We start from the raw sequence: 124,971 nt of genomic DNA, 5'->3' as shown, positions 1-124,971 counted from the left end.
TGATGCTCTGCACAGGAGGCTGTTCTGGGGGGGTTATGCTCTGCGCAGGAGGCTGTTATGGGGGGATGATGCTCTGCATAGGAGGCTGTTCTGGGGGGATGATGCTCTGCGCAGGAGGCTGTTATGGGGGGGTTATGCTCTGCGCAGGAGGCTGTTATGGGGGGATGATGCTCTGCACAGGAGGCTGTTCTGGGGGGATTATGCTCTGCGCAGGAGGCTGTTATGGGGGGATGATGCTCTGCACAGGAGGCTGCTCTGGGGCGTGTGATGCTCTGCACAGGAGGCTGTTCTGGGGCGTGTGATGCTCTGCACAGGAGGCTGTTCTGGGGCGTGTGATGCTCTGCACAGGAGGCTGTTCTGGGGCGTGTGATGCTCTACACAGGAGGCTGCTCTGGGGCGTGTGATGCTCTGCACAGGAGGCTGCTCTGGGGCGTGTGATGCTCTGCACAGGAGGCTGCTCTGGGGCGTGTGATGCTCTGCACAGGAGGCTGTTCTGGGGCGTGTGATGCTCTGCACAGGAGGCTGTTCTGGGGCGTGTGATGCTCTACACAGGAGGCTGCTCTGGGGCGTGTGATGCTCTGCACAGGAGGCTGTTCTGGGGCGTGTGATGCTCTGCACAGGAGGCTGCTCTGGGGCGTGTGATGCTCTGCACAGGAGGCTGCTCTGGGGCGTGTGATGCTCTGCACAGGAGGCTGTTCTGGGGCGTATGATGCTCTGCACAGGAGGCTGCTCTGGGGCGTGTGATGCTCTGCACAGGAGGCTGCTCTGGGGCGTGTGATGCTCTGCACAGGAGGCTGCTCTGGGGCGTGTGATGCTCTGCACAGGAGGCTGTTCTGGGGTGGATGATGCTCTGCATTTTCGGGTTATTTCTGGCTGTGGGTGATTGGATCTGACAGTAAAGTTCCGTCTTCTTTCTGTTTTCTCCGCAGGTTCCTGTAGATATTTCAGATTTCTTCCTCTTTTGCCCCCCCCCCCCCCGCCCCCTCCAGGGTGTCTTCCCTGCGGTCCGTCTCTCGCTCTGATGTTGGGTGCAGATACCTGACCAACTTTATAGACCCTAATTTCCCCATGTTACAGGTGTCTGACACAAGTCTCTGTTCGGATGTGGCAGTTTTTCAGGCTGGACGGTAAATCTGCAGCGCGGTGGTGTACGGTGCAATACGGCCAAACTCTAACTATCTTCACTTCTGCAGATTGTGCACTGCGCAGCGCCTGTACGTGTCCGATATACAACCGAAAACTTCATTTTGATATAAGAGCAAAAATGTCAGAATGTTTTCCAAAGGTCTCATTCACACAACTGTATTTTCGGTCCAAATGCATTAAGTAAAAAAAAAAACGGATCACTGCAGACCAATGTCATCTAATGGGGCAGTGCTGATGAATGATTTTTTTTTTCCTGCACCAAATCTATCAATTGACAGCTCTAAGCACACACCGGCACTGACAGCCAGCTGTGTGACTGAAAGCCAGGGACTCCCGAGGGCCACGTGTCCCAGCACCTTCCTAACACTATGAACCTGCATATTATTAATGTATCTGATTTGCCTTTGTTTTATGCAGATCTGCAGCATTTTTGCACCTATTAGGTAAGGCTGGTTTCACATCAGTGTTTTTCTGGCCGGCAAAAAAAACGCATGTTAGCGGATCCTGTTGAATTTGACTGTCTCTCTCTCTCTTTTATTTTTACATGTATGTTTTTTCAGCTCGGCATCTTTCTGTTTATTTTCAATAAAAACTTTGTTTTGGAAACTTCTTGTTAGCGTTAATAAAACGTTATTGATAAAATTGTGCACATTACAAGTCTGCTGCAGAAATGCCCTAAAAAATTGCCTTTTTTTTCTGCAGATTTTCCTCATCTCACAAGTCTAATGGGAAAATCCACAAATAATATGAATATTTATCACAGGAGAAATTGAAATGTTACAGTCTTAAAGGGGTTGTCCAGTACTTGGGCAAGCCCTTCTCAAGCCGTGTTTTCCCCTTTGAAAATATTAACAACTAGCTGTACTACCCGGGTTAATAACTGTTGTTAACAAAATAGAATGCATTAACATTCCCGGGATAGAATGTATAAATAGACTGTATTAACGCCCAGGATAGTAACTGTCTCTCTGTTTCTCTCCCATTCTCTGTGTGTCTCCCACTTTGTATATATTGCTCTGTCTCTCTATCTCTTTGTCTGTCTGTCTCTTTCCCTGTCTGTCTCTTTCTCCATCTGTCTCAATCTCTTTCCCTGTCTGTCTATCTATCTCTTTCCCTGTCTGTCTATCTATCTCTGTCTCTTTCCCTCTCTTTCCCTGTCTGTCTCTTTCCCTGTGTCTGTCTCTTTGTCTTTCTCTTTACCTGTCTGTGTCTGTCTCTTACCCTGTCTCTCTCTTTCCCTGTCTGTCTCTTTCCCTGTCAGTCTGTCTCTTTGTCTGTGTCTGTCTCTTTGTGTCTGTCTCTTACCCTGTCTATGACTGTTTCTTACCTTGTCTGTGTCTGCCTCTTTCCCTGTCTGTGTCTGTCTCTTTCCCTGGCTGCATTGTGACACGCCAACATCCATATAAGGGCATGGCTGCGCATTCTTCTGAAGTTCTGGCTTCACTGTGGCTCCCAGCTCCATTCGCTTTAATGGAGGCAGGTTTTATGGCGAATAACTGTAAAGAGCGGGGTTAAACTTTCCCCTCAAAACATAGGCTATGATGCTCTCGGGGTCCAGACGTGTGAATGTGCAAAATTTTGTGGCTGTAGCTGCGATGGTGCAGATGCCAATCCCGGACATTCACACACACACACATACATGCACACACACATACACACATTCAGCTTTATATATTAGATTATACTCCCCGCTGGTGTTGGGGTGGCCTCTCCCGAAATCGCAGGACGGTTTTCCGTCAGGTGACCCCTGCGACCAATTAGCGGCCTCTTCACTCTTCCCGCCTTCAGACAAATCACTCACATTCAGAGGACGATAGCAGCAGCGTTCAGTTATTATGTGTGTGATTTGTCCAAAGGCGGGAAGAGTGAAGAGGCCGCTGATTGGTCGCAGGGGTCACCTGACAGAAGACCGTTCTGTGATTTTGAGAAAGAGAAACCACTTTGCTTGTTTTGAGGTTGAAAATACACAGCAAACACTCATTGTGGGACCTTTGATGAGGGCTGTTGTTCCTGCACTTGGGGTCTCGCTTGGTTCTTTTCATCAGTGAATCTCATAGTCATCCAGACAATGCTGAAGTTAGTTTCTTAGGCTGTGTGCCCACGATCAGTGTTTGCAGAGTGTTTTCGCTGCGTCCAAAACGCTGCGATGTACAGTACAAGCACAGTGGATAGATTTCTAGAAATCCCATGCTACTGTGCTTGTGCGACCCACAGTGTAAACTGACCTGCGGTGCAGCTTTCCGAGCCACAAGCATGTCAATACTTTGCAGCAAAGTTGCAAGCGTTCTCTGTAGGGAGAACACAGCAACAGCCTGCAGCGCCCCAAACCCTGATCATGGGAACAGACAGCTGTGGTCTCCTACGGAGACTCATGGTCCCACAGGTCAGGACCTGTCACGTCCAGAACACAGCGGGCCCTGATCGTGGGTACGTACTCTTATTCGGTAACTTTTTCAGGTTTTTTTTTTCACAGAGTTCACATAAATAAAAAAATCACAATGATAAGATACAATGCAGCGAGGTTCCCTGATGGGAAGTCACTTACAAGCATCATCTAAAACGGGCATCTGAGGGCGTTATTGAAAGGGTTAAATTACCTTGGGCCACCGATCTCACACCACCATTACACAGTGATGCCCCACATCTAAAAGGGGGCTTTACACGCTACGATATCGTTAATGTTTTATCGTCGGGGTCACGTTGTTAGTGACGTACATCCGGCGTCATTAACGATATCGCAGCGTGTAATACTTACCAGCGACCTTAGGCGACCTCAAAAATGGTGAAAATCGTTCACCATGGAGAGGTCGTCTCAAGCTCAAAAATCGGTAAGGGTTGTTTATCCATGTTGTTCATCGCTCCTGCCTGCGGCAGCACACATCGCTATGTGTGATACCACATGAGCGAGGAACGTCTCCTTACCTGCCGCCGGCCCCAATGAGGAAGGAAGGAGGTGGGCGGGATGTTACGTCCTGCTCATCTCCGCCCCTCCGCTTTGATTGGCCGGCCGCTTAGTGACGTTGCGGTGACGTCGCTGTGATGCCGAACGTCCCTCCCCCTTGAAGGAGGGATTGTTCGGCAGTCAAAGGGACGCCGCCGACCAGGTAAGTACGTGTGACGCTGCTGTAGCGATAATGTTCGCTACGGCAGCGATCACAAACAATCGCATGCGCGACGGGGGCGGGTACTTACACACTCAATATCGCTAGAAATTGCTAGCGATATCGCTACCGTGTAAAGCCTCCTTTACTCCGGTCACTCCAGCCCGGCCCAAATGAGTACTAGGCATCAGAAGTTGCATCAAAGTGGGTGGGCAGGTGATTGACAGATTTGAATAAGTGAGGTTTTTTAAAGGTGTTAAATTTCTTTCCGCCACTGATCTCGCTTCATTACGAGGTGCTGCCCTGTATTTAACCCCTAAAAAAACAAAAGCACCAATTATACTTATTCAAATCTGTGAAGATTGGCTATTTATCCACCCTGATACCAGTTCAGAGTCTGAGAACCCGTTTGGGCCGGGCTGCAGTGAGCGGAGTCAGATTAGGGGCAGCGCTGTGTGTTAGGCCCCCTTCACACCTCCGTGTCTCCGGTACGTGCTAGGTCCGTGCCCACATGTACCAGAGACACGGGCACACGTATACCCATTAAAATCAATGGGTATATGTGCACGCACGTGTTCTGCCAGTGGCCCGTTCCTCTGTGTGGAGCAGACGTGTGCTGTGTGCTCCACACGACACAGATGCATGTCCGTGTTTCTCCGGCAGCACGGGCCTGCACATATACTACACGGATGTAGTGTGGATGCGGATGCACGTGACATGCGCCGGAGAAACACGTGGAATTGTAAAAAATAAAAAAACACATACCTCCAACAGCCCTGCAGTCTCTGCCGCGGCTGTCACCTGCATCCGTCCCCCAGTGAATTGAACAATGCATCTTCTTCACTGGGGGCCGGAAGCAGCGTTAGCGGGGCGTGTCCTGTGCCGGACGTTGTCAGTCAGCACCACAGACAGCTCCGGAAGAATCAGGTAAGGCGGGGTTTTCCGTTCTCCGTGTGTTATTACGTATAACACACGGTGAACAGGAATGTGCCACAAACACGGCACACGGGGAGCAAACCACCCCTTTAATATGTGCGTGAAAAACCGGTTCGTTTTTTTCACGTGCTTGTGAAGGGGGCCTTAGGCTGTATACGCCAATGATGTGTCGGTCGCGAATGATCCGACACAAAGATCCGGCTCCCTGCTGTGACTGACAGGAGCCGGATGACCAAAGTGAGCCACTAAAATCGCTAAATGGCTCTTTTCGCCGCTGAGACCCCACCCACCCGCGTCAAAACCCCGCCCACTCCGCAATCTAATTGGTCCCTTGTAAATGGGCGGGGTTTAGCCGCGGGTGGGTGTGGATCACTATAATCTTAAATATGTGTTCACCTGGGGTAAACAAATATTTAATAAAGGAGCCGAGAACGATCTGAATGACCGTATTACCAAAAAGAGCCGGACTGCCCATCACTAGTATATGTATGTTGCGTCGTGTCCTTCACAGCACACGTGCACGGCAAATCGCTGCAGAAATACTGCATAATGGATGCAGTGTTTCTGCAGGAAAAAAAGCAGATTTCATGTGCTCTGGATGCAGCCTCTCCCATAGACAGAGTGGGAGCAGCATCCAAAGCGCACGGAATAAGTGACATGTTGCTTCTTAGAACGCAGCGCTTAGGAACAAAATTTTGGCATCTAAATTGCTGCGCTCTCAAAAGCAACGTGCGCACGTCTCATGCACAATCTTCATAGGTTGTGCAGGGGACGCAGGTCGCATGCAGTTACGCTGCGGTGCAATACGCATTGTAAATGCATGAAATTTGGCAACGTGTGCATGAGCCCTAATGGTGATGTGAGATCAGTGGCCCAAAGTCATTAACCCTTTCTCTAGCCCAATGCAGTGCCCACTTTGCTGCCCATGTTTGTGCCAGTTTTATCTTTTTCCTAGTTGCTTTTTGTCAGTCTTCACAGCAGGGCCCCACATTGCATTGTGCTGTATTTTATTTGGATTTTTGTTGTTAAAGCTGTAAAAAAACAAAAAAAAACAAAACGAAAAATTGCAGAATAAGAAACTGGAAGAGCAGAGTTCAGCATCGTATCATCCAGAGGCAGAACATACAGGGGCGATACTGGTCTGTGCAGGGGAGCGGCCTCCAGCAGCGCGTGCTCACAGCTCAGTCACCGGCCTGAGCACCACATACATACAGCACCGCAAGCACACAACTCCTCCTGCTGCGCCCCCTGCCTGACTCTGACCCTGACCGTAAGCTCCGCCTCTTCCGGCCCCTCCACGTGACCGCCTTTCACCGGAAGTTCTGTGTACCGCTGGTGTGTGAGGTAATGTGCTCCGCCGCGGGTGTGTGAGGCAATGCGGCTGCCTCGGGTGCGCACAGCTCGGGGGTTGTGAGGCTTATTACACAGTCAGTAATGGAGCCGCCAGCACCGGTGCAGGCTCACGTAGTGATCTGTACCACGTGACTCTGGTGACCAATAGAGAGGGTTCCTGGCTGTCTGCCGGCGGTGCGGCTGCGGGGTCTCCCCCTGGTCTGCTCCCGTCCGTGCGCTGTACGTGATATTCACTGACCCATAGACGTGTATCAGGGATTGTCATCTGCTGCCAGATAGAGCGGACAGGTCTCTGTGTGCCTCATACGGACACACGGTCAATGTACAAACACGGACATGAGCCTGGCACCATAGGTTATAATGGGTACATGCGATATCTGAGAAACACGGACATATGGATGAGGCCTATAAGGGGCCGCAAAACAATTATTTTTCCTGTTGAGTGCATGTGTTGGGGTCTAAAAATGTTTTGCACATGGGTTTCGCTAAATACTTTGCACCATTTGGCTATTGGAGGTTCTCTGTGGCCATAAATCAGCTGAGAGGAGCCCAGAAGGAGATACAGCTCACTGACAGATTCTCAGTTACCTCCTTCACCCAGTATGAAGCTGGTTTCAGACGTTCATGTTTAATCCGGTACCAGTCACACACATGGTTATGGTCACACGTGTGACATCCGTGTTTGCATACGTGGGACATGTACCGGGTAAAACACGTGTCTCTGCAATGAAAAGCTGTTCTATATTTACCTGTATCCAGCGATGCTGCCTCCCGCTCCTGACCCCCGCTCATTATTTTCATTGATTGTTCACTGCCTGAGGATTTGGAAGCCGGAGCATCGCGGTGACAGGTGAATATATAGCAGTTTGTGCAGTGACATCCAGGGGGTCATCGGAGTTCCCAATGAACTCTCATGAACCCCTGGAAGTCACCTTTGTGACACTCGCTGTAGCGCAGTTGTCGCAGGGGTGTCATCAGGAGGTCATCAGAGAAATCCGATGACCTCCTGGACGTCCCTGCACACACACTACTGGCAGATTACTCACCTGTCACTAGCGATGTCCCCAGCGATGCTGTCCTCGGCGGTGCTGTCTCCTTCGCTGTCACCGCGATGCTCCTGCTCCCAGCTGCTCACTGCAGTGAATAATCAATGACAATAATGAGCGGGGGTCAGGAGCGGGAGGCAGCAGAGCCGGAGACAGCATCGCTGGGGGAGAGGTAAATATAGAAAATCTTTTTATTTAAAAACCCGGGTTTTCTCTTGTTCGTGTCACACTGATGTCACACAGATCACATCAGTGTGCGGTCCGTGTGACACCCGTGCTGCCGGAGAAAAAACGGGCACATCTCCGTGTGAAATAGCGGGGCCACACGGTCCGTGTGAACACACAACCGTGTGAGTACACAATAGGGTAACATGGGTGCGTGTGACATCCATGTTTAAAACGGATGTCACACGTACCTAAAACATGGACGTCTGAAACCAGCCTTACACCGTGCACTGCACAGAGGATATACAAGGAAAATGGTGCTAACGTTTTTAACCTTTTCCTATCCAATAAAATTTCCTGTTCAAAACAGAATTTTGCAATATGAATGAATTTTGTAAAATAAATCAACAGCAAATCAATTTATTCACATGTGAATGATAAACAAGGCAGTGGCCCGACAAAGGAGCGTAACGGAAGTTTTGGAATCCCCCCTTCCCCGGGTGACTCAGGATAGGAAAAGGTGAATAAAACCACCCTAGTTGTAAGAATGATTTCCGTTAGAATCCACCAAGGTGTCTTATGATTGTCTATGGTGGCAGATTCTGCTGCAATGCACTAAGCGTCGGAATCCGCTGACGGATTCCGTCACGTTCTACTGAGTATCCTCAGCATGTCCAGCAGAACGGTCTAGATCGTTTAAAATCACTCCTGGTCTCTCTCTCCCCTCTCACCCCCTCTCTCATACTCACCGATCACCGGTGCTGCGCTGCACAGCTGTCACAAAGCTCTGGCGGCTTCTCCTGCTTTTGAAAATGCCGGCCGCTCATTATACCCTCTCGTATTTTCTGCTTCCCCCGCCCACCGGCGCCTATGATTAGTTGCAGTCAGACCCGCCCCCACGCTGAGTGACAGCTGTCTCACTGCACCCAATCACAGCCGCCAGTGGGCGGGTCTATATCGTGCAGTACAATGAATAAATAAATAATTGAAAAAAAACGGTGTGTGGCCCCCCCTAATTTTGATACTAGCCAAGATAAAGCCACATGGCTGAAGGCTGGTATTGTCAGGATGGGGAGCCCCACGTTATGCGGAGCCCACCAGCCTAAAAATATCAGCCAGCAGCCGCCCAGAATTGCCGCATCCATTAGATGCGACAGTCCCGGGACTCTACCCAGCTCATCCCGAATTGCCCTGGTGCGGTGGCAATCGGGGTAATAAGGAGTTAATTTGCAGCTTATAGCTGCCACTAAGTCGTAGATTAATCATGGCAGGCATCTATGAGACACATTCCATGATTAACCTGTAAGTGAAAGTAAATAAACACACCCAAAAAATTCTTTTTTTGGAATAAAAGACAAAAAAACACCCTCTTTCACCACTTTATTAAAATCCCCACATACCCCTCCAGGTCCGGCGTAATCCACACGAGGTCCCGCATCCAGCTCTGCTACATGAAGCTGACAGGAGCGGCAGTAGAACACCGCCTCTCCTGGGAGCTCCACGCGGAAACTGAAGGGAGTCTCGCTGTCAGCGGGGACGTCAGTGAGGTAGTGCGGTGATGTTGGGGGGCTGTAGTGCCGGGGTGTGTGCGGTGATGATGGGGGCGGTAGTGCCGGTGTGTGTGCGGTGATGATGGGGGCGGTAGTGCCGGTGTGTGCGGTGATGATGGGGGCGGTAGTGCCGGGGTGTGTGCGGTGATGATGGGGGCGGTAGTGCCAGTGTGTGCGGTGATGATGGGGTCTGTAGTGCCTGCGTGTGTGCGGTGATGATGGGTACGGTAGTGTCGGGGTGTGTGCGGTGATGATGGGGGCGGTAGTGCCAGTATGTGCGGTGATGATTGGGTCTGTAGTGCCTGCGTGTGTGCGGTGATGATGGGTACGGTAGTGTCGGGGTGTGTGCAGTGATGATGGGGGCGGTAGTGTCGGGGTGTGTGCGGTGATGATGGGGTCTGTAGTGCCTGCGTGTGTGCGGTGATGATGGGGGCGGTAGTATCGGGGTGTGTGTGGTGATGATGGGGTCGGTAGTGTCACGGGGGGGCGCGGTGATGATGGGGTCTGTAGTGCCTGCGTGTGTGCGGTGATGATGGGGGCGGTAGTGCCGGTGTGTGTGCGGTGATGATGGGGGGGCTGTAGTGCCGTGGTGTGTGCGGTGATGATGTGGGCAGTAATGTCGGGGTGTGTGCGGTGATGATGGGGGCGGTAATGTCGGGATGTGTGCGGTGATGATGGGGACGGTAGTGTCGGGGTGTGTGCGGTGATGATGGGGGCGGTAGTGTCGGGGTGTGTGCGGTGATGATGGGGGCGGTAGTGTCGGGGGGTGTGCGGTGATGATGGGGGGCTGTAGTGCCGGTGTGTGTGCGGTGATGATGGGGGCGGTAGTGCCGGTGTGTGTGCGGTGATGATGGGGGCGGTAGTGCCGGTGTGTGTGCGGTGATGATGGGGGCGGTAGTGCCGGTGTGTGTGCGGTGATGATGGGGGCGGTAGTGCCGGTGTGTGTGCGGTGATGATGGGGCGGTAGTGCCGGTGTGTGTGCGGTGATGATGGGGGCGGTAGTGCCGGTGTGTGTGCGGTGATGATGGGGGCGGTAGTGCCGGTGTGTGTGCGGTGATGATGGGGGCGGTAGTGCCGGGGTGTGTGCGGTGATGATGGGGGCGGTAGTGCCGGGGTGTGTGCGGTGATGATGGGGGCGGTAGTGCCGGTGTGTGTGCGGTGATGATGGGGGCGGTAGTGCCGGTGTGTGTGCGGTGATGATGGGGGCGGTAGTGCCGGTGTGTGTGCGGTGATGATGTGGGCCTCTTTCTCTCGGCTAAAGAAAACTTAACGCAACGCTTTATTTCCCAGGAATCCGTTTCCTTTATTATCACACTATTTGCAAGGCATCTGGCACATGCGTCACACAACACATTGTGACAGTTGCCGCACAACGCAAGTGTGAAAGCGCCCTTAAAGGTGCTTTCACACATCAGTTTTTTGGCATCAGGCACAATCCGGGGTAACAACGGATCAGTTGCATCAGTTTTTTTCTATCAGTTCCTTCAGTATTTGGATGGATCTGTTGTGCTACTGGGCATGTTCAGTAGGCGCCCATAGGCTTTCATTGAACATGACGCTGGACAACGCCGGTCCTTTTTTTTGCCGCTGCCAAAAAAAGTTGCCTTTCGGGCAGCTGGACACATAAATTTTGCCGGCGCATGACGGATGCAGCGCAAGGGCATCAGGCACAATCCGACACTAATACAATTCAATGAGGGAAATAAACAGATTTGGCGCCGGATCTGTTTTATCCGTTTTTCGCCGGATTGTGCCTAATGCCAAAAAACTGATGTGTGAAAGCCGGGTCCATGTATCAGCTGTGTCCGTCCTGGCATTATAGCCCTTTATGCTTCAGTCCTGCACCCAGTCAGAAAACTGCACAGAATTTTTGTTACTGGCTCTAGGACCAGTCCACTATATGACTGATGTACTGGATAACTGGGAGCGGTCCTAGAAATTTGTGGGGTCGGTTTTGGTAACCATTTCCTTCCCAATTTTGTTACTTTGATATTATAAATTTTTCGGTCTTTTAAAAAAGGGTGTTGCTCACTGTGTAAATATTAAAAGACTACCCCCATCCTCCCAGAGAGTCCTACAAGCCACACACCCTTAATAAAGACAACAAAAATTAGGCCCATATCTCTGATCCCATATGGTGGATTTTAATTATAAAAAGCAAAAGTTTTATCAAAACCAAATACCAGGAAGTTTCAAAAACAAAGCAGCTTTATTTTAAAGCATTAGGGTATGTGCCCGCGATAAGGACTCGCTGCATCCTGGACGCAGTCTGTCCTGACCTGCGGGGCTGCGAGTCTCCTCCGCAGGAGACCGCAGCTGCTCGCACCCACTATCGGGGTAAAGCCGCACCATAGGTCAGTATTTGCTACGGAAAAACACGCACAGTGGGCACGGAATTTCTAGAAATCCATCCACTGTGCTTGTACTGTACAACGCAGCGTTTTGGACGCAGCTGAAGCATGCTACATCCAAAACGCTGCAAACACTGATCGTGGGCACGCAGCCTTACACACCAAAAAGAGACAAAAAAACGCAGCTTCAAAAATGCAAAAATAAATCCTGATGTTAAAAAAACGCACAAAAAAATGCACGTCACTTAATTTATATACAGTGAGGAAAAAGTATTCAGTCAGCCGCCAATTGGGCAAGTTCTCCCACTTAAAAAGATGAGGTCTGCCTGTAATTGACACATCACAGGTGACCACAACTATGAGAGACACAATGGGAAAATAAATCCAAAAAATCACTGCATCTGATTTTACGAGATTTTTTTTAAATTATGGTGGAAAATAAGTGTTTGGTCAATAACAAAAATTCATCTCAATATTTTATTATATATCCTTTGTTGGCAATGACAGAGGTCAAACATTTTCTGTTAGGCCCCCTTCACACATCAGTTTTTTTCCATCCGTCGAATTTTGAAAAAAAAACCGGATCTAGCGACTGATGCCGCTGGATCCGTTTTTTTCTCATAGACTTGTATTAGCGATGGATTGCAACAGATGGCCTCACATTTCATATGTCGTTTGACGTATCCGTTGAAAATTGTTTGTCCGTCGGACGGAGACGACGGACAAAGTAACTTTTTTTGTCTATGTCGAAAAAACAGACAGCGACGGATCCGTCGTCGTCCTTCGTTTGGCATGATGGAAACCTATGGGTGCAGGATCTGTTGTAATCTGTCAAATGACGGAATCCGGTGACAGATTCCGTGTTTTAACTGAGCATGCTCAGATGGGGTGTAAAAACACTAGGCTGAAAAAACTGATGCGACGGATCCGTTTTTTCGACGGATCCATCGGATCAGTTTTTCCACAATCTGCGACGGATCCGTCGAGCCAACGGATTGTGACTAATGGCAAAAAACTGAACTGTGAAAGGGGCCTAAGTCTTCACAAGGTTGGCACACACTGTTGGTGGTATGTTGGCCCATTTCTCCATGCAGATCTCCTCTAGAGCAGTGATGTTTTGGGCCGGTATCTGGGTAACACTCACTTTCAACTCCCTCTAAATATTTTCTTTGGGGTTGAGATTGGCAAGGCCACACCAGGACCTTTTATATGCTTCTTACGAAGCTACTCCTTTGTTGCCCTGGCGGAGTGCCTGGGATGATTATGCTGAAAGACCCATCATCTTCAATGCCCTTGCTGATGGAAGGAGGTTTGCACTCAAAATCTCACAATACCTGGCCCCATTCATTCTTTCATGTAAACGGATCAGTCGTCTTGGTCCTTTTTCAGAAAAACAGCCCCAAAGCATGATGTTGCCACCCCCATAATTCACAGTAGGTATGGTGTTCTTTGGATGCAACTCTGCATTCTGTCTCCTCCAAACAGGATTAGTTGTGTTTCTACCAAACAGCTCTATTTTGGTTTCATCAGACCATATGACATTCTCCCAATACTCTCCTGGATAATCCAAATGCTCTCTAGCACATTTCATTCGGGTCCAGACATGTACTGGCTTAAGCAGGGGGGACACGTCTGGCACTGCAGGATCTGAGTCTCTGGTGGCGTAGTGTGTTACTGATGGTAGTCTTTGTTACGGTGGTCCCAGCTCTATGCAGGTCATTCACTAGGTCCCCCCATGTGGGTCTGGGATCTATTGCAGATTTAGTCTTCCCAGCCTGGTGCAGGGCTACAATTTTGTTTCTGTGTCCTTCAACAGCTGTTTGGTTTTCACCATAGTGGAGTTTGGAGCGTGGCTGTTTGAGGTTGTGGACAGGTGTCTTTTATGCTGATAACAAGTTCAAACAGGGGCCATTACTACAGGTAATGAGTGGAGGACAGAGGGGACTTTTAAAGAAGATGTTACAGGTCTGTGAGAGCCAGAAATCTTGCATGTTTTTAGGTGACTAAATACCGTATTTTTTGGATTATAAGATGCACTTTTCCTTCCAAAAATTTGAGGGGCGCATCTTAAAATCCGAATATAGCTAACCGGGAGATGAATTGGTGGGGGGCTGTCTGTGTGGCTCTGTGTGCGGGCGGCCGGGTGCTGCCTCTCTATGCGGGTGGGTGGTCGGCCTTCTGGCTGCTGTTGGATCACCCCTTTTGATCTTTCCCAGTTTTAAGTGTTCTTAATAATATTTCTCTGTGTTATTAATAAACTTTTTCACACTTTTTGCATGCAACAAGGGACTCCTCTTGCTTCATTCCATTATTCTGGATTTTCCAGTACATGTTTGGTGTAGTTGTGCCCACTCTTTCCCATGTGTTGTGTTCTATGGCCTGCTGGCTGCCACTTTGTACAGCCGGGTGGCTTTGCGGACTGTGGTGGCTGTGCGGCAGGTGTCCTAGTCTGTCTACGGTTTCGGCTTCAAATGATGGCGCCTGGAGTCAGTGTGTGCGCAGATGGAGCTCTTGGATAAAAGCTCCATCTGCGCACATACCGCTCCGGGCACACCGCACCGGCCTGCTCCACCACACAATCACCGCAGCTTCTGCTGCCACCACTGACCCACTGCTGCCAGCACAGCCTCTGCCTCCTGTGACCCCACTACACCACTGCTGCCCCCCCCCCCACCCCGGTAAGACAACACCGGAGTATAAGGTGGACCCCATTTTTTTTTTTCTCTAAATTTGAGGTGCGTCTTATAATCCAGTGCGTCTTATAAAACAAAAATATGGTACTTATTTTCCACCATAATTTGCAAAAAAAAGTCTTGGCAAATCAGACGCGGTGATTTTCTGGATTTGGTTTCTCATTTTGTCTCATAGTTGTGGTCACCTGTGATGTCAATTACAGGCCTCATCTTTATAAGCTGGAGAACTTGTACAATCGGAGGCTGACTAAATACTTTTTCCCCCACTGTAATAGGTGCAGAAATGCTGCAACATCAAAAGTTCATCGTGGGAACGTGGCCTAATGCTCCTGTTGCCGCCCTGTATATTATTGCTTCCTCCCAGCGGTACATGGTGCACAGAACTCCTTGGCCTTTTCTGCTCATCCCGATCAGTTCAGGCTGGCGCTCTGCCCAATCTCTGTTTGAGCTCATTTTACTGCCAGAGATTGGAGTAGGACTTTCTTTGCTTTCTGCACAGGTTGCCAGTGATTGTTCAGGGTTATTGATGTGGTTACCTGTCTCATTTAATCTGTATCCGGCACAGATTAACAGTCTGGTAATGATGGATGATGACTTTCACACAGCGTACAAAACTGGCACACATCACGAGGCACAACCTTTCTTACAGCGGTGTAACATGAAGCGCCCGGACCTCAATGCAACATCTCCAACTAGGGCACCAATACTCTCGGGGTCTCTACAGAGATTGTCCACTTCTTAAATGCCCGAGTCCTCCGAGAAGAATTAGAAATGTCTATACCCTCATTCCACTCTGGGGCCGTGATGTCGGTGCTGGGTCCCCCAACGCTCGGGGGACTTTCTGTTTCATGGACAGTGCAGGAAATCGGCCAATAAGGCGGCTTTCACACATCTGTTTTTTCCTGTGCGGCACAATCCGGCTCTCTGCAGAAAAAACGCACCCGTTTTTTTTTTCCGCCGGTTGCGTTTTTTTTGCATAGATTTACATTAGTGCTGTATTGTGCCGCATGGGCTTGCGTTCCGTCCGGTTTTTGCCGCATGCGGCAGATTTAGCCGATGCGGCGGCCGGATGGAACGTTGCCTGGCACGTGTTTTTGTCCAGCAAAAAAAAACCGCATCGTGCCACATCCGGCCGATGCGGCGCAATTTTCAATGCATGCCTATGGACGCCGCATGCGTTTTTTCCCACTGCACATGCTCAGTAGCCTGCCGCAAGCAGCAAAAAACGGACGGGCCGTATGTAAAAAACGTATGCAAAGGATGCGGTTTTGTCGCCGCATCCGTTGCATAGGTTTTAGAGCCGGATTGGCCGGCTCTGCTAAAACCGGAGGTGTGAAAGCAGCCTAATCAACAATATGTTTTCTGGAGTTTTTCCTGCAGACTTTCTCTATAGGGTTTCAATAGCTCCATGTAGAAAATTATACTAAAAACTTAAAAAAAAATTCCAAATGTTACAAATAAAATAAAAAAAATAGCATTTTAAAAGCAATTTGTTGAAGCCTTAAAAAAATAGGTTTTGCTTGTAAAAAAAATAATAAAATTTATAAATATCTTTGTAATAATTTTTATTATTATTAATAAGAACAATAATATTTTATTACTCGTTACCTGTCTTGTATCCCCCTGATAAATGATTTATACCCACCCAGATATAATCCTTCTCGGATCCAGCTCAGTGCTGATAGCCACTGCTGATGAGCATATCATGGTCGCACCATGTGTACGGCTCCTACCCACTCCTTTATTCATAGGGAGCATTCATCCCTATATGTGGATGTGGTTCAGCTCGATGAGCATGGCCGATGTAGAATTGCTTGTGTATACGGGTATTCATTTTTTAGCTATAATATTTACCGCATATATTTTTTGCTAATGATTCTTTCCTTTATAGCTCATTGTATCTTACAGCAATGTGCACAACCTCTGTACGTGTTACCCAAATGTAAATATACCAGGCATTCATGTGTTATAGGGGACCTGTCACCGTTTTTTTGGCCTATAAGCTGCGGCCACCACCAGTGGGCTCTTATATACAGCATGTTAGAATGTTGTATATAAGAGTCCAGGCCGCTGTGTACAACATAAAAAACACTTTATAATACTCACTTAAACCGGTCGCTGCGTGGATGTGGCTCAGATGGGCGTCTTCATCCTCCGGTGCCGGCGCATCCTCTTTCGGCCATCTTTGTCCTCCTTCTGAAGCCTGGGTACATGACGCGTCTAAAGTGGGCTTTACATGCTACAACAAATCTAACGATGTGTCGGCGGGGTCACGTCGTAAGTGACGCACATCCGGCATCGTTAGTGTTGTTGTAGCGTGTGACAGCTACGTGCGATTGCGATTGAACGTAAAACCGTTCATCGCATACACGTCGTTCATTTCCTTAAAATTGCACGTCGGGTTGTTCAATGTTCCCGAGGCAGCACACATCGCAGTGTGTGACACCCCGGGAACGATGAACAGATCTTACCTGCGTCCCACTGCTCCCGGCCGGCAATGTGGAAGGAAGGAGGGAGGCGGGATGTTTACGTCCCGCTCATCTCCGCCCCTTCGCTTCTATTGGCCGGCTGCCGCATGACGTCGATGTGACGCCGAACGTCCCTCCCACTCCAGGAAGTGGACGTTCTCTGCCCACATCGAGGTCGTATGAAAGGGTAAGTACGTGTGACTGCAAATAATCGTTTGTGCGACACGGTCAACAAATTGAACATGCCGCACATACGATGGGGGCGGGTACGATCGCATACGATATCATATGTGATATCGTAAAGTGTAAAGCAGCCTTAAGTCATGCGCACTACAATACTTTGATCTGCCCTGCTTAGGACCTGAATGCCAGCGAGTGTGTATGACGTCAAACGCGTAATACACTGCAGCTTCAGAACGACGAAAGAAGCAGCAACAAAGATGGCTGAAAGAGGAGGCGCCGGCACCAGAGGACGAAGACGCCCATCTGACCCACATCCACCGCAGCGACCGGTTTAGGTGAGTATTATAAAGTGTTTTTTATGTTCTACACAGCGGCCTGGTCTCTTATATTATTATATCTTACATGTTAGAATGCTGTATATGAGATCCCACTGGTGGGGGCCGCAGCTTATAGGCTGAAAAACTGGTGACAGGTTCCCTTTAAACAATATTGGAAGGGTTTTGCACTTTTGATATTTCCTTTTTGTGAGAAAAGAAACCTCCTTCTCTCCCCTTTGCCACTGCTAGACCCCTGGCTATCAGCTGTATAATCTACAGTGTTCAATTACCCTGCAGCGCCACCACTGGAGAAATGACTGTATTACACAGTTCACCTTGCACTGAAGGGGCTGGCTAATGGGTGGGTGTGTTGGGTCCTCCATGGAGAGAGACTTTTTATATCCTCTCTTTGACCATTCAAATTAAAAGTCGGCCCTACTCACTAGATGGCTGTTGGTTGTCCCCTGCCCCTATACTGAGGAAGAGGAGTGCTCGTTCTCTGAGAGACCCATTGACTGACGTCTCCATACGACTGACAGTCCGAAATGACACAAGCCAGATCGACATCTATACTCCAGGGCTCCCTACACATTAGATTGTCTGCCAAACCTGCCAATATCGGTGGGCTCTGCTCTTATTAATGTATTCTAATGTGTAGGGGGGACTTTACATATTATTGACCTTTCCTTGGAATTGGTCATCGGTATCTGATCATTTGGGGGTCCCACACCCCCACCGGTCAGGTGATTATAGCTCTCGTCGTGAAGGCCGGATGTAAATGGTGTGCTCAGCTCCCATTCATGTCAATATATACATATACTGTATATAAAGTGTGTAACTTTTTTTTTTTTTTTTTTTCTTGTGCTCCATGTATTTTTAAGTTTAGGTATCATTAAATTTGCGGGCTGATTTTGGTTGTTGTAGATGTGGTATATTTGTATTTATTTGCATTTTTGCAGGTTTTTTGGGCTTATTTTTGAGATAATGTCTAAAAATGTGGTGGGTGTCAGGGAAGTCCCGATCAACATGCTAGTGGTATAAGGCTACGTGCCCACAATGAATGTTGATTTTACAGTTACAGCACAATGGATGGGAGTAACAGAAATCTCATGTCCACTGCGCTTCGTTTTTACTCAGCGTAAACTGAGTTGTGATGCGGTTTTCTAATCCACAACATCTCAATATCTATTGTAGATACACTGAGTTCTCTGTGTGGAATTTCCCCATAGACTTGCATTAAATGTGGAAAATATGCAGGTGAAAAAACACACTTGTTGATAGTGCGTTTCCGCAGTGTAGACACATTTAAAAGGTACGGAATCCGCACTTAAGGCGCCGCTCACATCAGCGGTATTTTGCCGCAAAGCCGGATCCGTCACAAATGCGTTTCAGTTCCATTCATTTCCAATGGAGTCGTGGCAAGATGCGGTGACATGCGGTTGTGTATGACACACGCAACCGCATCTTGCCGAGATTCCATTGGAAATGAATGGAACTGAAACGCATTTGTGACGGATCCGGCTTTGCGGCAAAATACCGCTGATGGAGCCTAAGAATATAAATACCAGGAAGTTTAACCCAATAGCGATGGCCTAACGTCTCAAGACGTCAGAAAAACAGGGTACTTATTCTGTTCCGACTCTTTGAGACGTCAGGCCGGAAAAAGCTTGTCGCGCCCCCCAGTGACGGAAAATCTCGTGGGTTTCAGCTACCGGAGGTAACTGAGACCCCTAAGATTATAATCGGGGTGTTTTTTTTGGACCCCGATAATGTGATCGCCGGTATACATCGTATACCGCCAATCACATAAAAAAAAAGGCAAATAATACTGATTTCTTTCTGATCTGACATGATCAAACATGTCAGATAATAAAGAAATATAAGCCCCTAGTGCCCCCAAAACCCCCGGTCCGGAGAAATCAACCCCCACCCCCCCACCCCCTCCGGAACATCCAAAATGGCGCCGAAGCGCGCCGAAAACTGCAGCCGCCGACGACTCTGCATTAATTTCCTTCTGATCTGAAATGATCAAACATTTCAGATCGGAGGGAAATGTCCTCCCCGAGCCCTCCTCTGGTCCCCCCGAGCCTCCTCCGGTTCTCCAGAGCCCCCCCCCCTTCCTCCTCCTTCGGAGCATGCAAGATGGCAACGTACACAGTAGTTCGTGGCCCGCATTCATCCTCCTTTCCTCATTTCTGTCGCATGTGACATGTCACATGCGACAGAAAAGTCGTCCCTAGGTCCTGCCAGGTCTCCCGCCGTCAGCCCCCGGTCTTCCCCGTTACCTGGCTGCCGCTTCGTCCCCGCGATCACTCCGCCTCCCTTTGAAAAGCTGGAGGCGCATGCGCAGACAGTGAGGGACGCTGAGCTCACTACCACAACTGCTGTACTGTGGACAGGGGGAGTGTGAGTGCAGTAATCTGCAGCCACACTCCTCACATGGAGGGCCTGCTGTTCCAGAAAATGGGGGGTACGTTCTCTCAGCGTGCCCCTCATATTCTGGAATGAGGTTACTGCAGGTCACTCTGCCCTAGGTTGGACCGGGGCAGTGTGAGTGCAGTATTCTCAGATTACTGCACCCACACTGCTCACAGGAAGAGCTTGCTCTTCCAGAAAATGGGGGATACGTTCCCTGAGCGTGCCCCCCATATTCTAGAAGGTCCAGAACCTCCAAAATGGATTACGGCGGACCGGAATTTTTTTTTATTTTTAATAAATTGGTGAAAGAGGGAATGTTTTGGGGTGTGTTTTTTCAAATAATTTTTTTTTTTTTGTCTTTATTTTTTTTTATTACTGACTGGGTTAGTGATGTCGGGTATCTGTTTAGATGCTGTGACATCTCTAACCTCTGGGCTTGCTGCCAGGTGACATTACACATTTAGCATCAGCCCCATTTATTACCCCGTTTGCCACCGCTCCAGGGCAACGGGATGAGCTGGGGCGAAACGCCAGAATTGGCGCATCTAATGGATGCGCCACTTCTGGGGCGGCTGCGGCCTGCTATTATTAGGTTGGGAAAGGCCAAATAACTATGGCCATTCCCACCCTGATAATACCAGACCACAGCTGTCTGCTTTACCTTGGCTGGTAATCTAATTTGAGGGGGATCCCACCTTTTTTTTTTTTTTCTTTCTAATCATTTATAAATAATTATAAAAAAACAGCTTGGGGTGACCTCCAAATTGGATCACCAGCCAAGGTGAAGCTTCCAGCTGTGGTCTATAGGCTGCAACCGTCTGCTTTACCTCAGCTGGCTATCAAAAATAGGGGGGGCCCCACGGTTTTTTTTTTTTAATTATTTATTTATATTTGGGCTAAATACAAGGCACAACACAATGAAAGTCACTAACGGGCACCAGCTTAGAATATGCAGGGGGTAGGACATTATATATGTGTTAGACATCTATCCATCCATCGATCCTAGCTCTTTAGGCTATGTGCCCACAATCAGGATTTGCAGCATTTTGGATGTAGAGTGTTTTCACTGCGTCCATAACGCTGCATTGTGCAGTACAAGCACAGTGGAAGGATTTTTAGAAATCTCCTGCCCACATCACTTCTTTTCTCTGCAGCATAAACTGACCTGCGGTGCGGCTTCCTGAGCAGCAGGATGTCAATTTATGCTGCAGAGAATAAAGTGTTCTTCGGAGGAAGAATAAAGTCTGCAGCAGTTTGAACCCGGAGTGTATACACAGGTAGCTGCGTTCTCCCGTGGACAACACTCACATCTCTGCAGGAGGGCTGGCACTGCATCCTAGACAGTGTCGCCAGATTGTGGGCACATAGCCTAAAAGTGAGAAATTTGGCGCAATAGCAACATTTTTGTGAAGTACCTGTAGATTCAAAATTCTCACTATACCCCTGAATAAAGTGCTTGAAGGGTCTACTTTCCAAAATGGAGTCACTTGTGGGGGTTTCTGCTGTATAGGTGACCTGGGGGCCCTGCAAATGCGACATGGTGCCCACAATTTGTTTCAACTTTTACAAAATTCAAATCATGCTCCTTCCGTTCCGAACCCTACTGTTTGTCCAAACAGAGCTTTTTTCACCACATATGGGGTATCACTGCGCTCATAAGAAATTGGATAACAAACTGTGTGCTCCATTTTTTTGCTATTTCCTCTTGAAAAGTGAGGAATTTTGTGCTAAAGCAACATTTTTCTGAAAAAAAAAAATCAAAATTTTCAATATGACTACCTAAGGTTATGAAATTCTATGAAGTATCTGTGGGTTCAAATGCACACTATACCCCTAGATAAATTCCTTGAAGGGGTCTATTTTCCAAAATGGCGCCACATGTTGGGGAGCTTCACTGTTTAGGCACCTCAGGGGCTCTCTAAATGCAACATGGCGTCCGCTATTGATTCCAGCCAATTTTGCAGTCAAATGGCACTCCTTCCCTTCCGAGCCCTGCCATGCCCCTAAACAGTTGATTTCCACCACATATAAGGTATCGCCAAACTCAGGAGAAATTGCACAATAAATTTTATGCTGAGTTTTTTCCTTTTACTCTTGTAAAAAAAAAAGCTACCTGGTTGAAGTAACGATTTTGTGGTAAAATGTTATTTTTTTATTTTCATGGCTCAATGTTAAAAAATTCTGTGAAGCACCTGGGGGTTCAGGGTAGTCACCAAACATCTAGATAAATTCCTTGAGGGGCCTAGTTTCCAAAATGGGGTCACTTGTGCGGGGTTTCTGCTGTTTAGGTACCTTAGGGGACCTCCAAATGCGACATGGTGCCCGCAATCTTTTTCAGCCAAATTTCCTAACCAAAACTCAAATACTGCTCCTTCCGTTCCAAGCCCTCCCATTTGTCCAAACAAAGGTTTCAGACCACAAGTGAGGTATCACCGCGCTCATAAGAAAGTGGATAACAAGCGTTGAGGTCAAATTTTTGAAATTACCTCTTGAAAAAGTGAGAAAATTGATGCTAAAGCAACATTTTTGAGAAAATTATTAACATTTGCAATATGACAACGTAACGTTAACAAAATCTGTGAAATACTTGTGGGTCCAAAATGCTCACTATACCCCTAGATAGAAGCCTTGAGGGGTCTAGTCTCCAAAATGGCATCACTTGTGAGGGGATTCTTCTATTTAGGTACCTTAGCGGACCTGTAAATGCAACATGGTGCCCGCAATCTATTTCAGCCAAATTTGCTTTCCAAAATTCAAATATTGCTCCTTCTGTTCCGAGCCCTCCCATTTATCCAAACAGAGGTTTCTGACCACATGTGGGGTATCTGCGCGCTCATAAGAAAGTGGGGAACAAGTTTTGGGGTCCATTTTGTTGTATTATTTCTTCTAAAAGTGAATAAATTTGGGTTAGAGCAGCATTTTTAGGTAAAATTTAATTTTTGCTTTTTTTCATTCCACATTGCTTTTGTTCATGTGAAGCACCTGAAGGGTTAATAAACTTCTTGAATGTGGTTTTGAGTACTTTGGGGGGTGCAGTTTTTAGAATGGTGTCACTTTTGGGTATTTTCTGTCATCTAGGCCTATCAAAGTTACTTCAAATATGATGTGGTCCCTAAAAAAATGGTTTTGTAAATTTTGATGTAAAAATGAAAAATCGCTGATAAACTTTGAACCCCTCTAACTTCCTAACAAAAAAAGATTTTGGTTCCAAAATCGCGCTGATGTAACGTGGACAAGTGGGAAATGTTATTTATTAACTATTTTGTGTGACAGAAATCTCTGGTTTAACGGTATAAAAATTCAAAAGTTGAAAATAAATTTTCAAAATTTTTGCCAAAATTTAATTTTTTTCATAAGTAAACACAAAAAATATTGTCCTAAATTTGGTACTAACATGAAGTCCAATATGTGACGAAAAAACAGTCTCAGAATCACTGGGATCCGTTGAAGCGTTCCAGAGTTATAACCTCATGAAGTGACACTGGTCAGAATTGCAAAATTTGGTCTGGTCATTAAGGTGAAAATTAGCTCCGTCACTAAGGGGTTAAAAACAAAGCATCTTTATTTAAAGCACGACACACCAAGTAGAGATATAAAACGCAGCTTCAAGAACGCAATAAAAACGCATTTAAAAAAACACAATGAAGAAATGCAAATAAACAAAGGTGCAGAAACTCTGCAGCGGAAAAAACTCAATAAATACTGATTGTGGGAACGTAGCCTATAGGCCCTGTCACACACAGAGATAAATCTGCGGCAGATCTGTGGTTGCAGTGAAATTGTGGACAATCAGGGCCAGGTTTGTAGCTGTGTACAAATGGAACAATGTCCATGATTTCACTGCAACCACAGATCTGCCAAAGATTTATCTCTGTGTGTGACGGGGCCTTTAGTGTGAGTGCACATGATCAGTGTTAGCAGCATGTTGGACACTGCATGTTTTTGCTGCGTCCAAAACTCTGCGTTGTAGAGAAGAAGTGGATGGGATTTATACAAATCTCCTTCCCGCTGTGCTTTTTTTAGATGCTCTGAAACGGACATGAGACTATGCTTTCCAAGTCGCAGCATGTGAATTTTTTCTTGCGGAGACGTGAGTGCTTTGAGCGGAAGAACACAAGGAAAATACGCTGCACGCAGAATCCTGATCATGTGCACGGACAGCGCATTCTCCAGCCCAGGACAATAGCGTCTCTGCAAGAAAATACACACTCCGTGAATGCATGGAAGCCTAATCGTGGGAATGTAACCTTATTCTCACCACTATTCACCAGTGGGGCACACCGGAGTATCTATTTTCCAGGGTGTCAGAACAAATAACCTAACATCTGCTAGTTAGAGTCCAGAGTATTTTAGGAGTTATGAATTTTACTGTACAGGCAGTACACAGGTTACAAATTTCCAAGGTACTTACATCTCCTCCTAATTACTAATGTAAGATGTTCAGGGAAAAGAACAACTAAGGCTAGTTTCACACATCCGGCATTTTGCCGGATCCGGCACACTTAAGTACAGTGTAATACTGTACAATGGCATCGCGGCAACCTCCAGTCACATGCTCTGGTCACATGATAGCATGTGACCGGAGGTTGCTGCGATGTCATTGTATTGTATACACTGTACTCGAGTGTGCCGGATCCGGTAATCCGGCGAAATGCCAGATGTGTGAAACTAGCCTTAGGGGTACTTTGCACACTACGACATCGCAAGCCGATGCTGTGATGTCGAGCATGATAGTCCCCTCCCCAGTTGCAGCAGCGATATCTTGTGATTGCTGCCGTAGCAAACATTATCGCTACGGCAGCTTCACATGCACTCACCTGCCCTGCGACGTTGCTCTGGCCGGCGAACCGCCTCCTTCCTAAGGGGGCGGGTTGTGCGGCGTCACAGCGACGTCACACAGCAGGCGTCCAATAGAAGCGGAGGGGCAGAGATGAGCGGGACGTAAACATCCCGCCCACCTCCTTCCTTCCTCATAGCAGCCGGGACGCAGGTAAGGTGATGTTCCTCGCTCCTGCGGCTTCACACACAGCGATGTGTGCTGCCGCAGGAACGAGGAACAACATCGTACTTTGGCTGCTGCAAAATTATGGAAATGTCGGACCCTACACCGATCATACGATAACGGCGCTTTTGCGCTCATTAATTGTATGTAAAAGGATTCACATACTGCGATGTCGACAGCGACGCCGGATGTGCGTCACTTTCGATTTGACCCCACCGACATCGCATCTGCGATGTCGGAACGTGCAAAGTACCCCTAATACGCACCTAATCACTCACTTTCCTGCCGTGCCTGACGCTCAGTCCTCTTCCTCCCTGACATTCATGCGCCTCTTTATATAGGCTGGGTCCTCCAAGTTTCAGATTCGGGTTACGACGTTGAGCGTTGACCGTACGTAACCTTATGACGTGCTGGGACCTCCAAAGCCTGGATGTGGTCGAAAGTCTCGGCCTACAGTGAAAAGGCCAGAGATACGACACACAACAGCATAAGGAAGAGTACCGGATGGCGGCAGAGGGACGGCCAGAGAAGTCAACAATCGGGTATTAGAATTTGGAGGGCCTTGTTCCAACTTGCATACAATTTCGAGTTACGAACAGACCTTCAGAATTTAGCTGGTATCCCATGGACTGCCTGTACTGGGACAAACCTTGTTTCTAGAGCAGACTCCTTTCTCGTTATGGACGGTGCCATTGACCCATCACCTGACACTTCCGATACATACATTAGTTTTATAGCCCGTGTAACAGAATGGAATTTAAGAAGAAGAAATAAATCCCCTGGCATTTGTTTTACCATGGATTATGCCAAGTGGAGATCTGCCACTCACTTAGGTTGTTATTACAACAGATGGTATCTGCGCTTCCTAGTTGTGTACGTGATGGGTATTTCTCAATCCGTTCCAGTCTCATCCTGTTATAGTATCTCAACAGTATTTCTTACCAGCCACTCCCTTACCCAACAATCATTTTAAAGGATTTAGAACAGGATTACCCTGTGGGCATTAGGGATGTGTGTGAGGTCTGTATTTCTGGCATCATCTGTCGGTGTGAACGTGCCGTGACGTTGTTGATTTTGGCATTGGCCGCTCCGGTTTGGAGCATATTTTCCTTAGTTTGTTTATGTTAGTTTAGCGTAGCCTGGTAAATGGGTCTCTTATATAACCTTCTTAGTGAACCGCTAACACGTAGCCTCAGCTGTAGCTTCAGGTGCTTGTACCGGGTGAGTAACGGCTTCACAAAAAAAAGAAATCAGAATCCTGAAATATTTCAATGGCTCGTCAATTAGTGTTAATCACAGTATAATAAAGGGTACATAGCATTGTGTCCAAATATTTATACACTTGTGCTCATGTCATTACCAATAATCTGTTTCCATGGAAAGAAAAACAAATGCAAAATATTGGACAATTGATAAGAATTTATTTTTATTGGTTCCTCTCCGTATCCCCAGAGCCATAAAGACGACAGGTCAGCAGGACATTACTGACCAGTTTTTGGCCTTATTTTATCCTCACTGCTCCCCTGAATATTCAGTTTTTATTTTATTTATTTATTTTTATTTTTTTTTAATCCATCATACAGCTCCAGCGATATGAGCCTTTTTATTTAGTGGTAATTTTTATGTTCTTGATTAAAGGGGCATTCCTCATAGGATCCTCTGGGGTGGGTCTCTGGGCTTCTCTGCATAATTACACAAAAAAAAAACAACAAAAAACAAATAAAAAAAGAAACAAAACTGAATCTGGTAATAAAGTACAAGCAAAACAAGTGGCCTCTTGTCATCTAGTGACAAGTTCTTTTAAAGGGAACCTGTCAGGTCCAATATGCATCCAGAGCCACAAGCAGTTCTGGGTGCATATTGCTAATCCCTGCCTAACCGTCCCAGCTTCTAGTAGCCTAGATAAAGGGATCTTTAGAAAAAGTATTTTGAAGTATCCTTTATGATATGCTAATGAGGCCAAGGACTAGCCGCAAAGGCTTTATATCCCCGTGACTAGTTTTCCTTAGCAGCATGTTGGCACACCCACAGGAGCATGCAGACATGCTATTCAATGCCCTGAGCCATCAGTAGTGATGAGCGTACCTGTGTCCGTTATCACTGCATCAGACGCTGTGCAGTACGCATGATCAGAAGTCACCGCACTTCCCATCATGTGCACTATGATGCTGGGTGTACTCGTCCCGGCTTCAAAGAGCTCTAATACGCATGACCGGAAGTGCCTGGGACTACTGATCATGCGCACTGACCCTATAGGGTACTTTCCACACAATGATATCGCTAACGACATATCGTCGGGGTCACGGTGTTCGTGACGCACATCCGGCGTTGTTAGCGATATCGTTGTGTGTGACTAAAAGGAGTGACAATCAACGATCGCAAAAACATCAAAAATCGTTGATCGTTGACACATCGCTTCTTTTCATAATATCGTTGGTGGTGCATGCCGCTGGTTGTTCGTCGTTCCTGCGGCATCACACATCGCTGTGTGTGACACCGCAGGAACGACGAACATCTCCTTACCTGCGTCCACCGGCAATGTTGAAGGAAAGAGGTGGGCGGCATGTTTCGGCTGCTCATCTCTGCCCTTCCACTGCTATTGGGCGGCCGCTTAGTGACGCCAAACGAACCGCCCCCTTAAAGGAGAGATCGTTCGGTGTCTCCAGCGACTGCTAAGCAGGTATGTGCGTGTGACGCTGCCGTAGCGATATTGTTTTCTACGGCAGTGATCACCCCCCTGACGAAACAGCGACGTGGGCGGGTGCTATCGCTAGCGATGTCGCAGCGTGTAAAGCACCCTTATGCCCGGCGTCTGATGTGGTGACAACAAACACAGGTACACACATCACTGCTGATGACGCTGGGCAGTGGGCATTGAATAGTACGTTAGCACGTCCCTTTAGAAATACTTTTTGTAAAGATCCCTTTATCTATGATACCAGATGATGGGACGGTTAGGCAGGGATTAGAAATATGCACCCAGAACTGCTCCTGACAGGCTCCCTTTAAGAATAACAGTGTTACAGTACGCTCATCAATAAAGTAGCACATATGCAAAATTTAGTGACAGCCTAAATAATTTTTAAAGAGACCTTTTCAGTACTTATACCATCCCCAGCCTCTGTCATTGTAAAAACCGTGGAGTTTAAAGAGCAAAAGCAAAGTTATAGTAGTGGTAGTGCATGCAACCTGTATAAAGTCAAGGGGACAGTCCTGGTCTCATGGCGTCCTAGCATTACAATCTGGCTCCTAATGCATCCGGTGCATGCTTAGTGACGTGTCCCCCCACTAGCCTTGACTTAAGCGGTGTGCTGCCCATGCACTGCATGCCACGGATTTATAATGCCATGACTGTGGACTTTGGAGAATATCTGGACTACTCTTAGTCTTTATACTGGGTGATACTTCATAATTTAATTTTTTTTCCTTTTTGATCCAAAGTCCATTTTAAAGTGAGACATCTTTAAGTGGATCTGTCAACAGACTTCACAGTACAATTTATTTATGTTTGTACATAAACTTAGACCCTATGAGACTGATGTACTTATTGTTAAAATCCATCTTGGATAATGCTGTTAGAAAATTTATTTTCAATTTCCATCCCTCTACCCCGATTGGCAGCTCCTCAGTGTCCCTGTTTCATGCTGCTGAAATCACTTATATATAACTTTTTTATCGGTATAGGGACTGGCTGTGTTTCTTTGCCTGTAATTAAAGGGACATTTTTATCTCATAAAGTGATTATACGTAGACTCACTTTATTATCCGTGAGAATTTGTCCTCGGGGACCTCTTAGGCTGCTTTCACACTACGTTTTTTTTAACATGCGTCATGAACGTTTTTTTGCTGTAAAAGTGGATCCTGTTTTTACAAATAAAAATGCATGCAAACGCATGTGTTATTTTGCAGGATCCTGCCACTTGAAGTTTATGGGCGGGCATTGAAGTCATGTGATCGGGAGTGAGGGGAACTGAACGTGATAGACTGGGAGCCGGCATCTGACAGCTGCAGATGCTGGTAACCAAGGTAAACATCGGGTAACTAAGCGAAGTGCTTTGCTTGGATACCCGATATTTACCTTGGTTACGAGCGTCCGTAGCTGCTAGGAGCCGGGCTGCCTGCTCCCTGCACTTGTAACCAAGGTAATCATCGGGTAACTAAGCGAAGCGCTTTGCTTGGTTACCCGATATTTACCTTTGTTATGAGCGTCTGCCGCTCTCAGGCGGGGAGGGGGAGAGAGAGACTGATCACGCCAGGCTGGTTTCTGGGCATGCTCAGTAGAGCAAGCAGGATCCTGTCTATCAGCATGCCAGCGTTCACATGCGTTTGCGTGCAGTATAGTCAGGATGCAGTGAAAAACAGTATTTGGACACAGCTCAAAAACGCTACAAGTAGCGTTTTTGAAAAAAGTTAAAAAACTGCAAGTCGCTGGATCCTCACTATAACGCACGCAAACGCATGTTGACGCGAGTCCATTGCAAATGAATTGAAATGAAAACTTATTTGCACTGGATCCATTTTTGCGTTAAAAAAACGTTCATGACGCATGTTTAAAAAAACCTGGTGGGAAAGCAGCTTAACTAAAGTAAAAATCAGACGTCTATATATCACGGTCCTATGACTGTCCATGATGCACAGACGGACCACGGGCCTCCTTACCCAAACGCAACAACATCATATACGCTTATGAGGATGATATACGCTTATGAAGATGGTGAGTTGGGTTCAGAGACCCACAGTAAGTCCAAACATTGCAGACTGTACCCATACTGTGATATATGGACGTCTGATTTTTGTCTAATCCTCAGAATAAATAGGCTGTAGCATTATTGCATAGGGCTAGCTTCAGTCCCCTGCACAGCTAGGTGGACAGATGAGCCAATGTGCAGGGAAAACGTAAAAGTTGTTGGATAGGGGTCCGAGAAGTAAGGCCATCACTGGTCATAAAAGGATGACATTTACTGCCAATACTATACCAGTGTATAACATTGAAATGACCCTTCCCGACATATTTACTGTTATTTTAGTGTATTGAACAAGTGACCAAATAATTACAGGATTGAAATAAATAAAAGTTTAAATCACCCCCTTAATAGATATAAAAGAATCCACGCTGTACATGCAGACACGTGCAGAATTTGTCTAAGGGCCATATTTGTCAATGTGCAAGGCAGTTAATCATGGCAGTTAGACAGGGCACGACTCGGGTAAGTTTTCCTAATAATCTTGTTTCTAGTTCATTTGTGCTACAAATTGTGTTTTCATTGTTGATTTGCTTCCTCTATGTTTTAGCTACTGTTTTCTTCCAGGTTTTCCTCCCTTTCATAATACTGTGCCCTCCATCCACATCAGCCCCTCTCTCCTCCTGTCTCCCATCTACCAGTCACACGCTTGTCTCACATTCTTACAACACTCAAATCCATCTTATCCCACCGTACAACGCAGGAGATGCTGTCACAAGTCACTGGACCATCTGCTCACGCTCTATTCTCCTCATAGATCCAGGAGACATCTCTCCTAACCCAGGCCCTTCTTGTACTAGTAAAGTTAATTTTTTTTCTTCTGCATACAGGAACCCTTCTAATCTCCTTAACCTCCATTACATGCCTTCTCCCGTCTCCTTTGCCTCTGGAACTGTGTACGTAACAAGTTCCCCTAGATCCATGACTTCTTCAGTTCAAATTCTCTTAACCCCTTCACGACAGGGCCAATTTCTGTTTTTGCGTTGTCATTTTTGTCTCACCTTCTTCCCAGAGCCATAATTTAATTTTCCTGTCCACATATACATATGAGGTCTTTTTTGTTTTCTTTTTGCGGCACGAGTTGTATATTTTACCTCATAGTGCTGAAAGAAAATCCAAATGTGTGGTAATTGTCGAAACCCCCCCCCCACGACTCTGACATGGTTTTTTGGAAATTGTTACTACAGCGTACATTTTTTGATAACAATGACCTCGCAATAAGATTGTCCTCATCCATACAACTACACCGATACCAAACATGCCCAGTTTTTGTTATTATTTTAGTGGTGAAAAAAAAATCAGCAGTTTGCAAAAAAAAAACAAAAAAACTTTTGCGGGGTTGTGTCGCCATCTTCCAAGATCCGTAACGTTTTTTAGTTGATGGAGCTGTGTGATGGCTTTTTTTTTGCAGGACAAGATAAAGTTTTTATTGATACCATTTTAGAATAGATATGATGTTTTGCTCACTTGTTTCAGCATTTTTTGTGCTATTGCGGCAACCGAAAAAAAAATAATTTTGGCATACTTTAATTTTTTTTTTACAGTATTTACCAAATCTGTTAATTATTTTTATATTTTCATAGATTAAACACTTTTGAATTTGCCAATACATGTGTATTATTATTATTATTATTATTATTTTTATCTTTATTTTTAATGAGGCAAATGGGAGTAATTTTATTTATTTTTTAATTTAAAAATAACAAACATTTTTATTTTACTTTTCACTGTTTTTAATCGTGCATTTAGGGGATTATAATCTGTCATCATCTGATAGTTTATGCTATATACAGTAGTGCCACAGGATTGCTTGATATAGCAGAAATCACAGTCTCCTTTGAAGCTACATACAGGTTTGAAAGGATTTCTGCTAAGACGAGTAACAAGGTCTTCAGGAGACCCCCAGCTGTCATAGCACCCCATCGGTGACCTGCAATCATGTAACGGGAGCAACGATGGAAGCTTAAAATAGTGCACCCCCATGCCAGTACATGATAAATACCGCTCTCAGACGTGGATGGCGGGATTTAACAAAGTTAACAATCACGGACCGAACTCGGCTCCGCCCGCGATTGTCAGAGGCAGGTCCTGGCTGTCACACACAGCATTACATGCTGGGTATGGAGCGGGGTCACCCTGTAAGTTTCACATACCTGCTTCTGACATGCATCGTACATCTACAGTGGATATACGGCGTCTTCACCTTTTTTGAGTGTCGCTCTGGTCCCACAGTGCCATCTTATGACTGGTCGGAAGTCAGAACTTACATCACAAGCTCTGAATACAAGTCTACAAGTGCAAGAATGAGGCCAGAATTAGGCTCTCATAGACTTGTATTGAATTTTGACCTACGGCACGCTCCATGAAACACTGGAGCTGCCAGCAGGTCACAAACTGCCCAATACAGACCGGATCAACACTGGAAACAGGTGAATACATCATAGGGTGAACCAATGTCAACGAAAACCGAGATACCACTGTATATGAAAATTGTGATGTGCATTTGTATTCAGCTCCATGTAGTCTGACACCCCTAAATAAAATTCTGAGGCACCAGTTGCCTCTAGAAGTCACCTAATTATTAAATTGAGTCCTTCTGTGTAATATAGAATTTCCTTTACACTTTATAAATATCTTATTTTAAAAGAATCCTATGAAAAGTGATCAGAGCCGATGTATGTGCCCCAAAATTAAAATGTCAGCTCGCCGTGCAAGGAACAAGCCATCGCACCGCTCCATCTGCGGGAAAATAAAAATGTTATGGACCTCAGAGATTGGTGACATAAACAAAATATTTTTTTATTCTTAGCTTTTTTTTAAATACGTAATATGCACCGTGTATATGTATGTATATGTGTGTGTGTGTGTGTGTGTATATATACATGTGTATATGTGTGTGTATATATATATATATATATATATATATATATATATATATATATATATATATATATATATATATATATATATATATATATATATAATATTATAATATATTATAATATATATTGCAAATGTATGTAAAGCGCTGTGGAATTAATAGCGCTATAAAAATGAATACAATTATTTATTATTATTACATATATAATAAAATATATATATATATATAATATATGTATATATATATATATATATCTATATATATAAATAATTAATATTATATATAATTAATATTAATATATATATATATATATATATATATATATATAATTAAAAAAAAAATATATATATATATATATATATATATATATATATTTTTTTTTTTTTTTTTGATTGTCTGGTTTCAAGGTAATTATGAAACCAGACATACCGTAGAAGAATCATGTTGTCGGATGATTTTACTGCACAGTCGTTGCAATCAAATCAAAATCCAAAAAACAACTGTGTTTTTTACCATTTCATCCCTATTGGATTTTTTTTCTTCTGTTTTTCAGTACTTTATATATAGTAAAATGAATGGTGTTGTTAAAGGGTTATGAACCTCTAGGACAACCCCTTCTGATTCCACATTTCCCCCTGGTAAAATAATAAAGCCTATACTCCCCTCCCGTACCAGCGAGCTTCCAGTAATGCTGCAGTTCGCGCATCACGCGAGCCCTTTGTCCAGTCAGCATCGGCTTCCTTATCCCCACCTTCGAACCAAACAAGCAATCAACAGGAAGTGACTGGCAGCCACAGCTCTCACTTCCTGTTGATGGCTCGTTTGGTCCGTAGGCGGGGAGAAGGAAGGTGGCGCTGATTGGATGCAGAGCTCGCGTGACGTCACATGAGCCCCAGGAACGTTATCCGCTCAAACTGAGCCGATACAGGAGGCGAGTATAGGCTTTATTATTGGCTTTATTATTTTACCAGGGGGAAATGTGGAATCAGACCGGTTTGTCCTAGTAGTGGAAAACCCCCTTTTAAATACTACAACTCATCCTACAGAAAAACAAGCCCCTGTACGGCTATGTCAAGGGAGAAATAATCACTTGTGATTCTTATAAGAAGGGTAGAAACAAGGGAAAGCGCTAAAAATCAACCATAGGGGGTCAATGTAAACGTTTGGGGGGTTTTTGTGTGACCTATGAAGAAAAATTCCAGCTCTAGAAATATGTTGTCATATATAATCGCTAAAAGTAGTAGAAAATGTTGGATTTCTAATAGCTAAAAATATTGTGTCCAGCGTCAGTAAATATACTCGGTGTTTCCTGATGCTCATTCTCGTTTCACTGCACAAATATGTATAGATTTCTAATAAGGTGGATGTAAGGATTTGTAATGGTCCCATTTGCTTTCTTCTTCTCGCAGGAGAACATTGCAGGCTCAGACATGGCTACAGAGGACTATCCCATGGAAATCCATGAGTATCTGGCCGCCTTTCATGATTCTGTTGCCACAGTTGATGAAATGTTAAACAAAATGATGTCCGTCCCCAGGTCAGAGCTTCTCCAGAAGGTAAATCCTAAACCTTATGGAAACCAGTGATTAGAGGACATTCACAATGTTACAGAATAAGGCTGCTTTCACACTACGTTTTTTAGCATGCGTCATGAACGTTTTTTTTGCTGCAAAAGCGGATCCTGTTTTTGCAGAGAAAAACGCATTCAAACGCATGTGTTATTTTGCAGGATCCTGTCACTTGAAGTTTATGGGCGGGCATTGGAGTCATGTGATCGGGAGTGAGGGGAACTGAACGTGATAGACTGGGAGCCGGCATCTGACATCTGCCGAGGCTCGTAACCAAGGTAAACATCGAGTAACTTGCTTGGATGCCCGATATTCACCTTGGTTACGAGCGTCTGCAGCTGCTAGGAGCCGGGCTCCCTGCACACGTAACCAAGGTAAACATCGGGTAACTTGCTTGGATACCCGATATTTACCTTGGTTACAAGCGTCTGCAGCTGCTAGGAGCCGGGCTCCCTGCACACGTAACCAAGGTAAACATCGGGTATCCAAGCAAGTTACCCGATGTTTACCTTGGTTACGAGCCTCCACATCTCTCAGGCGGGGGAGAGAGGGAAGGGGAGAGAGGGACTGATCACACCAGGCTGGTTTCTGGGCATGCTCAGTAGAGTAAGCAGGATCCTGTCTATCAGCATGCCAGCATTCACCTGCGTTTGCGTGCTGTTTAGTCAGGATCCAGCAATTTGCAGTACTTGGACGCAGCTCACAAACGCTACAAGTAGCGTTTTTGAAAAATGTTAAAAAACTGCAAGTCGCTGGATCCTCACTAGAACGCACGCAAACACATGTGAACGCATGTTGACGCGAGTCCATTGCAAATGCATTGAAATGAAAACGCATTTGCACTGGATCCGTTTTTTGCGTTAAAAAACCGTTCAGGACGCATGTTAAAAAAAACGTAGTGTGAAAGCAACCTAAATTTAGGATTTTGCAGCATAGTGTATTATTACTGTATTTATTGTATTATGGCCCCTACATCTCCTACATGCTCAGGGGATGTGGAGTCTTGTGACCATAATACAGATCCTAAAATGTGTCCCCAGCGGCCGTCTAAATAATGTGTACTGATCCAGGTAATAAGCTTTTATGTGCCCACATCAGTGAGAGCAGTATTGTATGATTTATTTTTACCAATTCTATAGGAGCAGGATAAATCTTATGTATTCACATGGAAGGATTTTTTATTGTTGTTTATGCCTGATGGTGTCAGTAATGCTCTGTGGTGAATAAACTACATGGCCTTTTGCCAAGTCTCTGTCATCATCAATGGATTTTAATATGTGAAATATGCGTTGAGCGCACATCAACCTGCAGTGCAGTTTCTTAAAGGAGCAAGACAAGTAAAAGTTTATGAGAGAGCTTTTAAAGTAAATCTGCCACCAGATTTTACAATACAAGATACATACATTATTAAGTGTACCATATGAGGCTGGTGTACTTACCGTACTTTGAAAAGCTATGTCAGAATGGCCTGTGTAAATGTTTCCCTGCCTAATTTTTAATATAGTTGCACTCTGAAATGCTAAGATATAGTAACAATTAATATAGTAATATGAACATGCATTACTACGAAGAAAAAACACATAAAAATTGAGATACTTCGCATATAAAAAAAAAGCCAGTTTTATGTGAGCCCAACAGCCAATTTCAAGGCGACCTCTTAATGTTGAGTTAAAAAAACTCCAATTTATGGTTAGACAGGAACCTGCTAATACAGCATTTAAAATTGCCTAAGGATGAAGAGCAGGACTGCTCAATCGCAGAAGGCATAACACTGTAATCTAAAAAAAAATTGATGGTACTGCTACCTGCTACTCATCAGCCTAAGGCGATTTTAATTCTCTATAAGTAGATAGGGACCCAACATTAAGGGATTTGCCTTGACCTTGGCTGTTGGGCTCTCATAAAACTGGCCTATTTTATATGCTAAGTATCTCAATTTTTATGGTTTTTTTCTTGAAATATGAACATGCATTGCTGCTTAGAAAAAAATATAAAAGTTCAGATCCTTACAGTGGCTCAGTGGTTAGCACTGCAGTCTCGCAGCACTGGCGTCCTGGTTTCAAATCCCACCAAGGACAACATCTGCAAGGAGTTTGTATGTTCTCCTTGTGTTTGTGTGGTTTTTTTTCGGGTTTTCTGGTTTCCTCCCACACTCCAAAGACCTAATAATGGGGAATTTAGATTGTGAGCCCCAATAGGGACATTGTTGCTGATATACAGTTGAAACCAGAAGTTTACATACACTCTCTAAAAAGACACATCTGCAGCTTTTTTCACTGTCTGACATGAAATCAGAATAAACCTTTCCCGTTTTAGGTCAATTAGGAACCAAAAATATTTTTATTTACCAAATGCTAGACTAATGAGAGAGAGAATGTTTTAAGGTATTTTTATTACTCTCTGCAAAGTCAGAAGTTTACATACACAAAGAGTGCTATGCCTTTAAACAATATGGGAGAGCCCATATGATGATGTCATGTATTTGGAAGCTCCTGATAGGTTTATTGGCAACATCTGAGTAAATTAGAGACACACCTGTGGATGTATTTTAATGCACACCTGAAACACACTGCTTCTTTGTGTAGCATCATGGGAAAGTCAAAAGAAATCAGCCAAGATCTCAGGAAGAGAATTGTGGACTTGTACAAGTCTGGTTCATCATTGGGTGCAATTTCCAGATACCTGAAGGTGCCTCGTTCTTCTGTACAAACAAGATGGGAATGTCCAGCCATCATACTGCTCAGGAAGGAGATGGGTTCTGTTTACCAGAGATGAAAGTGCTTTGGTCAGACATGTGCATATCAACCAAAGAACAAAAGCAAAAGACCATGTGAAGATGCTGGCGGAAGCTGGTAAGATTGTGTCTTTATCCACAGTGAAACAAGTACTGTATCAACATGGGCTGAAAGGCCACTCTGCCAGGAAGAAGCCATTACTCCAAAAGAAACATAAAAAAGCCAGATTAATGTTTGCAAATGCATGCAGGAACAAAGACCTAAAATGTTATAGACATGTCCTGTGGTCTGACAAAACTAAAATTGAACTGTTTGGCCATAATGATCATCGTTATGTTTGTAGGAAAAAAGGAGCAGCTTTGAAGCCTAAGAATACCATCAAACAGGGGTGGCGGCATCATGTTGTGGGGTTGTTTTGCTGCAGGAGGGACTGGTGCATGTAACAAAATAGATGGCATCATGAGGAAAGAAGATTATGTGGCAATACTGAAGCAACATCTCAAGACATCAGCCAGGAACTTAAAGCTTGGGGGACATGGGTCTTCCTAATGGACAATGACCCACAGGATACTGCCAAACTGGTTACAAAGTGGCTTACGGATGACAAAGTCAATGTTTTGGAGTGGTCATCACAAGGCCCTCGTCTCAATCCTATTGAAAATGTATGGGCAGAGCTGAAAATGCCGATGTGAGCAAGGCGACCTACAAACATGGCTCAGTTACACCAGTTCTGTCAGGAGAAATGGGCCCAAATTCCCACCAACTAGGGTAAGTTCACACAGTGCATTTTTCGCGGCGTTTTTGCACGTTTTTCGGGTGCGTTTTCGGCCTCAAAACCGCATAACTTTGCTTCCCCAGCAAAGTCTATGAGTTTTCATTTTTGCTGTCTGCACACAACTTTTTTTTTAGCTGTGTTTTTGAGCTTAAAAAAAAAATGGACATGTCAATTCTTTCCTGCGTTTTTCTGCGTTTTTCCAATGCATTGCATGGGGGGAAAAAACACAGAGATCAAAAACAGCCAAAAACGCACCAAATCGCGGTGAAAACGCATGCGTTTTTTGTCGCGGGTGCGTTTTTTGCGTTTTTAGCGGCCAAAAACGCAGCGTAAAAAAAATGCAGTGTGCGCACATAGCCCTATTGTGATAAGCTTGTGGAAGGATATCCAAAACATTTAATCCAAGTCATACAGTCAGGGCCGGCGCCAGCACCCGGCAAACCCGGTCAAATGCCGGGGCCCTGAGCTGCCGGGGGGCCCACTCGCGGTGGCAGGAGTGGCGCACCGCTACTCAGGGGGGCCCGGTGGCCGCGCTGTCACCGCCCCCCGCCGAGGATCGAGCTTTCAATTGCATCGGCATCGCAGGTGCCGATACAATTGAGAGCAATGATGAGAGAGTCATCATTCTCCCCGCTGTGACTGTCGGCGTTCTTCTGACAGCTCTGCAGAGGACCGCGGTGACGTCATCACTGCGCGCCTGCTGAGAGGTCAGAGCGAGCGACCGCAATGGACGATGCGCCGAGGAGACCGGATCAGCGGGGGAACGAGGAAAAGTGAGCCGCCCCTCTACTGACACTGGGCTCCCCCGACTCACAGGCCGGCCACTACACAGCGGCACTAGTACACATAGGGGCCCGGCAGCCGCTCTGCGTCTATGTGTAGTGCTGCTGTGTAGTGGCCGACCTGTGAGTCAGGGGAGCCCAGTGTCAGTAGAGGGGCCCCTGACCTGGAGAGGCCACCAGCCATGTCTGAGCTGCAGGAGAGCTCCTGACCTGCACAGCAGACGGAATCTCCATCCTGCAGGACCTGCGATGACGTCACGCCCATGTGACTGTGTGGGAGGAGACACAGGAGGCCGGGCAGAAAGCAAGATACTGAATCCTGAAGGAGATAATGGACACATGATGACTGGTAATAAGAAAAGAGGGGACATGAGGGTGAGGGGGGCTGCAGGGTGAGGGGCATATGAGGGCTGCAGACTGTGACAGAAGCATGTGAAGGGGTGCAGAGTGTTTGAGAGGGGTAAGTTGGGGTACAGGCAGGGTGAGATATGTGAGCAGGGTGTGTGAGATATGGGGGTGTATTGTGTGTGATATGGGGGGTGCAGGCTGTATGGGGAGCAGGGTATGTGACATATGGGGGTGTATTGTGTGTGATATGGGGGGTGCAGGCTGTATGGGAAGCAGTGTGTGTGTGTGTGTGGGGGATATGGGGGTGCAGGCTGTATGGGAAGCAGGGTGTGTGTGTGTGTGTGGGATATGGGGGTGTAGTGTGTGTGATATGGGGGTGCAGGCTGTATGGGAAGCAGGGTGTGTGAGATATGGGGGTGTAGTGTGTGAGATCTGGAGGGTGCAGGCTGTATGGGGAGCAGTGTGTGTGTGTGTGATATGGGGGGTGCAGGCTGTATGGGAAGCAGGGTGTGTGAGATATGGGGGTGTAGTGTGTATGTGATATGGGGGTGCATGCTGTATGGGGAGCAGGGTATGCGACATATGGGGGTGTAGTGTGTGGGATATGGGGGGTGCAGGCTGTATGGGGAGCAGTGTGTGTGTGTGATATGGGGGATGCAGGCTGTATGGGAAGCAGGGTATGTGACATATGGGGGTGTAGTGTGTGAGATCTGGGGGGTGCAGGCTGTATGGGAAGCAGTGTGTGTGTGTGTGGGATATGGGGGGTGCAGGCTGTATGGGGAGCAGTGTGTGTGTGTGTGTGATATGGGGGGTGCAGGCTGTATGGGAAGCAGGGTGTGAGAGATATGGGGGTGTAGTGTGTGTGATATGGGGGTGCAGGCTGTATGGGAAGCAAGGTGTGTGAGATATGGGGGTGTAGTGTGTGAGATCTGGAGGGTGCAGGCTGTATGGGGAGCAGTGTGTGTGTGTGTGATATGGGGGGTGCAGGCTGTATGGGAAGCAGGGTGTGTGAGATATGGGGGTGTAGTGTGTGTGATATGGGAGTGCAGGGTGTGTGACATATGGGGGCAGGGGCGTAACTACCGCAGTCGCAGGGGTCGGAAGGAGAAGAGAGGTACTTGTTTTTTATTTTGCTGGCTGCATGACACATGGAGGCCTGGGGGTGCTGGCTGCATGATACATGGAGGTCTATGGGACTGCATAATAAACATGAAGGACACCTTATACATGGACTAGAGGTGCATTATACATGGAGGAGTATGGGGCTGCATAATACAATATGATGATTTATGGCGCTACATTATAATACATATAGCACTATGGGGGCTACATTATAATAAATGGAGAAATATGGAGGCTACCTTACACATGGACTATGGGTGTGTGTTATAAAACATGGAGGACTGTGGTGCAGTATAATATATGTAGTACTATGGGGTGAATTATAATACATGGAGAACTATGGGGGTGCATTATAATATATGACGGGTTATATGGGACCCTTTATATTATACGGAAGGCTATGTGGGGGCCATTATAGTATTTGGAGATCTATATATAAGGAGGACAAAGATACAAGTATGGGATGGGAATGTTTTGTGCTGAGGGAAAAAGGCTCTTTCCCTCAGCACCCAGCTTTCCCATGCTCTGCTATACATCTCTCAGCACCCAGCTTTACTCTGTTATGGGAAAGCTGGGTGCTGAGGGAAAGATGGATATCAGAACATGAGAAAGCTGGGTACTGATAGAGGGATTTCAGATCATGGGAAACCTGGGTGCTGAGGGTAATAGCCAAGTGTCAGCATCATTATCCTGTACCCCGAGTGTCAGTGTCATTATCCCGCACCCTAAGTGTCGGTGTACGTGGAGGGGGGCCCCGGTCCAAATTTTGCACCAGGGCCCATCAAACTCTAGTTATGCCACTGAGTATTAATCACTGTATTCTACATGAGGGTGCCTACTGCTATCTGGCTCTGCACTGTGCTATATACAGGCTATGCTATATACAAGCTGTATGCTACATGAGGGTGCCTACTGCTATCTGGCTCTGCACTGTGCTATATACAGGCTATGCTATATACAAGCTGTATGCTACATGAGGGTGCCTAATGCTATCTGGCTCTGCACTGTGCTGTCTGGGTCTGCACTGTACTATATAGGTCTGTGTACTACATGAGGATACCTAATGCTATCTGGCTCTGCACTGTGTTATATAGGTGGTGTGTACTACATGAGGGTGCCTAATGCTATCTGGCTCTGCATTGTGGTATTTAGGGGCTGTGTACTACATGAGGGTGCCTATTGCTATCTGGGTCTGCATTGTGCTATATGTGTGCTGTATACTACATGAAGGTGCCTAATGCTATCTGGGTCTGCATTGTGCTATATGGGGGCTGCATAGTGCATACGGGGGCTACATAATACTATATGGAGGACAATGGGGGCTTCATAACACAATATGGGGGCTGCATACTACTATACCCCCAGAGTTGTATGTCCCCTCCACCCAGGTGCTGTATGTCCCCCCCCACCCCAGAGCTGTATACACCCAGAGCTGCATGTCAACCCCCCACCTCACAGCTGCCCCCCCCACCTCAGTCACTGCCCTCCTCTAGAGCTGTATACCCCTTTCCTCAGTAATATGTATTCCCCCCAGTATTGTGTTTGTCCCCAGCCTCTCTTGTGATGTATATACAGCAGTGTTAGTGTGCCCTATGTGCGGCCAGGTCTGTTAGACAAGCCGGGAGGTGAATGAGGCTGTTGCCGGCTTCCCAATATTAGAAATATATATACAGGATAAATATATAAAAATAATGTGTGTGTGTATGATGTGTATCTATCTGGCAGTGTATATGACTGTGTCTAGATTTATGTCTATTTATGTGTTTTTGTGAATTTCTCTTTAAATAAGTATGTGTACGTGTGCCTGTATGTGTATGTATCTGTGCATGTCTGTGTGTGGATGGGGCCCACTGAGACTCTTTCGCCCAGGGCCCACAAAAACCTGGAGCCGGCCCTGCATACAGTTTAATGGCAATGGTACCAAATACTAATGATATGTGTGTAGCCATTTGACTTTGCAGAAAGTAATAAAAATGCCTTAAAACATTCTCTCTCATTATTCTGACATTTGGCAAATATAAATAATTTTCGTTCCTAATTGACCTAAAACAGGAAAGGTTTATTCTGATTTCATGTCAGAGAGTGAGAAAAACATGCAGATGTGTCTTTATAGAGAGTGTATGTAAATTTCTGGTTTCAACTGTATGTAAAGCAGTATGCAATTAAAAGCGCTATATAAGTGAATATATATGTAATATGGAAATATAGCGGCTCAATATTGCCACAAAAATGTAAAGTGCTGTGGAATTAATAGCACTGCTATATTAGTAAATAAATATATTATTATTACCAGCCGTGAAGAAGGAGAATTTTATACACATCTGAATAGTAAACCGAGCTTTGTGCTTGGATCTGTAGGCTATAGTGTTTGCTTATCAATTTAGCTGGTTTTGTCAAGCTGTGTGTCCAGTGATTACAATGGGGAGGCTCAATTTGACTTATTTTTCTTGTACATTCTCCTAAACAAAGTCACAAACATGGCAAACTGTTTTACAAATGCATCCTAATGAGCAGTGAAGCAGTCACACAAATCAGCTGAAATGTTCCCTTCCTTCTACCAGGACTCTTAATTTACTTAATACTTGAGACTATTGTAATTTATCATATATGTAATAAAATGTCCAGTGCATTATGTACACCAGCTAAAGAAAGAGGACATAGCTGTTTTATAAAGGGTTAGGAGGACACAGCTGCTTGTAAAGGGTTATTTATATTGCCCAGAAACTAGCAGCAGCCAAATCACCCAGGGAAGGCTGTAGGATTTACCTGTACTGCTCCTTTTATTGTCCTGCAGATGCTCCATTACATTCAGAGATCAGTCTGCATTTGCCACATATGTATACAATCCAGTCAGCATGACGTAGAGACTCTCCTGTGTTTACATGCTGCACCCTCCCAGGTACCGCACATAATGGTATTGGGAGACTACAACGTGAGCTGACTTCAGTCTCCCTCTCTTATAGGGTCAGAGCTTTTATCACTAAATAAGTGAGATGTTTCAATTTTCCTAATTACATACAGTATATTTTAGAAGTTTAAATTTGTTCTTCTTTACTACTTTGAGGTTTATCAGGAAGTGATGGGTCCTCTTTAAAGGGAACCTGTCACCAGATTGGGGGCCTATAAGCTGCGGCCACCACCAGTGGGCTCTTATATACGGCATTCTTACATGCTGTATATAAGAACCCAGGCCGCTGTGTACAACATAAATATTACTTTATAATACTTACCCTAAACAGTCGCTGCAGTGGAGTTGGGCCATATGGGTGTCTCCGTTCTCCGGTGCCGGTGCCTCCCCTTTCGGCCATCTTCGTCCTCCTGAAGGCTTTGTGCATGACCCGTCCTACGTCATGCACACTTGCAGTTCCCGCGCAGGACCTTAATGCCGGCGAGTGTGGATGATGTAGGACGTGTCATGCACCCCGGCTTCAGAAGAAGGACGACAAAGATGGTCTAAAGAGGAGGCGCCGACATTAAAGAACGGAGACGCCAATATGACCCCAACTCCACTGCAGCGACCGTTTAGGTAAGTATTATAAAGTAATATTTATGTTGTACACAGCAGCCTGGGCTCTTATATACTGCATGTTAGAATGCTGTATATAAGAGCCCACTGGTGGTGGCCGCAGCTTATAGGCCCCAAATCTGGTGACAGGTTCCCTTTAAAGGGAACATGTCACCTACTCACCTTCGGGGCGGTCCGATATGTTCCTGTCCGATGGGCGTCACTGGTCTCGGAAGGTATTGGTCCTTCTTTATCTTTGCGATCACTGTCCTGCTTCTTGCTGCGTGTGGATGACGCGTCCTTCATAGCGTTCCTGTGCACATGCACTTCTCTTTGCCCTACTGAGGCCAGAGCAAAGTGCTGTAATGCGCAGGCATGGGCATTCTTTCACCTTTCCCCGTGCCTGCACATTACGGCACTTTGCTCTGGTCTCAGAAGGGAGAGGAAAGTGTGTGTGCACAAGTGGCACAACGGAGGTCACTGTGTGGATGACATAGGACGTATTATCCACACGGAGGACGGTGATCACAAGGATAAAGGAGGTGCCGGACCCGAGAGCAGCCGATGCCCATTGGATTGGAATGTATCGGACTCTCCGCAGGTGACAGGTTCCCTTTAAATTAGATTTTTATGTTAAATGTATGTTTTGTTTTTCTTTCTTAAAATTTCCATTTCATTTTTCATTTCAATCTTCACAAAGACCACTTGGCCTAATATTAGACGCAGACTTCTCAGCAGTCTTCTTATCATCACAGACAGATGACTCCACTATACACGAGATGACACAAGATCCACTGTTCACAATAGTTAAAGGGGTGGTTCACCCATAGTTTTTATTTTCTAGATCGATATTATATTGAGAAACAATCTTTCTCTCAAATACCTTATGTTGGCAATAGTACCTGTGAGAGGCGCTATTGCAGACCGCTGTTTCCCGCTCTGTAACCCCTGGGCTCCGTGACCTCGGGGATCCGGTGATGTCACGTCAAGTTCCGGATCACGTGACATCACCGCGGCCGGCCCCAGTCTTCCTGACTCACTGAGCTGTGGGCAGTGTTTCACCACTCATCACAGCCCAGTGTGTCTCCTGCTTGCCGCACTCTGCTGGGAGGGAGGAGGGAGCAGATGGGCTGTGACGAGGGGTGAAGGAACAGGAACTTGACGTGACGTCGCCGGAACCCTGAGCTCACGGAGCCTGGGGGTCACGGAGTGGGGAACAGCGGTCCGCAATAGCGCCGCTCACAGGCACTATTGCCAACATAAGGTATTTGAGAGAAACCTTGTTTCTCAATATAATATCTATCTAGAAAATAAAAAATATGGGTGAACAACCCTTTAATATCACAGCTCACCTCCTCCCTCTCCTTTCATAAAGCCTTTACCCAGATTATACCATGCTCAGATAACTATAGTGTCTGTATCAGTCCATTGATGCTAATATCCAAGTGAAGAAGTACGTTAAATTTTAGGCCTAGTGTAAAAATTGGAAGAATTTTTTTTCGTTTACTGATATTAAATTTAAAGGGAACCTGTCATGAGAAATGTCCCCTAAAACCTCACAGATTCCCCCTCTGCAGCTCCTGGGCTGCATTCTATAAAGGTCCCTGTTATGATTGTGGCCACTTTCTGACCGAAAAAAAGTGTTTATAAAGTTGTACCTTTTTTGCTTCTGATTCTGTAAATCCGACACGGGGGCGGGCAGCCTGATGGCCGTTAGTCTGCCCCCTGGTCCTGTATGCCGCCCCCATCGCTGATTACAATAATGCTGGACGCCGCCCCCTGCTACATCCATCGCCGCGCATGCCCAGTGCCCATCTCTCGGGGATGAGCACTGTGCCTAGCGTCACCGCTGGTGACGTGCACGCAGGGTTAAGATTATGGGCGGTGCTGTGATGTTTATTCCTAAGCAACCGCCCATAATCGCGGGACCGCGCTTTCGGTGTAGTCACTGCTCCGCGCTCTTCCCATCTATTTCCTGCCTCGGGGCAAGATGGGAAGGAGGCGAAGTGAGGTCAGCAGCAGCGCGCTTGCGCAGAAAGAAGCAGGCCGAGGGGGAAAGCACGGTCCCGCGATTATGGGCGGTTGCTTAGGAATAAACATCACAGCACCGCCCATAATCTTAACCCTGCGTGCACGTCACCAGCGGTGACGCTAGGCACAGTGCTCATCCCCGAGAGATGGGCACTGGGCATGCGCGGCGATGGATGTAGCAGGGGGCGGCGTCCAGCATTATTGTAATCAGCGATGGGGGCGGCATACAGGACCAGGGGGCAGAATAACGGCCATCAGGCTGCCCGCCCCCGTGTCGGATTTACAGAATCAGAAGCAAAAAAGGTACAACTTTATAAACACTTTTTTTCGGTCAGAAAGTGGCCACAATCATAACAGGGACCTTTATAGAATGCAGCCCAGGAGCTGCAGAGGGGGAATCTGTGAGGTTTTAGGGGACATTTCTCATGACAGGTTCCCTTTAAAAGAGCTGTTTGTGCTCCACCTTTTTATTGCACACCGTTCCTCTTTAGGTCATGTACCCCTTTATATAATGTAACCTTCCTAGCTGCCGTCATTGTATGGGTGTGCGGAGTTCTTGCAGTGCTGCCAGTTACTCCGTCACTATTTTGGGCTGAGTACAGTAGATGGCCGAGCCCTGGCGTCTCGCACATGATCCCGGAGTCGTGGCCGCACACAGTTTCTCTGGAATCGTCCGGCCCGTGTCTTGCCTCTCGGCCTGCAGACCTCCATCCCTCTGAGGGCCGGTATATTTCCCGGCTGGCTGCAGGGCTCTGTGTGTCCCAGCGTTTATGGCCGCCTCATTTCCTGCCTCCTCAGTGTTGACATCTCGCTCTCAACCACATCAGACCTATGGGATGTTATAGTAACAGCCTCGGTCTTAGGAAACCATCCAGCGGAGGCGCGGGCGGTCACAACATTTATAAATAAACACTTTGTGCTATGCCGTAAACCCATGATATAAGCTCCTCGGCACACACACGCCTAAGCACCTTTTTTAATTGCCTTTTTTCGTGTGGGATATGGGACATTTCATGCATTATGTAACTTATTTTCTTTCGTTGCAGATAGACCCGATGGAACAAGCAAAATTAGATTTGGTGTCTGCATACACATTAAATTCTCTATTCTGGGGTAAGTACGTCTCTGCTACTGATACTGAAAATGGTAGGGCTGGCTAGGAAAAAGGGGCCTAATCTTGTATTTCTTTTCCATTTAGTCTACCTGACGACTCAAGGGGTTAATCCTAAAGAGCACGCAGTGAAGGACGAGCTGGTAAGAGGAGTCATTTATGTGCATTAAATCTGTAAAATGCATGTAGTGCTAAATAAGACCAGAACTCCGATATTGATACGATATTTATGACCCATCCTAAGAATAGTTTATCGATGGGGGTCCGACACACCGCACCGTCACGGCTAACTGTTATCAGGTCCTGCTGCCCCCGGAAATACACAATGTATGACAAAGGGACATCATGTCTTCAAAAAATGTTTAGTGTTCATTTAGCCCTAAGCCACACGGCGAGAAAAACGGTGCGAGTGGAGAGCGATAAAACATTGCATTCCCCTCGTACCAATTTTAGCCTGTGTGTCAGCACACATGAGCAATTATTTTCTCAGCCCTAATCGGACCGAGAAAACAATCGCAGCATGCTGCAACTGTAATGCGAGAGTCTTTCTCTCACCCATTCAAGTGTATGGGGTGAGAGAAAAATCGCACTGCACTCGCTGTACACCGGTGTACCGTCAGTGCAGTGCGAGAATGGCAATAGCTGGCTACGGAGGGGAGCGGGAGATAAATCCCCTCTCCCCTCCTCCGTGCCGGCCGCCCCCCCGCAGCTGAGGTCCACTCGCACAGTCGGACCTCAGTCGCAGGGACACTCGGCCAGAGGGAGCCGAGTGTCATGCGAGGATCGCACTAGTGCCCCGTGTGGCCCCGGCCTTACCCGTCTGCTCCAGAGCCACCTGCAGCGATGAAATCACCTCCATCAGTTGGATGATCGCTGAAGCCAATCACTGACCTGAAAGGTGAATGCTGAGGCCAGACGGTTACAACTACGAGTGCGCACGATTATTTTGCACAGAAAATAGCCCTGTAAAGGGTTAATCCACTTTTGCAACCATGTATACTGCTCCAATAGGTCTCTTAAAAAATGAATTAAAAAAAACAAATAAAAACAAATATCCTTAATTAAAGGGGTTTTCCATAGTTGAATTATCCATTTCAGTTGCCCCCTATGTGCTGAATAAAATACAGGAAAAAAAGCATAATTACCTCCCAGACCAGCGCCACTCCACAATCTTGTGACATACACTGCAGGTGATCAGTGTTCACTGATTATCATTAGAGGACTACCGGGTGTGATGCAGGTAGTCCAGCACATTCATGAGCTCTGTATAACTGCTAGATTTACAGCAGAGAAAACATTAATTTTATCAAAATGACAGCAAACAGCTCAGTAAGTAAAACATCATTGGAATCAGGGTCTTTGTCTTTACATTATGCTACTTTTCAAATGGGGGGAGCAAAAACCTGGTGACAGATTGCTTTTAAATAAGAAAAACCTGGTGACTGATTCCCTTTTAAGAACACGCTTCTATTATTTTGTGTGTGCCCTTCTGTCACAGATCGATGTTTCTCTGTAGTTAGACGTCTTTACTCCCTTTCCATCTGCCTTCTCTCTTACTGACTAGATTAGCAATGAGCAGGAGAGTGGGAGCAGCACAGGACTTCGGGATCTGACTACACACAGGATCTGTTTGTAGTCTGTTGCCATAGAGACACATACTAAACAATTACTAAACAATTTTTAATCAAGACTGTTTTCAAAGTTCTTACATTTTATGTATTAAAACACAGAAAATGGTAAGTAAAGTTTCACCTATGGATCTCCTGCCACACTCTGCCCTCCTGGCTGGGGCTTTTTGCCGGATTCGTCTCTTTTCTTTTGGCCTGGTCGGTGTATGACTGCTGCGGACAATCAGTAGGCCCAACGGCAACTAACAGACGCTAACCAGGCTGGAAGAGAAGGGGAGGCAGCGGACCCAATCCACAGGACAGAGATGGGGGTCCGTGGGTGCCTATGTGCTGTTGTACTTTTATACTGCACCAGAGCCACATGTTAATTATAGGAAAGTGATAGAAAACCCCTTTAAAGCACAATTATGAACACATTAGGGCAGAATGGTGACTTTGTGGTTAGCTGTGTTGATTTATAGTGCTGGGGTCCTGGGTTCCAGGACAATACTTATAATAATAATAATAATAATAATAATAATTTTATTCATTTATATAGCGCTATTAATTCCACAGCGCTTTACATACATTGGCAACACTGTCCCCATTGGGGCTCACAATCTAAGTTCCCTATCTGTATGTGTTTGGAGTGTGGGAGGAAACCGGAGAACCCGGAGGAAACCACGCAAACACGGGGAGAACATACAAACTCCTTGCAGATGGTGTCCTTGGTGGGATTTGAACCCAGGACCCCAGCGCTGCAAGACTGCAGTGCTAACCACTGAGCCACCGTGCTGCCCTATAAGGAGTTTGTATGTTCTCCCCGTGTGTGTGTGTTTCCTCCAGGTTCTCCAGTTTCCTTTCACACTCCAAAGACATACAGATAATGAATGGGGATTGTGAGCCCCGATGGGGATAGTGATGATAATGCCTATAAAGCGCTGTGGATTATGATGGTGCTGTATAAGCAAAAGCATAATAGTAAGCAAAATCATAAAACATAATACTGAATGCTGAGGAATAAGAAGGAGCTTTACAAGCGAGTATAATACATTTATTAGGCCAAATCAGGTTAGTTACACCCCGTGTTTATCTCGTCTGAATCTAAAATATACAATAATTAGCAGGTAGCAGTAATCACGTAGTCTGGGCAGATTCTTAGAGGCTGTTACACAACTTACTATGAGCCGAGTCTGAAGAGAGCCGTGACCCGAGGTGAGGAGCATCAATCACTGTGGAAATTAGCCAGGTTTTTACATGTATTTGTTAATTTTGTGCTCTTGGTATCTGACATACACATTTAGTTGTGGCAAACTCCACCACCTGTATGCAGGATACCACAAACCCAGAAGTAACAAACTTGTCTAAAAAACCGCGCCAATTTCCATATTGATTGATGGTGCTTTCTTCTGACTCAGCTCATAGTATGTTGCTTAAAGGGAACCTGCCACCAGGTTTTTGCCCTATAAGCTGCGGCCACCACCACCGGGCTCTTATATACACATTCTAACCTGCTCTATATAAGAGCCCAGGCAGCTGTGTAGAATGTAAGAAACACTTTATAATACTCACCTAAACCGGTCGCTGCGGTGGATGTGGCTCAGATGAACGTCTTTGTTCTCCGGTGCCGGCGCCTCCTCTTTCGGCCATCTTTGTTGCCGCCTCTGTCGTCTGCATGACGTGTCCTATGTCATCCACACACTCCGGCATTGAGGTCCTGCGCAGGCGCACTTTGATCTGCCCTGAGCAGAGCAGATCAAAGTATTGTGCGCATGCGCAGGACCGGCATGTATGTATGACATAGGACGCGCCATGCACACAGGCTTCAGAAGGAGGACGAAGATGGCCGAAAGAGGAGGCGCCGGCACCGGAGGACGAAGACGCCCATCTGAGCCACATCCACCGCAGCGACTGGTTTAGGTAAGTATTATAAAGTAATATGTATGTTCTACACAGCGGCCTAGTCTCTTATATACAGTATCTTAGAATGCTGTATATAAGAGCCCACTGGTGGTGGCCGCAGCTTAGAGGGTAAAAAACTGGTGACAGGTTCCCTTTAATGCAGCCCCTTAGATTTTGCCCAGACTACGTGATACTGCTACCTGCTAATTGCTGTATATATTAGATCCAGACGAGATAATCCCGGGGTGTGAGCAGCTGATTTATTCCTAATTCTCTGCCACGTGGCTACGGACTACAGTGAGAGCGTCCACTCCTAGTTATCATGGCAGGTGACACTCCAGTTACTATGTATAATGCCCAATTCCCAGCATATACTGTATTTATATCATCTCCTCTATATATCTTCTGATTTTGTGAAATTGCTTATGGGTGACAAATTTATTGCTATATTTTCCAGTGTGTATTAAAGTTGTCCCCTTCTTTCCCCAGACTCTAATCAGTAAACATGTTATCTAGAACTCGATCACCTCATTGTTTTTTCAATTTTTTTTTTCTAGTCTTGAGGCTGCAATTCACATGCTTGTAATGTTGCATGTTTATTGAACATTTGTCACAGCTCAGTTTTTTGTTTTTTTTGTCTGTTATCTTGCTTTAATGCAAGTTGGGGGTGCAGCCCTCCTGATACTGAGGCTGAACAATCACCTGCTTCTCACTTTTTGCTGTGTATTTAATCTGGGATCCAGCTAACCACTTTACCATCCATATTGAAGTTTTGACATGACACTAGTCAGGTACAGAATATGTTTTTAACTTTAGTAGGTTAGGGACTGTCTCAGATGGGTACACCGTGACGAGGTGAGACAGCTTCTTACCTTTTTGCAAAAATGTATATACTAAGTACCCTGTTTATTAAGCACTTGCAGTTTATTTATTTATAGTCAGGGTATTTTTTCTACAATTTTCTCCTTGGGTTTTTTTCTATGTTGCTTAAAGGAAACCTGCCACCAGGTTTTTGCCCTATAAGCTGCGGCCACCACCACCGGGCTCTTATATACACATTCTAACCTGCTCTATATAAGAGCCCAGGCAGCTGTGTAGAATGTAAGAAACACTTTATAATACTCACCTAAACCGGTCGCTGCGGTGGATGTGGCTCAGATGAACGTCTTTGTTCTCCGGTGCCGGCGCCTCCTCTTTCGGCCATCTTTGTTGCCGCCTCTGTCGTCTGCATGACGTGTCCTATGTCATCCACACACTCCGGCATTGAGGTCCTGCGCAGGCGCACTTTGATCTGCCCTGAGCAGAGCAGATCAAAGTATTGTGCGCATGCGCGGGACCGGCATGTATGTATGACATAGGACGCGCCATGCACACAGGCTTCAGAAGGAGGACGAAGATGGCCGAAAGAGGAGGCGCCGGCACCGGAGGACGAAGACGCCCATCTGAGCCACATCCACCGCAGCGACTGGTTTAGGTAAGTATTATAAAGTAATATGTATGTTCTACACAGCGGCCTAGTCTCTTATATACAGTATCTTAGAATGCTGTATATAAGAGCCCACTGGTGGTGGCCGCAGCTTATAGGGTAAAAAACTGGTGACAGGTTCCCTTTAATGCAGCCCCTTAGATTTTGCCCAGACTACGTGATACTGCTACCTGCTAATTGCTGTATATATTAGATCCAGACGAGATAATCCCGGGGTGTGAGCAGCTGATTTATTCCTAATTCTCTGCCACGTGGCTACGGACTACAGTGAGAGCGTCCACTCCTAGTTATCATGGCAGGTGACACTCCAATTACTATGTATAATGCCCAATTCCCAGCATATACTGTATTTATATCATCTCCTCTATATATCTTCTGATTTTGTGAAATTGCTTATGGGTGACAAATTTATTGCTATATTTTCCAGTGTGTATTAAAGTTGTCCCCTTCTTTCCCCAGACTCTAAAGGTCCAGTCACACATAACGAGATCGTGAACGAGATCGCTACTACGTCACACTTTCTGGATCGTTTATGAGTCGTTGTTGAAATCGCATGTTGGGTGTCACACATAACGAGTTTATGAACGAGCATGCGTCCCGTATAACGATCTTTCAAATCGCTGGGACCCTGTCACACAGCAACTATGTTAACGATTCTAATCCCATTAGGGGCGTAGTAAAATGCAGTGAGTCACGTAGGCGTGCATTTGCGTCGCCTTTTCCATACCCCCCCTCCGCTTTCATTGGCGGCCAATACTGCGTTCTGATTGGGGGCGTATCTAGCGGTTAAATTTTGGATCGCGTCACCCTTTGTCACTTCTTTTGCGCTTTGCTTTGAGATAGAACCTGCGTCTCCACCCTGATTCCTTCGTCCATTGTACCCGGTCGCTTTGTTGGTGTGTTTTTCGGATCGAAGCCGCACCTGCACCTGGAGCTAACCAATCGGTGCAGAGAGGGGCGCGGAAACGGGGACGCAACAACACGCCTTCGTGCATCTCATCTAGGTCGTCAACGAAATCGTTAATAGGGTGTCAAACATACAGATTCATGCAGCCCAGCAGGACTCCAACGAGCCAGAAATGGCCCAAGCTGTTCGGCATCGATCAGCGATTTCGCAGCAGGGGGTGAATCGTTGGTACGTGTCAAACGTGACGAGATCGCAATTGAAGTCGTTCTTGCGTCACAGAAACTGTGACGTAGTAACGATCTCGTTTACGATCTCGTTATGTGTGAAGTGGCCTTAATCAGTAAACATGTTATCTAGAACTCGATCACCTCATTGTTTTTTCAATTTAACCGCACCCTTTTCTCAATGAATATGTATAAAGCACACCTTAAAAGAGGTCTTCTGGTTGCAGGATGTTGTAACTACTGATGAGCCAGCACTACCATTCTCGGTACTTGGTACATTTTCCAGAAAAATGCTCGACTTCCCAACTGACTTCCATTATACTCTGTACACGAGTCGAGCCCGTCCAACTATGCGTTGCAAGTGCTCACTCATCACTAGTTACAAGTACTGAGCATCCGAGCATGGTAGTGCTCGCTCATCACTAGTTACGAGTACTGAGCACCTGAGCATGGTAGTGCTCACTCATCAGTAGTTACAAGTACTGAGCACCTGAGCATGGCAGTGCTCGCTCATCACTAGTTACAAGTACTGAGCACCCGAGCATGGTAGTGCCCGCTCATCACTAGTTACAAGTACTGAGCACCCGAGCATGGTAGTGCTCGCTCATCACTAGTTACAAGTACTGAGCACCCGAGCATGGTAGTGCTCGCTCATCACTAGTTACAAGTACTGAGCACCCGAGCATGGTAGTGCTCGCTCATCACTAGTTACAAGTCCTGAGCACCTGAGCATGGTAGTGCTCGCTCATCACTAGATACGAGTACTGAGCACCCGAGCATGGTAGTGCTCGCTCATCAGTAGTTACAAGTCCTGAGCACCTGAGCATGGTAGTGCTCGCTCATCACTAGATACGAGTACTGAGCACCCGAGCATGGTAGTGCTCGCTCATCAGTAGTTACAAGTCCTGAGCACCTGAGCATGGTAGAGCTCGCTCATCACTAGTTACGAGTACTGAGCACCTGAGCATAGTAGTGCTCGCTCATCACTAGTTACGAGTGCTGAGCACCTGAGCATGGTAGTGCCCGCTCATCACTAGATACGAGTACTGAGCACCAGAGCATGGTAGTGCTCGCTCATCACTAGTTACGAGTGCTGAGCACCTGAGCATAGTAGTGCCCGCTCATCACTAGATACGAGTACTGAGCACCTGAGCATAGTAGTGCTCGCTCATCACTAGTTACGAGTGCTGAGCACCTGAGCATAGTACTGCCCGCTCATCACTAGATACGAGTACTGAGCACCAGAGCATAGTAGTGCTCGCTCATCACTAGTTACGAGTGCTGAGCACCTGAGCATAGTAGTGCTCGCTCATCACTAGTTACAAGTACTGAGCACCCGAGCATGGTAGTGCTCGCTCATCACTAGTTACAAGTACTGAGCATCCGAGCATGGTAGTGCTCGCTCATCACTAGTTACAAGTACTGAGCACCTGAGCATGGTAGTGCTCACTCATCAGTAGTTACAAGTACTGAGCACCTGAGCATGGCAGTGCTCGCTCATCACTAGTTACAAGTACTGAGCACCCGAGCATGGTAGTGCTCACTCATCACTAGTTACAAGTACTGAGCATCCGAGCATGGTAGTGCTCGCTCATCACTAGTTACGAGTACTGAGCACCTGAGCATGGTAGTGCTCGCTCATCACTAGTTACAAGTACTGAGCATCCGAGCATGGTAGTGCTCGCTCATCACTAGTTACGAGTACTGAGCACCTGAGCATGGTAGTGCTCGCTCATCACTAGATACGAGTACTGAGCACCAGAGCATGGTAGAGCTCGCTCATCACTAGTTACGAGTACTGAGCACCTGAGCATAGTAGTGCTCGCTCATCACTAGTTACGAGTGCTGAGCACCTGAGCATGGTAGTGCCCGCTCATCACTAGTTACCAGTACTGAGCATCCGAGCATGGTAGTGCCCGCTCATCACTAGTTACAAGTACTGAGCATCCGAGCATGGTAGTGCTCGCTCATCACTAGTTACAAGTACTGAGCATCCGAGCATGGTAGTGCTCGCTCATCACTAGTTACAAGTACTGAGCATCCGAGCATGGTAGTGCTCGCTCATCACTAGTTACAAGTACTGAGCATCTGAGCATAGTAGTGCTCGCTCATCACTAGTTACTAGTACTGAGCACCCGAGCATTGTAGTGCTCGCTCATCACTAGTTACAAGTACTGAGCATCCGAGCATGGTAGTGCTCGCTCATCACTAGTTACAAGTACTGAGCACCCGAGCATGGTAGTGCTCGCTCATCACTAGTTACAAGTACTGAGCATCCGAGCATGGTAGTGCTCGCTCATCACTAGTTACAAGTACTGAGCATCCGAGCATGGTAGTGCTCGCTCATCACTAGTTACGAGTACTGAGCACCCGAGCATAGTAGTGCTCGCTCATCACTAGTTACTAGTACTGAGCACCCGAGCATGGTAGTGCTCGCTCATCACTAGATACGAGTACTGAGCACCAGAGCATGGTAGAGCTCGCTCATCACTAGTTACGAGTGCTGAGCACCAGAGCATGGTAGTGCCCGCTCATCACTAGATACGAGTACTGAGCACCTGAGCATAGTAGTGCTCGCTCATCACTAGTTACGAGTGCTGAGCACCTGAGCATAGTAGTGCCCGCTCATCACTAGATACGAGTACTGAGCACCTGAGCATAGTAGTGCTCGCTCATCACTAGTTACGAGTGCTGAGCACCTGAGCATAGTAGTGCCCGCTCATCACTAGATACGAGTACTGAGCACCAGAGCATGGTAGTGCTCGCTCATCACTAGTTACGAGTGCTGAGCACCAGAGCATGGTAGTGCCCGCTCATCACTAGATACGAGTACTGAGCACCTGAGCATAGTAGTGCTCGCTCATCACTAGTTACGAGTGCTGAGCACCTGAGCATAGTAGTGCCCGCTCATCACTAGATACGAGTACTGAGCACCTGAGCATGGTAGTGCTCGCTCATCACTAGTTACAAGTACTGGCACCTGAGCATGGTAGTGCCCGCTCATCACTAGTTACCAGTACTGAGCATCCGAGCATGGTAGTGCCCGCTCATCACTAGTTACAAGTACTGAGCATCCGAGCATGGTAGTGCTCGCTCATCACTAGTTACAAGTACTGAGCATCCGAGCATGGTAGTGCTCGCTCATCACTAGTTACAAGTACTGAGCATCCGAGCATGGTAGTGCTCGCTCATCACTAGTTACAAGTACTGAGCATCTGAGCATAGTAGTGCTCGCTCATCACTAGTTACTATTACTGAGCACCCGAGCATTGTAGTGCTCGCTCATCACTAGTTACAAGTACTGAGCATCCGAGCATGGTAGTGCTCGCTCATCACTAGTTACAAGTACTGAGCACCCGAGCATGGTAGTGCTCGCTCATCACTAGTTACAAGTACTGAGCATCCGAGCATGGTAGTGCTCGCTCATCACTAGTTACGAGTACTGAGCACCCGAGCATAGTAGTGCTCGCTCATCACTAGTTACTAGTACTGAGCACCCGAGCATGGTAGTGCTCGCTCATCACTAGATACGAGTACTGAGCACCAGAGCATGGTAGAGCTCGCTCATCACTAGTTACGAGTGCTGAGCACCAGAGCATGGTAGTGCCCGCTCATCACTAGATACGAGTACTGAGCACCTGAGCATAGTAGTGCTCGCTCATCACTAGTTACGAGTGCTGAGCACCTGAGCATAGTAGTGCCCGCTCATCACTAGATACGAGTACTGAGCACCTGAGCATAGTAGTGCTCGCTCATCACTAGTTACGAGTGCTGAGCATAGTAGTGCCCGCTCATCACTAGATACGAGTACTGAGCACCAGAGCATGGTAGTGCTCGCTCATCACTAGTTACGAGTGCTGAGCACCAGAGCATGGTAGTGCCCGCTCATCACTAGATACGAGTACTGAGCACCTGAGCATAGTAGTGCTCGCTCATCACTAGTTACGAGTGCTGAGCACCTGAGCATAGTAGTGCCCGCTCATCACTAGATACGAGTACTGAGCACCAGAGCATGGTAGTGCTCGCTCATCACTAGTTACAAGTACTGAGCATCCGAGCATAGTAGTGCTCGCTCATCACTAGTTACTAGTACTGAGCACCCGAGCATTGTAGTGCTCGCTCATCACTAGTTACAAGTACTGAGCATCCGAGCATGGTAGTGCTCACTCATCACTAGTTACAAGTACTGAGCACCCGAGCATGGTAGTGCTCGCTCATCACTAGTTACAAGTACTGAGCATCCGAGCATGGTAGTGCTCGCTCATCACTAGTTACAAGTACTGAGCATCCGAGCATGGTAGTGCTCGCTCATCACTAGTTACGAGTACTAAGCACCCGAGCATGGTAGTGCTCGCTCATCACTAGTTACTAGTACTGAGCACCCGAGCATGGTAGTGCTCGCTCATCACTAGTTACAAGTACTGAGCACCCGAGCATGGTAGTGCTCGCTCATCACTAGTTACGAGTGCTGAGCACCTGAGCATGGTAGTGCCCGCTCATCACTAGATACGAGTACTGAGCACCAGAGCATGGTAGTGCTCGCTCATCACTAGTTACGAGTACTGAGCACTAGTGATGAGCGAGTACCAAAAAGCTCGGGTGTTCGAGGCTCGGGCCGAGCATCCCAAGATACTCGTGTACTCTGCCCGAGCACCGAGCCCAATGTTATCCTATGGGAGACCCGATATTTTTATGAAATGACCCCCGGCAGCATGTAGAAACCCTAAAAATGTCACAAAAGTCTCAGAAGAGTGCTCAAATGACATGGCAACAGCATGGGGAAGACCCCTTGAAGCATTTATCACTCAAAAGTCACAGCTGTGAACAATTTTGTCCAAGTTTTACGCCATTTTTACGGACTCACCAGAAAACCTTCCAAAATGACACCAAAATGAATTTTCATGGCGGAAATGTTAAGGTCACATACCCATTAGTGAGATAGAGCTGGTGTATGTTACTTTTTGAGATTACATGAAAGATTTTACGTGAAAACATTGTGTGGCACTCCGATGTCCAAAACGCACGTTTTGTGCTTTTTACTAGCGATGTCGGTCATTTTTTTTTTTTTCATTCTATCTCCCTCAGTCCATCGGTCGGTCTCTCTGTCTGTCGGTCTCTCTCTGTCTTATCTGTCCCCCTCTCACAGTCTGTCGGTCATTCTCTCCCCTCTCTCATACTTACCGTTCCCCGATCACTGCCGCGGCGCTGCACAGCTGTTCACTAAACTCCGGCGGCTTTTCCTCTTTTGAAAAAGCCGGCCGCTCATTAAACAATCTCGTATTCCCTGCTTTTCGGCGCCTATGATTGGTTGCAGTGAGACACGCCCCCACACTGAGTGACAGGTGTCTCACTGCACCCAATCACAGCAGCCGGTGGGCGTGTCTATACTGTGCAGTGAAATAAATAATTCATTTAAAAAAACGGCGTGCTGTCCCCCCAATTTTAATACCAGCCAGATAAAGCCATACGGCTGAATTCTGGTATTCTCAGGATGGGGAGCTCCACGTTATGGGGAGCCCCCCAGCCTAACAATATCAGTCAGCAGCCGCCCAGAATTGCTGCATACATTAGATGCGACAGTTCTGGGACTGTACCCGGCTCTTCCCGATTTGCCCTGGTGCGTTGGCAAATCGGGGTAATAAGGAGTTATTGGCAGCCCATAGCTGCCACTAAATCCTAGATTAATCATGTCAGGCGTCTCCCCGAGAAACCTTCCATGATTAATCTGTAAATTACAGTAAATAAACACACACATCTGAAAAAATCCTTTATTAGAAATAAAAAACACAAACCAATTCCCTCATCACCAATTTAATAAGCCCCAAAAAGCCCTCCATGTCCGGCGTAATCCACGGACCTCCAGCGTCGCTTCCAGCTCTGCTGCATTCAGGTGACAGGAGCAGCAGAAGACACCGCCGCTCCTATCAGCTCCACGCAGCAAATGAGGTGAGTAGCGCGATCAGCTGAGCTGTCACTAAGCTTATCCGCCGCGGCCACCGCTGGATTCAGCGGTGGCCGTGAGTTACCTGACTGACAGCAGCTGATCGCGCTACTCACCTCATTTGCTGCGTGGAGCTGACAGGAGCGGCGGTGTATTCTGCTGCTCCTGTCACCTTCATGCAGCAGAGCTGGAAGCGACGCTGGAGGTCCGTGGATTACGCCGGACATGGAGGGCTTTTTGGGGCTTATTAAATTGGTTACGAGGGAATTGGTTTGTGTTTTTTATTTCTAATAAATTATTTTTTCAGGTGTGTGTGTGTTTATTTACTGTAACTTACAGATTAATCATGGAACGTATCTTGGGGAGACGCCTGACATGATTAATCTAGGATTTAGTGGCAGCTATGGGCTGCCAATAACTCCTTATTACCCCGATTTGCCAACGCATCAGGGCAAATCGGGAAGAGCCGGGTACAGTCCCAGAACTGTCGCATCTAATGTATGCGGCAATTCTGGGCGGCTGCTGACTGATATTGTTAGGCTGGGGGGGCTCCCCATAACGTGGGGCTCCCCATCCTGAGAATACCAGCCTTCAGTCGTATGGCTTTATCTGGCTGGTATTAAAATTGGGGGGACCGCACGCCGGTTTCTTTAATTATTTAATTATTTATTTCACTGCACAGTATACACACGCCCACCGGCTGCTGTGATTGGCTGCTGTGATTGGGTGCAGTGAGACACCTGTCACTCAGCGTGGGGGCGTGTCTCACTGCAACCAATCATAGGCGCCTGTGGGCGGGGAAAGCAGGGAATACGAGATGGCTGTGTGCAGAGCACAGCGCGCCCGCCGGTATAAAGGCTCGGTCACGCTGTGCGGGCTGGCCAATCACTGCAATTCCACAACTAACAGGGCTGCGGCATTGCAGTGGTCTGCCAGCCAATCCCTGCATGAGGGCTGGCTCTCAAAAGAGCGCCAACATGCAGGGATGAAGACCACGAGTATCGCGAAATTACTCGGTACCCGCCGAGTAGCCAGAGTACAGTGATACTCGTGCCAGTACCGAGTAGTGGCAAGTGTACTCGCTCATCACTACTGAGCACCCGAGCATGGTACTGCTCTCTCATCACTAGTTACGAGTACTGAGCACCCGAGCATGGTAGTACTCGCTCATCACTAGATATGAGTACTGAGCACCAGAGCATAGTAGTGCCCGCTCATCATTAGTTATAACCACACAGGTAACAGATTCTATATTGGTGGGAGTCCAACTGCTGAAACACACACAGATTACCAGAAGAGTGGACTTGTGTCCCCAGTTTCAGTGTATCGGCATTGCACATGCTTGACCACCCCTCCCTTTATTCTCTTTGACTCCTGAAATATAACCAGGAACAAAGCTCAGCTTTCTCCTTTGTCCTATAGAGAGAGAGATCGAAACGCGTCACTTTTTCCCTCCTCTTTTTTTTTTTTTTTCTTTGTTTTTTTTAAACTCGTTTTATTGAAAGTTAAGTAAGACATTACATAGAAGAATAAATCAGCAAATTGTTCAATGAGACAGTATACATGTAACTGGTTGGTTTTCAGGATAATAAAAAAAAAAAAAACAACAATCAAATCAGCGTCCATTATTTCAGCATATCCAACGAGCATCATACATAGCAAAGGTGTTAGCTCGCGAGACACATCCAACTCAAGGCAATAGAACTCATATCGTCAAGGAGAGTGCAACCCAAGCTTCGGGGAACTCGTGGTATCCCTAATATAGTGTATCACGGATCACATGTGTCTCCTTTCTGCCTGCCGGGCCACTACTGGCTACTATTGCGATAATACTGACTGTAGGTTATCCGCAAGAGAACCAGGAGATCCGCCAGTCAAGGGCGACCTCATCCATCTACCCCAGATTTTGTCAAATTTAGCTGAAGAGCCTCTTGACTTGTAAACAAATTGTTCTGACGGGATAATTGCATTTACCAAAGCAATCCAAGAGGCTCTAGTTGGGGAATGAGTGCTCATCCAATTTAGTATAATGCCCTTCCGGACCAGAAAAAGGACCTTCTTTATTAATAGATTCTCATCATGGGACCAGGAGTGTACATCTACCACCCCAAATAGACACAGGACTGGGCACATAGCAACCGCTTTTTGAAATATGGCGGAGAGAGTCGTTACAATCTCACTCCAATAGGAGAGAATAACTCGGCAATCCCATATCATGTGCCAGAAGTCAGCACCGTCCCTCCCGCATCTCGGACAGCCCATCCCCACCGAATTGTTCAGCTTTTTCATTTTGTTCAATCTCTGGGGAGTAATATAACTTTGGTGTATTATATATAATTGGATCAGTCTATTGTTAACAGCAGGAGAGACCAATGTGTGCGATTCGACAATGTCGTCCCACACTACATCATCAATTTCAGGGATCCTGGCACTCCACTTCTCACGGACAGAAAGAGGATTATTCATGGCCTTGGCCCGAATGAGGGAGGAATATAGTTTAGAAATAAGACCACCAGGGCCCTGTGATCTAATAATTCCAATGACTGGGAAGGAAGAGAATCTAACCCCACGACCAGAGAACTGAGCTCGAAAGGCGTGCCTAATCTGGAGATACTGAAACCCATGAGATTCCGGCAAATCGAATTCTATCCGCAGTTGTGCAAAGGGGTGGAGTTCACCGTCCCGGACCAGTGATCCCAGGGAGATTATTCCGCGATTCCTCCAATCACCAAATCCCGGCAACCCACAAAAATGTGGGAGGTCCAAGTTATCCCATAAGGGCGTCTCAGTTGGTACATCATGGAATCCAAATACGGCTTTAGCCTCTTTCCAGATCCTGGCCCCCAATTTATGTATCGGGAGGACACGACCCTCAGGGGACCTCCTGTGATCCGTCAGTAACGGCCACAGGAGATCCACACCTGTGAACTCTGCCAGGAGCCCCTCTGGAGAACCCCCAACTCGGGGAAGTGTCCATGGACCCAAATATTTCAATTGTCCGGCCAGATAGTAAATATAAAGATCAGGAAGGGCCATACCCCCCATATCCTTGGGTCTTTGTAATTTGGCCAATTGGACCCTTGATCTGGACGAGCCCCAGACAAAGGTAATCATTAGAGATTCCAAGGACCGGAAGAAAGAACGAGGAATCTGCACGAATACATGCTGGGTAATATAAAGACACTTTGGTTGCACTATCATTTTAAGGAGATTAATCCTTCCCGCCACTGACAGTGGGAGTTGGCTCCATCTATTAAATTTCTCCCCGAAGTACGCTAGTAAGGGGGCTATATTTCTCGCTATCATCACCGCAGGGCTTCCCGCCAGTATAATTCCGAGATATTTGAAATGATCCACCACCGGAACCCTGCATATGTGATCGTACATCAGATCCTCTCTGTTCCGAGACAGAAAGAGGAGGTACGATTTTGACCAGTTTATTGACAGACCTGAGAACTCCCCAAATCGATCAATCAATTGCACAGCTCTGGGAATGGAGGAATCCGGATCAGATGCAAACAGTAACAAATCGTCTGCGTACAAAGATAAACGTTCATCTCCCTTACTATGTCTCACCCCCCGGTAGACTGGGTCCGCCCGAATGCGCACCGCCAGCGGTTCCATGGCAAGGGCGAACAGGAGAGGGGATAGGGGACATCCCTGTCTGGTTCCCCTCCCCAAAGGGAAAGTTTCCGACACACCACCGCCCACCTGAATATTAGCAGATGGAGCTTTATATATGATCTCAATCCATCTGATAAATTTGTTGCCGAAACCAAATGCCCGCAGCACCTCCAGCAGGTATGGCCATTCTATAGAATCGAAGGCTTTGGCTGCATCCAGGGAGACCAAAGCCCAATCCTCCTCTAACTTGGTGCCCATCTGTAAAACCACCTGAGCCCTCCTCAGATTATCCGAGGTACTCCTACCCGGGATGAATCCTGACTGATCCTCATGTACTATAGAGGAGACCACTTTTTTGAGTCTATTTGCTAGAATTTTGGTGAGAATTTTGTAATCGGAGTTCAACAAAGAGATCGGTCTGTACGAGCCACAATCCAATGGGTCCTTATCTGGTTTCAATAGCAGGACAATGGTTGCCTCATAGAAGGAATCAGGCAACCATCCCTTGCTGAACGAGGCTTCAACCGTTTCCAGGAGGGCTGGGGCCAGCTCCCCCTGATATTTGTCAAAGATCTCAATAGGGAGTCCGTCTGGCCCGGACGCCTTACCCCTATTGAGGGTCTTCATCGCCTCCACCATCTCTTCCATGCTAATGGGCTCATCCAAGGCCGATCTCTGAGCCAAAGTCAACCTGGGAAACTCCAGATCACGTAAGTACTCAGCAATCTCCTCCCTTGACACAGTCAGCCTGGACTCATACAGGTTCCTATAGAAGTTCAAAAATACCTCCAATATACCATTGACGGAAGTAACTGTTCCTCTACGGGGGTCTCTAATCCTAAGGACAGCAGGTGAGTTATTGGATTGACGCACCAGGAACGCCAGTAAGCTACTGGATTGGTTCCCTTGCTCAAAATACCTCTGGTTCGTGAAGAATACATGTCTCTTAGCCTTGTCTTGCAAATACAAGAGATATTTCCTCCCAGCCTGAAGCCAATGAGATCTATTTTCCTCAGAGGGGTCCGAGGTGAATCTATGTTCAAGCACTCTATTTTGGGTGGCCAATTCCTCCTCCTCTCTGGCCGCCTGTTTCTTGAGATAGGAAATAGAGGAGTGACAGCATCCCCTCAGATACGCCTTAAGCGCGTCCCAATAAGCCGAGTGATTCTCTTCCACGGAGTTCATTTCCGTGTATGCCCCAAGCTGATCAGGAATCCTATCATTGGCTCCAAAGAGCGACAGCCACCAAGGGTTAATTTTCCTTGACAATTTATGAGATTTACATCCTTCCCATTTAATGCCTACAAATACCGGAGAGTGATCTGATACTGATCTGGGCAAATGACATACCGATTGTATATGGGCACAGACTCTTTCATTTCCACATATATAATCAATTCGAGATAATGAGTTTTTCCCGGGAGTATAACATGTATATTCTCTCAGTGCTGGGTTAAAAAACCGCCACATATCGTACCATCCCACTTCCTGTAAGAATATACTCAATCTAGTTTGTATCGTGGGGGAGATCGGGACCTGTCGGGTGTTGAATCTATCCAGTCCTGTGTTGTTAATCAAATTGAAATCCCCCATGCAGAGCACTAAGGCTTGTGGAAATTGTGAGGCGAACTTAGCCGCCTCATATAGAATCGAGATTCCCGTTGCAGGGGGAATGTATATGGCCAAGACCACTATCATGACCCCATCGATGTGAGCCTGGATAAACACATACCTCCCTTCAGTGTCCTTTAAAATTTTACCCGGATCCCACCGCAGAGCTTTGTGGACCAGTACCGATACTCCCCTAGAATATGATGAATGAACTGAGTGAGCTGACCATTGAACCCAAGGCTTTTGAAGCACTCTAGCGGTCTCCAACAATAAATGGGTCTCTTGTAAACATACAATCTGAGCTTTGGATCTTTTGATATGAGCAAATACCGCCGCCCGTTTCCTGGACGTGCCCAGTCCCCTAACATTCCATGTCATCACGCTTAAAGCCATCAAGATATGCCACTTGCTGAGTTGATAAAAGAATATCAAGAACTTAACCTACAGTAGAACTTGGGTAAACGTACCCTTAAATACAAAATGTCGGTTGTACACACACAATCGACAAGAACTGGTCCAGTAGTGCGACCAGGAAAGATTCACCCTAGCAACGACTAGGGTGAACCAACGTGGCTAGATGGTGTACTTGGTATGGGGGTGTCCTCAAACAAGGACTTGAGCTTCTCCTGCAGTCCAATAAATGACTTATCCTGCAGTTTAGCCTTTAATCGTGCATAAGTGAGGGGACCAAGAATAGATGGGAAGGAAGTGAGAGAGAGAAGCAGAAAAGGGAGAGAAAAGGAGAGAGAAGAAGAGGAGAAAAAGAGAAAAGAGAGAGAGAGAAAAAAAAAAAGAGAGGGGGGGGGGGAAGGGAGGAGGAGAAGATATGGTATGAAGGGAGAAAGAGAAATAATGCAGAAGAGAGAAAGAGAGAGGAGAGGAATTAGAATAGAAGATAAAGCAGGAACAAGAGAAAGAATATAGAGATATGAGAGGTAGAAAAAGTGGGGGACTGAAGGAAGAGGAGAAAGAACAATGAAGAAGTAAGGGAACGAGGTGAAGAGGGATGAGGAATAAGCTGATAGGGGGTTAGAAGGGGAGAAGAGAAGAGGTGGGAGAGTAAAGAAGATAGAAGAAGGATTGGCAGGAAATCTTAGACTGTAGAAAATTATAACATATGGTAACCTCAGAACTTAATATAGCACTAATAGAGCAAAATACAACATTATGAACTGAAGTGCGTTGCCAAAAACTGCGAGCCCAAAGTAGAGTTCCAATTTGGATCCAAAAAGGTATAGGAGAAAACAGGATCGCATGAAGGAGTTCAGAGCGTCGCAACAGCGGTCTGACCCATGTCCCGTCTGATGTCACCTAGGTCCGGTCCCATCAGCGACGAGAAATCCGGAGCACTTGCCAGGCTAAGCATAGATCCCGAAGAACGCAGCAGCCGTCCCATACGCAGGCGCGGCCCCAGGCCACCCGCCTTAGTCGAAGGCCAAACCCGGAGGCCGGATCATTGAGAGACCAATAATGGACGCATCCGGAGACTCTCATGCCTCCAGGAAGGCCGCTGGCGCACCAGCGCCTCCAGATGAGATCACCAGCGCCTCAGCCGACAGGGACCATAAGATCAGGATCAGGACGCGAACGCAATTGCGGTCCCGCTCCACTCACATGCCAGGAGGGATGAAACAAACAAGAATCTTTCGCGCCTTCAGAATCGAGGGACGCCGAGTACCTGCATAGGATGATCCTGAAGCGATCTCAACAGTGATTTCAAACACAACGTCCCAAGGATTGGAGTCGCGTCACCGACATTGCTCCAAAGAGGATGAAATAAGTGAATCAGAGCCGCGACGCTATCACAACCGCGACCCGTCAGGCAGCGCCCAGACCGTGACGCATCAGCGTTTCCTCTTCAATGTGTTGATCCAGTCCTCCGCTTCCGCAGGAGAAGTAAAGAACAGGGATCGCTCTTGATGAACCACTCTAAGACGGGCTGGGAAGATCATGGAGTAAACAATTTGATGCTCTCTGAGACGTTTCTTCACCTGAATGAAGGAAGCCCTCGTTTTCTGGAGCGACGCAGAGAAATCAGGGAAGATCAATATGGTGGCGTTGTTGTGTAGGATCGGGCCCTTGCGCCGCGCCGCACCAAGGATCGCATCTCTATCCCTGCTGCTCAACAGTCGGGCCAAGAGAGGTCTAGGCTGCGCTCCCGGAGGAGGAGGTCTGGCCGGTACCCGGTGAGCTCTTTCTATCGCGAATGCCGCTGACAGCGTCGCATCAGGGAAAGTTTCGGAGAGCCACTTTTCCATGAACTTACATGGGTCACTCCCTTCTGCCCTCTCCGGCATCCCCAGAATTCTCAAATTATTACGACGCAGGCGATTTTCCAGGTCATCAGCCCTCTGCGCCCAGTTGTTTGCCGCGCTTTCCAGAGAGGCCAGTCTGCCCGGCGTCGCTCTTGCGTCGTCTTCCAGCGTGGAGATCCGCTGCTCGGTCTCCTTTACCCGCTCTCTCAGGTTTTGCAAGTCCAGCCGGAGGAGACCCACATCGATCTTAACCTCCTCAATTTTACCCGTCAGCGACACCTTTGAATCCTGGATCGCTGCAAGTAACTGCGAAGTAACCTGCTGTAAGGTTAGCTCCTGCGATTCCTTGGGTCCGGCCTCCATGCTCTCCTCCTCCTCCGCCTCGCTGGATTCCCGCGCTGCCTGCTTGTCGGCGCCATCTTGCTGGGAGTCCCGGGCAAACTTCTTCAGCTTCTCAGCCGCTGCTGCGCTGCGACCTCTGCTCATGGTACCGATCCAAATGCTCACCGCACCACAGGTAATCCAAAGGTGTATTTAGGCACCAATTTCGGCAGGATTAATAACTTATATCAGCTTTGGACTGCGGAGCTGCTCTCAGATGCGACCGCTCATGCTGCCTGCTGGCCACGCCCCCTCTTTGTTTTTTAATACAAATGAAATGGAATTTTAAGTCTGACCAAGTAAAGTTTTGAATTTTATCCAAGGAGCCAGAACAAACCTCTTTTCCTCTCTGCATTGTCTGATCAGGACGGAGGTCTGTGCACCTAAAAGATTTGGAGATTTTTGGTGAGCTGGCTTTTCTGTTACTATCATGCATTGCTTATATAGCGTCGTCATATTCCGCAGCATTTTACAGACTTCATCATTACTGCCGCTATAGGGGTTTAAAAAACAAATCTTTATTTTTATATAGCGCTAACATATTCCGCAGCGCTTCACATACATCTGGAACACTGTCCCCATTGGGGCTCACAATCTAAATTCCCTATCTGTATGTCTTTGGAGTATGGGAGGATGCCGGAGTCCCCGGAGGAAGCCCCCGCAAACACGGGGAGAACATACAAACTCCTTGCAGATGGTGTCCTTGGTGGGATTTGAACCCAGGACCCCAGCGCTGCAAGACTGCAGTGCTAACCACTGAGCCACTGTGCCGCTACATGCCAGTAAGTATTTGGAGTGTGGGAGGAAACCAACACAAATATGGGGAGAAACTCCTTGCTTGTTGTCCTGGGTTGGATTTTAACCAGGACTCCAGTGCTGCAAAGCAAAAGTTCTAACCACTGAGCCACTGTGTTGCCCCTAATCCTGCTTGTTTCAGTGGCTGCTCTTTAACCTCTTAATGTCATTGTTAGTTTCTGAGTAGCTATGCCTCTCATCAGTATGTGTGCTGTTGTTTACTTAAACTAAAAGCTTAACCACTTGGTGATTATCATTGCTGTGACTAGGTGGCTCGTACCATGTTGTCAGACAGGCCTCTTCCTATGAATGACACCTCACTGTACAATCTCTATAGAGAGCCTGGAGTGGGCGAGGACAGCTCTCAGCTCTGCTGCTTTGCTAAGACTAAAACCTCAGATTATATCAGAACGGCTGCAGCCAGTAATCTATGTGATACATCGTTGGATTCAGAGTTTCTGTGCTTAAATCATGCTGCTCTCAGATGAGGTAGCAAAAACCTGCTGACAGATTCCTTTTAAGGTGTACAGATCTGGGTGCGTGCCATTTTGGTTGCCTATCCACTTCCCTGAGAAGGGATTCCCATGACAGTCTGGGGTTTGCTGAAGGCATAAAAAACTGAAGCCCGGTTACAGGCCAGGCCTCATAAGAGATCATCAGATTCCTTTATACTGAAGCCCTGTAGTTTTGCAGAACATTGAACAAGCAATCAAATGTTCACAATTTCATACTGAAGCGGTATATTGTTTCCCATCCATGGCAATGCCACTGCCATGGACAGCAAACCGATGAAGATGTAGAATTGAATCTGGCTCAGATGGAGATACCGTATTTTTCGGATTATAAGACGCACTTTACCTCCCAGAAATTTGGGAGGAAAGTGAGGGGTGTGTCTTAAAATCCGAATGTAGGTTACCAGGTGGTGATTGAAAGAGGGGTCACAGGAGGCAGGGTCTCTGTGCGATGGGCAGCGGAGCTGCTGTGGTCGTAGGCGGCCGGCGCTTCTGCTGTGGTCGTAGGCGGCCGGCGCTTCTGCTGTGGGCGGCGGCGAGGTACAAGCCACTCTGACAATGTCAGTGGTAAGGACTTCAAATAAAGGCCCCCAAAGTTGGCTCAAGAGCTCCATCTGCGCATGCACTGCCTCCGGGTGCCATTTGTTTGAAGCATATCTTCAAAATAAACTGTGCCTCGCTGCCCCTCTCACAGAACAGAGCCAGAATGGGGTAGAGCAGCACGGGGCAAGGCACAGCCAGCATGGGGCAGAACCAGCACAGGGGCACAGCAAGCACAGAGCAGAGCCAGGACAGAACGGAGCAGCACAGATCAGAGCCAGCGGGAAGCAGAGCCTGCAGCCCTACCACAGCGGTAAGGCACCACCGGATTATAAAACAGACCCCATATTTATTTTTTTTTTACCTTTTTTTTTTTTTTTTTCCCCTCTGAAGTTGGGGTGCGTCTTATAATCTGGTGCGTCTTATAAAACGAAAAATACGGTACATTTCCAAACTTTAATTAGTAAGTAAAAAGTCCTGATGGCATCGGAAGCCTGTCCCAAGTAACCGCATATTACACCTATCTATTTCAGGTGCACGTAGTACCCTTATAACTTGCAAATTAAAGTTTTGGAATTTTATTTCCATTTGAGCCGGATCCAGTTCTATATCTTAATAAAATAAACAGGCCTTCACACCACTACATCGATGAAAAAGGTCTAAACGTTAAAGGTCTGAAAAAATGGCAACAAAACTTTTTCAAAACCTTTTCCACCACTTAAGAAAAAACAAAGAGAGAGCTTGCAAGTTTGGCATAGCCATAAACACAAAGAAAAAAAAATAAATTAAAAAAAATAAATATATATATACACCGTATTTTTCGCTTTATAAGACGCACCTGATTATAAGACGCACCCCCAAAATTGGTGAAGGAAAAGAGAATTTTTTATTTTTTTATTGTTAAATGGGGTCCATCTTATAATGCCAGTGTTAGTCTAACAAATCATATAGGGTATATGTCACTCATAGCCCCCCATCCTAAAATTAGCCCCCCTTAATCTGGATATGGCCCTCTTATATGGAATATAGCCCCCTTGTGCTGGGACACGTCCCCCTGTGATGCCTATGGCCCCTATAGATGACACATCTACCCTGTGTTAGATATGCCGCCCATGTGTGCTGCCCATGGCCCCTATAGATGGCACACCTCCCCTGTGTTAGATATGGCCCCCATGTGTGCTGCCCATGGCCCCTATAGATGGCACATCTTCCCTGTGTTTGATATGCCCCCATGTGTGCTGCCCACGGCCCCTATAGATGGCACATCTCCCCTGTGTTAGATATGTCCCCCATGTGTGCTGCCCATGGCCCCTATAGATGGCACATCTCCCCTGTGTTAGATATGCCCCCCATACTGCAGCCCATAATAAAATAAAACACTCTTTCCTTACCTTCTCAGCGCTGTAATCCCTGTGTCTCCCTCCGTGGGGTTGAGCTCCGGCCTCTTCCACTTCCTGGTTCTTGCTGCCGGTCATGTGATCGGCACGGCAGAGTGATATCATCTCTGCGTGCCTTATCACAGACAACAGCAGCAGGAGACCGGAGATCAGCACTGGAGGAGGTGAGTGAAGTTATTTTTTATTTTACTATGGGCAGCAGCACGGGGGCCATATCTAACGCGGGGGGGGGATCATGTGCGATCAAAGGAGGGCGCAGGCAGATATAATATGCCCCGCTGCTCCAGCCCCTCAGCGCGATGCAATTTCAGCACCACACTGCTGGACAGCAGCTGTGCATATTATATGAGCGGGAGCAGGAGATCAAACGCTGCCGCCCGCAGCTGTCACCTGCCCCCAGCACCGCTCAAGAGCGGACCCTGCAGTGTATATATGTATGTACCCCCCCCCGTATATTCTGCTTATAATACGCACCCCCTACTTTCCCCCAAAATTTGGGGGAACAAAAGTGCGTCTTATAAAGCGAAAAATACGGTAAATTGGGGTAATTTTTTTTTTAATATACATTAATTTTTTTTTACTTTTTAGTCCTTGCAGGGAATCATTTGATTGCTTACCTTACACTATACACTGCAGTACATAGAGTTGAAACCAGAAGTTTACGTACACTGACTAAAAAGACACATCTGCATGTTTTTCTCATTATCTGACATGAATTCAGAATAAACCTTTCCCATATTAGTTCAATTAGAAACAAAAATTATTTATATTTTCCAAATGCCAGAATACTGAGAGAGAATGTTTTAAGTCATTTTTATTACTTTCTGCAAAGTCAAAAGTTTGCATAAATTTCATTAGTATTTGGTACCATTGCCCTTACACTGTGTGACTTGGGTGAAACATTTTTTATCTCCTTCCACAAGCTTCTCACAATAGTTGGTAGAAATTTGGGCCCATTCCTCTTGACAGAACTGGTGTAACTGAGACATGTTTGTAGGTCGCCTTACTCGCACCGGCCTCTTCAACTTTGCCTAGAAACGTTGACTAGGATTGAGATTAGGGCTTTGAGATGGCCACTCCAAAACATTGACTTTGTTATCCTTAAGCCACTTTGTAACCAGTTTGGCAGTATGCTTCGGGTCATTGTCCATTTGGAAGACCCATTTCTGCCCAAGCTTTAAGTTCCTTGCTGATGTCTTGAGATGTTGCTTCAGTATTACCGCATAATCTTTTTCCCCATGATGCGATCTATTTTGTGAAGTGCACCAGTCCCTCCTGCAGCAAAACAACCCCACAACATGATGCTGCCACCCCGTGTTTCACAGTTGGGATGATGTTCCTAGACTTCAAAGCTTCTCTCTTTTTCCTCCAAATGTAACAATTGTCATTATAGCCAAACAGTTCAATTTCAGTTTCGTCAGGCCACAGGACGTCTCCAAAAATGAAGGTCTTTGTTCCTGCATGCATTTGTAAACAATCTGTTTTTTTTATGTTTCTATTGGACTAATGGCTTCTTCCTGGCAGAGTGGCCTTTCAGCCCATGTTTATACAGTACTCATTTCTCTGTGGATAATGACATAATCTTATCAGCTTCCGCCAGAATATTCACAAGGTCTTTGTTTTTGTTCTTGGGTTGATATGCACATGTGTGACCAAACACATTCATCTCTGGTAAACAGAACCCATCTCCTTCTATAGAAAGTATGATGGCTGGACATTCCCATCTTGTTTGTACTTGCATATAATTGTTTGTACAGATGAACGATGCACCTTCAGGTATCTGGAAATTGCACCCAAGGATGAACCAGACTTGTACAAGTCCACAATTCTCTTCCTGAGATCTTGGCTGATTTCATTTGACTTTCCCATGATGCTACACAAAGAAGCCGTGTGTTTCAGGTGTGCATTTAAAAACATCCACAGGCGTGTCTCTAATTAACTCAGATGTGGCCAATAAACCTATCAGAAGCTTCCAAAGACATGACATCATCATATGGGCTGTTGCAAATTGTTTAAAGACATAGTACTCTTAAGCGGGTTTTACACACAGCGACATCGCTAGCGACATCGCTAGCGATGTCGCTGTGTGTAAAACCCGTGGTGAAAGCACCCGCCCTTGTCGGTTGTGCGTCACAGGCAAATCGCTGACCGTGGCGCACAACATCGCTAGGACCCGTCACACATACTTACCTGCCTAGCAACGTCGCTGTGGCCGGCGAACCGCCTCCTTTCTAAGGGGGCGGTTCGTTCGGCGTCACAGCGACATCACTAAGCGGCCGCCCAATAGAAGCGGAGGGGCGGAGATGAGCGGGCCGAACATCCCGCCCACCTCCTTCCTTCCTCATTGTGGGAGGCCGCAGGTACGGTGATGTTCTTCGTTCCTGCGATGTCACACATAGAGATGTGTGCTGCTGCAAGAACGACGAACAACCTGCGTCCTGCAACAGCAACGATAATCAGGATAGTTACGACTGGACAACAATCACCGATTTGGTAAGTAATTTTGATCGTTAACAGGTCGTTCCTGCGTTTCACACGCAACAACGTCGCTAACGAGTCCGGATGTGAGTCACGAATTCCGTGAACCCAACGACATCTCGTTAAGCGATGTTGTTGCGTGTAAAGCCCGCTTTAGTGTATGTAAACTTCTGACTTTGCAGAAAGTAATAAAAATGCCTTAAAACATTTTCCCTCTTTCATTATTCTAGCATTTGGCAAATATAAATAATTTTGGTTCCGAATTGACCTAAAACTGCAAAAGTTATTCTGATTTCAATTCAGATAGTGAGAAAAATCTGCGGATGTTTAGACAGTGTATGTAAACCTCTGGTTTCAACTGTAGTTAAACTGATATTCTCCAAAGAAGCCCGGCCACTAGCCAACATGAGTGATGCAGACCTTGAGGCTGCCATGTTAACGCTTTGGACCCCTGCAATCGAGTCGGACTGGGTGGTGTAATGGGAACGGTGCATGAGTCCGCCATTTAAATGCCGCTGTCAGTGATTGCTAGCAACATTTAAATAGTTAGAAAGCAGCTAAGCAATCAAAGGTCGCTGCTGTTATAGGTAGATGCTGGCTGTGTAAAACTGCCGGCATCCGAAAATACGGAATGGACCATAGATATGGTAAACATCAGGGTGCATGAAAGAGTTAAAAGTTTGTTCCCATCATTCCTCTGATGGCACATTTTGAAGTCTCATTCTTGGTATCAAGAGGTCCCATAGGTGAGACCCAAAAACCAATATGCAAGGTACCCTATAAATTGTGGATAGGTGATAAATTTAAATATTAGGCTAGTTTCACACTTGCGTTGTTTTCCTTCAGCCGCAATCCGTCGTTTTGGAATACAGCGGAATCAGTTAACGGATTCTGCTGCTTCCCATAGAATTGTATGGACGACAGATTGCGACTGATGGACCTGCGTTGCTTCCGCCGGGCAGAAGGAACGCAGCATGTAACGTTTTTTGAGCAGCGGAATGCTTAGGATTTCGCTGCGCATGCTCTCTGGCTCCCTGCACACGTAACCAGGGTACACATCGGGTTACTAAGCTAAGCGCTTTACTTGGTAACACGATATTTACTCTGGCTACGTGTGCAAGGAGCCAGCGCTAAGCGGTGTACGCTGGTAACCAAGGTAAATATCGGGTAACCAAGCAAAGTGCTTTGCTCAGTTACCCGATATTTACCCTGGCTATGTGTGCAGGGAGCCCGACACTTCCCCGCTCAGCTCCGCCCCCTCCCGCATTCCACATGTACACACACACACACACTCACCTGTCCCCAGCCATGCAGTCCCCGCGGCACTGACGTCCTCAGTGCCATGGCACCGCTCGGCTCCACCCACCCCGCACTCCACCCCCCGCACACATTCTCGGCGGCCGAACGATCAGCTGATCACCCGGCGACTGGCTGCTGTGAGCGATCAGCTGATCACCCGGCGACTGGCTGCTGTGAGCGATCAACTGATCACCCGGCGACTGGCTGCTGTGAGCGATCAGCTGATCACCCGGCGACTGGCTGCTGGGAGCGATCAGCTGATCACCCGGCGACTGGCTGCTGGGAGCGATCAACTGATCACCCGGCGACTGGCTGCTGGGAGCGATCAGCACAATAGTCTGCCGCCGGTAAATAAAACTGTAAAAAAAAAAAAAAGCAGATTCCGTTTTGTACGATCCGTTGTGTCACTATATGCAACACATCCGTTGCATCCATCACACAACGCAATGCAACGGATGCCGTTCAACGCAAGTGTGAAACTAGCCTTAGGAACAGCCCACTAAGTGCTAAGACATTTTATTTTCATTTAAGTTTTTTTCCTGCAGTGCACAAAAAAAGTGAAACTCTAGAAGAACATGAGATGGGATCCATGAATCACAGCGAAGTCTCCGCACTTCAGACAAGTTTATTATCTCCATGCAGGACACAGCTCTTTTGATTTGCTTCCCGTAGACATACCCTGCCTCCTCCAACGCTCAGCTACCATCATATATAATAATCCCTTGCAAAAAAAGGTCACCTCACAGAAGGAAGCCACCAGCTAACTGCAGCCCGCTGCACCGGAGGAAATGAGCCAAGTCCTACTGGCTCACATCCTAATCTCGGCCTATGTGCTAAACTTTACTGTTCTCATTATTTTATTTGTCACAGTTTCTCTTTGTGGATATGATGGATGGCGGCGCGGCCTGCACCCTTCTCATTCCTTTAGCTTCTACAAGATATATACTGTTACAAGGCGCAGAGGATATAACGTTACAGGCCGCAGCTGGAGAATTCACACCCGCAGCTGCAGGAGCACATAGCTCTTTCACTTGTAATGAAAGGAAGAATATACCTCTCAGAGGAAGGCAGAAAATGCATAGACAACCCCCAGATGTAATCTCAGGGTAAAGATGCTCCCGAATATCTGGCAAATTTAATCCTCAGAGAACTTGTTAAAGCAGCAGTCCGAACTTTATACAGGGGCATAGGTGGAGTCACATGAAAAAAAATGTGGCAAACCGATCTCATGATTACATTAACCTCTAGACCAGGGAATGCTGGGAGCTGTAGTTCCACAACAGCTGCAGATTTACGCAACTGAACTGAGTAAATAATAAGAAACCCCCTCATGGCCTCCTCCTGTTAGTGTCTTCTCACCACAGGAATACACAAATTGTCTTTCCAGGAAAGGAGACAAACTCTAGCGCAGCACCACCTATTTGAAGTAGCGATCCTAAAAGTCAAATGTGGATTTTTAACAATCCTTTGCATATGACCTAGGATATATATGCCAGATCAGAATCCAAATTTGCAGACACTGTGTTTCGGGGTGCTTGCCCCTCATCAGTGCAAAGTATGGGGTGTCTGGTCTGGCTCATGAGAAGCTATGTGGGGACCACGGGAGAACACTATTCTCCTTAAGGAGACTTTGCAAGCCAGTCTGGCTGCCAGTAAAGTAAGGGGACTTATAGCTGCCATGCCCCTCTGGGGAATATTCAAATTGTCTCTCCAGGAAATAGGAATACAGGAATACAAGCAGACTTATTACTTTCACCCCCCCTCTTCGGTCAAAGATAAAGTTTCCCCCTTAACCCTTTCATGGCCAGAAAACACATTCTATTCTTCCACGTCCGCTCCCACCCTCCATCCCTCGTTTACTCATATATATTAATATATATATATATATATATATATATATATATATATATATATATATATATATATATATATTTTACACACACACACACACACACACACACACACACACATACTATATATGTATGGTGAATATACAGTACAGACCAAAGGTTTGGACACACCTCATCTCTAGAACAACTGTTAAGAGGAGACTTTGTGCAGCAGGCCTTCATGGTAAAATAGCTGCTAGGAAACCCCTGCTAAGAACAGGCAACAAGCAGAAGAGACTTGTTTGGGCTAAAGAACACAAGGAATGGACATTAGACCAACGGAAATCTGTGCTTTGGTCAGATGAGTCCAAATTTGAGATCTTTAGATCCAACCACCATGTCTTTGCAGAAAAGGTGAACGGATGGACTCTACATGTCTGGTTCCCATCCTGAAGCATGAAAGCGGAGGTGTGATGGTGGGGGGGTGCTTTGCTGGTGACACTATTGGGGATTTATTCAAAATTGAAGGCATACAGAACCAGCATGGCTACCGCAGCATCTTGCAGCGGCATGCTATTCCATCCGATTTGCATTTAGTTGGACCATCATTTATTTTTCAACAGGACAATGACCCCAAACACACCTCCAGGCTGTGTAAGGGCTATTTGACTAAGAAGGAGAGTGATGGGGTGCTACGCCAGATGACCTGGTCTCCACAGTCACCAGACCTGAACCCAATCGAGATGGTTTGGAGTGAGATGACCCGCAGAGTGAAGGCAAAAGGGCAACAAGTGCTAAGCATCTCTGGGAACTCCTTCAAAACTGTTGTAAAACTATTTCCGGTGACTACCTCTTGAAGCTCATCAAGAGAATGCCAAGAGTGTGCAAAGCAGTAATCAACGCAAAAGGTGGCTACTTTGAAGAACTTAGAATATAAGACATATTTTCAGTTGTTTCACACTTTAAGTATTTCAATACACATGTTTTAATTCATAGTTTTGATGCCTTCAATCTGAATTTACAATTTTCAGTCCTGAAAATAAAGAAAACTCTTTGAATGAGAAGGTGTGTCCAAACATTTGGTCTGTATTGTATGTTACAAGCAACGTGTAAAAGCAGGCATTCTATAGAATACCTAGGCAATGTATACACTGCCGGGTCATCAAAGTATGAAATAAATCAGATGTTCATACATTTCATATTCATTCTATAGAATACCTCAATGACAAACAGGCGGAGTGTAGAATACTACAGGGGTGGTCCGTCCAAAAGTAGGGGGACAGAGCAGGCAGCAGCAGATCTGTGACACTGGCTCAGTGGCATTTTAATGCTAAGGGCAATTCTAGCCTCCTGTGCTGCAACAAATAGTCAGGAATGACTTCGGATTCCTTTTTTTTTTCCCAGCAAAGATATCCTGTTGTTAATTTTACATTTCTTCTTTCACGTTTTTGACTGTTTGTTACTAAAGACTAATAGTCAGGAATGACACTTCTGTTTCTTTGTGTTTTTCCCAGTAAAGATATCATGTTGTTCATTTAGGATTTCTTCTTTCATTAGTTTTTTGACTGTTTGTTACTAAACACTTTTCCAATCTGGGCATTATATCAGACTTTGCCTGAGCAGTTCTTGTCATTCTTTATAATACCTAGACATTTTATGTTACATAGTTACATAGTTACTTAGGTTGACAAAAGACCTAGGTCCATCTAGTTCAACCTTCCTCCACCAGTTCTACATTTAGTCACTTAGTCATTTATAACCAACAATTTTTTTAGTACTGAGGAAATCATCCAGCCCTTTTTTAAAAGCTGTTAAAGTATCTGCCATTACTACCTCTTGTGGTAGGGCATTCCACAGTCTGACCGCTCTAACTGTAAAGAACCCTTTCCTATTTAGCTGTCGGAATCGCTTTTCTTCCACTCGCAGTGAGTGCCCCTTGGTCCTTTAGTATTGTCTTTGGAAGAAATAAGTCATGTGCCAGTCCTTTATATTGACCACACATGTATTTATACATATAAATGAGATCTCCTCCGAGACGTCTTTTTTTCTAAGCTAAACATATCTAACTTTTTCAACCTGTCATCATATGGGAGGCCTTCCATTCCTTGTAATAGTCTAGTTGCCCGCCTTTGAACTGACTCTAACTTCTGAATGTCCTTTTTAAAATGTGGAGCCCAAAACTGGATCCCGTATTCCAGATGTGGCCTTACAAGTGATTTATAGAGGGGTAACAATACGTTGGGATCACGGGATCTAATCTCTCTTTTTGTACACCCTAAAATCTTGTTTGCTTTAGCAGCTGCTGCTTGACATTGAGTGCTGCTGCTCAGCTTATTTGTAATGAGAATACCCAAGTCCTTCTCCTGTTCTGTAGTCCCGAGTTTACTTCCATTTAATGTATACGCAGCTATAGGATTACTCCGTCCTAGGTGCATTACTTTACATTTATCAACATTAAATCTCATTTTCCAAGTATCTGCCCATTCTGACATCTTATCCAGATCTTTTTGTAATATTGTACTATCCAGGTCAGTTTTTAATATCCTACATAGTTTGGTGTCATCGGCAAAGACTGACACTGTACTATCAATCCCATCCACAAGGTCATTAATAAAGAGATTAAAAAGAATCGGTCCAAGCACAGATCCCTGCGGGACCCCACTGCTGACTATAGCCCATTTAGAGAATGTACCATTTATGACTACTCTTTGTTTCCTATCTTTTAGCCAATTCCTTACCCAGTTGCATATTGTGTCCCCTAGTCCTTGCTTCTGGAGCTTTAGTATAAGGCTATTATGTGGTACAGTATCAATTGCCTTTGCAAAGTCCAAATAAATCACATCAGCTGCATTACCAATATCCAGGTTTGAACTTACCCCCTCATAGAACCCCAATAGGTTGGTTAGACACGACTTATCTTTCATGAATCCATGCTGTTTGTCAGTTATCATATTATTTTCTGCAATATATTTTTGCATGTCATCCCTTAAAATGCCCTCAAAAACTTTGCATACTACTGATGTCAGGCTTACTGGACGGTAGTTGCCTGGATCTACCCTCTTACCTTTCTTAAATATCGGTACCACATCAGCAATCCTCCAATCCTGAGGCACCAACCCTGTTACAAGTGAGTCTAAAAAGATGAGATACAGCGGTCTGTCGATTACGGAGCTCAATTCCCTCAATATTCGTGGATGAATGCCATCTGGCCCTGGGGATTTGTCAATGTTTAATTTACTCAGACGTAGGCGTACTTCATCTTGTGTTAAATTAATTATATCGGGTGGTGAACTTTGATTTTTCACTTGTTGAATGATCCCTGGTACAGTCAGTTCCTTGGTGAATACAGATGAGAAATGCCTATTTAATATCTCAGTCTTTTGTTTGTCCTCTATAACTAACTTGTTATTATATTTTAAGGGGCCGATACTATCCTTTGTTTTCCTTTTGGCATTAATGTATTTATAAAAGATTTTGGGATTTATTTTAATGTCATTGGCGATTTTTGTTTCAGTAGCTAATTTTGCTTGTTTGATTTCTTTTTTACATTTCCTATTGATATCTTTATACTTCTGAAATGCTATTTCTGTATTCTCAGCCTTTAAGATTTTAAATGCCCTTTGTTTTTGTTTTATTATACTTTGTACAGTCTTATTTATTCATAGTGGTTTCTTTTTATTCCGGGACGTTTTATTACCAGAGGGTATAAGCTTTTTACAGGACTCTAGTAGTATATCCTTAAACTTTCCCCATTTATGTTCGGTATCCCCAGTTATTATGACTTTGTCCCAATCTACACATTTAAGCTCTTCCCTTAATTTGTTGAAATCAGCTTTCCTAAAATTCCAGGTTTTAGCATTCCCCCTTTGAAATGTTCTATTGAATATTATGTTGAAGCTTACCATATTATGATCGCTGGTGCCCAAGTGCTCCCGGACCTGTAGATCTGAAATTGTATCCGGTCTATTTGACAGGACCAGATCTAGCAAATTATCTCCCCTGGTCGGTTCACCTACCATCTGAGAGAGGAAATTGTCTTGAATGGTAGAAAAGAATTTACAGCTTTTAGCAGAACCAGAAGATTCTATGTCCCACTGTATGTCTGGATAGTTGAAATCCCCCATAATAAGAACCCGATTATTATTATTAGCTGCCTTTTCAGTTTGTTCCAGCATTTCACCCTCTCTTTTTTCAGGTATGTTAGGAGGCTTATAGCAAACTCCAATTAGCATTTTTCCATTAATCCCATCCCCGTGTACATTTACCCATACTGACTCTACATTGTTGCTGTTCCCCTCAATGTCATCATACAACACAGGTTTTAGGTTAGATTTAATAAATATACACACCCCACCACCTTTTTGGCCTTTCCTGTCCTTCCTAAATGTAGTATAACCCTGTATGTTTGTCACCCAGTCATGGCTTTCATCCAGCCAGGTTTCCGTAATGCCCACCACATCATAATCCATGGTTGACATAAGAGTCTCCAATTCATTCATTTTGTTTGCAAGACTTCTTGCATTTGCCAGTAGACATTTAATCCTATTAACACCTTTATTACTCCTAGCCTCCCTACGTTCCTTGTATGTCCCATCCCCCCCTAATCCTTCATTGACCCCTACGGTCTCACTGTCTCTATCTGCTCTATCTCTCCCCTTATTTGCTCCACTACCCTCCCTCCCCCCCCCCCCGATCCTAGTTTAAAAGCTCCTCCATCTGTCTGACCATTTTTCTCCCCCAGCACAGCTGCACCTTCCCCATTGAGGTGCAGCCCGTCCCTACTGTAGAGCCTGTAGCCGACTGAGAAGTCGGCCCAGTTCTCCATGAACCCGAACCCTTCCTTCCTGCACCAATTTCTAAGCCACATATTTATCTCCCTAAGCTCCCGCTGTCTTTCTAGTGACGCTCGTGGCACCGGTAGTATTTCTGAAAACACCACCTTGGAGGTCCTGGACTTCAGCTTCTCTCCTAGTTCCCTGTAATCATTTTTAAGGACCTTCCACCTGCCTCTAACTTTGTCATTAGTACCAATGTGCACCATGACCGCTGGGCTTTCCCCAGCCCCACCCAGCAATCTGTCTATCCGATCCGCAATATGCCGAACCCGAGCACCCGGCAGACAACACACTGTTCGGCATTCACGGTCTCGGCGACAGATGACCCTGTCTGTCCACCTAATTATAGAGTCCCCTACCACCAACATCTGTCTGGGCTTTGCTGCACTCCTATTTCCCTCCTTCCTACAGCAGTTGTTTTCCTGGTTGCTAGGAGCAACGTCCTGCTGTAGTGACCCTAGTCCAGGCCCTTCATTCCTAATATCAGCCAAACAGGCATATTTACTAGGTTGTGCCAGGTCTGGACTAGGCTCCCTGACACTTTTCCCCCTACCTCTTCTTCTAACTGTTACCCAGCTACCTACCTCTGGGTCCTGATCTTCCCCACCTCCACCCTTCTCCATATCACTGGCCCCTGCCAGAGAAAGCTCAGTGAGCTCTAAATTCCTCTCCAGGTTTGCAATGCCCCTTAGTGTTGCAAGCTGCTTATTTAGATCAGTTACCTTGGCTTCCAAATGCGCAACATGCTTGCATCGAGTGCAGACATAGTCACCCTCGAACGGCTGCTCAAGGCATGCATACATCTGACAAGATACACACCGGGTAGCATTGTCCATGGAGCACCTATTAAATGGGGATAAACGTTAAAGTAGTAAAACAAAGAGAAAAAAAAAACCAATGGAAAACGTATAAGGATAAATTCAAACTATGTTCTTGTGTCAAACTATGTAATTGTGTTGAAACTATGCACTTATCTTAAATTCAGCACTTTACTTCAGTTCAGCACCTCGCACGCTGAATGCCAGGGAAAGTACAGAACGCAGATATTCCATATCTTGCCTGAAAACGACAGGGATTGTATACATTGCCTAGGTATTCTATAGAATGACGGGTGTTCATTCATTGCCTGTAACATAATTATATATATATATATATATATATATATATATATATATATATATATATATATATATATATATATATATATATATATATATATATATATATACGGTACATTAGCTCTGTATGACCTAGCCACCACTGACTGGCAGCTTTTTGTGTACACTGTCAATATTATAACAAGCAAGGGACACATCACTGGATTCAGCAGCTCTGGTAAGATGGCTTCCTCAATAATTCTATTCAAAATATATAGTGAAAAATCTAAAATTGGAAAAAAAATAAGAAAAACGGGTTGCAAAAAAAAAAAATCCGTATGGACTCATTCACTATAAAGCAGCATATCCAGGCCATTCCCTGTTAAGAGAATGATTACATTGCTTTATTGAAGTGAAGGGGTCAATGTTGTAGTTTCTTGCAGGGTGCGTGGTCAGGATCTCCACCATGTTGGGCAATAATGGGAAAGAGTAGTTGTGCTGATCTGGAATTTTCCCCATCTGCAGAGGTTACCTGTCCTGGCCAGTAGAGAGGGTCTGACTTGTGGAAACTTTCTCTGTGCCATTCATAAGTTACGGTAATAGAGTAAAGTGGGAGTACAGATGAGACTGACCCTGTAACAGTAGCCATACAAATATCCCATCATGTGAAGTTCACTGAGGTGGGGCAGCCACAGTTCGTATTGGCAGATTGCTAATATGCTTATTGGCCTGCACCGCTCTATTCTCCTCAAGCAAGAAATATTATGAGAGCAGCCGGGTAGTAGCTCTTTTTTCCCATGCCATTCTTAAGGTCTGGATAGGACAAGTTGGACAGAAAGGATCAGGAATATGTGGTGTCCTGGGAATCTGGGACCTTCTGAAAGAAACCATGTGGTGTCCTGGGAATCTGGGACCTTCTGAAAGAAACCATGTGGTGTCCTGGGAATCTGGGACCTTCTGAGAGAAACCATGTGGTGTCCTGGGAATCTGGGACCTTCTGAGAGAAACCATGCGGTGTCCTGGGAATCTGGGACCTTCTGAGAGAAACCATGCGGTGTCCTGGGAATCTGGGACTTTCTGAGAGAAACCATGCGGTGTCCTGGGAATCTGGGACCTTCTGAGAGAAACCATGCGGTGTCCTGGGAATCTGGGACCTTCTGAGAGCAACCATGCGGTGTCCTGGGAATCTGGGACCTTCTGAGAGAAACCATGCGGTGTCCTGGGAATCTGGGACCTTCTGAGAGAAACTATGCGGTGTCCTGGGAATCTGGGAACCTTCTGAAAGAAACCATGTGGTGTCCTGAGAATCTGGGACCTTCTGAAAGAATCTTAGACTTGCCTTACATGACATTGGTAGTCAGGAGGCCACGTGCCATGATCAGGCTACCCTGTGAATGAACATTTTAACCTGTTACAAGACTGATTCCCATTCTACATAGAATATCACACACTATTCCATTTCACACCCAAAGGCTAGTTGCTAAAAACCCGATTCCTACTCCCAGTATGCATGCAACGTTTAAGTTATGTGTCACTTCGCAGAGGGTTGTTTCAGGATATAAATATATATTTCCTCCATTTCTCCCCAAGAGATATTAATGCAAAAAATTGTTACGTTAAGATGATCTTTGTGTAAAAGCTTAAGTCGTATCTCCGCTTTCTACATTCCAGTTTAAGTCCATAAATATTGCAGGCGGTGATTTACTAGCCAAGACGAGAGAGCAGCCCCCAATGGAAGTAGGCTTTTTACACACACATCCATTCACGCTCGCAGCCCTCGTCCCATTCCCTCATTAATTCATTTTCTCAACAGTTAAGAATTTGGTTCTACAACAAAGCTAAAAGCTTTTTTGGCATCGGCAGGCTGTGTACTGTCCAGTAATCATGTAGAAGTGACATATTTACAACTTTGAATAAATCTCTTCGGTTTGTCTTTTTTTGTACCATTAAGTTGAATGAACAGATTGAATATATGCGCTCTGTATTTCAAGGGTTTCTTGCCAACCAGGAACATCAAAGCATATCACTTATTTCAAGCATGAAATATTACAAATGGGAATGAACTGGTTCCATTTTGACGTGTCACTGAGGAATAATAATGGATCTCAATATACATTTATAATCCAGAAAATTGGAGCCAAGTAAAATACGGAATTGGTGCAATGTATGGGACAGCGTAATTTCTCCTCGCTCTCCTCGCAATTTTAATTGCTTGAGTAGTTTCTTCAAATGATATTGTCCACATCGTACGTCTGTACCAGGAGAAATGCTAAAGTACAGAAAGATCAGGAGGGGGAAGATAACAGCTCTGATGCCTGTGTGCAGGAAAAAAATGGATAAATCCTTTCATATGGTAGGGAACACTATCCGGTATCCCCAGTGTCCTCCATAAGAATCCGTCATTTACTTCTATGTATCTAAACCTCGCGACATAACTATGGCAGGGGCAGAGGAATGAATGAAGGATTAGGCAATCCCAATGTCGACTGTAAATTTAGATTTTATTGTGATAACAATCCATAAATAATTCATATGTTGATTCGGTCTTTTGTAATCAGACCTTTACCAGAAAAGGAAGAATTGCTGTAGTAAAATTAGGCTGTGTGCACACGTTGCGTTTTTTACCGCGGAAACGCTGCGTTTAGAACCGCAGCGTTTCAGTGGCAAATTGCATGTGTTCAGCTTTCCCAGCAAAGTGTATGAGAAAGCCGAAAAATCAGTGCACACGCTGCGTTTCTAAACGCAGCGTTTTGGATGCCAAAAATCGGTGCGGAAAGAAAAGCAGCATGTCACTTCTTTTGTGCGTTGTGGCTGCGTTCTCTTCCCCCATTGAAATCAATGATGTGGGGTCAGACCGCAGCTACAACGCAGTGAGCTGCTTTTTTGTTGCGATCCACGGGCTTTGTCGGCATGCCAGAACGCAGGCATTTACCTGGAAGTGAGGTCAAGAGGTTTCCTGTTGACCTCACTTCCTGGCAAAGTTCAGGAAAGCCCCCGGTGTCGCCAAAGTGCCCGCCCCAACCCCCGACCCCCCTCCCGAAAATCCAACATGGCCGCGCGCACAGCAGCGCACCGGCCGCCCTACTCCTCTGTTTCTGTCGCATGTGCAATAACACATGCGACAGAAAACTGCTCCCCAGGCCCTGCCAGGTCACCCCCTATTCCCCCTGGTGTCCTCCGGTGTCCCCCGGTAACCCCCGTACCTGTCACAGCGCGGCCCCCTCCTTCACAGTGCGCGCCGGTCACATGTGCCGAGCAGCTGACAGCTTCCTGAGTTCAGCGTGAGGTCCGCTGACTGCTGCTGCTCGGCACTGTGCAGCTGTGACCCGGGGAGAGTGGGTGCAGATTCTTTGCACCCACTCTCCTCAAATGGAGGGTCTGCACTACTAGAAAATGGGGGACACGTACCCTGAGCGTGCCCCCCATATTCTAGAAGGTCCAGAGGCGACGTGGGACGTCAAAAATGGATACTGCGGACCCAATTTTTTTTCTTTTCAATAAATTGGTCAAAGAGGGAATGTTTTTGGGGAGTGTTTTTTTCAAATAAATTTTTTTTGGTTGTCAATTTTTTTGCTATTACTGTCAATTAGTTATGTCTGGTATCAAATAGACGCTGTGACATAACTAATTGCTGGGCTTGATGCCAGATGACATTACACATCTGGTATCAACCCCATATATTACCTCGTTTGCCACCGTACCAGGGCGCGGGATGAGTTGGGGCGAAGCGCCAGGATTGGTGCATCTAATGGATGCGCCACTTCTGGGGCGGTTGCGGCCTGCTATTTTTAGGCTGGGAAGAGTCCAATAACCATGGCTCTTCCCACCCTGAGAATACCAGACCCCAGCTGTCAGTTTCACCTTGGCTGGTGATCTAATTTAGGGGGGACCCCACGTTTGTTTTGTTTTTTTTAAATTATTTATAAATAAAAAAAACAAAAGCAGCTTGGGGAGCCCTCCAAATTGATCACCAGACAAGATGAAGCTGTCAGCTGTGGTTTGCAGGCTACAGCTGTCTGCTTTACCCTGACTGGCTATCAAAAATAGGGGGGACCCCACGTCATTTATTTTAATTATTATTTTTTTTTTGGCTAAATACAAGGCTAGGCACCCTTTAGTGCCACATGAAAGGCACTAAAGGGCGCCAGCTTAGAATATGCAGGGGGGTGGGACGTTATATATATGTTTGACATCCATTGACACATTTTAGGCTGTGTGCCCACAATCAGGGTTTGCAGCGATATGGGCGCAGAGTGTTTTCCCTGCGTCCATAACACTGCGTTGTGCAGTAGAAGCACAGTGGAAGGAATTTTAGAAATCCCGTGCCCACTGTGCTTCTCTTCTCCACAGCATAAACTGACCTGTGGTGCAGCTTCCCGAGCCTCAGCATGTCAATTTATGCTGCGGAGACAAGAGTGTTCTCTGCAGGTAGCATAGAGCTCCACAGCAGCCTGAACCCAAATCGTGGGCATGGGCAGCTGCGTTCTCCCGTGGACAACACTCACATCTCTGCAGGAAGGCTGGCACTGTGTACTGGATGTACTGTGGCACTGTCACTGGATCATGTGGTCAAAAACGCACCTGAAGAAAACGCATGAAAAACGCATGCGTTTTTGATGCGTTTTTTCCCCAAAACGCATTGTTTACAATTCTCCCCTCTGCCAGAGGGTGCGTTTTTTCCGTGCTGAAAAAAATGCAACGTGTAGACATAGCCTTAGGAGGGAAAGGCTGCACTGGCAGTGTAGCGTGTCCACGGTCTGTATAGCAGGGCCGGACAGCCTTAGAGTCATGGATTACAGTGCCTGCCACTACATTGCCTCCTTTTCACAGTGTCCCCTGCCCCCCCCTGTTTACAGTTTATCCATAATCATACCACCTGTTCATTATCCCCAGATTCATACCCCCCATTTTGTCTCGTTAGTTATAACCTCTCGTTCAGTGTCCTCAGAGTCCCCCCACCTCTTATTCAGTGTCTTCAGATTATTCTACAAGATCTCAATCCTCCACCCGTCAGTGTCTCCATTCCCCAGTCAAGGTGTCTCCAGACTGTTTTCAACAGTGTCCCCAGAGTGCCCATCCCTCATTTTCCTGGTCCCAGGTTGCCCTCTTTTCAACCCCATTGTCACAGTGTCCCCAGAGTCCCCCTTTTCCTAGGCCTAGTGTCTCCAGATTGCCCTCTTTCCCCCCCCCCCTCACCCATGGTTACAGTGTCTTCAGAGTGCTCTCCCCCTTTCCTTGGTCCCAGTGTCTTCAGATTGGTCATAGTGTCCCCAGAGTGTTCCTGCTTTTCCTGGTCACATTGTCTCCCGATTGCCTTCTCTTCCTCTCATGGCCTTAGTGCCCCCAGAGTGCTCCCCTTTTCCTGGTTCCATTGTCTTTAGATTGCCCTCTCTCCTCCCCGGTCATAGTGCCCCCAGAGTGCCCACCCCTCCTTTTCCTGGTCACAGATTGCCCTCTCTCCCCCTCGGTAACAGTGTTCCCAGGGTGATTCCCTTTGTCACAGTGTCTCTAGGTTGCCCACTCTTACCCCCTGGTTACAGTGTTGCCAATGTGTCCCTCCAACCCTATCACGCAACCTATTGTATTGAGAAGTTACCAAACTAGTAAATTAATTTTCGTATATTACCTCCATTTGTATTCGTTTGGTCCGAATTCAGCACTATTTCATGAAGCAAAGGAGGATAAAAATGAGAGGCTATATAATATTTCAGGTTCCATTGACTGTAATGGATATATATTATATACACTATGTGGCCTCTATAAATAGCTGAACCGACCGACCAACATTCGCACTGTTTTCAACAAAGAGATTGGATGGTGAAGTCTAAGTCCTCAATCCTTCTCTCCCCTGATATAATTTGTTTGGTGGATAGTTGAGAGTCCGTTTCAAGTTGTTCAGCGTACTATTAATGTGTATGGAGCCTTAAAGCGCTACATTTTCCTGTTATTGACCTATAGTATATGGCATATCTCCAAATTCACCTGTGGAATGTAGATGCGTAATATAGCATGTGGTGCCAGAACCATGCCATGCCACAAATTTTTTTTATTTTTTTTTTACTTCCAGATGTTAGCATTTTACAGACAGGTAATGTTCCACAATTCATGAGACACAAGGCTAAGCTCACTCGGTAGACCTGACATAAGATAAATGTGCGTCCAAACCATTGCAATCAGTGATTGGCTCCAGATTTTGCTCTTATAACAGATGAGACTTGTGAGGTTTAGTTAGGAAACATACTATATAGTCATACACAATGTGAACAAACCATATCAATATATGGGAAAATAGGAGCCATCTAAGTTCAGCCTAAATTCTGACTAATCATTTATTCTTTATCTGACAATATTCGAGAACCTGAGACCTGCGCTACCAGATATGCCTCTCCTATTACGCGTCATTGTAGTAATGCTGATTTCTTCTATTTCATCTGTGGCTGAGGCAACTTGTTGAAGTGGGGTCTGATCTTTACCTTTTCTTTTGTAGGAAAGAATACGAAGTTACATGAACAGAGTCAAAGAAATAGCAGATCGTAAGAAAGCTGCCCGGCTGGACAAGGGAGCGGCGCAGCGATTTATAAAACATGCGCTGTGCGATCCCAAAGATGAGGAAGATACCCCAGCTAAAAAGCAGTCCAAAACAAAGCATAAATAAACTTTTTTTTGTGCTTTTTAATTTTTTTTTTTTTTAATTTTTTTGTTCTTGAAGATGTATTTTTATTAAAGTTTGTGCTAAAAAAAAAAAAGTCTGCTTTTACTTTAATTTTAATGTGTGAAGACTTCACATAGTGCCACAGGCATTTAAAGTTTACTTTTCACACTACAAGCTGGATCTCTAAAGGATGGCAACATGAGTGAGTTGGAAGGAAGGTGGAAGAGCTCTCAAGTCTATGGGATGTGGCCGCACAGGACTGTGTGTACCCTAGTCTTTCGAGGGCCGAACTACTGCCTAATTGAGAAAAAGTTCCTAATTGGACTTTTAATATTTCTAAAAATCATTTTACCTAGCCTACTAATTATAAGAGGCACCAGGATTGACAGTTGGTAGAGGATTTATTAGGGGTCTGATTTAGTCGTCATACACTACTGACGTGGCCTCTGGGCTACGATCTTTTTGATAATTTCTTTTGTTCACCAAGATGCCTACATTAGGAATGTGAGCCTCAGAACTGGACCATGAAGCAATGGAAGAAGGTATCCTGGTCTGATAAATTACGGTTTCACTTATATTGTGTGGATGACCGGGAACCTGTATATTGCAATGTAAGGCTAGTTTCACACTTGCGTTGAACGGCATCCGTTGCATTGCGTTGTGTGACGCATGCAACGGATGTGTTGCATATAATGGCACAACGGATGCAACGGATCATACAAAACAATGTAACGCTTTTTTATTTTATTTTATTTTTTTTTTCTTCTTTACAGTTTTACCGGCAGCAGACTATTGTGAACGATCAGCTGATCACCCGGCGGCTGGGCGCTCAGCTGAGAGCTCTCACATGCCGGCGGCCGGGCACTCAGCTGAGATTTCTCACAGGCCAGCTGCCGGGTGCTCAGCTGAGCGCTCTCACATGCTGGCGGCCGGGCGCTCTCACATGCTAGCTGCCGGGTGCTCAGATGAGCGCTCACATGCCAGCAGCCGGGCGCTCAGCTGAGAGCTCTCACATGCCGGCGGCCGGGTGATCAGCTGAGAGCTCTCACATGCCGGCGGCCGGGTGCTCAGCTGAGCGCTCTCACATGCCAGCTGCCGGGTTCTCAGCTGAGCACTCTCATATGCCGGCGGCCGGGCGCTCAGCTGAGAGCTCTCACATGCCGGCGGCCAGGCGCTCAGCTGAGAGCTCTCACATGCCGGCGGCCGGGCGCTCAGCTGAGCGCTCTCACATGCCGGCGGCCGGGCGCTCAGCTGAGCGCTCTCACATGCCGGCGGCCGGGCGATCAGCTGAACGTTCGGCCACCGAGAAACAAAAAAAAGTTTCTGTGATGTTAAAAAAAAAAAAAAGTGCATGCGCAGTGAAAAATAAAGGTTTCCGCCGCTCAAACGTTACATGCTGTGTTCCTTCCGCCCGACGCAGCGTTAAAATAACAACGCTGCGTCGTCCAGCGGATGCAACGCTGACACTTGCGTTACAGTGCGTCGTCCATACAAGTCTATGGAGAATAGCACAGTGCGTTAACGGACTGCGCTATTCTCCATAGTGACGGACTGCGCTGAACGCAAGTGTGAAAGTACCCTAAGGTAAAAGTTGGCGTTGGCACCAAGACTCCCTATGGCAGTGGTCCCCATCGTGTGTAACTCACAAGCCCATTATGTGTGGTTCACAACTGTTTTCCAAGTGGATTCAATAGAAAACCGCTATCAATAGAAGGTCTCCAGATGGGGACTTTTCTGAGGAGCCACCACAAAAGAGCAGATCTAGATGTGCATATACTGGTGGGGGTAAAGGGGGAGAACGAAAATAGTAAGCCGGAGATCGGATGATACTGCCAGTTAGAGAAGTGCTTGAAGATTTCGCTGTCATTGTACTAATAATGAGGGGCTTTGGGTGTCGCTTCTGGAGGGTGTTGAGGGACTGGTTGTGGCTTGCAACTCTATCAGAGCTGGCTCTGTTAAAGGGAATCTGTCCACATATTTTTGCTACCTCCTCTGACAGCATCCTGATGTAGGCAAAGTGACTCCGAATCCAATGATGTATGACTTGGATTACTGGGAGCATCCATTCTGATATCATCCGAGGTTTTAGATTTAGCAAAGCAGCAGAACTGAGAGAACTGTCCTTGCCCGCACCAGGCTCTCAATAGAGATTGTACATTGACAATGAGGTGTCAATCACAGGACAGGAAGAGGTGTGTCTGACAATTGCACAAGCCAGCTAGTCACAGCAATGGTCACCAAGTGATTTAAGGCCCCGTCACACTAAGCAACATCGCTAGCAACATCGCTGCTAACGAACAACTTTTGTGACGTAGCAGCGATGTTGCTAGTGATGTTGCTTAGTGTGACATCCAGCAACAACCTGGCCCCTGCTGTGAGGTCGTTGGTTGTTGCTGAATGTCCTGGGCCATTTTTTAGTTGTTGCTGTCCCGCTGTGAAGCACAGATCGCTGTGTGTGACAGCGAGACAGCAACAACTAAATGTGCAGGCAGCAGGAGCCGGCTTCTGCGGACACTGGTAACCACGGTAAACATCGGGTAACCAAGAAGCCCTGTCCTTGGTTACCCGATATTTACCTTCGTTACAAGCCTCCTCCGCTCTCACGGTCAGTGCCGGCTCCTGCTTCTTGCACGTGTAGCAGAGTACACATCGGATAATTAACCCCATGTGTACTGTAGCTAGGAGAGCAGGAAGCCAGCGCTAAGCGGTGTGCGCTGCTCCCTGCTCTGTGCACATGTAGCTACAGCACACATCGGGTAATTAACCCAATGTGTGCTGTAACTAGGAGAGCAGGGAGCCAGCGCTAAGCATTGTGCGCTGCTCCCTGCTCTGTGCACATTTAGCTGCAGTACATATCGGGTAATTAACCCGATGTGTGCTGTAACTAGGAGAGCAGGGAGCCAGCGCTAAGCGGTGTGCGCTGCTCCCTGCTCTCTGCACGTGTAGCTGCGTGCGCTGGTAACCAAGGTAAATATCGGGTTGGTTACCCGATATTTACCTTAGTTACCAAGCGCAGCATCTTCCACGCGGCGCTGCTGGCTGGGGGCTGGGACACTGGTTGCTGGTGAGCTCACCAGCAACTCGTGTAGCCACGCTCCAGCGATCCCTGCCAGGTCAGGTTGCTGGTGGGATCGCTGGAGCGTCGCAGTGTGACATCTCACCAGCAACCTCCTAGCAACTTACCAGCGATCCCTATCAGGTTGGATCGTTGTTGGGATCGCTGGTAAGTTGTTTAGTGTGACTGGGCCTTAAGCCTTTAGTTTAAGCAAACAACACTATGGAGTCTGATAAGAGAGACATAGTTGATTTTTGTTTTTTAACCCCTGCTGGCTTCATCTTGCATAGCAAAAACCTACTGACAGATTCCCTTTAAGCTGTGGCCAATATTTTCCTTTCGCCACGACAGCACCCACGAGAGAGGGATTCGCCCCCTTCAGGACAGGAAACCTACAGATAAAAAAGGGGCAGTCCCCCTCCCTCATCAGTTGGTTTCCTGTCCTGAATGGAGAGGAACCTACAGTACCTGGGTCCGGTTGAGTCCGTGCGGTCTCCGTGGGAACGGCGGAGCTCTAGGTCCAGAAGCACGGTTGGTGGAGCTCCCCTCGTGGACTCCGTCCTCCGGTGCGTCTCGTCCTCTTCCCCTTGGTTCGGCTTTGCCTCCGGGGTAGTGACGCCGGCACCTGCGCGCGCCTGGTCTGTGGACGGCGGGGGGGACCCTGCCGTGTCCGCGCGCTCTCTGCCTGCCGTGACCCGGAAGTGCACTGGAGCGCTTCCGGGGGAGTGGACCGGGCTGGTTCCTTGGAAGGCCGTGGCTCCCTCTTTTCCTGTGCCGGACGCGGGGTAAGTGACTGTGTGCTTGGCGGCCGGCACCTCTCTGTGGAACGGGCGGCGCCTCCGGTTGCACGGCGGGTGCGCTGTGTCCGGGGCCGCGTCCCCGCTCTGTCTCCCGGTAGTACACGGAGGGTCGTCCCGGAGTCCCTGCCTGCGCTCGTCCGGGGTCGGTACCTCTATGTGGCTCCCTGCGGGGCTTCAGGCGGGCTGTGTGGCTTCCTGATCACAGCTTGGGAGCTGTTTTTTTGCTGCATGGCCAGGGGCCCCTGTAGCCCCTGTGTTTGCCTAGCACCCTGTGCCTCCGTGGACTCATGGCCCCTGTAAGGCTTCTGTAGACTCTGGTATCCTCTGTGGACTCCTGGCCCTCGTGGCCTCTGTGGCGTCCTGGCCCTCGGGGCCTCTGTGGCCTCCTGGCCCTTGTGGCCTCACTGTGTCTCCTGGCCCTCGTGCCCTCTGTGGATTCATGGCCCCTGTACGGCTGCTATAGACTCCGGGCCCCTGTATTTCAGTGGACTCCTGGCCCCCGTGGCCTCTGTGGACTCCTGGCCCTCGTGGCATCTGTGGACTCCGGGCCCTCGTGGCCTCTGTGGACTCCGGGCCCTCGTGGCCTCTGTGGACTCCGGGCCCTCGTGGCCTCTGTGGACTCCGGGACCTCGTGGCCTCTATGGACTCCTGGCCCTCGTGGCCTCTGTGGACTCCTGGCCCTCGTGCCCTCTATGGCCTCCTGGCCCTCGTGACCTCTATGGACTCCTGGCCCTCGGGCCTCTGTGGACTCCTGGCCCCTGTGCCCCTGTAGGCTCCTGGATCCTGTGGGCTCTGTGGACTCGTGATGGCCCCCTGTGGGTTCCTGACCTTTGTAGGTTCTCGGCCCCTGGGGCCTATGTGCCCTCCTGGTCCTTGTGGCCTCCGGGCTCCTGTGGCACTGGGTTTCCTGACCTCTGTGGCTCCTGAGCCTCCTGGTCTCTGTGGCCTCTGTGTCCTCTGGACCTCCTGTCTTCTGTTCTCGGGTCCTCCGGGCCTCGGGCCCTCCCTGTCTCTGAGCCTCCTGGCCTTTGCGCCTTCGGTCGTAGTGGCCCGGGTCTCCTGGCCTCGGGGCTCTGTGTCTCTCGGCCTCATGTTTCCGGGCCGCGTGCTTCCTGGTTTGGTGCCTGCCCTTGGTCCCTTGTACCTCTTGGCCTTGGCCCTCTGTGTTGCCTGCCCTTGGACCTCCTGGCCTGGGGCCGCTGTTCATCCTTGCCTTTGCCCACTGTGCTTCCTGGCCTTGGGGCCGCTCTACCTTCTGACCTCGGGCCTCTGTACCTTCTGGCCTCGGGCCTCTGTGCCTTCTGGCCTCGGGCCTCTGTGCCTTCCGGCCTCGGGCCTCTGTGCCTTCTGGCCTCGGGCCTCTGTGCCTTCTGGCCTCGGGCCTCTGTGACTTCTGGCCTCGGGCCTCTGGGTCTTCTGGCCTCGGGCCTATGTGCCGTCTCGGCCTGGGGTCTATGTACCTCCGGGCCTCGGTGCCTCCTGCCTTCGGGCCTCTATGTGTGCTGTCGCTGCGCCTTGGGCTCCTGGTCACGCGCCTCGGTTGCCCCCTGGCCTCCTGTCTTCTGCCTCGGTGCCTCTGGCCTCTCGGGTTCCTGGTCTCTGTGGCTGCCTGGCCTCTATGTGGCTCCCTGGCCTCTGTGGGCTCCCTGGCCTCTGTGTGACTGCCTGGCCTCTGTGTGGCTTCCGGTCCTCTGTGTGGCTTCTGGGCCTCTGTGTGGCTTCTGCCTCTCTGTGTGACTTCCGGGCCTCTGTGTGGCTTCCGTGCCTCTGTGTGACTTCCGGGTCTCTGTGTGGCTTCCTGGCCTCTGTGTGGCTTCCTGACCTCTGTGTGGCTTCCGGGCCTCTGTGTGGCTTCCTGGCCTCTGTGTGGCTTCCTGGCCTCTGTGTGGCTTCCTGGCCTCTGTGGGGCTTCCTGGCCTCTGTGGGGCTTCCTGGCCTCTGTGTGGCTTCCTGGCCTCTGTGTGGCTTCCGGACCTCTGTGTGGCTTCCTGGCCTCTGTGTGGCTTCCTGGCCTCTGTGTGGCTTCCTGGCCTCTGTGTGGCTTCCTGGCCTCTGTGTGGCTTCCTGGCCTCTGTGTGGCCTCCTGGCCTCTGTGTGGCCTCCTGGCCTCTGTGTGGCTTCCTGGCCTCTGTGTGGCTTCCTGGCCTCTGTGTGGCTTCCGGGCCTCTGTGTGGCTTCCTGGCCCCTGTGTGGCTTCCTGGCCCCTGTGTGGCTTCCTGGTCTCTGTGAGCCTTCCGGGCCTCTGTGTGCCTTCCGGGCCTCTGGGCCTCCGGGGCCCGTGCTTCTGTGCCTTCTGGCTCGGGCCTCTGTGTCTCTTGGCCTCTGTGCCTCTTGACCTTCTGTGCCTCTTGGCTTCTTGGTCTCTGTGCCGTCTTGGCTTCTGTGCCTTTCTTGGCTTCTGGGCCTCCCGGCCCCGTGCCTCTGTGCCTGCTGTGCCCGGCCTCTGTGCCTCTTGGTCTCTTGGCTTTTGTGCCTCTTGGCTCCAACCTTGTGCCTCTGGGCCTCTGTGCCTCTTGGCCCTTGTCCCTCTTGGCCTCTGTGCCTTCTTGGCCTCTGTGCCTTCTTGGCCTCTGTGCCTTCTTGGCCTCTATGCCTTCTTGGCCTCTATGCCTTCTTGGCCTCTGGGCCTTCCTGGTCTCTGTACCTGCTGGCTTGGGCCTCCTGACCCTGTGCCTCCTGGCTCCGGCCTCTGTGCCTCTGTGCCTCTTGGCCTCTGTGCCCCTTGGCCTTTGTCGTTTGGCCCTCGGGCCTCTGTGCCTCTTGGCCCCTGTGCCTCTTGTCCTCTGTGCCCTTTGGCCTCTGTGCCGCTGGGCCTCTGTGCCTCTTGGCCGCTGTGCCTCTTGGCCGCTGTGCCTCTTGGCCTCTGTGCCGTTTGGACTCTGTGCCGTTTGGCCTCTGTGCCGTTTGACCTCTGTGCCGTTTGGCCTCTGTGCCGTTTGGCCTCTGTTCCTCTTGGCCTCTGTTCCTCTTGGCCTCTGTTCCTCTGGGCCTCGGTGCCGGTGGCCTCTGTGCCGTTTGGCCTCTGTTCCTCTTGGCCTCTGTGCCTCTTGGCCGTGACTCCGTGCCTCTGGGCCTCTGGGCCTCTTGGCTTCGGGGCCTCTGTGCCGCTTGGCCTCTGTGCCGCTTGGTCTCTGTGCCGCTTACCTCTGTGCCGCTTGACCTCGGTGCCTTTTGGTCTCTGTGCCTCTTGGTCTCTGTGTCTCTTGGGCGCTGTGCCTCTTGGACGCTGTGCCTCTTGGTCTCTGTGCCTCTTGACCTCTGTGCCTCTTGGTCTCTGGGCCTCTGTGCCTCTTGGGCTCGGGACCTCTGGGGGTCTGGGCCTCTTGGGCTCTGGGCCTTGGGGCCTCTTGGCCTCTGTGCCTCTGTACCTCTTTGCCTCTTGGCCTCTGTGCCCTGGGGCCTCTTGGTCGTATGGGCTTGCTTCTTGCGGCGCTCCTGGTTGGTTCTTCCTGCCTTGGCCTTGCGCCGCTGCCGCCTTGCGCCTCCCTGGCCTTCCGCCTGGCCTGGCGCCTTGGGCTTCCTGCTTCGACTCTACATCTCTTCTCCTTCTCGTCCGTTGCGGTGCTCTCTCTTGGTCGCCCTTGCTTCTGCGGGGCGTGTTCTTGCCTATCCGGCTCTGTCCGTTGGTCTTTTCTGCCTTGCGGTGTTCCGGTCCGATTGCTCTTCTGCCGAGCGGGTGTCTTCGGTGTTTTTTCTTCCCGCGCAGGCTGTCTTCTCCGTTCTTCGTTTCGCTGCCTGTTCATGGGGGGGGGCTCTGTCCTCGTCTGTGTCGCTAGGTCGGCCCCTTGGCGGAGGGGTTGGTCTTTGTTTTTGTTCTTTGTCTTTCAGGGTTCCGGCGGTGATCCTCGCGTGGCGTGCCGTCCCTTGTCCCGATGGCTGTGGGCTGCTGTTCCCCTCTCGTCTGTGGTGCTGCGGGTTCCCCTGGCCTCCTCGGTGTCGGATCCTTCTCCTGGGCGGTTGCCTCTTCCTTGGATGGTTGTGGCCTGTGTCTCCTTCGGTGGTATTGTACGGCTGTATCCTGCCCTCTCCGTCCGGTTTCCGGTCTTTGCCGGCTGGCCTTTGTTCTTCCGCTGTCTTCAGTTGGAGGCTTGGCCCTTCGTGTGTTTTTTTCCCTCCCTGAGTGTGTTATCTCTCTAAGTCTCTCGTGGGTGCTGTCGTGGCGAAAGGAAAAGACTAAATTACTTACGGTAATGGGATTTTCCAGAGCCCACGACAGCACCCTTTACACCCCTGCCCTTTTGTTTTCTTCACCCTTTGGGTTTGGTGGTTCTACTTTTGTCTTGTATTGTTACTGATTTGTGGCGGTTCCTCTCCCGGTTCTCTGTAACCAACTGATGAGGGAGGGGGACTGCCCCTTTTTTATCTGTAGGTTTCCTGTCCTGAAGGGGGCGGATCCCTCTCTCGTGGGTGCTGTCGTGGGCTCTGGAAAATCCCATTACCGTAAGTAATTTAGTCTTCTGCTGGGAAACCCTGGGTCTTGGAATTCTTGTAGCTGTGCCATGTACCACCTACCAAAGCTGCAGATCAAATACATAAAAACTATTTCCTTATGGCAGCGGTTTTTACATAGTCCACATGATCGGATGATGTATCTAGTTATTGTACTGGTTACTATAAGTTAGTCGCCAAAGGAAAATTAAATTTCAAAACATTGACCTAAAATGACGTGAATATTTTAATTACATACATGGAAGGCAAAATATAATTTTTGACAATGATCCCATGCACATGCCTGCCTGTGGTTCCTCCCCCCCTGTCGTTCCCTCCCTCATTCCCCTATAATAACAGAAACATGGTGAGAAATGACAGGCAGGCAGACAGGGGCGGGAATAACTAGCAAAACCCGACCCACCTATTAATATTCTGTAGCTGCTATCAATCAAATAACAGTGCATTTCACAAACTTTACTTGCCTATATTTCAGAAATTATACATCCGATCTCACAACTAAAGGTATGTATAGAATCAGCATGATAGCTCCAGTATAGCACTGACTTTAGTTTATATAGGGAAATCCTGGTGGTTGGTCCTCTTTAACGGCACAGCTAAATTTTCCAATCCTGACTCCGGGGCGGACATATATTGGTGCACTGCTGAACTGGGGCCCGTAAGCCAAGGGTTCCCATATCTACCTACACCCAAAATTGGTGTAATTATACATTATGAAGAGCTCTTGGGCTGCAACAGGAACATACGCATATTGTTCTTGCACATGGACACTTTTCTGTCTGTGTCCCCTAGTGTCCTGACTTATCTTCAAACCTTCCAAAGCCTGTCCTTTTAAATACTCTTCAGCTAATAGGAACTGTAAAATCATCCAAAAAGGGGGCAAATACTTTTTCCCAACGGTGCCTTGCTTGCAGAGGTGAAAGGTCTGTTGTGTGTGCAGACTATGTAAGAGCCAAGTTTCCTGTTTGTATGGCTGCCCCTATTGTTCCTGAAGGTCAGATGTGAGACATCTACTTAAGAATTGCTGATGCGTCTTGTATTATGGCAATAAGCACAGCCTGGATTTTGTGGGGATGAGTAATAATCTTTACCAATATGGATACACACCCATTATGAAAACAGGCGTGTAAGATTTTCGGGTTTGCATGCCAGGATACGTTAATTTAAGGAAATAGGGTTCATTATTAAGAATCAGGTTTTGCTAAGGTAATATTTAAAAGGGAAATTTACTCTGGAGATAATTGGTGAATAACATTACTAACACTTGTTTCTGCCTATTTAGTAAATGTGAACAATTACACAGCGTGTGATTTTTACATTAGTGCTTTATTTGTATTCATAGATTAACATTTGCCTCCTTATTTTAGGGTACCGTCACACTTTAGCGACGCAGCAGTGATCCCACCAGCAATCTGACCTGGTCAGGATCGCTGCTGCATCGCTACATGGTCGCTGGTGAGCTGTCAGTCAGGCAGATCTCACCAGCGACCAGTGACCAGCCCCCAGCCAGCAACGACGTGCAAGCGACGCTGCGCTTGCACGGAGCCGGCGTCTGGAAGCTGCGGACACTGGTAACTAAGGTAAACATCAGGTATGGTTACCCGATGTTTACCTTAGTTACCAGCGCACACCGCTTAGCGTGTGCAGGGAGCAGTAGCCGGCACTGGCAGCGTGAGAGCTGCGGAGGCTGGTAACGAAGGTAAATATCGGGTAACCACCTTGGTTACCCGATGTTTACCTTGGTTACAGCATACCGCAGGCTGTCAGACGCCGGCTCCTGCTCCCTGCACATTCAGGATTGTTGCTCTCTCGCTGTCACACACAGCAATGTGTGCTTATCAGCGGGAGAGCAACAATAAAAAAAACGAACCAGGGCTGTGTGTAACGAGCAGCGATCTCACAGCAGGGGCCAGATCGCTGCTCAGTGTCACGCACAGCGAGATCGCTAATGAGGTCACTGCTACGTCACCAAAACCGTGACTCAGCAGCGATCTCAGTAGCGATCTCGCTGTGTGTGAAGTACCCCTTACTCTACTAAACCTTTAAAATATATAAAGGCAAGATAAAGCATCCCAAACAAAATAAGGCAAATTTATCAATACCGAATAATTCTTAGACGGTGGAGATTTAAGGCCGCTTTACACGCAACGACATCGCTAACGAGATGTCACTGGGGTCACGGAATTTGTGACGCACATCCGGCCTTGTTAGCAACGTCGTTGCGTGTGACACGTACGAGTGACCGCTAACGATCCAAAATACCACATCGTTGATCGTTGACCCGTCGTTCATTTTCAAAATGTTGTTGATCTTCTGGGACGCAGGTTGTTTGTCGTTCATGAGGCAGCACACATCGCTACGTGTGACACCCCGGGAACGACTAACAACACTGTACCTGCGTCCTCCAGCAACGAGGTGGGAGTGACCTTCATGCGGCTGCTCTCCACCCCTCCGCTTCTATTGGTTGCCTGCTGTGTGACGTCGCTGTGATGTTGCACGAACCGCCCCCTTAGAAAAGAGGTTGTTCGCCGGCCACAGTAAAGTCGTTAGGCAGATAAGTACGTGTACCAATTTTGTCCGCCACGGGCAGCGATTTGCACGTGTCGCACAACTGACGGGGGCGGGTGCGATCGCTAGCAATGTCGCAGCGTGTAAAGCGGCCTTTAGACTAGACCGTCTTAAAATGCACCAACTATAGTGATTCATTGTATTTGAATTTGGTGTATTTTAAACCCATATGACATACCTCCCAAGTTTTACAGAATAGAAAGAAAACTATGTGGAACATTTTGACCATGCCCCTAGCCATAGCTCATGTACCATTTCTTTCCACCCTGGCAGGTGCAGACCGCCCGGTACAGTGGCGTAGACCAAAATCTAGGACTCCCTCTGTATCCGGGAAGGTTGGTACTATGGATCTATTTTTTGTTCATTTATTGATAGTTGTAACAGCTAGAAATTTTTCATTTTTATGTAGAGTGGCGGTAGTATTGGGCAAGGTATTATTCTCGTACTTCCCGACACTCTACATGAAATATGGGCTCCTGACTGGGTATGTGGACTTGTGTTGTACGTGTGGTACGCCCTTGCAGGCCGCATGTTGCAGTTGACCTTAGCTGACAAGGATCAGATGTTAACCCAGTCACTGAAGGACTTAAACCAGTGTCTTTTATTTAAAGGGGTTGTCTACTACTTTTACATTGATGGCTAATCCTTAGGATAGGTCATCAATGTCAGATCGGCCAGGGTCTGCACCCCTGCCAATCAGCCGTTCTCTGTCCCGCCGGTGGCAGCATGCGTCCGAAAATGCTCATTTCCGGAGTTGCTCTGTCTTCTGATAGTGGCCGCAGCTGGGTACTGCATATCCGCCTCCCATTATAAACAATAGGTGGCGGATGTGCAGTACTCAGTCGTGGCCCCTATCAGAAGACGGAGCAGCTCTGGAAATAAACATTTTTGGCCGCCTGCTGTAAAATGGTAGCACAGTCGATCTGACATTGATGACCTATCCTAAGGATAAGCCATCAATGTAATAGTAGTGGACAACCCCTTTAACAGTAACTTCACAACAACTGTACACAGGAGACAGCATGCACATGTCTTCTTGTACGTTTTATAATCAACGCGAAGTATATCCACCAACAGTCCCTCTATTCCTTCCATCTTTGTTGTTCCTGTACTCACTATTCCTATTCGTTTTATCACAACCCAGCTCAACCTCACAGTAAAGTTTGTGAGAGCCATTCTTTCCCTCCTGTGATTCCACGTCTTGCTCTCCTTGTATTGGAAGTAGGTTGCTAATATGGCTGGACTCTCGCTTCACGCTACTGACGTCTATAGGACTTCCTTTCGTGGCACCCCCATCATCTCATGTTCTATTCCGTCCGAGCTTGTTACATTCAGGAGATGTAAACTACCTGTGTCTTGCTGCTGAGTGTCCTATTTGAGCATACATCTCACTCGATCACTTGCTCCCTTGGTCAGTCCGTTGACACTACTCTGTTGGATCACTCTGTGTTTCGGTCACCTCCTTCTCATGCTACCCCTGGCTCTAGTCTCCTGTAGCTGCAGGGACTTCCATGACGTGCTGCCTTGTTGGCTACCCAGACCTTATGTCTGCTCTGGTCACAGGCTTGGCCCTATCTGACGTTCCACTGGAAATTATTAGTGTTGAGCGAGTATGCTTGTCACTACTCGGTACTCGCACGAGTATCACTGTACTCGGGCTACTCAGCGGGGACCGAGTAATCTCGCGATACTCGTGCTGTACTCGTGGTCTTCATCCCTGCATGTTGGCGCTCTTTTGAGAGCCAGCCCTCATGCAGGGATTGGCTGGCAGACCACTGCAATGCCACAGCCCTGTTAGTTGTGGAATTGCAGTGATTGGCCGGCCCGCACAGCGTGACCGAGCCTTTATACCGGCGGGAGCGCTGTGCTCTGCACACAGCCATCCAGACAGTCAGTGCAGGGAGAGTGGTGCTGCTTCAGGGAAAGGTTTGCGGCCCTTTATAGTTATTTCCGTAGCAGGTCTGCAAACAGTGTGACCAGAAGTCCTTCTCAGGACTATTGTAGTTGTATACAGGCAGGCAGGGTATAGCCAGGTCGGAGTACAGTAGCAGAGTCCTTCTCAGGACTATTGTTGCTGTATACAGGCAGGGTATAGCCAGGTCGGAATACAGGCTAGTGACCAGAAGAGTCCTTCTCAGGACTATTGTAGCTGTATACAGGCAGGCAGGCAGGGTATATAGCCATTCCTAGTGGTGACTGTATACCAGCATTCATCACCATATCTGGGGCTGGTGTACACTGTCTAAAACAGTCCTGATAGTGTCAGACCTCTCAGTAATTGTCGCTCCTAAAAAGCTGTTAGGTTCTTAGTGCGTCCGTGCGTGCATTTAAAAACCGCACGTGTGTGCCTGTCGGTGGCAGCGTACAGGTGCACTTGTGTGCGTTTTGCACAAACTTGGATATAACGCACAAGTCTAGTGAATATAATACACGTCAGTCAGCAGTGTCTGATAGTGTCAAACTTCTCAGTAATTGTCGCTCCTAAAAACCTGTTAGGTTCTTAGTGCGTCCGTGCTTGCATTTAAAAACCGCATGTGTGTGCTAATCTGCATAGGTGACAAACCCCACAATGCAGAAGAGGTGTGGACAGCTCTGAAACAGCAGGCAGATCACTGGCTCACACCTCTGAACCTAAAGCCAGGAAAGGTCGTGTGTGACAATGGCCGGAACCTGGTGGCGGCTTTGAGGCGAGGCCAGCTGACACATGTTCCATGCGTGGCCCATGTGCTCAACCTCGTGGTTCAGCGGTTTCTAAAGTCATACCCAGAGCTGTCTGATCTGCTGGTAAAAGTTCGCCGCCTGTCTGCACATTTTCGAAAGTCACCTACTGCTTCAGCCGGCCTTGCCGGCTTTCAGCGCCGTTTGCATCTTCCGGTTCACAGACTGGTGTGTGATGTCCCCACGCGTTGGAATTCAACTCTGCACATGTTGGTCAGGATATGTGAGCAGAAGAGGGCAGTTGTTGAGTACCTGCATCACCTAAGCCGTCGGGAAATGGGTCAAACTCCACACATAACACCTGAGGAGTGGAGATGGATGTCCGACCTATGTACCATCCTCCAAAACTTTGAGGACTCCACCAAGATGGTGAGTGGGGATGACGCCATTATTAGCGTCACCATACCGCTTCTCTGCCTTCTAAAACGGTCTCTGCTCAAAAACAAACATGATGCATTGCAGGCGGAGCGCGATGAGTTGGAGCAAGAAACAGTAGTGGGTGTGGGTGATAACACACAGCCGAGCCTCGTCTCATCACAACGTGCAGTGGAGGACTATGACGAGGAGGAGGATGAAGACATGGAGCAACTCTCCGGCCAAATTGAGGATATGACATGCACACCAGTCATATCCTCGGTTCACCGTGGCTGGCCAGAGGACAGGGTAGATGAGGAGGAGGAGGACAGCATATTCAGTCATCGTGTTGGTCAGGATACTGAAGTACTGGCTGTTAAGAGTCTGGCGCACATGGCTGACTTTATGGTAAGCTGCCTGTCTCGTGACCCTCGCGTTAAGAACATCTTGGCCGACAATCATTACTGGTTGGTAACACTGTTACACCCACGCTACAAGGAGAACTTTATGTCTCTTATTCCCGAGGCGGAGAGGTCAGCCAAAATGCAGCAGTTCCGGAAGGCCATAGTCACAGAAGTAGGCAAAGCATTCCCCTCACAAAACGCTAGCGGCATAGGTCAGGAATCAGTGGACAACCAAGGCGTACAGCCGAGAGGGGCACAAGTCCAATCCGCCAGAGTTAGGGGAACAGTCTTTAAGATGTGGGACAGTTTTCTCAGCCCCTCACGTACCACAGCCCCTGAGGTGCGGGGTAGTGCCACAAGAAATCCTAAGTTTGCCCAGATGCTCAAGGAGTACCTTGCAGATCGAACAACTGTACTCCAACATTCCTCTGTGCCTTACAATTATTGGGTATCCAAGCTGGACACGTGGCATGAATTGGCTCTCTACGCCTTGGAAGTCCTGGCCTGCCCTGCCGCTAGCGTTTTGTCAGAGCGTGTTTTTAGTGCCGCAGGTGGAATCATTACAGATAAACGCACCCGCCTGTCAACTGAAAATGCTGACAGGCTGACTCTGATCAAGATGAACAAGGGTTGGATTGGGCCAGACTTCACCACACCACCAGCAAATGAGAGCGGAATTTAAAGTTTGTAACGGGAATTTGCCATGTACCTCCACTCACCCATGGGTACACACTTCTGGACTTTGGATAATCGCTGGACTGCTCCTCCTTCTCCTCATGCGCCACCATGATGACCGTTACAATAGTTAGGCCGCTGTTTCAGGTATACCCCCAGTGGTAAATTTTTTCGCCCATTCTTTCAGAATGGACATTACAACGACAGGAGACCCGCTCCTTTGCAATGGGAACAATGTTTTGAGGCCCTCATGCACATCTCTATCCAGGGACAATGTGGAGCCTCCCAATTTTTGGCTGCCCTGCCAAAGGGCTATACTACAATAGACCCACTTCCTTACAATGGCACTTCAGGTTTACAGGCCCTCATGCACGTCTCTATCCAGGGACAATGTGGAGCCTCCCAATTTTTGGCTGTCCTGCCAAAGGGCTATACTACAATAGACCCACTTCCTTACAATGGGCACTTCAGGTTTACAGGCCCTCATGCACGTCTGTATGCAGAGACAATGTGGAGCCTCCCAATTTTTGGCTGTCCTGCCAAAGGGCTATACTACAATAGACCCACTTCCTTACAATGGGCACTTCAGGTTTACAGGCCCTCATGCACGTCTCTATCCAGGGACAATGTGGAGCCTCCCAATTTTTGGCTGTCCTGCCAAAGGGCTATACTACAATAGACCCACTTCCTTACAATGGGCACTTCTGGTTTACAGGCCCTCATGCACATCTCTATCCAGGGACAATGTGGAGCCTCCCAATTTTTGGCTGTCCTGCCAAAGGGCTATACTACAATAGACCCACTTCCTTACAATGGGCACTTCAGGTTTACAGGCCCTCATGCACGTCTCTATCCAGGGACAATGTGGAGCCTCCCAATTTTTGGCTGTCCTGCCAAAGGGCTATACTACAATAGACCCACTTCCTTACAATGGGCACTTCAGGTATACAGGCCCTCATGCACGTCTGTATGCAGGGGCATTGGTGAACCTCACAATTTTGGACTGCCCTGGCAAAGGAAAATACTACAAAGACTCACTTCCTCAAAATGGGCACATTAGACTCAAGAGGCCTTCATGTACGTCTCTTCTCCGGGACATCGGAGTGCCACACAATGTTTTCACGTAACATCTTTCATGTAATCTCCAAAAGTAACATACACCAGCTCTATCTCACTATTGGGTATGTGCCCTTAACATTTCCGCCATGAAAATTCATTTTGGTGTCATTTTTGAAGGTTTTCTGGTGAGTCCGTAAAAATGGCGTAAAACGCGGACAAAATTGTTCACAGCTGTGACTTTTGAGTGATAAATGCTTCAAGGGGTCTTCCCCATGCTGTTGCCATGTCATTTGAGCACTCTTCTGAGACTTTTGTGACATTTTTAGGGTTTCTACATGCTGCCGGGGGTCATTTCATAAAAATACTCGGGTCTCCCATAGGATAACATTGGGCTCGGTGCTCGGGCCGAGTACACGAGTATCTTGGGATGTTCGGCCCGAGCCTCGAGCACCCGAGCTTTTTAGTACTCGCTCATCACTAGAAATGATCGCTTTCCCTGCACCCTAGCCACTCCCACTGTAGGCTGGTCTCAAAATGTAGCTATGTCTGACCTCACTGTCAGCATAACACATACAACACTATTTCATAGCACTAGTCACGATAACTTACTTCCACAATAACGTAGGACATAATTCACATTACTTTACAATAGCAGTGTGATTGGTGTCTTCAGATGGGAACGCAACAAGAAGTCCATCTCCTTACATTTACGTAAGCTTCACTATGAGGTCTTGCCTTTTTGTGTCTATAAGGCCGTGTTCACATGTTGCGTAAATACTGTGGGGGAGGTTTCTGCGTGTTTTTTGCAGATGTCCACTCCAAACTACACAAACTGCAATAACAATCTTCTCTGTCTTTTAACCTTTTTTATGTGTTTTCCCCCCATTTGAAATGTTTTTGGTCAGATATTAAGCAGTGTTTTTAATGTGTTTATACAGCAGCAACCTGAGCAGCTTTCCTTCAATGACAGCAGCATTTAAATGGAGCGATTGCCAGCGCACATAAACATCAGCTACCATCAGCTCCTCACAGAGGTTTATCATGACAGATGTGGCTTAGCTGATGTCCTCCGTCGCTGCCATGTTGGCACTTCTTTGAGGCACGTCTGGACTTAATTCGAGACCATCATGTACACTATATAATGCAATAGACCAGTATTTAGAATAAGTGATCAAAGGATCCCAAGGTTCAAGTCCTGTAGAGAGACTAAAAAAGTCTGAAAAAAAGAGTGAAAAAAGTTATATATTTATTTTTTTGTTTTTTCAAAAATCCACCCTCCTTTTCCCAGGTTAATAATAATAATAATTATTATTATTATTATTATTAATAAAAAAAGTGATATACACTTGAGATCAAAATTATAGAACAACACACAATTTCTTAAATGTTGCGGTTATTGTGAAGTCCAATGTGATTATATCCTAACATGAGTAAACTCGCAGTTTTTTAAGCTTATTTCATAAAATGAATTTATTGTAAAGCACATGTAAATGAGTTAAGTGAAAAAGATACTGATCAAAATTAGAGCACACTTTCAGATACCTGCAAGTTATTGGTGTTAATCTCGTACCTGGTGCTAATTTCCTTAATAATCTGACAAACCCTATGTAACTTGCAGCCTATTTTTTAGTTTGCAAATATGATTGTGCAGTTCTAAAGTGACTGAAACTCTCCGGCAGAAGGTTGTCCAAATAAAGGTCACTTCCGGAGTAGCTAATTAACTTTCATTGAATATGCACTGCTTTCCCCGCCCACCGGTGGCTGTGATTGGTTGCAGTCAGACTCTCCCCTACACTGAGTGTCAGCGTGTTAGCTGACTGCTTCCAATCACAGCTCGTCTATATCGTAGGCCGGAGTCACACTGGCATCGGATGCGACCGCATCAGATGTTTTATGCTAATGACCCTCGGCTCAGTATGTGTTGCGAGCGTGAGCCAAGTGTCATGCGACTGTGATCAGATCCTGCGATCAAATCACATCTGCAGATTTCCCCCATCTTCTCCATTGTCAGCCTGTGCATATATCTCTCTGCACTTGAATGTCATCAGTGCAGTCCGATGTTTCTCTCACATTCATAGACTTGCATGGATGCGAGGGATAGGAGACTCGCAGACATTCACAGCATGCTGCGATTTTTTCCTCAGTCCAATTAGGGCTGAGGAAAATCTCACAAAAATAACCTGCAGCATTGTCTTACATGGGGCAGAGTGCAATGTGAGATTTTCTTGCACTGCACTTGTGCAAGTCATACGTCAGTGTGACTCTACCATACAGTAAAAAAAAAATTGGCATAGGGTCCCCCCATATTATGATACCCAACACAGATAAAGCCCATGGCCATAGGCTGCACAACTGCCGTCAAGCCCAAAATTAGTTATGGGTAGGGGTCTATTTGACCCCCCCATCACTAATCCTATAAATAAAAAGAAATAAACTCAAACACATTTGGAATAAAATACTAAAAACACCCTCTTTCTCCACTTTATTAACCCCCTAAATGCCCTTGCCGGTCCAACGTAATTCATACGAGGTCCCACAGCACACTCCTTGTAAGCAGGGGACACTGCTTTATACGTTATTGCCAGGGTCCCACACGATCTGTATACCTCCAGCATGCTGCTGAATACACTTTCCTCCTGTGTTACCATTTTGCTGATGCTGTTGTATAGAGCAACGTCTGTCTAGCCCAGGGTTTCCCAACTACAGTCCTCGAGGGCCGCCAACAGTGCATGTTTTCAGGATTTCCTTAGCATGGCATGGGTGTTGGAATCATCAACTGTGCAGAGTGATTAAATTATCACATGTGCAATACTAAGGAAATCCTGAAAACATGCACTGTTGGCGGCCCTTGAGGACTGGAATTGGGGACCCATGGTCTAGTCCTTTCCCTGGGTACTAGCCCTCCAGCAGCTGAGACTGACTTCTGCTATCCCAGAACTGTGCTTGGTTCTGGGTGAACTTGGGACCTGACAAGTTCCCTTTAAACTTCCCTTTAAACTAGTTGTCAGTCTCCCTTTTAGGCTGGACTCACACAAGCGTATGGCATCCGATGCGAGAGCATCGGATGCGATATGCTAATATCCCCTGGCTCAGGCTCTGCTGCGAGCATAAGCTGAGTGTCATGCGACTGTAACCCGATCTTGCGATCGGGTCACAGCTGTGAAGCTGAGAGCGGGTGCTGCGGAGGAGAGGTTAATCCTCCCATCTCCTCCACTGTCAGCCTGTGCGTATATCGCACTGCACTGGGATAACATCCGAGTGCAGTCTGATATATCTCTCGCATTCATTCACTTGAATGGGTGCGAGTGATACGGCGGTAGCACCAAAACGCAGCATGCTGCCGCTTTTCTCGCATCCAGAATCTGGATGCGAGAAAAGCTCACCAACAGCTCAACCTCATTGCCTAACATTGGTCAGAGTGCAATGCGAGAATTTCTCACATTGCACTTGTCCGATTTTCACGCTCGTGTGAGCATTCCCTAAGGCTGTGTGCACACGTTGCGCTTTTATCGTGGTTTTGTGATGCGTTTTTGAGTGCAGATTTGTCACAAAACCTGAAAGGAATCCCGAGGCCTATCAAAATGAATGAGATTCCTGAAGTCTCTTCACGCTCTGAGTATTGCAGATTTGGTGCAGAAATAATTGTGCAGGATGTCCATTCTTTCAGCATTTATGTTGTAGATTTCACCCAATCTAATGAATGGGAAAAATCTGCACCAAAAACACTTATCAAAAATGCACCAAAAACGCGTTTGTTTTGCTTAAGTTTTCCTACCAAGAGATTCAGAAATTTCTGCTCCAAATCCTAATACGTGTGCACATACCCTCAGAGTACATTGTTGAACCGCAGTACCAGCACCAGACAATTTTTAGTGCGGTTTTAGGAGAAAAGAACAAATATTTTTTCTAACCTTATACGGCCCTTTTATTTACATCTCTAATATTTCTAAAAACGCGATAGCGTGGTATAAATAAGAGATACTCGCTGCTTCTATTACCTTTTAATCCTCCCAAGAGCTACTGCTGTGTTGTAAAAGTAAGTCATTTGTAAACAGAGTCCCGAAATAAAAGCGTTGTGCTTTGGGGGTGTATGTGAGTAAAATCCACCTATAACATTTTCCCAAGTCTAATTATATGCTATAAAATATGTATTAAACTAAATGATAGTTGTAATTAGTGAATCTCTTCAGGCAAATGCTCAGTACACATCTGTGAATATCCATATTGTGTAAATGAATGAGAGATGCTCCAGGCCGTACGGCATTGTAATTTTCTTACTGGGATCAATTTGTTGTTCTTTTCAACATAGGATCATTGATGATTGTTGTTCAGAGGATTAAAAGATAGTGTGAAGACGATCAGACTTCACTAATTGCTAGTAGCTAATTTTCTAGTTGCTTTCTTTAAAAAAAAAACCATTGAAAAGTGCAGGGAGGCTCTTAACTTTATTTTTTGTTGTTTTTTTTAAAGACACACTTCCATCACAAATGCGTATTTTTAGCAAACTCTAAAAAATATTTAGAGGGAAACTTACTGTTTTTTTTCGGATTATAAGACGGCGATCCTGCGGGCTCAGAGGTGGGGGTGTTGCGTCTCAGGAGGGTCAGCGATACTGCGTCCTTGGGGGTGTCACGGCGGTGGACACCATTGATCTTCCGGCATACTGCGGGGGTGTCACTCCAGTGAAGAGACACAAGAGGGTCACATGACGGGGTGTCGCTGCTGCGGTGACCGCCTGATCTAACTGCAGGCGCCATTGAATTGCCCGCAGTTGACATGATGGACTGCGTGTGCGCAGAACAGAAAGGCCTCAGCAGCCATTTTCTTGAAGTCCATCTCATCAATCTGCGCACGCGCTGCCTCCGCAGCCATTTCCTTAAAGTTCATTGCGTCAACTGCAGGTGATTCAATAGAGCCCGCAGTCAGCTCAATACACCCGCCGCTGCGACACTGCAGTGACACCCTCAGTATCGCCAACCCTGCCTCCTATGACCCCGTTCCACCACCGCCGCCCCGGTAAGCCATATCAGCATTGTAGGACGCAACTCCATTTTACCCCCTGTTTTGGGGGGGAAAAAAGTGCGTCTTACAATCCGTAAAATATGGTAATTTTATTTTTTGGCTATTTATATATTTAAAAGGGTTGTCCACTACTTTTGACCACAACAATGTATCTTAAATGTTCATTGTTGTTTCAACAAAACTTTGCAAAATTCAATATACTAGCGGATAGAAGAATATTTGTAATATATTTTTACATAAAAAAATGCTTATTTCTTCACATATGAAACACTTCTTTTCCTACCCATATCTCCTAATATTCACCATCCATTCTGGAAAAAAAAATGCTCAAATCTACCTTAGTCAAAGAAAGTCTGTCGGCAAGCACAGCGAGGAGTCATTTTCCAGGGTGTTAAACTCTATGCAGTGGGGAGGAGGAGTGGGGAGCAGCGAGCACAGTGAGAAACCAGACAGACAAGCACATTTTGCTGGAGCTTCTAGCATATTTATTTCACACTAGAGCTGGACTCACAGCTACACTGCTTAGGACTACTGTATAATTTCTTCCATGTTACTGCAGCCTCTGTGTCTGTGCACCAGTCAAAGACAAACCCGAAATCAATCTTTCTGATCCATCTTTCTGTGTGTAGTGTATTTGATGGAAATACACTAGCTGCATTTCAGCAGCTAGTCTTCACCCACCAGCTCAGAGACAACTGAAAACCAGAAAGATATCCTGCAGACAAACCCCCCCCAAAAAACTCAAGAAAAATGCAGGGTTGTGCAAAAATATTGTTATTCCTCATGTGTATTCCTATGAGGCCTCTGACACACATCCGTGCCGCCAGTTCGTGTTTAGTACGTTTTTGCATGTACCGGCGGCCGGAGACACGTAGACCAATGCTAACCTATGGTAGCAGGCACACAGACGTAAAACCACACGGAACGTGTGTCCGTGTCGTTTGTATGTTGTGTGCGTTTTCCCACACGCTCGACATGTCCATTTTTCGCCGGCATCACGCAGGCACGGACCCGCTAAAGTCAATGGGTCCGTGCCTGCACGGACGGCACACGTAGCATGTCCGTGTGCTACACGTACCGTCCGTGTGCGTTTTTTTAGTTAGCGATGTCAGTCAATCTATTTTTAATTTAGTTGTTAGTCAATTTACCTTATTTTCTGTGGTTGTCAGTCAATATCCCTTTGTCGGTCGGTCTGTATCTCCCCCTGTCCATTACTTACCGATCCCCGATCACCAGCGCGGCGATGAATAGCTGTGCAAAAGATACGCAGCTTTAATTATTTTGAAAATGCCGGCCGCTCATTATTCAATCTACTATTCCCTGCTTCCCCCGCCTATCGGTGCCTATGATTGGTTGCATTCAGACACGCCCGCACGCTGAGTGACAGCTGTCTCACTGCAACCAATCACAGCATCCGGTGGGCGTGTTTGTATTGTGCAGTAAAATAAATAAATAATTAAAAAAAAGCGGTCCCCCCCATTTTTGATACCAGCCATGGTAAAGCCACACGTCTGAAGGCTGGTATTCTCAGGATAGGGAGACCCACGTTATGGGGAGCCCACCACCCTAACAATATCAGCCAGCAGCCGCCCGGAAAAGCCGCATCTATTAGATGCAACATTTCCGGGACTCTACCCGACTCTTCCCGAATTGCCCTGGTGCGGTGGCAATTGGGGTAATAAGGAGTTAATGGCAGCAGCCCATAGCTGCCACTAAGTCCTAGGTTAATCATGGCAGCCGTCTCCCCAAGATACCTTCCATGTTCAACCTGTTATTAAAATTAAATAAACACACACATTAAAAAAATCCTTTATTCAGAATAATTAAAACAAACAAACACCCTCGTTCACCAATTTAATAAAACCAAAAAACCCATCCAGGTCCGCCGTAATCCATGGATGTCCCACGACGCTCTCAGCTCTGCTACATGAAGGTGACAGGAGCAGCCACACACAATGACCGCTCTCTATCACCTCCAAGCAGCAACTGAAGTGAGCCGCGCGATCACCGATGACGTCAGTCAGGTTACTCGCGACCACCGCTGGATCCTCCACCTGTGACAGAGAGTCACCCAAGTGACTGAAGTGAGCTGTGCGATCAGCGAAGAAGTCACAGGTGAGTTCTGGTGTCGGGTGGGTGACTCTAGCTAGCCGCGGGTAACCTGAGTGACGGCAGCGCAAATGTCACCCCTAAATTCAGTTACTCAGGGGATTAGCGGACACCGGTGATTCCATCACGGGTGACCGCTAATCAGGATGCCACACACAGACAGAGCAGTGGTATGACAATGAAGTCGGGTGAGGTTCACCAGAGTTCATTCTCATCGCTCGTCTCTGTCTGTGTCGGCTCTCTGCGGGTATGTAGCAACGACATTTTACAACACACACAGATCAACATATACAGACACAACACGGACATGACACGTACGCATACACGGACATTCCACATGCACACACGGCAAGCATACGCCATCACAAGGATGTCACACGTACCGGAGAAACGCCCATAAAAACGGAACACGGACCCGAAAAATGGAACGTGAGACACGTACGTTTTTTATGCGGAAGTGTGTTTCAGGCCTGACAGATTATTCCGAAAAGTTACCTAAAACAACGGGCACAGTTTAACTGTTCCATTCTCAGGGGGAGGTGGTGCAGTATACAATATCATATAGTTGTTCCTGAGACAAGTACTGTATGTGACCTGTCACGTTCTTTCCAGAGTCTAAAGACGGGCTGATTGGATGGCAGAGAAGAGGAACAAGGAAGAGAACGCAAATAGTGCATCAAGTGACTGGACTAAAGCCCGCTTTGCACACTACAATATATCTTACAATGTGTCGGCGGGGTCACGTCGTAAGTGACGCACATCCGGCATCGTAAGGTACATTGCAGTGTGTGACAGGTACGTGCGATTGCGATTGAACGGTAAAACGTTCATTGCACGCACGTCGTTCATTCCTCATGAATTGAACGTCAGGTTGTTCATCGTATCCGGGGTAGCACACATCGCAGTGTGTGACACCCCGGTAACGATGAACAGATCTTACCGGCGTCCTGCGTCCCGCCGGCAATCCGGAAGGAAGGAGGTGAGCGGGATGTTTACGTCCCACTCATCTCCGCCCCTCCGCTTCTATTGGCCGGCTGCCACGTGACGTCGCTGTGACGCCAAACGTCCCTCCAACTGCAGGAAGTGGACGTTCGCCACCCACATCGAGGTCGTATGGACGGGTAAGTGCGTGTGACGGGGGTTAATCGTTTGTGTGGCACATTCAACAAATTGAACGTGCCGCACATACGATGGGGGCGGTTACGATCGCATACGATATCGTATGCTGGATCGTAAGGTGTAAAGCAGGCTTAAGGTGTGTGCATGGAAATGGAACAGCTAATTGTTTTATCATAATTTATTTTTAGACGACAATTGATTCCACAGTGCTGTAAATGTGAAAAGTGTTTACATAGGAAATTCAAACTACAATGAAAATACTAGTGACAGACTCACTAAATGGTAAAACTGTACACTGATGACTTTCATAGAGCACTGTTCACACTTTCAGGTGCACAGTCACAAACCCACTATGCAAGCCATCAGTGTGCAGTTTTACCATCCAGCAATCGCCCCCTCCATGTTTTGAAAGTGTGTGTGTGATTTGCTCCTCCTGCACCTGTGATGCCTCCACCTAGTGGGGGCTTAGCTGTATCCTGCTGGATTAGTAGTTTTTGGCCTAGGTAATGTACAGCTGCAGTTCCATCTTTGCTGTAAGTAATGGCTCACGTTTGTGCAGCGATTTTTCCCAGGTCCATCACTCTTTGCATGTCAATTGGTTACCACACATGGTTTATATTTATATTGGATGATCATCATGCAATGGTTTTGGCTGCTGATTGTTACTAATATTGGAACTGTATGATGCAGCGGAAATATGCAGTGTCAAAAACTCATCAAAAACTCAACGTGTGATCTTAACCATGAGTGGTTAAAAGAAGCTCAAAAAGACTGAACATATGCACAGCAAGTCGTTTTGACATTGCTGTGCATATGTTCTCAAAAAAGCAATGGAAAAATGTAAGTAACCCAGGGGTACTTTATACGCTGCGACATCACTACCGATATATCGTCGGGGTCACGTCGTTAGTGACGCACATCACTAACGACGTGTCGGTAGCGACATCGCAGTGTGTAACACTAATGAGCGACGATCAACGATCGCAAAATTGTTCCAAAACTGTGATCGTTGACATGTCATTCATTTCCTTAATATCGCTGCTGCCACAGGTACGATGTTGTTCGTCGTTCCTGCGGCATCACACATCGCTATGTGTGACACCGCGGGAACGACGAACATCTCCTTACCTGAGTCCACCGGCAATGCGGAAGGAAGGAGGTGGGCAGGATGTTATGTCTCCGCCCCTCCACTTCTATTGGGCGGCCGCTTAGTGACGCCGCGGTAACGTCGCTGACCAGGTATGTGCGTGTGATGCTGCTGTAGCGATAATGTTCACTACGGCAGCGAGCACCAAATGTCGCACAAGCGACGGGGGCAGGTGCTATCGCGCTCGACATCGCTAGCAAACGCTAGCGATGTCGCAGCGTGTAAAGTACCCCTAAGTGATTGAAGAGTTCAAGAGTTTCTGCTGTGAAAACATAGCAAAACAACTGTGTGAATGCACCCCAATGGAGAGCTCATACTGAGATTTTTTTCTGAGTTTTCAGAAGACAAAATGTCAAACTTTCTAATCTAAACTAATGGTTTCCTGAAGTGGGTTTTTTTTTATTTTTTTAAGTAATTTTGAAGATTTTTTTGAGTTTTTTTCCCGAAGCGCTATTCTTTTTAAAACATTTTGATTTGAAAGTGCCTAGTTTGAAGCGTTTTTCATCAGGAGCTTCTTCAAGGAAGTAATATGCACTTACGTTTCTCCCATCAGACGTTTTTCAAAGGCTGAAGGAAAAGAAAAATACTTAAGTGATTGAATAGCATGAGTCTTTCAAGTGTTTTTGGAGCTATTTTTCTGCTTTCTTTTTGGTGCAGACCCACTCCAAAAGATTCCTCAAAATTCTTTATTTGCATATACCCTTAGGCTGAGTTCACATGTCCAGGAATCATCATTAGAATGCATCCAACAGCAATGCGTTGTGAAGACAGAACAGATTAAAAAAACTGATTTCAGCTGGATCCGTTTTTTTTAATATTAAAGCATGGTAAATCAACAAGAGTTAAAAACCGCAGCATCAAAAATGCAATATGAATGCATGTAAAAAAACACACTAAAAAGCAAAATTAAAAAGATACAAATAACCTTATTTGCATATTAGGTGCAGAATTTTGCAACATCAAAAACTCACTAAATATGCATCATGGGAATTTAGCCTTAAATTAATCATCCAAAACTGCATACAGGTAGGTCCATATATATTTGACAACATTTTTCACATTTTTATTCTGTTCATTATCAGAATGGATTTTGAACAAAACAGTTCAGACTTTCAGCTTTATCCCCTTCATGATACCGGTACGTCCTAAGTCATATCGGTGTAATGACCAGCTGTTGTGGTGATCCCTGCACATGTCTGGTAATGTGAACAACAGACAGGCATGGGTGGATATGTGATCCACCCATGCCTGTTAACCCCTTAGATTGCGCTGTCAAAATGTGACTGCGTCATTTAAATGGCCGTGGCAGGGAATGCACTGTACCCTGCCACCATCAGAGGCACCGATGGTTGCCATGGTAGCGACGGGTCATGTGATGACTCCTGTCACTATCATGACTTATTTCCTGTTAGAGCCAACATGAACTCTGCATTTCTGTTGAGCAGAGCTGTGCAACTCTGATCAACAGAAATGAATAAGCGATCAGACTGCTGATCCTTATAGTTCATTAGGGGGACTAGTAAAATAAAAAAAAGTAAAAAAAAAGTTTTGTAAAATTTAAAAAAATAAAAAACCCTAAAGTTCAAATCACCCCCCATTAACTCCATTGAAAATAAAACAATTAAAAACATTAAAAATAGACACATATTTGTTATCACTGCATTCAGAAATGCAGAAATGCCCGATTTATCAAAATATAAAATCAATCAACCTGATTGGAATTTTTTTGCCGCTATGCCGTTTACCAAATGCCAAAATTATTTACAAATAGGCTGTCACTGAGCCCCATATCCCAAAAAGTAAGAACACTACGGGTCATGGAAAATGGCACAAAAAACACTTTTTTTGGCCAAATTTCTGATTTTTTTTCACCCCTTAGATACAAGTAAATCTAAACATGTTTGGTATTTACGAACTCGAACAAACCTGAGACATCACACAAACACATCATTTTTACCATATGGTGAACATGGGAAATAAAATACCCCAAAAACAATTGTGTAATCGCACTTTTTTTTGCAATTTTTCCCCACTTGGGATTTTTCAGTACACTATTTGGTAAAACTCATAGTTTCATTTAAACATATAACTCATCCTGCAGAAAACAAGTCCTCATGTGGCAAGATTGACAAAAAATAAAAAATTTACGGCCTTCGGTAGAAGGGGAGCAAAAAACAAAAATGAAAAGTGGAAAATCGCCCGGTCATGAAGGGGTTAAATTAAGCTTCTTTGTTTTTGATACTTTTTGGTATTTCACTTTCACAAAAAATTATTGATATAATAATGTGTGGAAGAGACACACTAAAAGTTCATATGACTTTTCTACATATGGATTTTCCTCTATTTAATGGAATTCAGTGGATAAAATCAGCATAAAAAACTGATTGTACCAGTACGAGAAAGTGACATGTTGAAAATTTCATACATGTGTTGCGGGCGGGGGCCGCTGCCGCTTCTGGGGCCGCTCGGATCAGAGTTCGCTGCTGTGGCTCGAGTGGTGACCGGACACGGGCTCACAACCGTCGGAAAGGGGTATTTACAGGGGTTTGATGTGTCGGTGACGCCAGCCGTGGGTTGTGGTGAGGGATGGTGACACTGCCGCTGCCCGCTGATGGAGCGGGGCAGCAAGGTGGGATCCCCTCCACGGATAGGGAAGGTGTAGTCCCGGGGCCCTCTTTGGTACATGGGAGTAATGGCTGCTGGAGGTGGCGTGCCGGTTTGGACCAGGGATCAATGGTGTACTCACAGTTCAATAATTGCACACAAGTCCAGTGGTAAACCAAGTTGCCAGTGACCGGTCGCCTTTGGTGGGTGTATTTGGGTCCCACACCCGGGTGAAGTAAACAGGGTTCCCTTCCTCCTGCAGTCTGTGTTTGTGTCTTCTCTGGGACGACTCCGCATGGAACGGGGAAGTCCACTCCCGGTACTTTGTATGTTGGGAGCTGTGGCCCACGAAATCTGACCCTTGGGATTTCTGTGGGTTCTGAAGGACACCCTATCCCCCGCGTTGGGCTTCCGTTTCGCTCTCTGGGCTTCTGGAGAACAAGGCCTGAAACCTCGTTCTCTGCTGGTTGATTAACAAGGGGCATGCAACCTTCCTCATCCTAGGGTCCAGGCATGGCCACCGAACCGAATTCCCGCTGTCGGCACCGGCGGGCTACAACCCTGCTCCGGTTCACTTGAGGTCTCCCGCGACCGGATCTCCATCGACCAGTGGCCCTGTTTCCTGTCTGCCACCTAGCCAGGTAGTCCATGGCCCCCTATTCCTGACTCCACTTCTCTGTCTGCACTTGACTACTCAAAACTCAAACTTCATCTCCTGTGTTCCCGCCCCTGACACCTCAGGACCCCTAGGTGGGCGTTCTCATCTGCCTGATCCCGCCCACTGGTGTGTCCTTATTATCACGAGGGGGTGGCTAGGCTTTAATGGCTGTGTGTTGTACCTGGGTGTGGGTTTTTGGTGGTATCAAGGAGGGTGGACTACTTCTGTGACTACCTGGTTTTGCCAGGAAATCACACATGCACCACAAGACAGTTTTCCCCGAATAAAAAAAACAGGGAGCATGAAATTTCTATAAATTTCATCCACTTTGCTTGAACAATAAAAAACTCATCATGGGAACTTAACATAATACAGGTTTTTGAACGAAAGTAGTGGATGAAATAGGAAGTAGTATATAGAGTTGAGTGAGTATCTAACTATTCGTACTCGCTATACTCATAACGAGTACTGTCTAATACTCATGTATTCATTCCGAATAGTTTGTGCAATGCAAGTAAATGGGGAATGTTCGAAATGTAACGAGTAACCCAAATGCCGTACTATTGGCTACTCGCACGAATAGAATAGCATTTGGGTTACTCGTTACATTGCTAGTTTTTCCCCATTGACTTGCATTGACACGCTATTCAGAATAAATACGCGAGTAGTAGACAGTACTCGTTATGAGTATAGCAAGTACGAATAGTTAGGTTCTCGCTCAACTCTATAGTAGTATAGGGTAAAGACTAAGGCAGGCTTTGCACACTACGATATCGCAGGTGCGATGTCGGTGGGGTCAAATTGAAAGTGACGCACATCCGGCGTTGCTCTCGACATCGAAGTGTGTAAAGCCTTTTACATACGATTAACGAGCGCAAAAGCGTCGTTATCGTATGATCGGTGTAGTGTCCGACATTTCCATAATGCCGCTGCTGCGACGGTACGATGTTGTTCCTCGTTCCAGCAGGTAGCACACATCGCTATGTGTGAAGCCGCTTGAGCGAGGAACATCTCCTACCTGCGTCCTGGCCGGCTATGCGGAAGGACGGAGGTGGGCGGGATGTTTACGTCCCGCTCATCTCCGCCCCTCCGCTTCTATTGGCTGCCTGCTGTGTGACGTCGCTATGACGCCGCACAACCCGCCCCCTTAGTAAGGAGGCGGGTTGCTGGCCAGAGCGACGTCGCAGGGCAGGTGAGTGTATGTGAAGCTGCCGTAGCGATAATGATCGCTACGGCAGCAATCACAAGATATCGCACCTGCGACGGGGGCGGGGACTATTGCTGCAGTGTCGGTAACACATTGTTACCGATGTCGCAGCGTGCAAAGCCCGCCTAAGGGCTACATTTCTCACGTAAAAATCTTTGAAAAGGCGCAACATTATGGAGGAACTTGAAGCAGCTCAAGAATGTTAAGACTTTTGGCAATCTCACACCATTTTCGCCAAGCTCCAACAAAGTAGTTAGGGATGGCAAGGGGCAGCAGGCCATTTGTCAAATTCATGAAGAGTGGCAGCATTCACTAGGACACAAATCTTACTCTAGCAGGGAGTAAAGAAAGATATGTGGTGAGACGTGAACTATACCCTGCCCCCTTATGAAAACCAGCATCAAGATTGCCACCCTTGACGAATTGGGACCTAAAATTTGCCTCTTTTATATCTACTTTATGTTTGCCTTCAAAAACCTTCACTGCACAAAGTGTGACGCCCTGGGCAAGCCAGGGGTCACAGGTCATCACACCACCACACCCTACATCCCAGTTAGGAACACCAAAGCTACTCAAATCCTTGTTGCCTTCCTCCAGGGGCTGATGTTCACACCAGGGGGTGGGCCAGGCGGTTGGCTCCGCCCACCGAGGAGTACACAGCCCTGGAGGCGGGAAGAACCAGGCAGTCAGCTCAGGGAAGAGCTTGAGAACAGGGAGGGAAGTGAAGGAGAAGGAAGTGGTAGAGGAGCTAAGTGAAAGTGAAGTAGTAGTGGAGCAAAGAAGAAAAGGAACAAAAGGGAGCGTAGAAAGGCCTGAAGTGAGTCCAGCTAAGTGCAGGACAGGTCAGCAAGGTCAGCAACAGCGGTGATCGTCTGGAGGGGGACTGCTTGGAGGTTACTGGAAGGACCGCGGTCGAGTAGTGGCCCGGCGGTCTGGAGCAGTATACGAAGGACAGTCAGCACCAGGGCAGGGGCCTCTCGGACCCCGGCAAGGCTAGGAGTCGCCATAATTTGACGAATCCGTCAGTGAAGGGGACGTCGATCCCCCAACAACCAAGTCCCGATTGAAGACAACCGTCCAACCATTAGTGAGGAACACCGCCACCGCCAGGGCACCAGCTCCTCAGGGCCAGCGTCTGCGGGCAAAGTAGGGCTCCTCCGGCTCATATCCAAGCCGGGGAGCGGGTTACTGGTGGGAACCCATCGCTACCAACTTAGAAACATCAGGTGCAGGTCAGAGGGACATCACCGTTACCTGCTGGGAGAGCAAGTGCAGCCGTCCGTGGGAACCGTCTTTCCAGCCGTGTGGTTTACCGTAAAACTGTGTCAACGTCTCAGGCTGAGTGAGTACCACAGTGCCGCAAGGCACAGCGCTGCCCCCGCGTCCCTGCGCCCACCAGGCCCTGCACCCTTCCACACCATCACCGGGCCCCGGGATCACCAACCCCTACCCACGGAGGGGCAACACAACACCTGGCTGCTCCGCATCACCACTCCCGGGATCCCCATATTGAGCAGCGGTGGTGCTACAAATCACCACAACCGTGGGTGGCGTCACGGACAATCTCCCCAACAAAATCCCCTTTTCACTCACGGGCGAGGAGTGCCGCTCGAGAACCCCCGGGATCCGGCCCACCGCTCGAGCCACCACTGAGCAGCAGCAGCCGGACCCGAGCAGAGGGGTGAGCGCGGTGCCGGCGCCCTCCTCCCCGCCCGCGACAAAAGCATATTCAGTGGCACTCAATAATATGAGGATACATTGGCTTTGCATTACTGCTATAAGAATATTGGAGAAAGGAGAAAACTGCATTGCTAATGTAAAAAATGAGTAAAAAGACATAGGCATTGCATTACAGCCTTGCAAATATTGACAAAAAGAGATTCTAGCTTATGTATTGGCCAATCTATGTGAGCCCGATATCCTCGACAAGGTGATCTCATTATATCGGGAACCTAACTGTAAAAAACGTTCAGATCAATCCTAACACCCCCAGCAACTAAAAGAAAAGAAAATGTTGTTCCATGGCAATTTTGTATTGATTGCAGCTCTGTACAATAAGCAATGCCTTATCCTATTTGTGACCTCACCATGGTATCATTCAAATTAGAAAATAGTGTGCAGACTTGTAATTATATTGGGGTCTGGTCTAAGGTGGAATATTGTTGATGTCTGATCTGATAATTAAATGTTCTTTTCAAATCTAATAAAATATTATCATGCAAAATAATAAAGGAGTCTTGTTTGAGGGTTAATAATTTAGGGGACTGGCTGAGGGTCTGACAATTTAGAGATCTGGGGACTGAAGGAATAATGTATGGTAAATATTGTTAGCATTTCAGGGCATAGCTGTTAGTAATTTTATTCCTAAGCCTGTAAAGGTAACCACACACTCGGTGGCCTCGGTGTACTTTTTTATGTGACTTGGCAGGAAAGTATGTCCTTTCCTTGAGCTGGTAACTGTTCATGCTCAGGGGGGCTTTGTTATGGGACACAACCCTTTTTAGTTATACCTTTGGGGGCATATAAACAACAGGTATTTTAATGACGCCCTTATTTGAGAAGCAGGTGCTCGTGCGCTCAGAAAATAATCCCCAAATTGCAGTGCTAGCTGACAATGCCTCTATAAGGCTGCCACAAGGAAGTTTTTACAAACATCGCCGGCTATCATGGCGGCATCAGGATCTGTGGAGAATACATATTCCGGCACTTTGCCTGCTAACGTCTCTGAAATCTGTGATCAGCACAGGCATCGACCCACAGACTTGTAGGCAGGCTAACAAGAGTTAATACCTGCCGGACTGCTTGTTAAGGGGGCTTTACACGCTACGATATCGTTAATGTTTTATTGTCGGGGTCACGTTGTTAGTGACGCACATCTGGCGCCATTAACGATATCGCAGCGTGTGACACGTACCAGCGACCTTAAGCGACCTCAAAAATGGTGAAAATCGTTCACCATGGAGAAGTCATCCCAAACTCATAAATCGGTAAGGGTTGTTTTTCGTGGTGATTCGTCGCTCCTGCGGCAGCACACATCGCTGTGTTTGACACCACAGGAGCGAGGAACGTCTCCTTACCTGCCGCCGGCCACAATTCGGAAGGAAGAGGTGGGCGGGATGTTTACATCACGCTCAGCTCCGCCCCTCCGCTTTGGCCGGCCGCTTAGTGACGTCGCGGTGACGTCGCTGTGATGCCGAATGTCCCTCCCCCTTGACGGAGGGATTGTTCGACAGTCACAGTGACGCCGGAGACCAGGTAAGTGCGTGGGACGCTGCCGTAGCGATAATGTTCGCTGCGGCAGCGATCACATGATTTTGCACGTACGACAGGGGCGGGTACTTACATGCTCGATATTGCTAGCAATATCGTAGCGTGTAAAGCCCACTTAAGTCTCCTTGCTGTGGGAGAGGCGGTCAACAGCTATAGCTTCTCTATTCTGGTCTCGTGAGGTGTTGTGATCCAGACTTACCGGTGATTGTAGTACTTCATTGCTGTGAGCGGTTGTGGTGTTAACCATGGTTGGATATGAAAAAAGGTTCCAGCTTCTTGAAAAAAAAAAAAAAATAAATAAATAAAATCTAAATTTTATACCAGCATATTTTTAAAATCCAAGGTAAAAGCAATGCGTTTTGAATGCTATCATGCGTTCTTTCAAGCTAGATTTTTTAAGAAGCTGGAACCTTTTTTCATATCTATTGAATTTTCACGTTTGGTCTAATGGATTTCCCTTGCTTCTATTGAGACGGTGGGTGAGATGGATTTTTTCCTTTTTCCTTCCCTTTATATTCTTTATATTGTGTTAACCCTTGTTGACCTTTTGTTAATGCCTTACCTCTCTTACTTTTCTCCTTAGTTTCTTACTGTTTGTTCCTGTGTGTTTGTAGTGTGTCTGAGTTTTGTTTTTTCCCTCTGTTTTTATCTGTGTTGCCATCACACTCCTGCCCCTTCCTTCCCTGAGGGAGAGGAACAGCTTAGTTCTGATCAGGAGAATAGTAAGGCACGGGACATGGGCATCTCCACCATTAGGGGTATCCAGAAGTTACAGTTATCCTAGGGCCCCCTAGCATGAGGGAAAGTATTGGAGCCCCTTGTCCCTCGCTATCCTACTGTCACATTGTGACAAAGGCTAAGGCTATGATCAAAAGTCCATCTGTTAAAATGGGTCCAGCAGCAATCCGTTGGCAAAAACATTGTACAGACACAACTTTTATGTTTTTTTGTTTAAATATTTCAGCTGGATCCATATTTTTTTACATTAAAGTCTATGGCAAACAGATCCATTAAATAGCCATCCATTTTTCTTTCATTTGAATAGGATCAGTTATTTGCTTACTCGTTCAGTTTCATATGGAAGTAACAGATGGCTATTTTAATGGATCTGTTATCCATAGACTTTAATTCAATTCGTTGAACAAAATGATTGCATAAAAATGTGAGGAACTAAAGCATTTTTTAAACTCAATCCCTTCATTTTAGGGCCTCAAAAGTAATTGGACAAATTAAATATTTGTAAATAAAATATTAATTTTTAATTCTTAGTTGAAAACCCTTTGTTGGCAATGATTGCCTGAAGTCTTGAGCTCATGGCCATCACCAGATGCTGGCTTTCTTCCTTTTTAATGCTCTTCCGGTGTTTACTGCATCGGTTTTCAGTTGCTGTCTGTTTGTGGCCTTTCCCTTTGAAGTCTAGTCTTTAACAAGTGAAACACGGCTCTATGGCTCGGCCATTCAAGAATATTCCACTTCTTTGCTTTAATAAACTCCTGGGTTTCTTTAGCTTTATGCTTTGGGTCATTGTCCATCTGTATTATGAAACGACGACCAATCAGTTTGGCTTCATTTGGCTGGATTTGAGCACAGTGTCTCTGAAAACCCCAGAATTCATCCGGCTGCTTCTCTCCTGTCACATCATCAATAAACAATAGAGACCCAGACCCAGCTATGTATGTCCGGCCATCAAACTGCCTCTGCTGTGTATTACAGATGCTGTGGTATGCTGTGGATCATGACCTGTACCATGCCTTCGCCATACTTTTTTCTTTCCATTATTCTGGTACAGGTTGATCTTGTTTTCTTTTGTCCAAAGAATAGTCTTCCAGAGCTGTGCTGGTTTTTAAGATTTTTTTTTTCTAGCAAAGTCCAGTCTATCTTTCTTATTCTTCAGGCTTTGGAGGGGCTTGCACCGTGCAGAGAACCCTCTGTAGTTTCTTTCATGCAATCTTCTTTTTATGGTAGACTTAGATATTGATACCCCTACATCCTGGAGAGTATTGTTCCCTTGGTTGGATGTTGTGAAGGGGTTTCTCTTCACCATGGTAATTATTCTGGGATCATCCACCACTCTTATCTTCTGTGGGTGTCCAGGTCTTCTTGTGTTGTTGAGGTCACCAGTGTCTTCTTTCTTTCTCAGGATGTACCAAACTATAGATTTAGCCACTTCTAATATTTTAGCAATTTCTTAGATTTTTTTCCTGTTTTCGCAGATGAAGGATGGCTTGAATCACCTGCATGGAGAGCTCCTTTGACCACATGTTTACTTCTCAGCCAAAACTTCAAAATGCAAGCACCAAACCTCAAATCATCTGTAGACCTTTTATGTGCTTAATTGAAAATGAAATAACAAACGAATTACCCACACCGGCCCATGAAACAGCCCGAGAGTCAATTGTCCAATGACTTTTGGACCCTTTAAAACCAGGGTGGCCCATGTAAAGGAACTGAAACTTCTAAACACTTCATCAAATTTGAATGTGGTTACCCTCAAATGAAAGCTAAAAATCAGGACTTGAATATGTTTCATAAACAAGTAAAAAAAAACAAAATTTGTGTAAAGGCCGCTTTACACGCGGCGATATCGTGACCGATATCGCTAGCGTGGGTACCCGCCCCCATCGGTTGTGCGACATGGGCAAATCTCTGCCCGTGGCAAACAACATCGCGCGGACCCGTCACACTACTTACCTGCCTAGCGACGTCGCTGTGACCGGCGAACCGCCTCTTTCTAAGGGGGCGGTTCGTTCAGCGTCGCAGCGACGTCACAGCAGCGTCACTGAACCGCCGCCCAATAGAAGCGGAGGGGCGGATATGAGCGGGACGAACATCCCGCCCACCTCCTTCCTTCCGCATTGCGGGCGGGATGCAGGTAAGTTGAGCTTCCTCGTTCCTGCGGTTTCACACGGAGCAATGTGTGCTGCCGCAGGAACGACGAACTACATCGTTACTGCAGCCGCAACGATATTATAGAATGGACCCCCATGTCACCGATGAGCGATTTTGCACGTTTTTGCGACGATGCAAAATCGCTCCTAGGTGTCACACGCAACGGCATCGCTAAAGCGACCGGACCCCAACGAGATCGCTTGAGCAATGTCGCAGCGTGTAAAGCGGCCTTTAGTGTCCAAATATATATGGACTGAACTGTGTATGAGTTTAGCTTTACTGAGGTATCGTCACCTCGAAGCACTACAGTTTAGGAATCATTTTCTGAGAACACAACTCCTGTCTACTCAAATAGGGGCGTCTTCGAAATACCTGTTGTTTGCATGCCCCCAAAGGTATAGCCAGATCAGGTTGTGCCCTATAGCAAAGTTTTAAATGCCCCCCAAAGCATGAACATTTACCAGCTCAAACTGATGAAACTAAGGAGAGGGCATACTTTATTGCCAAGTCACATAAGAAAGTACATCGAGGCCACCAAGTATGTGGTTACCTTTACAGGTTACTAACAGCTGTGCACTATGTTAACAATTTATAATAGTCATTTCTATCATTTCTCTTTCAGACCCCAGATACCTAAATTATTAGAAACCAGCCTAAATTAATAGATTGCAGAAGAGACACTTTTTATTTTACATTAAACCATTGTTTTTTTACTCTTCATAAAGAACTTTAATTTTATTTAATTCAGCCCTGAAAAAAAAAAATAAAATTAGACCTTAGACCTGACCACAAAGTCTCAGAAGTCTTCTTGGCCCTTATCAATAGATGCATCAGGCGAGATGCAAATAATAATAATGCACTGTATATTGTACATACTTCTAAATAATTTATTTAACCAAATAATGCCACTATAACAGAAGGAAATATCTCCTTCCCAAGGTCACATAAACTTATGACAAAGACCGATATAACAAATATTATCTCCATACGGTGATCATACAGCAGTCACATACTGGGACTGTACAGACGCTCTGTAGGTTTGATTAGTGTGAATACAGCATAATGAAAACATTAGCATTAACATCCGTGACTGACAAGTGATGTCTTCTCTGATTGGAGTTATTCACTCTTCTTTTTCTCTCCATCTGATCCAGATCTCTATG

The 124,971-nt window shown here is 46.8% G+C and overlaps 1 protein-coding gene across 1 annotated transcript; it reads left to right on the top strand.

The window, feature by feature from the left end:
• Positions 1–6,427: 6,427 nt before the first annotated feature.
• On the top strand, positions 6,428–87,787 carry C1D (C1D nuclear receptor corepressor). Its single transcript, XM_075338054.1, has 5 exons — positions 6,428–6,527; positions 33,762–33,908; positions 46,265–46,331; positions 46,417–46,472; positions 87,537–87,787. The coding sequence occupies exons 2-5, from the start codon at positions 33,783–33,785 to the stop codon at positions 87,702–87,704; spliced, it is 417 nt and encodes a 138-aa protein (XP_075194169.1). The 5' UTR covers positions 6,428–6,527; positions 33,762–33,782; the 3' UTR covers positions 87,705–87,787.
• The last annotated feature ends 37,184 nt before the right edge of the window (positions 87,788–124,971 follow it).

Source organism: Anomaloglossus baeobatrachus, chromosome 3 (assembly GCF_048569485.1).
Source record: "Anomaloglossus baeobatrachus isolate aAnoBae1 chromosome 3, aAnoBae1.hap1, whole genome shotgun sequence".
NCBI lineage: Eukaryota > Metazoa > Chordata > Amphibia > Anura > Aromobatidae > Anomaloglossus > Anomaloglossus baeobatrachus.
Note: the sequence above shows the minus strand (reverse complement) of the source record. Positions and strands in the feature narration are given on the sequence as shown.

Excerpts from the sequence above, each read along its gene's own strand:
- C1D (XM_075338054.1), top strand. The coding sequence starts at position 33,783 with ATGGCTACAGAGGACTATCCCATGGAAATCCATGAGTATCTGGCCGCC. Across the intron at positions 33,909-46,264 it reads GGTCAGAGCTTCTCCAGAAG|ATAGACCCGATGGAACAAGC; the intron begins GTAAATCCTAAA and ends CTTTCGTTGCAG. Across the intron at positions 46,473-87,536 it reads ACGCAGTGAAGGACGAGCTG|GAAAGAATACGAAGTTACAT; the intron begins GTAAGAGGAGTC and ends TTTCTTTTGTAG.